General features: G+C 47.9%; 7 protein-coding genes across 12 annotated transcripts; 1 reads left to right on the top strand and 6 right to left on the bottom strand.

The window, feature by feature from the left end:
- Window positions 1-3,775: 3,775 nt before the first annotated feature.
- On the bottom strand, window positions 3,776-49,314 carry DGCR2 (DiGeorge syndrome critical region gene 2). Of its 2 annotated transcripts, none has more exons than XM_063173423.1 (10): window positions 49,157-49,314; window positions 29,201-29,323; window positions 20,895-21,020; window positions 19,644-19,851; window positions 18,635-18,714; window positions 16,593-16,769; window positions 15,031-15,234; window positions 10,159-10,311; window positions 9,481-9,717; window positions 3,776-8,698 (listed from the first exon to the last, which is right to left on the bottom strand). In XM_063173423.1, the coding sequence occupies exons 1-10, from the start codon at window positions 49,233-49,235 to the stop codon at window positions 8,457-8,459; spliced, it is 1,629 nt and encodes a 542-aa protein (XP_063029493.1). In that variant the 5' UTR covers window positions 49,236-49,314; the 3' UTR covers window positions 3,776-8,456. The 2 variants fall into 2 exon arrangements, with proteins under 2 accessions (XP_063029493.1, XP_063029492.1); XM_063173422.1 differs by having other exon boundaries at window positions 19,644-19,858; window positions 20,893-21,020.
- Window positions 49,315-52,873: 3,559 nt separating this feature from the next.
- Window positions 52,874-61,010, bottom strand: ESS2 (ess-2 splicing factor homolog). The gene is made up of 10 exons (XM_063173544.1): window positions 60,838-61,010; window positions 60,370-60,538; window positions 59,596-59,691; window positions 59,145-59,311; window positions 58,351-58,468; window positions 57,801-57,934; window positions 57,556-57,658; window positions 56,457-56,566; window positions 55,453-55,568; window positions 52,874-54,917 (listed from the first exon to the last, which is right to left on the bottom strand). Exons 1-10 carry the CDS (start codon window positions 60,982-60,984, stop codon window positions 54,632-54,634), a joined length of 1,446 nt encoding a protein of 481 aa, XP_063029614.1. The 5' UTR covers window positions 60,985-61,010; the 3' UTR covers window positions 52,874-54,631.
- Window positions 61,011-61,974: 964 nt separating this feature from the next.
- GSC2 (goosecoid homeobox 2) lies at window positions 61,975-64,014 on the bottom strand. The gene is made up of 3 exons (XM_063173590.1): window positions 63,646-64,014; window positions 62,569-62,816; window positions 61,975-62,076 (listed from the first exon to the last, which is right to left on the bottom strand). The coding sequence occupies exons 1-3, from the start codon at window positions 63,956-63,958 to the stop codon at window positions 61,975-61,977; spliced, it is 663 nt and encodes a 220-aa protein (XP_063029660.1). The 5' UTR covers window positions 63,959-64,014.
- Window positions 64,015-68,276: 4,262 nt separating this feature from the next.
- Window positions 68,277-81,271, top strand: LOC134427576 (tRNA (32-2'-O)-methyltransferase regulator THADA-like). Its single transcript, XM_063173543.1, has 31 exons — window positions 68,277-68,380; window positions 68,825-69,002; window positions 69,172-69,258; window positions 69,532-69,559; window positions 69,820-69,968; window positions 70,143-70,265; window positions 70,490-70,610; window positions 70,840-70,994; window positions 71,473-71,557; window positions 71,813-71,949; window positions 72,242-72,439; window positions 72,795-73,491; window positions 73,579-73,731; window positions 73,823-73,932; window positions 74,062-74,222; window positions 74,450-74,616; window positions 74,899-75,084; window positions 75,546-75,697; window positions 76,029-76,172; window positions 76,452-76,556; window positions 76,719-76,919; window positions 77,184-77,334; window positions 77,448-77,682; window positions 77,832-78,071; window positions 78,188-78,413; window positions 78,512-78,718; window positions 78,909-79,147; window positions 79,343-79,525; window positions 79,960-80,226; window positions 80,319-80,524; window positions 80,637-81,271. The coding sequence occupies exons 1-31, from the start codon at window positions 68,277-68,279 to the stop codon at window positions 80,927-80,929; spliced, it is 5,688 nt and encodes a 1,895-aa protein (XP_063029613.1). The 3' UTR covers window positions 80,930-81,271.
- A 4-nt stretch (window positions 81,272-81,275) lies between these two features.
- On the bottom strand, window positions 81,276-84,411 carry LOC134427578 (somatomedin-B and thrombospondin type-1 domain-containing protein-like). 2 transcript variants are annotated; one of them, XM_063173546.1, is made up of 5 exons: window positions 84,204-84,411; window positions 83,301-83,483; window positions 83,109-83,214; window positions 82,541-82,714; window positions 81,276-82,164 (listed from the first exon to the last, which is right to left on the bottom strand). In XM_063173546.1, exons 1-5 carry the CDS (start codon window positions 84,409-84,411, stop codon window positions 82,059-82,061), a joined length of 777 nt encoding a protein of 258 aa, XP_063029616.1. In that variant the 3' UTR covers window positions 81,276-82,058. The 2 variants fall into 2 exon arrangements, with proteins under 2 accessions (XP_063029616.1, XP_063029615.1); XM_063173545.1 differs by lacking the exon at window positions 84,204-84,411 and having other exon boundaries at window positions 81,276-81,960; window positions 82,054-82,164; window positions 83,301-84,087.
- A 370-nt stretch (window positions 84,412-84,781) lies between these two features.
- On the bottom strand, window positions 84,782-98,513 carry SLC25A1 (solute carrier family 25 member 1). The gene is made up of 9 exons (XM_063173179.1): window positions 98,420-98,513; window positions 88,510-88,617; window positions 88,286-88,385; window positions 87,922-88,060; window positions 87,363-87,447; window positions 87,099-87,203; window positions 86,599-86,714; window positions 86,215-86,288; window positions 84,782-86,118 (listed from the first exon to the last, which is right to left on the bottom strand). The coding sequence occupies exons 1-9, from the start codon at window positions 98,511-98,513 to the stop codon at window positions 86,004-86,006; spliced, it is 936 nt and encodes a 311-aa protein (XP_063029249.1). The 3' UTR covers window positions 84,782-86,003.
- A 6,427-nt stretch (window positions 98,514-104,940) lies between these two features.
- CLTCL1 (clathrin heavy chain like 1) lies at window positions 104,941-139,421 on the bottom strand. Of its 4 annotated transcripts, XM_063173322.1 has the most exons (34): window positions 139,303-139,421; window positions 130,861-131,068; window positions 126,604-126,872; window positions 126,176-126,337; window positions 125,608-125,721; window positions 124,301-124,474; window positions 123,826-124,023; window positions 123,319-123,519; window positions 123,045-123,197; window positions 122,387-122,509; window positions 121,453-121,590; window positions 121,081-121,245; window positions 120,531-120,711; window positions 120,020-120,183; window positions 119,742-119,867; window positions 119,328-119,470; window positions 118,516-118,750; window positions 116,594-116,716; window positions 116,020-116,165; window positions 115,437-115,620; window positions 115,063-115,255; window positions 114,429-114,586; window positions 114,169-114,333; window positions 113,925-114,032; window positions 113,444-113,611; window positions 113,212-113,361; window positions 112,245-112,376; window positions 111,794-111,904; window positions 111,083-111,253; window positions 110,311-110,532; window positions 109,588-109,608; window positions 107,291-107,366; window positions 106,799-106,882; window positions 104,941-106,281 (listed from the first exon to the last, which is right to left on the bottom strand). In XM_063173322.1, exons 1-34 carry the CDS (start codon window positions 139,342-139,344, stop codon window positions 106,166-106,168), a joined length of 5,124 nt encoding a protein of 1,707 aa, XP_063029392.1. In that variant the 5' UTR covers window positions 139,345-139,421; the 3' UTR covers window positions 104,941-106,165. The 4 variants fall into 4 exon arrangements, with proteins under 4 accessions (XP_063029392.1, XP_063029389.1, XP_063029390.1 ...); XM_063173319.1 differs by lacking the exon at window positions 106,799-106,882; XM_063173320.1 differs by lacking the exons at window positions 106,799-106,882; window positions 109,588-109,608.
- Between the last annotated feature and the right edge of the window lie 512 nt (window positions 139,422-139,933).

Here is a 139,933-nt window from a genome sequence, read left to right on the forward strand (position 1 = left end):
CTGTGGGACATATCCTCCCCCCGGCTTTGGGAACTCCCCAGGCAGCAGCGGGTCCTGCATCTCCCATGTCTGAGCGTGGTGGTTCCCACCTGATGAGGGGCAGGCGGTGCCATGGGGACCCACAGACCAAACCCAACTCCTGCCTGCAAGCACAGGCCCCTCTCTGGACAAAGCCCAGCGAGCACCTCCCGGAAGCCCCATCCTCGGGGCCCAGGCAGCCGGGACAGCCACGCTATGGGGGACCCTCAGTCCCTGCAGTCACCAAGGAGCTGCACAGTGCTGGGGCAGGGTCAGCCCTTTCCTCTCCAGCAGGCCCAAGGCTGCAGTGCCTCACACTCCCACAGCCACGGGGCAGTGCTGGGGCACACGCCTTGCACACCCATCCGAGCAGCACCGCAGCACAGTGCAGGCATCCCGCGCTGGTGGAGGCAGCTGTTCAGCTCCTCAGCACAGAGTGAGCATATGCCATCCCATTGCACCTGTCCAGGCAGGTCCCACAGGAGCCAGGATCTCAGCAGGTAGGCAGGTAGGTAGGAAGGGGGTGAGAACACAGGAGCATGGTGCTATCACATTCTCCTTAAATATCCGTGCCACACTCACGCAGCAGAGGAAAGGAGGCCAAGGGGCCCAGCCCGCAGCTCCCCTCGCTGGCCCTGGCCGGGAGCACCGGCGAGTCCCTGCCAGGATGAACAAACCCGGCAGCAGCTCCTGGCCAGCGGGAAGCAGCCCCTGCTGCCGGCTTGGCCAGGGATGGGCTCTGGCTCAGCAGAGCTGCTCGGCTGCCAATGCTACAACGGGCTCATCCTCAGCAGGGATTCTTTGGGGCACCTTCTTCCCCCCCAGGCAGCACCAGCCCGAGCCACGTTTGGGTCCCGGTGCAGGGCACAGAGAAGGGTGGCAGCACAGGTGTCCCCTGGGCTGGGCTGGATCTGTGCCGTGGCTGACACTTGGCCCCTGCTCCAGGGATGAGGTAGTGTGCAGAGGGCTGCGGTCATCCTTCCGGAGAGCCGCAAGGGGCGGGCAGGTGCGGCAGAGGGTCGCACCAGCTCCCGGGCTGCTGCCGATCGTTGCCGGGAAAGCGAGGAGCTGCTCCGGCACTCATGGAATCAGCACCTCCCTTGGAAACGTGAGCCCACCAAGCGATCCCTCTTCCTACACGCCCACAGCAGGACAGCGCATATTGCCAGGAGTGGGGGAGAAGCCCGAGATTCCTGGGGTCCGAAGATGAGACTCATTGCCCCATGGACACTTTCTTAGGTTTTCAGGTTTCTCTAGTGGTGTTTTTTAGCAAGAGGAGCAAGAGCAGGGTGTGGAGCTCTGCATAGCCCCCACAAGAAGCAGAGTGAGGAAGCAGTGGGATCTACAAGGCATGTGGAAAGGCAGTGGCAGCACCACCACCATACCCTGCTGCCACCCATCCCCACTGCACTGCTGCCTAGAGTGCATGGCTGGCTGCTGGCACTCCTGCCAGGCAGGAGCAACCTCCAGTTTCTACAGGAACCAGATCAAGCCTTGAAACTGACAGCCTTGCTGATGTGGTGGTGGTGAGCTCACAGCTGATCCTGCAGTTTTGTGCCATCCTCATAGGGCAACACCATGTCCATCAGCCTGCTGCACCGAGCCAGGGGGTGGCGAGGTCCCTGCAGACACACACAGCACCAAGGGCAAGAGCCATGATAAGGGGAAAAATACCACTGAAAGATAAAAATAGTTACTTAAGCTGCAACCATCGATTGATCATGGGCACAATGCCACCCTGGTGGGAACCCTCAACACGTGCACCATCTGCAAGCCCTGTGCCAGCACAAAGCAGAGGTGCCAGCAGCTCCTGGAGGCGAATCCTTCACTGCCACCCGGGAGCCTGGCTGGGGATCTGGGCAGAGAGAGACAGTGACAAGACCAAGACTTGAGCCTCCAGAGCGTGGTTCACATCACACAGGGAAGGGTGCACGAAGAGAGGCAAAGTTCACAGGCAGTAAATACTCTGATCTTTGATCCCCATAATAAGCTGGTGCTAGCCCAGGAAGAAGGCCGGGAGCGGGGCAGGGAGCGCAGCAGGGCCCGGCCCTCCGGGGCACACAAAGGAGGCACTGTGGCCGCAGATGCGCTCTGGCCACACGCCGCTGCACAGCCCCTTCATTCATGCCACGCTCCCGCCGCCGCCGGGGTCAGCGACACCTCCCCCCCGGGCCTGGCACGCCCGGGTCAGGGCCAGCACCGGCCCCGGCGGCTCTGACACGGCCCTGGCGCGCTCCCAGGGGCTGAGCGCCCCGGACACGCCGTGCCCAGCACAGCTGCTCTGCACTCGCTCAGAAAAACGCATTTTAAGCTGCTAAGAGCTTACAGCAGGAGGCTGCCCAGCAATGCCCTGCCACAGCAGCCAGGGTCAGCACACACAGCTGCCTCTGGACACGCGTGTCCCGGGTCAGGGCGGGAGCCCGAGAGCCCTGGCTGCGCTTCGGACAATCCCCACAGGAGCTGTCCTGTCCCCAGGCAAGGGGCGGGTGGCAAGGCCAGGTTGTATCTGCACGGGATCTCCCAGCAGCAGCAGAGCCCATGGGGTTCCAGGCTAGACTGAGCCCTACAAGAGGAGCCCCTCATGCTGCAGCTGCTGAGGAGAGACACGGATGCTCCAGAGCAGCAGCAAGGCAAGGGCTGCGCCCATCGGGCCCAGCTGAGCCAGCACCGCCCGGCTGGAGCCGCCGTGGAGCTCTCTGGAGCTGCTCAGGGCCATGGAGCTCTCTCGAGCCGGTCAGGGCCATGGAGCTCTCTGGAGCTGCTCAGGGCCATGGAGCTCTCTCGAGCCGGTCAGGGCCATGGAGCTCTCTGGAGCTGCTCAGGGCCATGGAGCTCTCTGGAGCCGGTCAGGACCATGGAGCTCTCTGGAGCCGGTCAGGGCCGTGGAGCTCTCTGGAGCCGGTCAGGGCCGTGGAGCTCTCTGGAGCCGCTCAGGGCCATGGAGCTCTCTGGAGCTGCTCAGGGCCATGGAGCTCTCTGGAGCTGCTCAGGGCCATGGAGCTCTCTGGAGCTGCTCAGGGCCGTGGAGCTCTCTGGAGCCGGTCAGGGCCATGGAGCTCTCTGGAGCTGCTCAGGGCCGTGGAGCTCTCTGGAGCCGGTCAGGGCCGTGGAGCTCTCTGGAGCTGCTCAGGGCCATGGAGCTCTCTGGAGCTGCTCAGGGCCGTGGAGCTCTCTGGAGCCGCTCAGGGCCATGGAGCTCTCTGGAGCTGGTCGGGGCCGTGGAGCTCTCTGGAGCCGGTCAGGGCCGTGGAGCTCTCTGGAGCTGCTCAGGGCCATGGAGCTCTCTGGAGCCGGTCAGGGCCGTGGAGCGGCTGCAGGGGCAGCTGCCCTCTGCAGGCACCGGGACAGGAGGGGACCCTACCTGGCCCCACAGCGACAGCGCCCGCTGCAAACACTGCGAGCCCGGCGGCTGGAGGAAAAACAGCGAGCTGGGAGTCTGCACCAGCCTCTCCATTCTGCAGAACCCCCCGCCCCTGGACTCAGCAGCTTCCCATGGGGTTGGGGAGAGCAGCACGAATACACTGCACTTCATTTTCCTGGGTATACACTCAAGACCTTCCTAAAATTACACTAATACAGGTGAATCCCACTGGAACCTGTACACACAGGAACTCTGGCAGACTACCTGCTCAAAGTTAAATGCATTTATTGATCTTTTTGCAAGATCACAGCTCAGAAGAGTGATTTAACAAAACCCTCCTTCACAACGCTGGGCAACCACATCGACGCAGGAATCAGGAGACATTGGAACACAGCATTTCTCTTACAGAACACAATTTATTTGGCATTTGGATGAAATGTTTCTCACAGCATCTTGAAAAAAAAAAAAAAGATTAGTGCCAACCCCAAAGAAGTTAAAAACAAAAACCAGTGTCACAGGGACTCAATTATTATAGTATCAAATTTAAATTCTACATGGTATTTCACAGAATATCAAAATCTTTTATACACTGCCACAGTTAAGTCCAGTCACAAACCAACTACACAGGAGAAGCCTGCAAGTGCAGCGCTGGCTAAAATGATTTTCCAGAGGAAGGTACAAAGCAGTGTCTCATTCTCTCACAGCCTCCCAGGCACCCTCAGCCCAACACACAGGGATGGTGCAGCCCAGCCACCTCTGCTGGCAGCAACCCTGACCCACGCAACACTCGAGGGGCACATCCTAGAAAATTAAAGCTATGTGGTACCGTAGCAGGCAGGCAACGCTGACTGTTATTGGGGGGAAGCACATCTTCATCACTGAAAGCATCTATTCCAAGGAAACACCTACTTCACTTGGGACTGGGGAACATGAGAAGCAAACATGAACTTTGATTCACCTCCTCTACACTCAACTGCTCTAATTTTATGGTCCAGCTCCCAACTTGCAAGGGAAACTTAAAAGAAATTTCTGCATATTACATGTTCCTTAGCTAGGGATAAAAAAGACGTTCCAGCAACTGAAAAAGAGAGATGCACATTATGGATTGTACGAGGCAACATTAAAACATCGGTGTTTTGCCACTGAGAAGTCACATCTGAAAGATAAAACCATCTTTAAGTACCAGGTTCAAATTCATTTAATATGAGATGGGAAAAGAATGGTAATAATTACTGGTCACAAAAAACATTTTCTTCCCAAGTACTGAAACAGGCCATCACCCCATGGCACCTGTGGAGGCAGAGCACCCACCAACTGCGAGATTCAGCCTTCAGAAAAAAATGTCCACCTACTTAATATTTCATCTAGATCAGTGTCCTGCTGTGCAAGGCTGAAGGAACAGCCTGAGCTCAAAGCAAACAGGACTGAACATTACACAGACAAGCTCCTTGCACACCTGAATGATGGTGCTGATCCTGCACAACAGAACCCACCACCCTGCAACATTTCAGCTCTGAACTCTCCCAGTGCAGAGCCAGAGGCTGCTGTGGGACTGTGGATGGGCATCACTGACAAACCAGAGTGTCTGGGGCTGCTCTGGAACAGCAGAGGCCTCAATATGGCACCACAGAACAGGGAAGCTGAGGAGCAGCTTTGTCTGAGGCCACAGTGGGACGAGACCAGCCCGGCACAGAACCAAGTGCTGGGACTTGACAACAACTGCAGTCAAGGGCAGCCCGAGAAAAACACACCCTGGGCTCCCCCAGGCTGCTGGAAACCATGTGGCAATGCCATCTCCCTGCTGGGGCTGCAGGGACATTCAGGATGCACCAGATGTTAAGAACATCCAGAGATGTGAATGGCAGTGGGGAAAAATCAATGCAGAAATTAACTCCAGAGATCTCATCACTGAATGGCAATCCAACCAGAGAGGTTTTCCTTGGGCAAGCACCAACTCTCTGTCATCAGCCCTCGGACAAACTGCCCACCAGTCACCTTGCAAGGGCAAGGAGGGTTTGCTGAGGAGTCCACTGCTGTCAAGAAAACTCTTAACTCTTCCCCAGTTGGTCCAGCAGTCTGAGTAGTTGAGACATTTTCTGCTACAAAGGCTCTTACTCCAAGAGAAAGTACTCATTGTGAAAAAGCTACATTAAAGGAGGGGGAAATGACAATTTTATTGCCAAATTAGAAGCTCACCGAGAGGTAAATGAGTTGTACTTAGTGAGCTGCTCCATTCAAGGCAGAATTTCCCTTGTTTACATTTAAGATGAAGAAGGATAGGGGGAAACAGAAAATAGCAGTCTCCTGCCAATATACAAGTGGGAAAGGCTCAGAAGCAATGGGGAAAATATCACACTGAGGCTTCTACAAAGAAGCCTCCATTTGGAATAGCTACAACCAGGAGCCACAATGAAGTTGCCAGTTGTAACAGAGCTTATTTGCAAATAAAATTCACCACAGAACCAAAAGTAAAATACAAAAGTATTGAACAGATTCCCGCAGTGTTAGGAGAAGTGTGAGGTAAGGTTATCTGTTCACCTCAGCCACAAAATACAGCCTCAGAGACTGAACCAAGCCAAAAGGCTTTTTGTTATTGCGCTAGGATAGTACAAAGAACAAATATTCCATCTGGCTTCAAAAGAAATTGGAAATTTTCTACTTTGCACTGCTAACAAAGTATTTTTCAGGAACAGATTGTAGTAGCATAGACTTTGCATCCCATTTAAGTGTACACTATCACAGCCTGTCCTACAAGAGAGTGTAGCCAGCTCAAGAGAAGTATTAACCCTAGAGCCTAATTTTTATCTCAGTGCTTAGTTTCACCTAGCTGGACGCAGCACAAAGGTTACTGTCTACAGTATGTATAGATATATATATATATATATATGTGTGTATATATATATATCGCCACCCAGAAACACACACACACACACACACATTCGTACCTAGAAAACTAAAGAAAAATCAGTACATACAATGTATAAAACGTATGAATGTGCTCAAAAATGCACAAAACCCGCTTTATTTTCATACTTCAGAAATGCTCAATAATTTGTATGCATGGTTCTGACTACTGCTATCCATCCACTTCATTAGACCAGGACTTGGAACTCGGAGAGGACTCGGTCAGAGATCCCACAGGGTGGAGAACTGCTCCTCTCGTTTCGTACCACTGCTGCTGGAGCCAGGCACAGCAGAGAGCAGGATGGGGTGGTGGAACAGCTCCAGGCAGAGAGAGGCTTCCTAGCAGTGCTTCCTCCCACTCGTGTGCCAGCAGCGCTCCCAGAACTGTGATTCACGCTCCCGCTGGAGTCAGGGCTGTCTGCAGTGCCTGCAAGGCCAGACACCAGCCACGACCTCGATAACCAAACTCACAGCTTTCTGTGCAAAACGAGTTGAACTGTCAAGACCAATCCCCAAGTACAGTATAAGCCTATAGGCAAGACAGGGAATAGAAAGTAGCAGCGTATTCCATGGGGAAAGAGTCAGCTGCACTGGGAATCCACAACAGTGGGTTAGGATTTGTCATACAAGTATGATTTCTCATCATTACTAGAAAAATAGATCACATACACAGCCCCATGCAGTGCTTTCTTCCTGTCCCTCTAGGCTTCTACCCTTCATAAGGTAACAGGAGACCACGCACAAGAGGCATTCTTTACAAATTCCTTAAAATTCATCTCATCTGCTGACTATTACAGTAAGTCAATGAGAAGCAGAGGCAATGGGAGTATGGGAGAAAAGGGTAAACTATTTGTACACTGAAATCCAAACTTAAATTTTAAATTGCCTGTAAAGATTATTTTATACTCATTATCAAAACCAACAGTGCTTGACTTTGGGTATCGTGAGGAATTGAATGAATCTTTGCCATCTGTAAATTAACTTAGCTTAAAGAGTTCAATACGAGGGGGAAATTTAAGTTGACATATCAGACTGAAGCAAACTGCTTTATTGATTTAAGTACACTAACCTCATTATAACCCCTTGTGGGACCTGGATAAATGGCTTGAGGGGCACAGGGGAAATCTCCAGAACAGGGTTGGCTATTTATGGGACTGAGATAAGGAAGAGGTGTCCAATTAGAATTAAACATCACCTATAGTACATGTTGATCACCATTTTTAAGTGGTATTTGTAGAACTGTAAAGAAGTGAAATGAAGGGGAGAGAACACACATGCTAAATATAGCATGCAATAAGAAAAGCAAGAACAGTGGTCTTGTATCCAGGCCAATTTTGTGCAACCATTCACTGCAAAGAAGTTAAACCAGAAAGAAAATACCCCAATCTTACTTATGGGATTAGAACAAACAGGGGCTTTACACAGTGAACTCAGGCTGCATCAAAGTTAATTGCCCCCCATCTCTTGCCTAAAATACTTCCTAACACACATGAGGGTTCTACTAAAGGGACATCACACACCCAGTTTTCTTGGTGGGCCAGAAGTTTATCCAACAATACAACAAGTAACTGTCATTGCAGATCCCTTTTTTCTCAGTACCCATTTGTCACATATTGCGTAGACCATTCCTGCTCCAGCTCCTCTGGTGTTCTGATCAAGGCACTGTGTTTTACACAGTGTAACTCCTGATGGCATGTGTCCCACTCCATAGAACAGGCCACCAGCCCCCTCCTCTGCAGCTCCATCTTCTCTGCTTGAACAGTGATTGCCCCCACCCTTCTTTTCCATTGTCTGTTTCCTGAGTCCAGTGGTATCCAGCCAAATCCAAGCAGCTTTTTTCTGATGTAGATTTTGATTCCTCTCAGGTTAAGAAAAAAAACCAACAACCCAAACTACCCATACTTCTCACCTCCTCAGAAGTCAAAGGAATTCTCTGCTCTCCTCTCCATAGCCAGTGGAAAAAAAGAGCAGTTGTACAATCCATATTTACAGGGCAAATTGATTAGTGAATGAATAACGACAGCCAAAAACGAGAGGCACGATCCTAATCTAGAACATAAAAGCAGTGTTTGAAAAACAAAGTGGAGATTCCTTCTGAAGTTCAAGCCACGGATTAGTGTTTGTCTGTGCAAACAGTTGCTAAAACTCTGAGCGGTGCTGGCGCTTCACTCCTTTATACAATGGTGTTGAGGGAACAGTGGCTGTGGCGGCTGCCTGTCAAAGTTTCTGCTGGGGTGTTTTCATTTGTGGGTGTGTCAGGAGGGACAAGAAAGGTGCTGCTGTCAGCAGAGTCTTCCAGCTCCACTGGAGAAGGACCAACTGAGGGAGGAAGCGACCCCTCTGTCAGCTGTGGGGATACATCACAGTTTCCTAGTGATGGAGGACTGCTTTGCACAGCCTGAGAAAGAACTCCATCTGCAAAGGACAAAAAACCAAGCAGAATCAGAACGTGAAGTTTACCATTTCACATTCCCAAACAGATTTATGATCCATACTTCTGGGAGCTCTGAGTTTTTCCTGGTTTTGAGCTAATGCACAACAAGATGAGACTGCAAAGAGGAAAATTGTGTAACAAAAATAAAACTTTGACATATAAATAAGATGCTTGCACTAATCAGGCTCACTTATCCTGTGAAATATGCTGCTATAAAATCCCAAATTGGAATGATTTCTACAGTATGTGAATATCACAGCTGCAAAACTGAAGAGCACTGGGTGAATCATTAGACAGTGGTATATTTGGTCAATTTTTGGGGGGTGTGGGTGGGGGAAGCAGGGAGGAGAGAAGAGGCTGGATACATTTTATCCAGAATCTCTTCTACTTGACATTTGTTCTACTTCTTAATACCAAACTCTATCAACATATCTTAAAAAGGCCAAAAATGGTAGCAGCATGTTAGAAAAAAGGTAACCAGCTAATCCATCCAAGGTTAGGCTCAAAAATAGGTAAGGTTTAAGAGGTAAACTACTTACAGATTGGATTCCACTGCTAATTTAGTGATTCAAAAAACCCTTGAGAAAAACCAAGCTTAATGATACATTTTAACAAAAGACTTTTCCATCGCAGAAATTGCAGATTTTTTGGTAAAATGTCTTTTCCCATCACAATTGCTAAAATACATAATTATAGCTTAAAAAAATCCATCCTCTAGCCAAAATGGAAAAGCGGGAGGAAAGAGAAATTATTGTCTGCGTACCTGGAGTGGAACAAAGGATGCTGTCTGGATTGACAGAAGCCTCATAAGGAGGAGGTGGGTCATCAGGATGTTGAATATCTGGGTACTTGTAAGCAGTATAGGGTGGAGGGGGATCGTGAAAATGAAATGCTCCACCTTCCCCATCGTCTGAAAGATGCAGTGGAGTAAGGCCAGTTCCAAAACCATCGGGGCCGTAATCAAAGCCAGGCATCCTGCGGCCCAAGTTGAAATGGTGCACTATTCAAGAGAAGGAAAAGGAGTAAGTGACTTTATCTCGTGCTGTCTTCTTCAGTTTAAGTCAGATCTCAACACTTTTTTCCACTTTTCACACCCCAGGAACTCAGGTCTCCTGAAGACCTAGAAAAGTCTACATAACCCATCCAAGTCAACTTGCTGCAATTACACAATACCCAGGCCCACCTGCTCCCAAGTCTGTTTGTCCTGCATCGCATCTAAATTTGACTCTAACCTCTTCAAACTACAGACTATTGTTCACACAGAAGATATTTCAGATTTGGAGCACATACAAACAAAAATATTCTTCCATTATCCACTACAAAAGTTCAAGTTTGAAGACCCCAACAAGACAGAGGCACAGCCAGGCAAGACGATGACATTTCTCCCCTTTCCATACCCCAATGTGTCAATACCCAGCACAAGGAGAGAGCTGATACTCACAGTTAGCTCCAATCAGAGACTCAATGCGCTCTCTCCGCCTCTGGCGCAGCCGGTGCACCATGAAGAGCAGCAGGGAGAGGATGAGGAAGGAGGAGATGCAGCTCACGATCAGGCGCATTCCACCGGCCATGGAGTCAAACAGGCTGTTGCCATCTGTTCAAACACAGAAAAACAGCTTGTTATTTTTGTTCAAGCTTCATTTCTCTTGATGTTCTTCTGTCAGTAACGGAGAGAGAAACGTAGAGTGGAGATTCATTAGCCTGGTTTAACACTTCTCCGTATTTCAAATCTATAAGAAAATCATGAATCATCAGGTGATTTATCTTTTTACTGCAAGAAGATCTGAAAGTTTCTAAGAATATCTTCCTTGGGAAAAGGGGCAAAACGTTGAAGGCTTTGGGCCTCAGAATATTGGAAAAAAGGTTAGTGGCATTTTGCACATCCACTTGTTTCCCTTGCATGGCTGATCGTATTATATTAAAGAGGAAAAGGCTTGAGAACTGGCATATATATACACTATATAACTTCTGAACATCCTAACCCTTCCATTTCCACTAAAAAAAATCTCTGAACATTGTCACTGTCACCCAGATGTGGCCATCTAAATTCCACATGCCACCAGTCCACTGGTCAGCACCACTAAGTGATTGGAACATGGTAATAATCACTCAGGAACTGAAGAGATTAAGGTGAATGGGAATTAAACCCTTTGCTAGAGTCATACCAAAAGCAAGTGGCAGAACAAGAAACAGGCCCAGGAGCTCAGAACTTGGAGAGCTCTAACCCATTGTTAACCAGACCCACACAGGGAAGGCTCTTGAGAACAAATTACCACTGTACTCCCAGCACCAGGCACAAGAGGCATTCATTTCTCACAATTCAGCTAATCCCCCTTGGTTATGCCTAAGCAGCACATGCACACACAGGTACTCCACACAAACTAAAATGACCTAAAGATGATGTACTGTGCTCTTTGCACTAACTTCCCACTGTAGAGTTCTGAATGAGAAACACACCCAGGTTGGGGTGGGTAAGAAACAGATGAGGTGGCTCACAACGTGGTCACCTGCTGCCACAGGACACCAACACTAGCAGGGATGGCCTCTCTTCCCAGTCACGACCAGAGGAACCAGCCAGGCCCTGGCCACCTCTCCACACCCACTCCATACTTTTCCTTTCACTAACAGCAACTGAAGTTTTAGCAAAGATTCCTCATAAAAGAAGGCTTTTAGCTCTACAAAAAATTTAAGTTTAGTTTGCTACACATGCTAGTAACAGAAAAATCCACCTAATGTGTATCATTCCAGTCCACGGCTAACAGGCTGGCATTTATTATGTAACACCTCCTTGGCAAGAAGAAATCCATTTAATAGTGCACCACGCATAAAGCTCGAACATTACACCCTCTCAGATCCGGCTGTGCAGCACAAAAGCCTGGGTGCTGTCAAACCCTTTAGCAAGTACCACTGACAGAGCTTCAACTGCTGCAGTCACACACCTCCAACCAGCACAGCCTCCTGAACAGCACAGACCTGCCCTGCTCCTCCTCCATCTCACAGCCACACCGACTCCATCATCCCTGCACAATACTCAGGGCTGTCAGTAACACTGGAATGCCTTTAGTAAAACACACTCATGGGTGCAGAGGCCCAGAGAATCTGACTTTAGTCATGGGATGGACTCTGGTGGTGCATTCCCCCTCTGCAGGCTGCACCATGATCTGAGAAATGCTCATTAGACCTTGATGAGTTGCACTTAGGCTAAGCCCTCTTGAGCTTATCAGAAACACTGTCTGTTCCCAGGAACTAACAGGTGTCTAAAGAACATCTGGCTTTTAGTGAACAGCCTTGGAAACTTATTTTTCTTGCCTGAATAACAATCCACTTGGAGTGGTATTTTTGTTATTGCACCTTCAAAGAAAGTTACTGACTCAAACTGTAGGCAGGATGGAAAATTACTACAACTAGAGCCCATTCTCTTGTGACCCTATAAACAGGAGCCCAAAGTGGGATCCTTCTGATCTCTCAATTCCCAGATAAGGGGCTCATGTGTATGTCTCAAACACCAACAACCAGGTGGCTGCGGAGCCAGCCAAGGACTGTTAGTAATAACAGAGACAAGAACTGTTTTTAATAACCAAGGACTATTGGTATTAACATGCCATGAGAAGGAACAAGATTTGTCTGGAGAAGAGAAGCCAGGTGGAGATAGGGCAGCACTTTTCTGTGAGAAAGAACCACATCACAGTACAGTGCAGGAGCAAGAATGTGTGGCAGGAAGTGGGCATGGACTGTAGGGTGGGATTGAGATCATCACAGACACCTGAAGCCCACATAAATACAAAACTCATTATTTCAGAAAACTTGTTTTTACCCTCAGTAGTGCCCTGTAACTGCACCACTTCAGTCACTAGAACAGCTTCACCACATCAGCTCTTTCCAAGTATTGTATTTCTTCTACTACCTTTTCACAGTTGCAGGTCTGTCTTAACAAGAGCCACAAGAGAAAAATTGTTTTCTACCACAACATGGAGCAGCAATAGACAGACTACCTTGGTTTCAAAATATTCCTCTGCTATTTATCTTTGGCTAAATGAGAAGCATCTTTTAAGTGAGTATAGCTGGGATTGCTCAGCTTACTCCTACCACTGAAAAACCCCCTACTACCAAGTCCTTGAGTAATATTTGTTACCACTTGTAATCATTGCTCACCCACTCACACTGCAAGAGCTGATTACCTGCCAACCCAACAGCAGGATTTATTTCCCCCAGGTCTCTCCTTGGGTGATTAATTTACTTACTGTTGATTAGTAAACTGTTTTCTTTCCTTTGCAACAGAACTTAGGGAAGATACATGAAAGAATCAGACAAAGATAAATACATGCTGATTAAAGAAAGTAATTCATTAATTTTTGTCATCTGGAATAGTCATTTATAACCACCCAGAAGGAAAACTGAAATGTTTAATTTAAAATTTTCAGTGTTTATCACTAGCTGAAGCAACTTCATGATGAAAGAAGTTGGATGACTGCTAGATAATTCCTCTCTAGAAAACTAAGTTTCTAAAAAATCCACCAGAACACTTCAAGCAAGGGTATAATGAAAGAGTCTCATTTAGCATCAGAAGAAGAGCTTAAGGATGAGAAAGGATGTGGTAAAATACACTCTTCAAATCAGTATTCATGAAATAGTTAAGACCCACAGCAATAAGCAAGGATTAAAGAACATGACACGAGGTTATCCCAGGCCATCTGATCCTGTCTGCTGGATGATGCTTTGCTGACACTGTTCCTGCAGATAAAAAAAGTGAAGCCTAAGTCTTAACTCAGCTGATAAGAGTGGGAGGAAGACTCCTGCTTTTTCCCCCACTCTTTCACTGCACACCTGCCACACTAGCTGCAAACATCTGTTAAGCTTAAAGCTCAGAACAAATGTGACACAAGGAGAGACAGTGGCCTTTAATGATTAATCTCTCTAGTTAGGACCAATCAGACTGCAAATTTGGAAGCCAATAAGCACCCCTTTATTTGTAACAGATTGAAATAGAAGCCTCTGATGGAAGACTTGACCTTCTACATTTTCCACAGGAGTTCAGAAAAATAATTTCTTAATGCACTCAGATAAGATTAGGTTCTTTTAAAACACCAATAAAACCAATATTACAGAATGGCTGAGGTCAAAGGGGACATCCTGAGATCATCTAGTCCAACCCCTGTTCAAGCAGCATCAGCTGGAGCAGGCTGTGCAGGACAGAGTCCAACAAGGCACTGAATATCTGCACAGAAGGCAATTCCACAATCTACTCCAGTATCTGACAGCTCTCACAGTAAACTCCAAGCCAGCTAAATTTCTTTTCTGTACAGAAAAATAATCTCCCCAAAATCTGCACCCCAAAACATTGACTGACAAACAGTTCAAAGTCAACATCATTGAGTTAATCAATCCAAAACAAAAACTGCAATGATATGCCAAATCCAATCATTAAGGTAGTAGGTCCTGATTATTACTGAAACTCTATTTAATTTTAAAAACTCTGCTTCCCACATGATCCCTGCATGAACACTTCACACACATAAATATGCTCATGACCAGAAAAAGATGCTTAATTAGTGCTCAAGAGAAAAGTGTTTTGTTTTCATGACAACTAAACATGACAAAGGAAATGTACCAGATGCTCTACTAAAAACCCACAGTATCATCCCCCTCCAAACTGAAAATAAACTACTGCTTCTCCTTTCTAAGAAGCATCAGGGATAATTCATTTTAACCAGCCACAGCCTGAAGTGTTTCCCATGATTTGAGACCCTTCCCCACGGGATGGTTGTACCCAGCAATGTAGAGGCATGTAATGGACATATTTTATGAAAAATCCTTTTGCTAGGATTTTTCTCCTGAGAAGCTGAGAGGCCTCAGAAATTAAGTGTAAACAATAATTATCTGTTGCTGTGGAATGCAACAGGTGCATCTTTGATTGGTCTCATGTGGTTGTTTTTAATTAATGGCCAATCACAGTCCAGCCATCTCGGAGTCTCTGGTCAGTCACAAGATTTTATTATCATTCCATTCCTTTCCTTTCTTTGCTAGCCATCTGATGAAATCCTTTCTTCTATTCTTTTATTATAGCTTTAATATAACATTTTCTTTTAATGTAATACATATCATAACATAATAAATCGGCCTTCTGAAACATGGAGTCAAGATTCTCATCTCTTCCCTCATCCTGGGACCCCTGTGAACACCACCACATTTGGTGAGCCCCGAGTGAGGAACACTGCCACAGAGGCACTGCAAGGATGTGTTGTTTCCAACAAAGCTATACCCAAAGGTGAGCACTCAGCTGACTTTTACTGACAAAGCTGTAACAGAGTCGTACCTGGGTCCAAGCAGGTGAATTTGCAGCACTCCTTGGGGTCCTTGCGGTACTGCTGGCAGCCCTGGGGCCGCTCACACAGGGCGGCCACGCACATCTCGGGCTCCCCGTTGTGGCACGTGCAGCTCAAACAGGGATCGTTCCCCTTGGGAGTGAAGTAGTAGCCTTCATCCACAATGTTGTCTTTGATATCAACACAGGTCTGGCCTAGAACAGACAGGCACAGCAATGTCCATGGAATCCAGCTTCATTTGTTGTGTTAAGTGATTTGTAAACGTAAGCAGAGCACCAGTTAAAATCCAGGCCTTCACACTGAAGAACTTTGAAAAAGGGTCGCCAGGGAGTGGGAAAGATAATGGATGGTCCCAGGGACACAGAGATGATTTTCAGCTCATTGACAAGGGGAGTTTTAGGTATTTAATGGAACTGACACACTTCCAACCATCCCCTCCAAGACAGAGGAAAGCAAGTGGTCTGAGAAGTTTAACTTCACTGCCAAAGCCTGCTGCAGCTCCCTTCCTCTTCCCTGGAATTAGGAAAAGCTGTATCTTTTCTAGACCAAATCTTTAGGCCTTTTAACAGGCCAGGACTTAAAAAGGGAGCCAGGCAATAGTACTTCCACTGTGCTAGCAGCATCAGTGGAAGCACCTGATCTCTGCCCAGCAGGGGAAGCTTAGCTGCCTTTTGCCCACTGACCTAAAAGCAGGTGCCAAAACCAGAGACAACAGTGCTGGGAGCTGGCAACTGTACTGACTGCTCAGGGAGGATGGCCTGTCCCCTCCAGCCTATGCACAGTCAGCTGCTGGCGTCCAAAGGGAAGATAATACTGGGAAAGACCTGAGGAGCTCAATCTCTGATCAAAGCAGAGTCAGCCATGACATCCCAATGGGTTGCTCAGGGTTTTATCTAATCTGGTCATAAAAACCTCTGACGACAGAGGCTGCACAACCTCCCTGGCAGTCAGCTGCACCCTGTATAACCCTCAAGTTAAACAACTTTTCTCCTTGCAAAGAAGCACCATCTAGATCAGGTAACGTTTAAAATTACCTGATAATACTGCAAATATCTCTGCTGGTATCAAGGCTTTTGGAGTACAGGAATGCAGATACAGAAGATACAGAGCAAAAGCCTTTTTTTTTTCCACTTTTAAGTCAGTCAGCTCCACTTGCCTTTCCCTTCTAGGTCTAATAATTAGATGGAAAGAATTTAGTGGAATTTGCTATACTCTAAAATAAGTGTTTCCTCATTTTAATGTGAAATTAATAACTTAAGAGCAATGTTTACTAACAAGGCATTTAAGAAAAAAAACCAAAAAACTTTTTTTGCCCAAATTTATTTTGGGGCTGATACAGCTGCCTAATGACTTTTTAGTAGAACTCTGTACTGTGTGACAGCCACACATTATATGCTCTTATTTATTAAAATCAAGCAGAAATATAACTCCACCCTTTTTTTCTCAATTCACTGGGCCAAAATTAGAAAGGGCAATGAAACAATTTTCAGCTACTTATTATATGCATATTTAAACAAACAATACAGTCAACACTGAACTGAACCCAACTTACTCCTTTTGCAGAGGAATGAAGCTTTCTTATAGCAGCTTTCAACATACCAGCCGTGGTAACCGTCGCGCCGCAGTTGATGAGAAGAGAAATACTGGAACTGGGCACAGAAAACGTTTTCCTTTTCAGGCACACGCTTATTAAAATCAGGGACAGGGGGTAAAAACACTTCTGGAGAGCCTGGAACAAGATACATTGGCATTAGCAGCCTGTGGGTATGTAAAGGCTCTGTAACATCGCCCATTTCCTGCACGCCAACTCCAATACAAAGAGTCCTCCAGCAGCAGCTCCCATTACCAGCACTGCTCTGGGGGAGGGCAAACAGCTGGGAGGGAAGGGCTGACTCACATAGAAAAGAGGCTGCTGTTTTCAAAGTACTGGGTAATTCTGTCACTCTGAACCAGAAGTGATACTCCAACATCTCCACAAGTGCTGCTTCACAGAGCCCCATGGGGTTTGCCTGACAATAGTCATACACCTCCTCAAACCACGCTGACTTTGGTCACAGTTGCTACCAAGTGGAGCAAGAACCCACACAGCAATTTTGTGCCTGGCACTCCATGCACCCACCAGTGCTTCCAAAGATGTGCATCTACCTGTGCAGCCCTCACAGAGCTGCTCCACGTTTGGGGGGATGCACTAGGGCATCCACAGTTTGGTGCTTTCAATCATGAAACAGCATCCTGATGGGCTCCAAACAGCGCAAAAGGTGTTGAGGGCATTTTCTGGAGGACTCATGTTCCACATGTCACAACAATAAATTAAAATTTTCAAGCTTTAGAAACCTAAATCACTTTTCAAACAGGTATTAGAAATTCAGAGTCTGCATCAATAAAAGCCTAAGAAAAGTTTTTCACAAACTACTGAATGTTACTATGTACTTTACTTTGTAGAGGCGTCTCTTTGTTAAATATAAAGCTTAAAAACAGAAGATTATATGTTATTTAGAAGGTTTAAATTCATATAATGCATCAAATTAAATAAAACTCATGATAAAGTTATGATGATTTCTCTGTAATTCATGCCTCTCTGTTGTGACCACTCTGTCAGCAGATGGCAGTGCAGTCAGCTTTCCAAAGAGCAAAGAAAGGTCCTTTTAAGGAGAATCTTTGCATTCATGTCTCAAAGGAAGTATTTTTCATGACCCAACTGTTTGAAAATTCTGATCATAATTATGTGTCTGTACCTAAAGGAGAGTTTTCCTTTCAGATTATCCATGGATACTGAAAACTATGGATGAGAAAAAACCTATTCAGATTAGTTTTCAAATGCTACACTGGAATTCACAGTGCTGATGCTTAAAAAACAACATCTTTGTTATAATTTCTACATTACCTAAACCAGTACAGGAATTAAACGCACAATTGTACACATAAGAGCTTGTATTATGATTTTAATCTCACTAATAAATTAGCTAATAAAAAAAGGTGTAAAAACATAGCTTTGCACTTTCAGCAGAGGGAGCTGCTTGTTTTGCAATTGAAAGGGTTTAGCCAGCGACATCCATCAAATTAATGTTCAGTTTTTCATATAAAAGGAGATATATTTCTGGGATTGCGCAAATTCTGACATGGTTTAAGTAAACTACCTGAAAATACTTTAAAAAGAAAAAGTAAATTCTGCAAAATTCAAGTGTGGTTTTTTAGTATACAAAATTCTACCAATTTTTAAAAAGCTAAAACCTCCAAACATGCTACACTAGTCTGCAAATAGTAGAACCAGGAATCAGCAGTTCATCTAAACATTCACCACAAAGAATGAGAAATTACAGAGTAATTCCCTTTCTCTCATTTAATCAAGGGGAAAACCCAAATAAACTGACATGTTCTTTCCATGCCAACGTGAAAACCCATAAAACTTAAACTTCAAAATAAGATGTGTGCTGAGTATTAAACTCTTCCATTTCTACCCTCTGAAGCAAAGCAGTTCACCTATACTATTTCAACATTACCACTGAAAGAAGTCATGCTGTTCTTTCAAATCATATTCATGCTTTAATACAATTTTCATGGGCACTGAAGTAAGCAGCAATTTGAGAGACCCACCTTTATAAGCAACTTCCCAGTGACCTTCCATCACAGAGTGATTTCTGTAGGTGATCACATACTGATATCCCACCCAGAACCTGCAAATCAAGTTACATTCTAAAGATACAGGCCAAAAACACATTAACAAATTAAATTAGACAGAACCTTCTAATGTCTTCCTATGTAAAAGCAATGTAGAGAGACTACAGTTGAGGAACAGAGGAAAATACTTGATAAAATACTTATTAGTTTTCTAGGTTTACAAATTATAACTGACTGTGTCCTTTATTTCTACTCATAAACACCACCTTATTCTGTTGTCATGGCAGCATTTCAGTATCTCAAACCCAAAAATCATACAGCAGCATCCAGAAGTCAAGTATTTCTGAACATAAACAACCTAGGTCAGACTGTTCTGGATCAAACCATTTAACTCTTCACAGACAGAAACACACCACTACTCAGCCACTCCTGGTGATCTGACACGGCAGCCCAGGAGTGACAAAAATCCCATACACAGAAAAAGGAGGAATTGTTTGTTGTGAACTAACAGAAAGAAATATTTAAAACCACCCAAACACAGTAGTTGCAATTCAAAATGCCTTTTTACTTCATTCCTATCTCAAAGTTGCTCTTTGTTAGAGCTACAAGTACTTCATAGAAATCAAAATGTTGCTGAAAAATTTAAATAATTATTTTTATCCACAGCAGTGCGGCAGCAGTCATTGCTGAATCCACCTTCCTGATGCAGCTTGAGAACACCTGTACCTTGCTAAGACAAGCTGAAGATAAGAAGACTCTGCTGATAAAAAGACTCTGCTGAATTGAATTATCTGTTAATAATTATTAAAACATAAACTACAGATGGGGCACTGCCTAACAGCCAACCAGCACGTTCAAAGTGGCTTATTCACCTGATGTAAATTTTATCATTAGATTTTCTACACAAACCAAACCACCAGTATTTGTAGCACACAGAAACCATTCTCTGTAAACATGAGATCTTTGTCCTTTTCTTCCTACTCACCCACGGTTGTTTTCCTCTCCCAATTTTCCTTCCAAGTTCCACTCCTGTTCCAGGATGAAGCTGAGCTCTTGGTCTGCAGTGAAGGTGGCGAGGGATCCGTTCACCTGCTGACATGTCTGCACAGCGTCCCAGTAGTTCTCCCCATTTAAATACAACCTGTAACAGCTGGCTGTGCCCTCATAGTGCTGCCATCCTGTTGGGCACTTTCCTAGGAAACATGAAGAATAGAAGGGAAACCATTCCCCCCAAATTAGGATCTTTAAGGTAATGCATCCTAATCAATTATCACTGGGGCACGTACACACAGTAGTGTGTGCACTTCACCTCCAGAGGAGGAGGTGCACACATTACAGATCCCTGAAGAGTTACTTTACTACAGTTTCTGATAATTTACATGTTTTTATAAAGATTAAGCTCCTAGTAAAGTTCCATCACATTGTCACAGCCTTTAAAATCTTTAATTAAGACTGACCATCTACTGTGGAACACATTTCCCTGCACATCTTTATAAAACCAATAAATTTGATTAATCCAAGCAAAAACAAGCAGCACAAAAACCCCGGAGGTGGCCAATTTAATGACTGTCTTTCTTTAAGATGATTAGCAATACATTCAAGGTGCTGTGAAGTGTTCAACCTACTCTTACAGTCTCAATAGTATTCATATAATCCTGCCCCCAGAGTGAATCATTGAAGGTGATAGAAGTTCTGGGGAAATTCTTGGTTGCTTTGTAAAAAATCACCACTGTAAGGCAGATCTTTAGGAAATAAAAAGGTGATGGTGTGAACTGCTGTCTCTGCTTTCTCTCAATTAACTCAACTAAGGGAACCTGAAACAAAAGTCTTGTGGCATTTCTGCATGACACAGGCCCATGGGCTAACAGAAAGAATCACAGGACAGGAGGATGACATTTAAACTTGCACTATTAATTTTGCATCGCCTAAGAAACTTAAAATTCAGAAACTGTTTTCTGTTCATTGCATTTCACAGTTCTGTTCTCAAGCCTCTTTATTCTGTTTTGTTTCTTTTGTTTTTTTTTATCCATTTTTATTCTGTTACAACTATGCAATGAGTTGTAACAGAAGGACATATACAAAAGAAATGCACAAACACCTGAAATAGCATTGCAAGTCAAAGTTTGGTCAAGAATCTATGAAACAGAAAAGACTACTACTTTTTAATTTAAAAATAGCCTAAATTTGTAAATTAATTAGCAGAGAGATGGCCCAGATTTCCCAGTCTGCAACTTACTGCCGAAGCGGACGGGCTGAGCCACGTTGACGGTGTGGAAGCGGGTGGTGTCTGCTCCTCTCCCCCAACTGTGCCTCGAGTCCATGTTTTCCTTCCCATGGTAAGTTCTCTGGTCCCCTGTCAAGCCTGGGGACCAGGAGGAATAGTTACTACTGGTGAAAGATGCAAGCAAAGGCAGATTTCGTTTTATTAAACTTTCTCTGGGTTTTAATTCAAGACATATGTGATACCTGACTCGGGCAAGCAAAGATGGCAGGTCCCTGCAGTAACAGCTTGGCCATTTTACTCAGCAGGTAACTGAAATACCTTCAACTGAAAAGAACCAACAAGCCATTACACACTCGTGCAGGGTAAATGAAATAGTTTGGCAGATTCTCACCAGCCGGCAATTGCACACAGGACCTGCTGCTCATCATTTCAACTGCTGCAGCAAATGCATCACCCCCAGCACATTGTATCTGCTCCTGTTTACAGAACTACCCACTCCCCAGCTGCTTTGTTCCTCAGCTGTGTGTTCAAGGACATAAGACAACTCCTCCAATACATTTTCCAACACATGCTCTGAGATGTAGGATGTAATTAAAACCAGGAAAGGAGACTGATCTCCAGCCAGAAGAACAGGGCTTTTTTTATTCACTCTCAAGCTTCTAAAGGAAAAGTTAGTTGGTGACTTCTGAAATAAGCCCCCACATCCCCTAATCTCAGTGTCAGGGTTACCAGGTGTACATGACCACCAGATTCAGTAATTTAGGAAGAACACACTGTAAGATGTTATTCAAGAAAAGGGGCTGGAGGGCTCCATGTGCCTACCAGGAGTAAATAAGGAGCACACAGTTCAGGTGGAGGCAGGGTGGGCCATAGCCAGCACAACTAGCAGGTTCCTAAGCAGGAAGGCTGGCATGGTGGTGGGGAGAAACCTTAGAGAAAGATGGAGGTGGGCACCAAGAATGATTAATGTGGAAACAAGAGATTAACCTTGAAAAGAGAGAAATTAACACCCAACACTATAAGCATTATAAATATCTGCTTGTATGTTACTTAATACTACTAGATGTTATTGAAGGTAATAGGGTTTAACCAGCACAGTGCTATGTAGACATTCATTTCTGTATAAAAAATCTGCTTATTTTCCTTTAAAGCTGATTAGCTCCATTTAGCCTCACTAAACCAAACAAACAAAGACATGATCCCAAATAAAGAGAAGCTACACAGTCTTCTTCAACAGTTTTAACGACATCTGTTTGAAATATATATGAAACCATGTCAATAAAACTTTCTCTTTTTGGACTATCTTTGGAAAGCAAGAGGTCCACAGCAGTTTCATGGTAATATAAACCCTGAGCTGCAGGCTGTTCACTGCATTACCTGGGGGAAAGACTTCCACGAGACCCAACATCAAACAGTGCACTCCATGGAACAAATGTAGGCACTGATGAGCAGAACAAATCCCTAGCTGGAGCCCAGGAACAGCAGAGTCACTCTGCACTCATCTGTCCCTAGCACACTGAGTTGGCCCTGGGTTAATGGGATAAGCAAGGGCTATTTAATTATCACATTATCCTAGGAATTACATGTCTACAGAGATCACCCATTAAGGAATGGCTGTGCATAATACACTCACATGGCCTTACAGGAATAAAGCAGAAATTCTGGTGCTCAGTATTAGAATATGTTATCTATCACAGGCAAGAAGTCAGTGCCAAGAAACTCAGCATACACTTCAAAGGACACAAAACAGTAAAATTATTTGACAGTGAAGATTACTGATTTTTTATTACTTTAAAGGCTAATCTATTTTTAGTTTTAGAATCTGTTTTTAATCCTAATGGTTCAGTAGCGCTATTTACACTATGATTTTCAGAGAGATACTGAGACACTGAAAAAGCAAATCTTCAATTATAGCAAGGCTTTAAAAATAACACTAACTAATGTAGAATGCTTTATCAAATTCTACTGAGCTCAGCATGGGGAGCTCTATTTTCCCATGGCATTAAATGGTAGCAGCTAAACCCAAAGAACCAGTCAGAACCAAACACATGAAGAATCAGTTCCCTCTCAGAAGTGCGAGCAGATGCAGCACCATATGGCTGACCCTCCGCAGCTAAACAGAACGCCCACGAGGACTTAACAATTTATCTCCCCCAGGAATAAAACCAAAGTTCACAGGTTTTAACATGCAAGGTTAAGGAAGGGTTACACAGGCTAACATCCTAAATTAACAGAATTTATGCCAGATGCTTTGAAAAACAGCTACACAGATCCCACACAAAGAGTTCCATCACTTCCACCCAGGAAGCAGAACTCATTCCTTCCTCAGCATCTGCCCTTGTCAGCAGATTCATGCTGAAAACAGGACTGAAGTGGCACAAAGCAGTCACCACAAGCCACTTCTTCAAGCCCAACGCTGTCAGCTGCTTAATAAACTGGTGCTCTTCAAATATTAAATTGCTTCTCTTTGACCTGAATATCTGTCTCCCAAGAAAAGCAACAATGACAACTTTTTCCAGGGCAATAAAGAAATGCTAACAAGCCTCTAAGTCACTTGACTGCCATGAAAAGCTGTTGCAGATTCTGGTGGCAAAGGTGTAATTGGACTGGATTTCTATTCCACTTCTGCAATACTCTGCAGAAGAATTTTATGCGCTGTTCCTACTTCCTTTTTACAAATAATTTTATCTTTAAAAATAAATTAGAGTGCCATGGACTCATCTTCAGATAACAACTTAACTCAGAAGATCAGAACCTAACTCTGAGTGTTTCACAAAGGAAAAGCCATCACTTTCTTACACCACAGTGCTTACACTTCATATCCTGAAAAGAAATGAAATTTTGGAAGATCAGTTATTTTCCAAGATCTTTATTCTTCTAAATACTACAGTCACAGGCAATAACAGCAAGAGTGGTATTTTTACTAGCCAAGACAGATAGAGATCTGTTTCTTTGACTTTATATAATTACTCCAGAAATGTCATTTGCTGGCTAGTTGGCGCATAAAATGAAAAAATGGGTTCAAGGAAGAACCCATGGGGCACTATTTTTTTCACCCTTTGAATATTAAAGTAGTGAGCACAAGCATCCTCCAATGTGTTTCCCAATTGATCAAGTCATGATTAGTATTCACCCAGCTCCTTCCAATTTACAGTTGCTATCTAATTCACTCCAGCACAATTATAGTCTAAGTATAGGGCTATCCATCAAGAGAAAGTTGTCTAACAGTGGTGATTCTGTGGCTATTTCCAGTTGTTTAAAACTTGAAGCTACCAATTCAGAAAGGAAGTCTGCCATGCTGATGGCTCCTTTTACCTTTTGGAAAACTGTGTCACAGAGGTCAAGTCACTCAAGCAAATCCCTTCATAAGGATGGATGTACTATGTCAAATTATGTCAAAATTAAACTGCCTGGGAAACAACCAGGTCTTGCCATATCTTATTAGTTCCAAGATTTGAGTTGTTCCTGTTTAAACACACACATTCTCAAAATTTACATAAAAGCTGCCTTGTCCCCAAAGCTTCAAATTTTCTGTCCAGCGTATTACTGAAAGTTTAGAAAGCTTCTAATTCCATCTGGTAATTTGAGAGGTGAGAGAACTTCAAGATTAAGTCCAGTTTTGTGCCTCAGTAGTTGAAAATATAGTTCAGAAGCTCCTAGAGAGGAGTGATTCTTCTCAGATCAAGCAGCTCCATGCTGTGTGTTATCAACTGCATTGTGCAAGGACATCAATGCCAAGCAAGAACAGCATCCTGCTGTGCTGAGTGCTATTCAAAGTAATGGACTGGCAGAAAACAGCTTATAATTTAAACACCACAAGGTAGGGTAAAAAAAATAGGAGTTCAGCAAGAGCTCAGGAAAGGTGTGGAAATGTTCAGAGGTTTTTATCATTAATACCTAGGTTTTAAAAAAGAGATGTACTAAAAAGTGCACAAATGTCAAGAGTCACTTCAAGCATACAAAACATCCTTGGTGAAACAAAACACAAAGCTGTTTTTGATCACTTCAAAACAGGTTGCTGCAGCTGCTGCTTCATCAGAAGGGAAAGATGTGAAACAGATATGGATAGGATTTATGAAGGGCACTCGAATTCAAGACATCCATTTTCATTCATAGGCGACAGAAAAAAACATCAAGCCAGCAGTTTGGGAGGAAAACACATCAGAGCTACACTAAACCCTGCTCTGCTCAGCTTCCTGAAATGAGTTACACCAGAAGGCCTGCAAAGAAGGCAGGATATCTGCAGAAGCTGATCTGATATTCTGGTAGAAGCAAAGCTGGAAATCCAATAAGCAGTAAAAGGTAAACTGCAGATCCCTTCCCTCTTATGGGTTTAAATACAGAACTTTTATAGAGGTGGAAAAGTTGTGTTTCTACTTTGATTGCTTGTGTAGAAACATGAGAGAAAGTGATTAGAAAGAATAAATTCCATTTGTAAAAGTCTTTGTTGAAGATATTAATGCCTGTTTCTACCATTTCATAAAATACACCACTTTGGGATAAACTATTTTTAGGATCAATTACTGTTGACATGGAAAAGTCCACAAATTTCTCGAAGCTCCACTGCTTAAGCAGAAGCGAGTCACAGGCACATGCTACATAATGAACCCTCCCAGCAATTTTTAGTATTGCTCACAGGAGTAGGCAGACACTGGTTTTAGTCTGTCAGAGAGATGGATTGAGGGTAATCACTGCAGCAGATTCCACTGACACATGGGTGCCTAGTGGGAAGGGCAGGGGGAACAGTACTTTGCACATGGAAAATTTGTGACTGAGAGGAATTCCATGTTTCAAAGGAAAATGGTCATTATGATAAGAGACAGTGAGAATAAAAACAGCTATAATGACAATCTTCAGAGAAATATAGCAAAAAATAGGCATCTCACACACTTATTCTGATTGTCAATGAATTAAATGTCTTACTTAATTGTGTTCTGAAAAAACTGCCAGAAGAAATTCAAACAAAGATTCTTACAATTTGGAATGTTACTTGCACTTCAGCCAGTATATGATTACCAAACTAATTTATTAATTATGGATGCTCTTCTTTTAATAGGACCTTTGTTACTAACACAAATGAAATTAAGCCTAAAAAAGGTGAACCAACAGTGGCAAACAACTTACAATGGCTTTGTAATAAACCTTTCAAAACACCAACATGACTAAGGAGTCACTGAAACACACTTTTAACACCACCACAAAACCCTAATTCACTGCCATTGATCTGTTCTGAGTTGCTCATGTTGGAGTGTGCCATTAGTGGCTCAAAGGCTGAAGATTAACAAGCTTCACAACCAGATTCAGGGCCCTTTCTTGTATGCTTTCTTTTCATGCTTCAGAGAGTTTTCATGCCTTTTAATTTAAAGATGTTATAATTCTCCAAGTTTCACAAGTCCAGGTGGCTTCACTAACTAGTTCTTTTAGTCTTCAGACCGCCTTTATTGAAGGGAAGAACATTTTAATTAAAGTATTTACATTTAGCTGAATCATCACACAACTGCTCATCTAATCCAAAGGCATTTTCTACACTTAAAGCTGCATCACTTCTTGTTAATTCAGTGGCCAAAGCAGAAAGTTGCCACTCCTGAGTATGACTGTGTTACTATTATTAGGAGCATTAGCTCCCCATCAATGTCCCAAGACAGTCTCTCCTGTGACTGTCACATCTGTACTGCTTTCCTCAACACAAACTCACTGCTCTTCCAAACTGATTCTGCCCTCAGGTTTACTTTCATTGATGCTACTCCTCTTTATGTTCCAGCACAGCACTCCCATGCACACCAACCTCTTCTATTGCTGACAGCTCTGAATGACCCCTGCCCTTCAACACCCACTGCAGTCACCATGCAATCCCACCAAGTTCATTGTTACAGGTATAATAGTTTCTACATCCTACACAAGTAGTTCTTGTTCCTCTGGTTTGCTGGCTGCACTCCTCACATTACTGTGCAAATATCTCAGTTCTTTCACAAACACCACACCTGCTTTCTGGCTGTTTTACTGAGCACAGCCTTTTCACCAATTACTTATCTAATTATTCCTCTCATCAAGTGGAATACTTTCCTCTCTCTGCTGTCCAGCATTTTCCCCTCTGGTATTTACAGACATTATTCTTCTCTTCATGCACACAGACATGGTGGTGAATCAAGACTTTCCCACATTTCATTTCTTTAACCTTCAAGTTCTTCTTATCATGTCAGGCTAGACAGTCTACACCCCAAACACAACACCAGAACCCACGTATTGAGAAGTGTTACTCCCATAAAATCCTCCTCCTATCAATATACCAAGCATTCTTTGGAACTCCAGTCCTTAGTCAACATCATCCTGGTGCATACTCCAGGCAATAACTTAAGTTGCTGACTAATGCATTAGGAACAGGAGAAGATAAAAATAGTTTTCTATTAATGTGGAAGTTCAGATGTTCCCACAAGCAAAGTCTTCAGTGCTTTTTGAGTAAATCCAAACACTAACATGACTCTGCCCTCCCCTAGCCAATGAATTCCATTATACTCCAGAATTTCATTAGGTCCATAGCTTTTTAACATTTGGCCAAAGTTGGCTAAAAAGGAAGAATAACAGCACAGCTATAAAAGCAATTTTCTTTAGGACATCCACATTGTAAAGAATATCCTTAAATATCAATGGCAGAGCTTAATTTTCAGTGTCAGAACAAACTACCAACTGTTTTTCCCCTTTACACAAAAAGTTTTCTTGAAAGAGCACCGACATTCTTTCAATTATTTGTCATAGTACACACTGGGGAGATGGCTAACTCTAGCACAGCTTCAAAGTTTGAATGTTAGATTTATTTCTCCAATTCCTTTAAATAATATGGATGTTAAAAAGAATTTGTTGCTGTAAAACATCAATGTTACTATTTTGTAGCACCTCTCTGAAACAGCTGAGAACTCAGAATGATGAATGCTGTTATGGCAATGCCACAGAGTTCACATGATTCTCTGCCAAGAAAACGTTAGTAGTTCACTGGAAAAGAACTTCTTAAAACAGTTTTTGAATGTAATTTAGTCACACTGTAAAGATAAAAAATTTTCAATCGTGCCACAGTTGAATTCATGCTTTCAGATACCTGTCTCATTGTTCTTAACCGAAAAAAAATTACAGGTCAATTCACTTTCAACATACACAGAAAGAGCTGCACTAGCCTGTTTTTCAAGAACAACTGCAAACATTCCAAATTGTGATTGTACAGTCACAATATTTCTTTGCTTCTTTTTCAGCACAGCTCAGTACCCAGTAGCTTTAGCAGAGATCCACTGCTGGTGACAGGCTCCTCAAAGCATCCAGTCATAGGAGTTTATGAAGTGCAAATACACCAGCTTGTCTGGCAGAACAAAGTTCTCCACTTAAGCACAAGAAGCATAATCAGAACAGGGAGCAATAAAACAACTCTCTACCCAAGTCCAGCAATGTCACCCAGCACTGTCTGAGTGATACACAACCAAATCAGTAATTCCAAATTTAACCACAGGCTTATGTGTCATTTCAGTTTAACTGCAACATTTTTTCCTTGTCAGGAGAGTCTCTTTTTAGACCACAAACTCTCCTCATCTTCAGAATACCTGCTCTGACCATAAGAATGGAAGGATAATTCAGACAAGCAAAAAACTGTTTGCAGTATTAGCTGCTCAAGATGAAGAGAAGCCAACTCAGTCTTTTTTAATAATGGGTACAGTTCTACCCAGCAATCACCAGTTTCAAATAAAAAGAACCAAACAACCTTGTTAGGAAAATTAATCCACAAACACCAGAGGTTTATGTCTAAAAAGGAGACAGAGGAGTCCTTTCTGGCTTTATTCGAATAAAGGGAGAGGTCATGAGGCATTCCCCTGGGATCTCTCGGATTTTTGGAGGATGCAGCCTCCTTTTTATCCAAATTTCTCAGCCACATTTCCCTTCTCTCTTTCCCCATTGGCTGAGGTACTTGAGAGGTACATGCTTCCCAATACACCTGGATACAGAAGATTTCCCTCTAATGTATACCCCTTCCTTTTAATTTTTAATTCTTACTCAATTTAGAGGTTTTTCTTCCCCATTGTTTCTTTCATCTTTCAACGTCTTATTTCATTTATCAGCAAACCTAAAGTTGATTTGCAAAAGCAAATCTCTTTTTCCATTCATCAATCAGTGGAATCCTTCTCAATATTTCTTTTATCTCCCAGTGCTAGTTTTATCTACCAGCAGACCCACAGCTTGTTTGTAAAGACAAATCCACTACTCCTCTCAACCTGAAAGAGGCAAAGTACTGCTGCACAGTAAGCTGGTACGGGGCTGAGCAGTCTCTTAGATTTACCTACCTGTACAGTCCACTTCATCACTCTCATCCTCGCAGGTGGGGCGCCCATCACACTTCCAGTCTGAGGGGATGCACTGAATGGTCCCGCTCCGACACGCAAACTGCCCCGGGGTGCAGCGCAGCTCTGCCAAGGAGAGAAAAAATGGTGCTGTGTTTGAAATGCTATCTATTCTTGCAAATTTATACATATATTAATCATCTGTCATGTCACGGATCACTGAAGCATAACAGATAAAATCTCTGGTTAACTCAGCCTGTTAAAAACTCCTTCAGCTCAGATCACTTCATGCATGTTTGTGGTTTGAACAGACAGGAGGGGATGGGAAATCATTGTCTCAAGACATCTGTGGTAAAACCTTCCTGATAAAGATAGCCTGTGAGCAGCTATTACCATAGCATTACCCATTTGCTTCTTGTGGGGCACTGAGGAGTGCCTGTTCCATTTTCCCAGAGCTGAAGTTCAACACAAATATGCTTCGATAGGTGAGCACTGCATTATGCAACAGCCTCAGAATCCTATTTCCATTCCAATCACTGTGTATGCCAGAACCCACCAAACTTGCACAAATGCCCAATCTGATTTAGAGACATTTCACAGAACTACTTGTAACACAATATCTATATCCATGAACCTGTTTTCACTTTCTAGCTTCAGCTCTTTTGTAGAATTTCTCCATGTGAATATATCCTTTACTAGAAACTGTCACTATCTGCAAACATGTTGCTCCTGCTTCTGTGAGTTCACTGCCTACTTGCCATCACTACACTGTCACACCTAATTAGCATTATAAAAAGTACAACTTTTTTAAAACCTTTTCTTTTCAATTTCATCTATCAAATGCCAGAACCTAATAACTCAACTTCATTTTATGTCCCTCAAAACATTTTGCAGGGAATAAAAAGGTCTGTCTACAAAAGTGAACAATTCTAAGCTTGTTCACAGCCATTCTGTCAGTGCCAGCACCATGCACAGGCTCACTTTTGCACCTAACCATCATTGTCCATCTTTCTTCTAGACAGTGATTGTCAATTTACCAACCATTGTTTTTGAGCAATTTAGCACATTTTCCTCTCAGTGAGCTGCACTAATCCCAGGTAATTTTTGTCTAGAGAATTAGTAGCTTTTTAAACAGAAAAAAAAATGTTTATATGCAAAACACACTGATTTTGAATGGATCCAGTAGGCAACTGTCTTGCAGAAGGAAATCACTAAAAGAGAATTTAAACTACAGGTGTGCATTCTCTCATCCACAGTTTACAACATAAGAGCAGACTGTAATTGCAATTGTTTCTTCTTGAAACACATGCCTAAGCTAAATCAAGACAGAGGTCACATTTAATGTTCAAACAACATGACTGGGTGTAATAAACCAGGTCACCAGGCACTCTGAATAAAAGCTGTTCACATACACCTGGTAATTGGTATAACATATTGATAACAGGCTTCTAATTCCATGCTAGACTAAAATCCAGTCCCACTACTGGTTCCTCTGTAAAGCACAGACCTGCTCTTCTAGAAAAATAAAAGCAGGCACATCCTCTTAGCAACCACCTACTCAGAGCAAACATTCAGGTCACAAGATGCTAAGAACTCACACGGACCTGCCAGACTACTGAGGGCAACAACAGACCTGACAGCAAAACGAGTGTTCTCACCCATTTAGAGCTTTACTCAGCCCAAACAGAAAAAACAAAATAACCAGTCATAATGACTTCCCCCTCAGACAAAAAAATTGCATAATTTATTTAGCCTGAAGAGAGAAAGAGGAATTAAATGGTTGGGGGCGGGGGGCAGCTGTGTAAAAAATAAGAGGAAAAGCTTCACTTACCCAATATAGCAAGAGAGAAAATTTAAAATCTATCTTTAAGCTAAATAATTTCAAATCTAATATCTATGAGTTAATTAAATCTCCTTCCAAACTTAGAGGGAAAACCCCACAACACAGAAACCACCAAATCAAACAAATACAAAACCTCAAGCTGAAATGGAAAGCACTCAGATTCCAAGCCCACAGAAGACACCATTTGGTAAATGATTGCAGCTTCTTTCACCACTTTTGCACAAGGTCAGCACGCAGTGGGAGGTTCCTCAGAAAGTCTTGCTACTACAGTTTCAAGTACAGAATTTACACCAGGGCCTGTGGGAGATCTTTTAACACATCAAAGACCATTCTCAGCCCAGCTCCAGGTTTGCACTGCATCCACCCATAGTTATGACAAAATTCAGTACTTTAAAATAAACCTTTTTCTTTTACTGCTTATTTTCAATGGAATTCACACATACACCCTGTGAACAGTTATTCTGCAGCCTTCTGGCTTCACAGGCAGCATCCACCAGGAATGCTAACCTGCACAAGGGAGAAACAGTCAAGAATACTTCTGTCTGTCTGCAATTTCATACATAGTATTTTATGTACAATTACATATGACTGGTTCAGATAAAAGGATGACTCCATCTCAGCATTATGGGCATTAAAAAAATGCCAGCTACATGCTGTAATGTCATGACTTCCTGTGCTAGAGACACTCCTCTCTGAAGAATGTGGATACATGGAAGAGTACAAAACATTTCTAGTAAAGCACCTTTCAGACCAGCTGTACCATTGTTCCCAATGGAGATCACGCTGTCAGATGCACTAATTATTTCAGACCAAGGAACATGAACTGCTAAGCAATTCTGCTGCAGAGGGGGGAAATGTGACACAAAGAAACACTGTGAAATTAAAATCTCTGTCAATAAGCCCTCCTAAGCCATCCCAACCAATAGTCATCAGCAGTAAGATACAGACATAAAAATAGATGGAAGTCTACAACCAAGCTGTACGATACTTAGCCCAGGAATGGAGATATTTGGGAGAGGCAAGGATGCACAGGGTATGTGCTGGTCTCCAGAACCCTGTGAAACATTTCATGTCAGGAGCCTATTTTTCAGTTAAAACAGCAGATAAATGAAAACATCTCAAGCCCATCTCCACCACAGAAAAGGGAAGTCACACTGCCAGCAGCAGGACAAGAGTCAGGAAGATGGATGAGCAGTACTGAATAGTACAACATTATGTGACCATCCATCTTTCCTGGAATGCAAGTAGTCACTTAACACATGGTCAGACTCTGTACTTTCCAGGAGTGTGGTAAATAAAAACTGTTTTTTCACCCATATATTTTCAGTTCTTTTGAAGAACAGCAAAGATTTCAAAAATATCAGTACATTTCTGTCCTTAAAGCCAGATATCCCTCACAGTTCACAGCTGTTGATGGTAACTCACAGCAAGAAAGGATGAAGAATGTACCTCAAACTATCACCTCCACACAGCACTAAAACCATACTTTCTACCAGCTGTTTAATGCAGGAACATTTCATATTTTCAAAATCATTAGTAAATATGCAATGGCACAAGTTCAGCTAAGAGCAAGCAGCTGTTGGAGCAGAAGCACAAAACAACATTAAGCCAAGGGCATCAACAATTGCCTCGAGGTGAAAATGTGGAAATGCAACCTCCCCCAGCACTCACATATGATGTGATGAGTGACATCAGCACTATAATGATTCACATGTGCAATTCTAACATAAAAGGCTTCTTTTTCTTTTTAGTATCAAATGCAGTCATTGCTATGTTACAAGATGAAATTTGGTACACTGAAACCTTACTGCAGAACAATTAAATTTATCTGGCATCTGCTGGGAAGAAAGGAGACAACTACAACACTGAAAATAGCAGCAATTGTAGTTTTTGCACTATACAGATTATAAACTTACAAAACATCACAAAGTTCAGGCAGTGTGAGAACATGAAAGCCCTTGAAGCAGTGAGGTGTCATGATAGTCTCTTCATTTCACTACCTCAGAGCACTCCTACAACATTAACCCTCAACCAACCAGTGCATCCTCATGGCACAGTTCCAACAAAGTACAGAACAATTCAAGGGTTTGCCAAAGGCTCCAGACAAGATGAAGCTGCAGGAAGCCAGCTGTCCTGACTGCTGGCTCTGTGCTTTCATGATGACACTGGGTTTATTCCCCAAGCAACCTGCACCTGAACAAATGTCTGTCGGAAATATTAAGTAACAACAGTGTGTTCTCTGGTAACACTTCACCTGTTTCTCTACTATAAACTGGATACAGAAAACAAGAAATTCCTTAACTTGATATAAAAAGAGAAGAAAAACTGAAATCAGATTCAGACCATCAATTCTACAAGCTAAATATATAACCCAAGATAAAACTTACTGTCAAATGATGGCCAAAACAAACGTATACCAACTTGCTTGGACGTGTTATTAGATAATATAACTCCACAAGTCACTCATCTGAAAGAAGTCTTACCAAGGCTAGTTGTGGACTTATAATTCAAAATTTAAAAGAAAACTTACGAAACAGTTGGAAATTTATTTCATCAAACCAGAAATGACAAGATTATAAATCAATTTAAACACTGCCATACAAACAAGAGGCCTTCATCTCCTTTAGCTGTCACATATTTTTCTAAGCTAGCCAGCAGCAAAACCAACAAGATTTTTGACTAACAGAAAAACTGAGGTTTCATACAGGAAAAACCTCATCTTTTGGTTGCTTACATGCTCACAGAGAGCTTTTGTTCTGAAGATTTTGCCCACTGCATGAATGCTAGGTGTTTCACAGAACTCATTGTGTATTTCAACACAGGGGTCAACTAGCTTTTGAATTTTCTTTACAGCAGGATAGTTTCCTGATTTTCTGCAAAGTACTCAAAAAAAAAAAAAAAACCAAACACATTTACAAGAAGTATTATCCACAGGAAGGACTTCATGATAGATAATAAAACACACACACACACGCTCCCTCTAATTTCCAGCCAGCTTCATCTCTTTCACAAAACAAACAGATTTTGACCACTAGAGAATGATCCAGGAAGCCCTTTCAGGTTTAACAACCTCATGCACTCCCTCTGTGTAATTGAGAACATTTTCCTCCTGGAGCCCAAGCACTGAGAGCTGCAGCGCATCCTTCCTGAGCAGATGCACTCTGGTCACTGAGCTGCTCTGAGCATTACACGTCCTGAAACTTGAATTTTCTGCATCATTTTTAAAGACTTTTGAAGTTCATTTGGACTAAGACACCTCCTGCTCACATCTAAACTTCAACTAATTTTTTATTAATCTTCCCTGCTTTTATGCAAGACCTAAGGGATAAATGGTTACTCAAAACAATTGTTTTATTTTAAAGACAGGTAGGGAGGATCCATATCTAGTATGTGAAACTACTTTTTCAACACAGTACAACTCATTTTAGAGCTTCCAACACCAAAGCAAGGCTGTAACAGACACATGAGACAAAATGTTGATTCTAAACAAGTTCACCTTGCTGGTTCGGTTTCCTGAATGAATGTGATCAGTTGGCTTTGAAACAGCAAGCTTTAGATCAAATTAGCTAAGCTACTGTCTGTCCACATTAAGTCAGATCAGCTCTGGTTTGTCCCCTTGCAATCAGAAAGATTCCATGCTCCAGCTAACTCAGCAGAAATATGGCTGTACAAATCCAGTAACATTCATGTGGAATTGGGGCACCATAACAGTTGTCTGCCACCAAAGACAGAACATCTCCCAATGTGTCTGTTGTTTTAAATGTTTGTTCTAACAGCAAACACTGAAGCAGTTGGGACCTTCACCTCCACAGCAGCAGAAAAGCCTGGGCTGAGGAGCAGGGTCACAGCTCTGAGGCACAAAGGGCTGGTCCCAGGCCACACCACTGGGGTGACACAAGGAGCAGGGGTGCAAACAGCTCCTGGCAATGAGCAAAAGCCAGCAGCTGGAAACATTTCCTGCAAAGATAAGCTGCTGGGCAAATGAGAAAACTTTGATACTGTTTTAGCAGGATCATCTATCCTGCTTCAATTGAAGACAGGGATACAGGAGAAATTCAGCTGGAAGAAATGTTGGATGCAATAAAAATGATAAGGCCCTATCTCAGGCACGTGTAATAAACAGCTGCTGAAAAGCATTAGGTGAACACATCAAAGTTCTCAAAATCTAAATTTCAACCTTGTATTTTCAAGATAACAAAGATTAACACTACAGAAACCTGTGGAAAAAGGAGCAATAGATCCTAAAGTAGAAATGCATCCCTGACAAACAGAACACTCCCCTCACCTATGTTCCTAGCCCTAAAATATAAACTCTCCAGCAGTATAAAAACCTTGATATCACAGCAATTCACAAATTCAGAGGTACAGATGAGAAACCAGAGGCTGAAACTAAACCCTCCAGAATATTACTCTCAATTCAGCAAAGTGCTTTGATACAGAAATTAAACTCAGTGACTACAATCACTGATTATAAAAGTTTGGGTACTTCTGGCTGCAACTACTGAACTTTTCTTTATTAAAGGATTCACAAGTTAGTAAAGTCTGATACATTATAAGACAGTCTTTTAGTAGCTGACTAGAGATGCACTAGGTGTTCCTGTTTACACAGCAAATATAGATTTTAATCTACTTCAGTTTTTAACACAAAGAAATGTAATTTTTTATTTGCTACACTAATTGTTCTTGTCTGCTGAGCTTCACTTGTATGAAAATTGAGATTTGATTAAATGTACACCCAGCATTTAATGTTATTTCAATTATAAGCTATTACTCTGAAATTCATGTACTGGAAGAGATAAGCCTGAAGTACATGGGTTGGTTTTATACATAAGCTTTCAATGAACAATGGCAGGTTTCTGTGTACATCAAACTTGCTTTGCTTATTTTGATCACATTTCTCAAGGCTGGGCATGGTAGATCCTCTGGCATCATTTTTATTTACAGATCAAAGGAAAACAAAGGACAAAAATACTTCCTCCTTTCCCAGTGTAAGTCACTCATTGTCCCAGAGCAGCTGAACCAACCTGTAAGGGAATATTCTGTTCAGATTTCAAGAGGCAATTACAGCCATCAAAAGCTGATTAAGCATTAACAAAAACTCTAACTACAAGTGCTTAGACCAGTAACTCTTCTTATTCAGATTTTAACTTGTCCAACAGGTCTTTCTTATGTTTTGTAATACTCAACCTACATACTTAAGACCTGTACCTACATGTTGCATTATCCTTTCATATTTTAACAACATTTAGGAATAAGTTTACTAAAATTATTTTTTTTTCTTAAATCACTGTTTCTATGTAACCTGAGCCATGCTATACTGCATGAGTATGGTCAGATCCCAGTCTCTGCCAGCAAAAAGCCCAATTCAATAAGTCCTTCACTCCTGGAGATTGTGTTGAACACCAGCGCTCAACAAATGCCTACAAACAAGCACCAGAGACAAAACAGCAGAAGGAACACCACACCCACCACCATCAAACAAACACACACCACTCTATATCTAATATTTATGCTCAAGAGGAAGCACAACACAATCAATATTGCTCTACACTGGTATTTACTGCAGTAACATAAACTTTAAAATACTCTTAATACTTCCAACACAACATAATGATGGTTATCATAATGTAGTCCTCAGCAGATATGTGAAAAAACAGTCCTTAAGGTAATCATCTGTATTTAAAAAGCAGTTTCCCCAACTTGGATGTGTCCCAAGGCCACAGGTGAAGGTCACTGGAGCAGGTACAGTGTACATCTCACAAACTCCCTGCCAATCTGCCAGCCTGAAGGAGCAGGGCTGTGCTGCCCCACTCTGCTCTCAGTGGCCAATGCCAGCTGCTGGCTCTTGGGGACAGAGCAGCTCACAGCAAACCACACCTGAGGATGCTCTGACTCAGTCCTAAAGAGGCTCTCTTGTCTTTAACCTGTCTTTGAGGTACCCCCAATCCTTACAAGGGCTCTGCTCTCAGGGAAGAGAAGCCATACATAAACGGTATTTCCCTCAGCACCAGAGAAGTCCCCACTAACCACTCATTTCCCAGCAGGTCCTTGTGTCACTGGGTGAATCTCACACCAATTCCGTATTTTTGAGTTTATCATTACACCCCCCACTGCTGCATTCAGTGTAGCAGAATAAATAAATACAGCACTTTATAACAAAGTCACAGTAGGAGGAAAGCAGACTACAACACTGATCTTTTCCAGAGAAGAAAACAATTTATGAAGCTCATGTGTCACCATCAGTTACCCATTTCATAGATAGTTTATTCATTTCTGATTCTACTTACTGTTCTTCAAATTAAAAGCCTACAGAATAATTAAAATTAAAAACCTTCAGAAGAAATAAAAGAAAAACAGCATTCCATTTTCATGTCCAATTCCACAGAAGATAAAATGCTTGGTGATTCACCCATGATACTGCAAACATGCTTAGGAAGCACCCTTAGAGCATGTGGGTTCATCATGGCCTGAGTATGTGCAGGAGAGTATGAAAGCACAACAGCACCTAACAGCACAAAGCCTGGAGGGAAAAAAGGGCCATGGGATATGTCATAGCCAAAACACAGCCCACACTTATTCTCAAATCTAATTCCAGCTCCGAAAATTGGAGATTCTGAAGCTAAAATCCCATCTAATAGGAATGCATCAGTTCAAAAAATAAATAAATAATACATGTTAGAGGCACTGGCATTTTCTTCATAACCTCAGCATGCTGTTCCATGGAGTAATTAAAATTGTGACAGCATTCCAGCTGAAAACTGTAAATCCTTAATGAGTAACACTCATCAACATTCAGTATTACTCAGTGTTCTGTCATAGTAAGTTATGCTACATCACCTCAACATCCATCACAAGATTTTACAGCACAGTAAGGAATGGTAGCAGTCCCCTTTCCCTCATGTTTGTTCTGCAGGTACCCACTCCCCAGAGCTGGGGACAGGGAGCAGAATGAGGCCCCCACAATGCAAGGGGAGACGTTCAGTGATCTGCTATGGCCACTCAGACACACACAGGGCTATGGGGCTGGACAGGATCCACCCAAGGATCCTGAGGGAGCTGCTGAAGCACTCACTGAGCCACTTTCTATCATTTACAGCAGTCCTGGCCAGCTCAGCTGGTCCCAGCTGCCTGCAAATCAGCAAGAATGACAGCCAGCTGCTGTAGGAAGGGTCATAAGGTGGATATGGGGAATTTCAGGCTGGTCAGCCTGACCTCAGTGCCAGGGAAGGTTGAGGAGCAGATCATCCTCCATGAATGGCACGCACAGGACAGGCAGGTGCTCGGCCCAGCCAGCGTGGGTTTGTGAAAGGCAAGTCCTGCCTGACTAACCTGATCTCCTCCTAGGACAAGGTGACCCACTTAGTGGTCCAGGGAAAGGCTGTGGATCTCATTTCCCTGGTAGATTTTAGTAAATCTTTAACAGCACTTGCTGCAGCATTCTCACTGGCTGCTCCTGGTTCAGAGGGTAAACTCTTGACTCAGTAAAAAACCTTCAGACAGTGAGGCCAAGGGAGACCTCACCATCCTCTAGAACCATCTGGAAGGTGACAGCAAGGTGGGCTCAGCCTCTTCTCCCAAGTAAGAAGCAGCAGGACAAGAGCAATTGGCCTTAAATTGCATCAGAGGAGGTTTAGATTGGACATTACCAAGAAGGTTGCCAAGCATTGGAACAGGCTGTCCATAGAAACAGAGTCAGGATCCCTAGAGGTATGTAAAAGAGGTGTTGATGTGACTTTGGGACATGTTTTGCTAGGGGACTTGGCAGTGCTGGGTTAATGGTTGGACTAGATAGTCTCAAAGGTCTTTTCCAACTGAAGTGATCCTATGATTCTGTATTTATTATACCTACACCCTGCACGAGCTTGGAACTGACCCAGTTTTTCCTTGCTCACAAGTGACATTCACTGCAATTCATTGTCTGCTCTTTGCCTGGAGGGCAAACTCAAGGCCAGGAAGGAAGGAAAAGAGAAAGAGAAATCAAAATAACTACAAAAAAATTAAAAAGCACAGGCAGGGAACAGACACAGCATTCAGCCAAAGAAACAACATTAGAGCTTCTTAAATGGGAATCCTGGCTATAATTTTTTAAGACAGAAAATACAGACTGAGCTCCATGAAAGTGGGCACTTATTCCTAAGACTGAAACAGAAAAAAAGTATTTCCCAATTCTCCAGCACTGCTAATACCAAAGAGAAAACAAAACTTGCTACTTGGACTAGGCTGAAAGAATACTGTGAATTAGGCAATGAAGCATTCCAGACTGAAAACCAGTTTATTTTCATAGTGAGAATACCAGGCTAAGCAACAGCCTTGCACTTCGCCCCCCAAGAAACTGTTATATTATGATAATAAGTAAAGAGGCAGAAGGGAAAAGCAAAATACAGCACAGGCACAAAGAGCAGTCAGTACAAACAAAACCCAAGCCTTTGGTACTCCAGAAGCCTCTAATATGGCTCAAAATTCAAGCCCACTGTCTCACTAACAACCTTGTTCAGGACCTCCAGTGTTTTGTACAGCCTCAGGCAGGATTTCAGGGTTTTAGTACAACAGTGACAAGTGACTTACACCTGTGCAGCACCAAATTTTTAACCCTTTCCCTAAAGAAAGCTGATCAGTGAAAGTGCCAATCACACCTCACAAATTCACTCAACAATTTCAAGCAAGCTTGAGAGAAGTCAAAACCAGGAAAACAGCATATGTCTTTCGAAAGCTTGCACAAGAGAAGCAAATTCTGACCTTCCTGAGCTTCAGAGGGCAGGAAACCCCCAGCTGGCTGCACTGCTCAGCAGGTGCCAGCCTGCCAGCACACCTGGTGTCACACTGTCACCACCAGGGTGGCTTCCCAGCTGGCAGCAGAGGAAGGGGTGAGCTGGGGTAACTGAACCTTTGCAAGAGACCCTGCAGGACCCCCAGCTTGCTCATGCCAGAGAGCACACTGTGGGCAGGCAGAGGGACACAGGCCTTATGAAATCAGTGCCAAGCAAGGGTACTGCAGCACAGGAGGGACACAGGGACAGAGAGAAGCCCACTGGAGTCCAGGTTTCATTAAGCCCCACTGCCTATGAAACATGCTCACAGGAAATAGTGCTAGGTAAACAGCATTATTCCTTACACAGAATTTAAATACAGCCACACACACAACACACCAATTCTCCCAAGAAATGAAGGAACAAAGAAAAAGTCCATTAAGAACAACATCAGCACTGATATACTCAGCAAGTCATCAGCTGTGTCCAGAAAAGGGCACCAACAACAACAGTGCTTTCTCCCTAGAATCCAAACACCAGGTCAGGGCAGATGGATTATCCCACACACACCACAAATCCTTCAGCTACCTGGGCTCCACAGCTCAAAGTACTTCTGTATCTAAAGCTGTTACCTGGTAGCTGCCCACCCAGAACTATTCCCAAAAAAATCCAGGCATGTGAGATGGTTCCTCTCCTCTCCCTGTATTCTCAAGATTAATACATCTCACCAAGTCAGTTTGGATCATTATTTGTTCATATACAAAACAGTTTCACCAAGAATCAGTAGAGGAGGAGGCTGTATTCCCTTTGACCAAATAAACTATAGGTGTACAAAAAAAAAAAAAACCAAAAAATCGCCAAACAAATAAACAAAACTAACACAAACCCCAAGCACACACACACACACACAAAAAAAAAAAAAAAAAAAAAAAAAAAACCCACACCAAAAAAAACACAAAAAACCAACCAAACAACTAAAAGCTAGCGAATACTCTACAGAAACACATTTTCCTCAGAGGAAAAATTCAAATCCAAAATTTTACATGAACTGAATTAGTACTGCCTTTAGATCACATTTCAACAAGAAGAGGACCCAGATGAAACATGATAACAGCAATTCAGGAACTGTCAGAGCAATCAAGGCTAATTTGTAGCCTTAAAGTAGGAATTGCCAGATTTCAGCAGTATTACTTAGCAAGCCCATTTACTTTCAGCAAGACAACACATGTTCTGTCTTTGCAGGAAAACAAAAAAAGTTCCTATCTCATCTTTTTCTTTTTTAGTACACGATTCAGCAGTATTTAAGCATATTCCTTAAACTTTCAGCACATGAGCAATCCTAACAAATCAAATTAATATATACAACTTAAAGCTAAGTATGTACTTTAAAAACTTTCCTGAACTAAAACATGAGGAATTGCAGTAGTCTTGAAAGCAAATAGCTGACAAAGTTCTACCTATGAAATCAGGTATTTTTAACTACACCACTCTCCAAAAACTAACATAATTTTTTAATTTGAAAACCAAATGAACATGGAAGATGTTCTCTACAGAGCCCTAAGAAAGTTAAAGGTCGTAAACAAGAATCTAGCAATTCAGGGAGACAGGAAAGCTGTGCCTGAGCACTATTCAAATGCAGGTCAACTAAAAAAAGCTTTTGCTCCTGTTTCACTTTTGTTCACATCTTGTACAAGACTCGATGAGCCAGCACCTAGAACACTTAAGAGCAAAAATTCAATACACAGAAATATTATGACCTCAAATACAGAAACCTAGTTTTATCCTTGCACAGGAGCTGGTGCAGTGGCTGTCTGTGCTGGAGCAAATGGCTCATGCTTTGAATAGCATTCCCCTGCTCCACTGAAGCCCAACACAGCAGGAATGTGGCCAACGTCAGCCACAGCTCTGTCTGTCCACACTGGATGAGATCCTGTGCTTGCCTCTTCTCCAGCAAAACAAACACCTGAGGAGAAATTCCACGTATTGAACTCCTAAGTTTAACAGTTCCACCAGAAGTCAGCAAATACAGATCCAACCCAGCAGCAAAAAGGCACAGAACTCTCTCAGAGCAGTTTTCTCACCCCCCACACCTTCTAACAACTCAAGCACTGCGAGCACTCTTCAATATCTGTTATGCCCACGTGCCAGGTACTATGCTACAAAACTTCATCTTTGTCATTTTTTAGCTGCCACCTCAATAGAAAAACTACATTCAATTCCAGCAGTGCTCAGAAAGACAAAGATGGGCACTACAGCATTCTTGAATCATTTCCTCCAACCTGCTTACTGCCAGAATTGAGGTGGCATGATGCTCCTACTTAAATCTCTGAGCTCCCTCCTGCAAGATTCCCAACATTTCATGCAGATTTTCCCAGAACTCATTAATAGACTACTCTTATGTCACGGATTTTAACCAGTGAAGGGTAATTTAAGTGTATCAAATTCCCACAAACCCAACAGAGACAAAACACAAATGCAGTTTTAACCATCCCTAGATTAAAACAAGCTCCAGTAAGTTTTAAAGGCTTAAAAAAGCAAAATGCTACTCATGCACAAACTCAAACCCAGCAGGTGTTAGAAGCAGGGTTATTTGTTTTCTTCTAAAGTGTATAAAAGATGGTAAATTACTTTTAAGTCAGAATAAATCTTTTTATTTATGTTGCTAAAGAAATATTAACACGAACCAAACACAGAAGTGCTAAGGGACAACACCAACCCAGTTCTGCAGCCAGCCCAGAACACTCAGCATCATTCTACTACAAATGGCACTTAATCCCATTTTTCTATTAGCTTTGACTTTCAAATAATTCCACTGGGCACCCCAAGTAACTGGTCCTATAGTGGGAAAGGCATGAGGGAGCACAACAGAAGCAGTGTATGAAAGAAAAGACAACACAGGAAAAAAGAATTGCACAAATGAAAATATGACAAAGAAAAATCAGTTAAAGGACAAAAGAGCAGGGAATATCCCCAGAGCAGCCACCAAAAGCTACATTTCCCCCCTAAGCTGGCTGATGATTCTCAAGCACAATAATCAATAAACAGAACAGAAGCTAAATATAATGTCAGACAACCAATTTTAATTTTATTTAAGTAGAAGTTGAATGTTACTTAGTTTAGTTGTAGACAATGAAATAACTATCAATTGCTATTAAACTTAAAACCATATTACTAAATTCTGTGAATGGCAGGAAAATACTACAAATAACTTTCTTAGGAGATCCATTTAGCAAGTACCATGTAAACCCTGTTCATGAAACCCAGAATTAGCAGGCTGACCCTTTAACACAAAGAAAAAGTTAAAGTTTCACAGGAAACCACAAGATGCCAGAGGATTTCACAGTTCAGGGAATACGGATTAAAGGTTAATCCCAAACTCATGGTTTTAAGCAAATAAATTGCTCGAGTCCTGCTGCAGCAAATCAACAACTTCACCACCCAATCCATGTTTCCTCTTGGACTCAGGGTCCTCCACAAAACCACCTCTGTGCCTGCCATGGAGGGATCCAGCATGAAACAGAAACCCTTGAGGGAGTGGAGAGCCAGGAAGAACTGGGCACTGCAGGCACCCACCACACTCAGTGCTGCAGAAAAACTGGCACCTGAACTGTCCTGGAAAACTGTGAATGTGTTCCTTAAAGCTGCAGCTTACGAGGGACCTGTGCATTAGACTGCATTTATACAAATAATGAGCTATACCTGCAGGACAAACAAACTGGTCACTAGAGTCACCAAAAGAATCTGGGTTTGGAGTTTATCACAGGAAATCATTAACAATGTGCTTGACAAACACCTTCAGCAGTTGCCTGGGTTTGCCAGGTTTTCTTTTGGGACAGGACAGACGACCCCATCTCTTACACTCCTTCCAGCCATAACTTTCTATCAGCCTACACAGAATAAAAGATTAGCAAGGCTCTTCCCATCACAGGTTAACCCTTCAGATCACACAAAGATCTGCAGAGCCTCTCATTAGCTGTGCTCTGTTCCCTTTTTATCTAAGCTCTTCCAGCTATCACTGCAAGAACCCAATGCACTTCCCCACTTCAAAATACAGAACAATCCTGAGCACACACATTAAGGCTTGAAGGGCAGGAGCTGTGATTCCACTCAATTCCTTCCAGGCTCTGCTCCAGACAGAACCTTCAGGTATCAGAAGCTGCACTCAGGGTACACAGGCCTGCACTGCACAATGGCAAGTTCTGCTGATCACAAAAGAAGTTATTCACATGCACCTCACAGCATCAAACAAGAACTTATAAAAGCTGCAAGAAATCACCAGGTAAAAACCCAGAGACCCAGGCATTACTCAAAGATGGACCACAGAGGTACCTACTACTCTTACATTACAATTCAACATCAACACCAGCCCTAAAAAAGGTAATGCCAGGGGACAGAATGATTCATTGAAGTCTTGACTGGTTTTCTGACATTCACCAGGGGATTTTACATCTTTCATACTTGGTATCTAAAATTCCTCTCTTCAGTCTAGCTGTGCCTTTCCCCTCACATACCAAGAAAGAAGCACAGCTGCTCTCTCCTGCTGCAGAGAGAGGCTGTGACAGTGCTTCATCCTCCATCACTTCTGCTCTTCTGGACCAACCTTCCCCTGCCCCCAGACCTATTGTAGGACACAGGAGTCATGTATCTGCAAACCCCCAAGGTGCCCCTCTGGTTTATCACTTCTCAGAGCCAAAGCAGTGCAAACAGCCCTGCCTACTGACTCCTTTTTTCTCCTTTACTTTGTAGCCACAGCTAGCAGCAAATCCACTCGCACCTCAAAAATTTTGCTTTATCAGGAATTACCAGTCTTAAAGTATCAGACCTGCTAATAAGGTCTGATACCTTCTGCTTTGTCTCCCTGCTACACCGAGATCAGCCACAAAAAAGATTTTTTGCATCCGTCAGCCTCGCTCTGCAGCTGTAAAAACAACAAACAGCAGAGCAAGGAACATCAGAACAAAACTCAATAACTGTAACAGTAGGAATTAAAATAAAACTTAAAACCAGTAGATTAAGAAGCAAAAGGATGAGGGGGAAATACACCAGACTGGAAGACAGGGCAAGCCCTACTTTCAGCAAAATTAACTGAGGAGGTGTGATAAAAACCCTTCTACCCCTCACTCCTAGAACCTTCCTCTTGGGAATTCACCTAAATACACAGACAGGAACTGCAGCTAGCAACGACATGAACCTGAATAAATATCACTCACCACAGCTCTCACTGACGTGGAGACAGTGAACAAAGAGCAAAATAAGGGTTCATGTTTGCCTACCAACAAAGCATCTCCAGAGCAGAGGAACAATGGCCAGAGTAAATTTTATGACTCATATATTTGGATCTCCATTTGAATTAATCAATACACTTCAACTGGACAAAACCAGACCCATCCAGTTACAGCACACCAGTGGATCACCTTGAAACTGTGATGATCGTGGGTTTGCTTAGACCTCTACTCTGATGAATTCTGCCTTGCATGCAAGACCAACAGCCCTTGACTGAAAGACAAGGAAGAGGTAGCAATTTGAGCACATTTGTCAATTTTACTGTGTCAAAACACCAACACCCGACCTGTAAGAGCACAACCACAGCTGCCAGCAGGCTCCAAAGCGTATGGGATGTTCCAGCTGGGAGCTGGATGTGGGGTTTTAACCAGACCACTTGCACTGGCAAGTCTTTCTAAGCATTGCAGATTAAGTACGTTGTGCAATATTTTTTTGAAACAGAACTTGGGTAATAAAATTACTTCCTCTAGCTGGCTTTGAAGTGGAGAAGAAACGCTGCAAGAACAAGAACTCAATTGGCTTTTAGCTGCCTGGCAAATGCTCTAATAAGAAAGCCCAATGACCTACATTCACAAAGCTCTGTACTAAACCACTATTACAAAATCCAATATAAAGCCTGACCATGTTTAAGTGTTTTCCATTAGCAAGCAGCAGTATCTTGTTAGAGAAATATGAAAACATGTTATTGTCTTTAGTGATGATGACCTTAATTAATCCTCTAAATAGTATTCTGAAACGTGTCAGCGTGGTCATTCCAGACTGCTTAAGCTCCCAACACTACAGAAAGACACCAAAACCTCCTCTTCTCAGTGGGATGCACTGGGGTGTTAACAGAAAAAGAAACTTATAAATATTCTCAAACTGTGGAAGACTGAATTTATAACAACTTACACCTCTGATGCTCTTCCAACAACCAACTGGTTCAGAAACTCGGGCAAAATCCAAGCTAGCACTAGAACAGATTATTGCAACTCACTTAACACACCACCGAAATATTTCTTCACACAAAGACATCAGCTATCTCAGCCAGCTAGTCAGATAACCTGGAGCAGATGGGTTTGAGTCGTCCTTGAAAAGATTTTATTAAATTAAACCCTAGTGTGGTAAATATCCCCAAAAAGCAACAGACCAAGTAAACTCAGCAAGTGTTTAAAGGAAACAATAAGTTAGTCTTTCACTCTACACCCATATAGTTGGAAGAGTTGGATACATTCAGCTTCAATTCACATTAGCAGATTCCAAAAACAGCGAGTAACACAACTCAAGGAGAAATGCCCTAATTTGAAAAAAAAAGAACGCTTTCAAAAATGCACTATAAAGCAAGCAACTAGTCAAACCAAGAAGGATATGGTCAAAACTGAATGGGAAAGATGGAAACACTGGAAAAAAAATCTAAGGGGCAATTCTCAGGGGCTCAAAATTACCATTACAAGTTCACAGGTTCAGAAAAATCCAACTGCCCACAGTCCTTCAGGAACCCAAGGTTGCACAGCTGGGGCCACTATCATGGTATGTTGGAAGTACCTTGTGCTGTTAGTGATGGCAGTAGCACAAAACAGGCTCATGTAACCAAGAGAGAAAAAAACTGAGGAAAAAAGTAAATTTTAATTAATTTCTTCCTAATTTACTAAAGCCCACCTCACCCTAAATGCAGAAAAAAATAGATCCATGTAAAATCACTGCCTTTCAGATTGCATGAAAAGATACTACAGTTGAGGAGGCTTAAAAGAAGGTTTTATTTATCTGAAGAGCACAGCAAGAACATGGATACAAAGCTAGTGTCAAATTAACATGGAAATACAAAGAGATGCCTGATCTGCCGGGACTGAATTGTGAAGGGACTACACATTCATCTCTGAGTACATAAAACCTCCCAGGGCTCTGCAGCACTCATCTGATAGTTCCAAGTACAGATTTAAGCTAAGCAAGCTGCAGGCGTCCTTCCTAAACCAAAAAGACAGTTGCTACAACACAGAGGTTTAAAGAAGTGAAAAGGAAAGCAAACACCACCTGGGAAATAAATTCTAAGTCCAAGAACTCTTCCCTTTCTGCTGTCTCTCCCCAGAGTAGACATGGGAGACTTCTTCACCAGTGATTAAAGTGGTAAATTTGGTTCTGTGTGTCCTCTGTACTTGTGTGAGCCAGGTTTTCCCTACTTGCACCTCGTTTCAGGATCAAACCATGTGCTCCTAATCTATCAAATGGGTGATTTGTTAGAGACAGCAGATTCAAGATATAAATTATGCAAACCAAACAAGCCAGGTGACATCGGCAGAGAGCTGTGAGGCCACCCAGAAGTGATGGACTCTGCTCTGAGGAGGAGGGAGAGGCATCACCATGGACAGCTCAGCCACCACGTAAACAGGATGGATGAGTCTATTCCACATGGAACTCAAACTCCTCACACAGCAAGGAATTCCAGCTGCAACACCACATCCAGATGCATCACCTCGGGCTCAGGAATACATATGGTTTGAGCAAAAGTCATGGAATGCTTATGGAGCTGCCACAGGGGAATTCTAACACTCCAAGTTTCAAAGCCAGTGGTGTAGAACCTGAGTAGATTAGTAAAGGTTTGCTCACAAAGACACTTCTGCCAGTGAGGCTACAGCACCACAAATCTCTAAAGCAGGCACATTACAGGTACAGCACCAGGGAAAACATCATTCATCTTAACAAAGTAAATCTAAGTGAAAAACTTGTGTTCATCCATCAAGCATCAGCTGTTGACAGAGGTACATTATCAAACTGGAATGACAAATGTGACACAATATGAAAAAGGCCATTTTTGAATTTCTAGGAGGCTACAAAGCTCAACACCAGCAGAGTTCAGGGTCAAGTCTACCCACCTATAAAAGCACAAAGACAGCTCTGAATAAGCTGAACCTTTTCACCCAGCAATGCAGCAGCCTGTAGCACTTAGTGCCAGCAAAAAGGAGCTGCCTGAAATCAGTTTTACATAGTACCTTCTCAGCCATAAAAGCCTCTCTCTAGCTGTAATAATACCAGGCTACCAACACAACGGGGGCTTTTTGGCTACTTAAGTGCATATCATAAGCCCTATACATACTGCACTGCCAAAAAAACAAGGTAAAACAAAACAAGGCAGATACAGAGACGTTTCAACACCCAAGTAAATTATTTCAATAACTCTGCCTACACTGACCCAATTGTCTTTCAGCTCTGCTGGGAACTCACTTAGACGCAGTTCATTAATACTGTTACGTTTTATTAGTCTGGGTCATGAAAGTTATTTCGAAGAGACAGAACAAGGGGGTTTCAAAGAACACCATGATTCTTACTCTCCTATTTACGAGGAGCACGTATCACCCAGGAACAGTCCCCTGGTGCGACGGGAGGGCGATTCCCAAACCTGCAAAGCCACTCTCATGCTTTTGCTACGGATGCTCTTTGGCAAGAGGTGCCCATGATAGCCGACGGCTTTGCCAAGCTCCAAGAGAGTTCAACACCCAAAAACAAATTCCAGCTGAGCGATATACCTAGAAAAACTGTAGTTTTCTCCCCGCAAACACCAACCATTTCTTCTAAGTTAATCATCTTAGGATTTTAAGCACCATGCCTAGCAGCTAGCACACAAACTCCATCGCTGAATTATCTCCCTAAAAGAAGCACAAACAGAACCAGACAGACGGACCAGGTGCGGCAGGTTTTTTTTCTCTCTTCCTGGCAGGATTAAACGGCACTTCGAAGCAAGCATTTTGTCTGGCCGCGTAGGCATCCAAGGCCCACAACATAGGAACAGGTAAGCAACAAGCACCTGAAAACTTCGGCACCACATTTTCTGCGCTCATGACCTGCAGGGTTCTGCAGATTTCTAGCCAAGCTTTCACACTTTGGCACCAAGGTTTTACCCCGACTCCCAGGGTAAATCCAGGCTCTCTCGGATCCCGGCAGCCGGCACAGGGGACCGATGCTCGGCCGCGTCCCGGCTCTGTTCAAAGGCACAAAGCAGCGGCACAGCCCAGACCCGGCTCCGGCCGCTCCGGCCCCCGGTCCGGGCTGACCCCGGGGCTCTCCCTGCCGTGTGCCCGGGCCCGGCACCCTCGGCCCCGCCGCCGCCCCTACCTGGCCGCAGCGGCTCGGTGATGCTCAGCACCAGGAGGAAGAGGAGGAGGAAGGTGCCGCTGTCCGCCTTGGGCACCATTTATCCTCCGTTCATCCTCCCCCGGCACAGCGCCACAAACCCGCGGGGAGGGACGCGCGGAGCGGCGGGAGGAGGGGCCGCCGCCGGGCCCGCGGGGGGCCCCGGTCCGCACGGAGCTTTTCCCCTGCCCTCCCTCCGCCGTTCGCCGCCGCCCCGGGCGGAGCCGGCGGCCCAGGCTGCGGCGGGAGCGGCGGGAGCGGCGCGGGTCGGGCAGCCGCGCTGGGGCGGCTCGCAGGGCTCCGCCGGCGCACAAGATGGCGGCCGCGCCTCCCCGCCGCCGTGCCCGCGCCGCCACGCCCCCTCCCGCCGCGCGCCGCCCGCCCAATCGGCGCTCAGGGGGCGGGGCCGAGCGCGCGGATCAGCGCACGCCCCGCCCATTTACGGCGGTGGGCGGGGCCGCCGGCAGGGGGCGGTGGCGGGGCGGCCCCCGGAGTGCGCCCCGAGCCCTCAGTGCCCGGCATGGCGCTGATGGCACCACCGTCCCCCAGCACCGCCTCTGTCAGCCCCTCCGCCCTCAGCAGAATGGAAACCCCATTACCCACAGGATGGTCTTGCTCAGTTGGCTCTATCTCCCCCGGGCAGCCTCTGTCAGTCCCCTCTTCTCTCCAGAACAGCATTTCCCTGCCCTTTCCTGCTCACATCCGTCACTCCCTCACAGCCTTTCCCATTCCTGCTGGAACAGCCCCAACCAGTGGCCCCTGTACCCCGGGACAGCCTTTCCAGGTCCCCTCCGTCTCTGCTGCCATGGCCTTTCCCTGCCCCTGCAGGGACTCCCCAGTGCCACCACCGTGCCTGCCCGCAGCAGAGGCACAGAAAGAGCTCTGGCCTTTCCCAGCCCAGCACGCTCCCAGGTTGATGACCTTTTGCTTCTTCATTACTCTGATCACCCCTGCCCACAGTGGATGAGACAGTCCCCGTTCTCATGTCTGCAGGGTGACAAGGACAAGCAGCACCCGGGGCTGGACATTCCCACAGCCCACCAGGTGTTTCCACAGCTCCTGGAAACATTGCCTTCCCAGTTCCCGGCCCAGACAGAGAGGAAATGCATAAAGAGAACTAATTGTGTGCTCAGGTCATTGCTGGTGGCCCTGCAAGTGACAGGTGCCTGTAGGAATTTGACCCTGGGTGTTGCCAGCCGGGCAGGGTGGTGGCTGTCCCTGGCTGCAGACAGTGGCTCGATGCCACAACTCTCCTGGCGCTGGATGGAGGTCAGCCCAGGTGGCATTTGGGATCAAAAGGCAATTTTAGATAACATCCACTTTCCAAATTGATCTGGAATTTTCACTGACTAGGGCAGCAGCAGGACATAGGCTCAGCCAGGGGCCAGAGACAATGGCTGACCCACGGTCAGCACAGAGCTGTCATTTTTCTCTGCAGGGAATTCCAGCTTTTTAGTACAACCTATTCAAAGTCAAAACCTGGGGAGCTGCCTTGGAAATGTTTATATATTTTTAATATTTACAGTGAAGTGTTTTCTACTCTTTTGCTACAACTAATAGTTCTCAAATAAAACATTGCAATTCCAATAAGGTGCATTTTGACCCAATTTACCCACTCCCCGTTTCCCAGTTAATACCAATTACTCACTATACCCAGCAGCAAACTTTTCTCAAGTGTTTTCCAGATGGATGTGGAGCTACCTGCTCCACATCCATGGCTCCTGCTCCCCCTCAGTCACTGACTGCCCCACGGGTGAGCTGCCAGCCTGCAGGCAGGGAATGGGGGTTTCTGTGGGATTTCTCGAGCATTCCCTGCCTCTGTCCCCCCAGGAGCTGTTGCTGTGCTCAGGTCTGTAGCTCCAGGGAGGTGCTTCCTTCAAACCTAAACGTGCAGTTTAACATGGGAGGGGAAATTGGTGCCTGTCAAGAGCTCCTCGGAGCTGGGGAGCAGCAAGCAGGAGCCTGGAGCTGTGAGCCCTGGGGCTCAGGGGCACTGAGTGCCCAGGAACGTGCCTGGGAACCCGCTGGAGTGCGTCACAAGCAGCAGGGCACTGCCTGAACATTCAGGCCAAAACCCACTTTCCCAGCTCTCATGTGCTGCCAAATATGCCATGACCCAAGAGCCTGTGGGGACCTGAAGCATGTCAACATCCTCCAGCACAAAGTGTGAGCATCAAACTGCCCAGCTTTGCCCCTGCCATGGGATGCTGTGGGCACAGACTGTTCTGAGCCTGGTTTTTGCAGCACAGCCTCACAGGCCTGATCAGGGTATCCTTATCCACCCCAGGGCCAGGGCATTACACCACACAGGGTGATGCATAAATAAATATATTTTGATGCCTCCACCATGAGAGCAGAACGCTGACCCCTGGCTTTTGTCCCAAGGCAAGGCAGGCCTCGTTTCCCCTTGTCATGTCCCACAGCACCCCAGCTCTGAAGAGGGGGGGCCCAGAGCACACCCCTGTGCCCAGCAGCCCTCAGCACCCCTGAGCAAACAGGCAATGGCCTAGCAGCACCAAAGTGAAGGGTGAGAGGTGCCCAGTGCCCCAGATTGTGCCAGGGCAGCTGCTGGGGCAGGGAGAGGTGGGGAAAGGGGCTCAGGGGTGGTTGAACCCATCCCTGGCCCTGGCCTGACCCTGAGCTGGGGCCCATAACCAGCTGCTGTAATCCAGCAGCCGTGAGCTGGGATTGAGGCAACACGTGCAAGTATGAGGAACTGAGAATTGCTCCATTTCCCTCTCCCCTGAGTGAGTGGACCCATTTCCTTTATTTTTGCAGAGAAATAGCCCAATCCTCCAAAACAACAAACAATCTCCAACCACAGCTTCCCTTTTGACCTAAAGAATCAGTTCACTTACTGGAACCTGCTTTTGGAAGGGTGAGAAGCTGCAGCCCCTGCACCAGGGCAGAGCAGGTTACCCCTGGGCCAGGGAGACGCTCCTGGCCCTGAAGGTGAAGGGCTCAGAGAAGCAGCTTGGGGCTCAGGGATTAGATTTACAACAATCTCCTGTGGTCTCCCATTGTCTTTCCTGCCTGGGGGAAGGAGCCAAGGCCCAGGCTGCACAGAGCAAGCCCCAGCAGCCCCTGGATGTGATGGTGTTCACACCACATGGACATAGGTCTACCAGGACTTCCAAGCATCCAGTAACTCACCACAGCCAGCCTAGCCACCCTGGGGCCACCCCTGCTCACTGCCAGCTCCTTCTGCAGCATCAGGAGAGCTCCACATGCTCTTATGGCTGAGGCAGCAAGTGTGCTTGGGTCTTGCACATAGGAAAATGCAGATATATTGCAACAGCAAAAGAAAAATAATGTGCTGAAAATGGGAGAAAAAGAAATCACCAGTCATCAAGAACCAAGAGGTTCTTTCACACTGGATTTGGCCCTGTAAGGAACTTGATCTGCCACTGCTACAGCAGCAAAAATATCTGGCAATGAAGAATTTGGTGATTTGCTAATTACAGCTAGCAGGGGCTGAACTGCAGCAGGAAGCAGAAAACAGACATTACAGCAGGCATTAGAGGAACAGCCAATCTGAAGAGCACTCCAGCCCTTTCAACAGACCCACTTTTACAGCATGTAACTGAAAATAAGTTCCATTTCCAACAAACATGTGAAGGGCCATCAGTGGCAGAATCAAGACTGTGATTTTAGTGTGGCTGTCCAGGTTAATTCACTTGAGGGCAAACACAAAACCAACACCATCCACAGAATATTTAATGCAATCTGCTTTTAAGCATGAACTGCACAATGTGGAGCTAACCACGCTCAGATACCACGTTTCCCTATTACTCCAGCTGCTCCTTGGTATGAGCACAGCCAGTTTGAAATGCTGTGGCAGAGATGCCACATCCCACTCCTGATCCACGTGTCAGGAGTCCCATCTGCAGCCCCTCGAATGCTGCTCAGCCTTTCTGTGCATCCCACACTCAGAGGAGCTTCTGCACCCACCAATGGGCAGAATCCCACATCCCAGGTCTGCTCAGTGACCCGAACTGCAGAGCAGGGTCTGATCTCCTGCCTGTGCACCTAACAGAGAGGTCCTGTGCCTCGCTGGAGACAAGCACTTCACTATGAAATAAATAATTAGTATTTGAAGTTAACTAAGAACTTGGTTCATATTTAGTCAGTTCAGTCCTTAAAGAACAATTCTGAAAGCATGAAAACTTTAGCAAACACACTCCTTTTACATTCATTCGTGCGTACCTGAAAATAACTTTTTTGCTTAAAGAAAAAACATAGCCTTCAAGTATTTCTGGACTAAAAGGGTAACAATTACTAATTTTTGAGTCCTAGCAATGCCATGTTGATACATTTATTTTTACAAGGTGCACTATAAAAACTGAGTCTCTCAGAAGGGTTTTTCACAGTCAGGGACACGAGTTTTGGAAGAAGCAGAGGAAACCACACAAAAGGAAGCTCTCCACCAAGACAAACACAGCACCCAATGCCCCAGACCTCAGAGAACACTGCAGACACTCCTCAAGTTGCTGGGTAAGACTTTCCATGGATGTTCCCTCAGGAAAACATCACCTGACTACAGCAAATGCCAACACTGCCAAGTGTTACACACACTGTCTTGTACTCAGGTGTGGTGCAAGAAATGAAAACATCTGGCTACACCTGCTTCCTCCTAAAGGGTGCCCAGTGCTTCTCCAGGCTGGATCACACCACACAAGGGCTCATCCACACACAAACACCAGCTCATGTGCAGCAACCACAGCACTGAGTGCAGCCTATGGATGGTTAAAATTGCTTTTCCTTTTTTTTGGCCAACTATAAAAACTAAAGCCAAAAGTTCCAAAGAATGGGAGGAGAACACCAAACAAAAGCTCCACTAGGGCTATCAGAAGTATAATTTCTGTCCTTCAGAATGGCACTGCCATCCTGGTGGGTGACACAGGACTGTCTCTGGCCCCTGATTGTGATCATCAACTCTCTGGAGTCACACACAGAGCAGCTACAAAACAAATCCCTTCCCTCTGCCAGCTGCAGAACAGGGCAAGCCCAAAACCTGCAGAAGAAGCCTGAGCAAAAGCAGGAAGGCAAATCCCATTCTGCAAAGTGTAAGCAGTGGAGGAGGAAATGGGGTCCTCTTAAGGAATGCTGGTTTTAACAAGATCACCAAGTTAGTGAAACTTGTGAAGTGCATCAGTTTAAAGTTAAAGAGAATCTCTCTAAAATTCTGTGTCATGCCTCAGTATACACATGGTCGTGTCCCCTCTTCTGCAAACTCAAGTTTGACAAGCTGGAGCCAAGTCCAGTTCAGCCTTTAAGAAAGGCTGACCCCACTTAACAAACAGACATAGCTGTACAGAAATTAATTTAAATGCAAGCCCTCTTAAAAACAGAAATATATCTTTAAGAAATGATGTCCATTTTCCCAGTTTCCAGTATCCAGTCCACAGTTCACTGAGCACAGCCAGATCACCATCACCTTGGTGGTGATTGGAACGTTCAGAAGAATTCAGATGCCTTTCTTCTTTTGGGAAGCTGCAGCAAATTGTCCGTGATGGATGTGGTATCCTGAGATACTGGTGTCTGAGATACTGTCCTAGACTGTGGGGTGCTCTGGGGGGTTTGAGGCCCACTGGCTGGGGTCTTGTACCCAGGAGTTCCTGTGTGGGCTGGCGAGGGGGTGTAGCTGGCTCGCAGGGCTTTGTCCGTGTATTTACTTGCAGTCCTGTTTACAAGTCTTTGCAAAGCTGGTGACATTGCTGGGCTTAGTCCTTTTGGAGTAAGGCTGAAACAGAATAAATGGTTTTAAGAGATTTTCCAGTAAAAAAATCTGCCTTTATCAGGAAAAGCAACATTGCCTCCTGACATGAGTTCCCCCACAGAGTAGACCCACTGCCTGCAGGTAAATGCAACCTCTCTAGAGAAACAAGTGACAGAAAAACCTCAAACATCCCTCCCAAACCTGAGTGGCACTGCCTGACTTTTCCTTTGAGCCCATTCTGTCCTTCCTGTGACCTCCCCAAGCAACTCTTATCATGTCTCCTCTTTGCAATGAGGCAAGGCACTGATCCAGAGGCATCACTGGGTGGCTGTAGGGCAGAGCAGTAATGCTGACAAAGAGTGTCAGGGACAGCCACCAGCCAGTTTCCCTCAGGAATTAAGTTTTTTAGTTTCTAAATTTTTAATTTCTAAAAACTTTCAGTCCAAATGTACCTCTTCCTATCCTTCCTTACCATAACTCCTCCCTTTCTACATGTGCTGATTTACATCTCATCAGATAACAGCCACCCCCAGTTCTGCTGTCCAAACAGAAGTCTCACCTGGCCAGGTTTTCTGTCACTTTTCGAAGTGCCTCCTGCTTCTTTGCTCGGTTTTTAGCTGCCACTTCATTGGCCATCTTCAGTCCCAACCTCTCACGGCGTCCAGGCTCCAGGATCTAAAAATGTATCACACACAGCTCACTCAAGAGTGCTGAAAAAATGAGTCAAAGCATCTTCAAAGCTGGACTCCAATGCACAGGGATCTAAAGCAGGGAGAAGTGGGGTCAGCCCACACCTCTTTGCTGCTGCATAAAAGCCAGAGAGGACACAGAGACCTTCAACCTGCCTTAGCAAGTAACAAAAACTGTAAAACCAGTCCAGTCAAGGAAGCAGCCATTACCTCTGGCATTTCCTCCTGCTGTTTCTTCTACACAAACAATGTCACCTGTGTCTTGCCTGGCCTGTAGCCAGCCAGCTCTCAGCCATACACAGACATTGTTAAACAGCAGGAGAACCAGTCAAGGCCTTTGGAGTCTGACAAAACAGTGGCACACACAGCAAATTACACCCTTCTTAAACTAAGAGTCTCAGACATCTCACATTCAAAGACACCAGCAGGAGACAAGCAGCATGCAGGGTTAGGTGCCATTAGCAAAGCCAGAGTGTCTTTTCTACTCTCAACTGATACATCTGCCTCAGGCTGCAACAGCCAGAAGATAAAGACAGAGGGAAATGCTAAATTTCCACCTATCCACACATTAAAATCAGAAAAATTGAGCATGTCCTCAGCTTCTTCTGAAAGCTCCTCTGCCTGGGCCCACCCCCAAATGCAGAATCTCATTCTCCTGCCAGCCAGTGTTCCACCTCAGGTAGCTCCACCAAGATTTCACGTGGATCCATGCTCGCCTCCACCCTCCAAGCACAAACTAGATTATTAGTTTCAAGGACTGGGAACATCACCCAGAGATGTGTCACACTCCATGTTAATCTATTACTTACTCATTGCCTTTCCCTTCTTAGTTCTTCCCCCCCCCAGAAAAGAATGTCATGCTGACATGAAATACCTTGAAAGCTGGGCCAGGAGTTCTGTCCACGTAAGGTCTTTCTGACCCTTCCAGACGTAAAGGGGTGCTTTCAATTTCACCCCATGTCATAAAAGGTGACTCATTCACACCTAAAACAAATTCAACAAGTTATGCCCATGCAAGACATTTGACTATTCATTCACACACGCACAAAAAAAAAAAAAAAAAAAAAAAAAAAAAAAAAAAAGAAGAGAGAGAGAAGCAAAGCAAATTAGAAAATGCAGAAAATTCATCAAGAAAGGAGCCCCCTACACTGCAGAGGAAATCACACCACAACATGTGGTTCCCATTAAAAGGGACTGCCTGTAGCTGTGTCACCCTCTCAGTTACAACAACCAAGCACCACCTGTTCCATGCCTTTATTTTTCCATTTGCTAACTTTTGATTAGTGACACTTTCATTTTTCCCTCTACAGTACTAGTCCTCCCCTCTGCTGCTGTATGGAAACTCCTTGGACACAGGAAACTCTTGAAAAGTCAGAAAACAGGCAGAGGATTTAAGGACATGTAATAGCCAAATGTTCCCTCCAATCATCTCAGGGGCAGCCTGCACCAAACACTGACTGCATTTTGTCTAACAGGTGTAGAATGGATTTTCCAGCCATTTAAGTCTCTGGCTGGAAAATCCCCATGCCCAGGGTTTGGAGAAGGCATTTCCGATGGAGGAAGGAGGTGCCCCAAACGCCACCTGCAGGTTTCCCAGAGGGAAAGCCCCAGTTTGTTCAGGTTTTGGCATAACCACAAAAAGCACAGAGAAACAGCATGGCTGCTGCAGAACAGCTACAAATTCAGATACCACGTTTCAACTCGAAGAAAAATAATCAGTTTGTTCTAACTGAAAGTACCCCCCACACCTAGATGATTCCTGAGCAATGGCACAGCAACTTCAGAGCCTCTTGGTGCAGTGTGACACCTCCTACCAGTGTATTGGACCAGGATTTAAGCCCTGTATGCAGCTGGCATACACAGCACGAGGTTTTACTCCTCATCTACCCTGTAATGACACCCTAGTGTTGAACAGAGCATCAAAGTGCAGTAATACTCCTGTTAAAGCAGAAGAAATAAGAAAATCCTCTTACCTGGGGCAGGAGAGGGGGTAGCCACAAATCCATACCCATTCACTTTTGGAGAATCTTGGGGTATCAGCTCTTTCCCATCAGGTCCCACTTTGCCCTGTTTGTACTGAAATAAAAAAGACAATGTTGTTCATGTGGAGAAAGGTGAGAGTCAGCTGCATCCACACACACACACACAATTCTGGGGGATGAACCACACCAGAGAGCAAAGCCTAACTAGACTTGAGTCAGAAGTAAAATTATCCAACCTGAGCATTGAGGGCTGCAGCTTGTTGGAGCTGTGATTTGCTCACAGCTTGGCTAAAAGGGTCCTTCACAAAACGTGTGTTTCGGTGCACAACTTCCCTGGGCTTCTTAAAAACTTCACTCTCATCAGGCACACCTAGAAAAGCAAAATGCCTTTTAAAAAAGAGCTCTTTGCTGCACTGGTTCACAGAAATTATCAACTGTACATTTACAGCCAAAAAAGAAAGTACATTTACAAAAATAAGTATTTTTCTATAGCAACACAGACTAACAAGTCCTAGGAGGACTCTTTGAGCAGAAGCAAACAATGAATGAAGATGACAACAAGTGCTCATAAAGACAGGCCAGGAAAGAACTTTGGCTGCTGAAAACAAGTACTGCTGTAATACAGATGAGCTTTCCAATGGCAAATAGAACATGATCAAAGTTTGGAATCAGAGACCAAGAAAAAAAGAAAAAACAACTTTACAGAAGAAAAAGCACAGCATTGCCTGTAACAGCTGCTCAGTCACATACAGAAATGCTGTAAGCACTGAGGAGCCAATGCCTCACCTGTGGGATAATACATGAGGGTGTTTCGAGCTGTGTATTCCCAGGTATCCAGCCCAGCTTTCACATTCTCCAGAGCTTGCTGCTCAGCTGAAGGAAGTGCCAGGTTTTCATTTTGTCGCTGAAACAGCAATGGAAAAAAAACTTTAAAATGTGAAAAAAAAAGTCTGAAGCAGCCTCCTGCAATCTTTTATTCAGGCAAACACAACTTGGAGAGCTCAGTCACAAGCTCAGCCACCTGCCCTAGAACACTTTGCATAAGGTATGTAACAGACTGTGAGGGATAGTTGGGATAATAAAAATAACACTGCCTCAAGAAACAGCAGCAAACACCCACATGCCAGTGCCAAACTTCATGAAAGGGCACTGCATCCCACGTCATCAGTGTGCCAGCTGCTCAGACTGACAAGGCAGGCCCAGAGCAGCACTTGGAGCTCCCCTGCAGGGGGCTGAGGAAGGCAGCACAGCCAGCCATGCTCATGCAGCTCTGTGCCTCAGCAGCTGAGTGGGTTACCACTGATAACAGAAACTGAAATAAGACAGACAAACTGCAAATAATGAGAGGCTGACGGACAAACAGCAGGAACTGTGCTCAGCTGCTCTCCCTGGTGTCGCTGCTTACAGAGGAGACAAAGCCTCAGCAACTAAGTCAGCACTGTTGTTTCTGTGTGACAGAAAAACAGGACTGCACAAGGAAGCCAAAAGCAGTCACAGGACCCAGGGAGCTGAGCCTTAGCAGAAGCAGAGTGAAATGGTTTCCCTGCTGAGTCCCTGTGGCAGAGCAGAGCCATGCCTACCCGGGTGTACTCCTCCTCTGCACTGTACAGCCAGGCGTGCTTGACCTTCTCCTTCTCCTTGGCCACCTCCATGATCTGCTCAAAGGAGGCGTTGTCCTCACTCGTGTGCTTGGCCAGGAACGTGTCCAGGCTGGGAAGAGCATCCTTATCATCCTTCTCTGCTTCTCCTACCAAGAGAAGGGAAGAAGCCTGAGGAAGGTTAATGCCTCCCTTTCCAGGGGAGCACTGCGTGTGCTCTTGACCTTCCTCCACAGACACACCAATAACTACCACCAACCTGGGTCAAAGCCATAGATCCACACAGAGTGGTGCAGTAATAAATCAGGTTTGGAACACATATAAACCCTTTTATGGCATTTATAGCAATTTATTTTAAAGGTGAAATGTACAAGTGGCCAGCAGCTGGTAGACAATTTATTTTTGGAAGAATTCAGCTAGATAATTCTCCTACCTTCCTCTGCAGTCTTGATGCCAGCTTTAGATTTATTTCCCACTGGAAGGCCACCTGGATGCACTTCTGGGGTTTCAAACGTGGCTGGGGTAACATCTGCCACAAACAAAATAAAAATTCACCTGGTTACTGAAGCACACAACAGGATTTGCTCTAAGGATGATGTACCAAACAAGTCACAGAAGGCATATCAAGAGAATAAAATTTAAATAAAAAACTTGTGAAAAGAACTCCACAGTGCTCTGTTCAATTCTCTCAGCCTCCAAACAAGATTTTGGCCTCATCTAAGACATTTTTCTTCTGCTGGGAGAAACCCCCAGGAGAGCCACAGCCCAGTATATGCTGTGGGAACCTCTGATAACCACGAGCTTACCACACCTTTTGTCCCTGATACCCAAAAATCTCAAATGTCTGTAGATGCAACAAGAACCCCTAAAACTACAAACTAAAATAAGGATTCGAAATATTAGGATTTCTCATAGTAGAGAGCACATAACATTCCCTAGGGAGCAGGAACTTGGCAAAAGATGCCTATAAGGAATGCTTATTAAAAGGCTGCTTTTCCCAAAACCCTTCCCTCAAGGAGTTTTTAGACACCATCAAAGAGAAATTCAGCATGAGCCACCAGACACTGGCTGCTGCCCAAATGGGTACACTTAGGTCTCATGCAATCTCAACCTTGAATCTATAAGATAAGCACTGCCTGCACAAAGTTAGATAAAGAGCAGCAATATCAGATACAATCCCCTCATGCCCCACAGAGCCAGTTCTTACAGGGTGCAGGTGTGTCCCTTGACGATTTGTTCAAGGAAGAGCCAAACTTGATAGCAATTTGTCTCATTTTCTCCAAGTCTCCATTCTCCTCAGCCTCCAGATAGTCCTTCTGTGCTCGCAGCTTCTCCACATCAGGAAAAAAGTCCCGCTGGATGATTTTCTCCAAGCTCTGCAAAGACAGAGACAGCTGCAGTGCCGCGCTGGGACACCCGGAGCGCCGGCCCAGCTCGGGGCGAGCGGTGCCAAGCCCGGGGAGGCCGGGCAGCCCCGGGCCGGGGGCAGAGCGCGGGCGGTGCCGCCGTAGGACGGGCGGGAGCCGAGGGGCGGCCCCGGCGGGATTTCCACCCGCAGCCGCGGTTGCAGCGGGCACGGGCCGTCCCTTCCCCGCGGAGCCCCGCCGAGCCCCGCCGCGCTGGAAGCGCTCGGCCCAAACACTGGCGGGCGGAGGCTCCCGGCCCACCGCCTTACCTCGATGTAGGTCTCCTCATCCAGGATCTTCTTCTGGTGCCTCGCGGCCGGCGACACCACCTCCTTCCCCGTCACGGCGACGGGGCCCGCGGCGGGAGCCGGCACCAGAGCGGCGGGAGAGGCGGGGGGCACCGGCATCGCCTCCATGGCGTCGGAACCGCTCCGCTCCTGCTCCTCCTCCTCCGCCGCCACCAACGCGACGGGCAGTGACGTCACATTCCCGCGCCGCGGGATCGGAATGCGCGCCCCGCCCCGGGAGGAGCGCGCGCGCCCCCTGCCGGTGTGGAGGCGCCGGGCGGGCCCGGGCCGTGACAGCGGCGGAGCCGGATCGGGAACCGGGGTGGGAATAGGGATGGGAACCGGGGTGGGAACAGAAATGGGAGCCGGGATGGGAGCCAGGATACAGACAGGATGGGAGGCGAGATGGGAACCGGGACGGGACACGGGATGGGCGCCGGGCGGATCCCCACACGCCCCCAGCTCCTCAGAAACGCCCGGGCTGCGGGGAGCGGACCCCGGCTGGCTGCCCCGCTGCCCGGGCACTTTTATTGATCTCGTTGCTTTCCAGCTCGCGGCTTCTCCTCGGCCCCGTCGGGAGCACGGACACGGCTCCTCGTGCCCGGGGCTGGCTGGCAGAGGGGTGCAGGCGAACCTGCCCGTGCCAGCCCTCTCAGCACGGCAGGGTCATCGCCTCTCCCCAGGGCTATGGGGGGAAACCCGCGTTCCTTTGTTTTGAAACAAATCGCTTGTCCAGCGAGTTCAACCCCAAAAGCAACTTTAGATGCCGCTGAGATGCTGCAAACAGGAAACATTCATTTGCAGAATATTTTGCAAATCTACATCAATAAAACAAGCACAAATACTACGTGCACAGAGCAAAGACAAGAAGGGGAGTTTCTCTTTCTCTTAAAGCACACAGATTTAACACCGGTACAGCTCTGTCCCCTGCAGGTCCTGCCTGCTCAGTCATTTGCCATGTGAACTGGCTTTGGAAGAGGCGTGTGGCAGTGCCATGTCTGCTTTTACCTGTCCTCCTCCTCTTGTGAACCACAGAGGTTCCTTTTGCTGCATCAGCCCCTCGGGTCACCCCTGAGCCTGCCAGCCCGGGCAGGGGGTGCTTGGTGCTGCCTGTGGGCACTAACAGCCCTCCTTGGGGGGCTGCTTGGCCTGCAGGGTCACCACCGAGGCAGTCGCCCTCTTCTGGTGTCGCCACTTCGCCCGACGATTTTTAAACCAAACCTGGAAAGTGCAGAAGGGGAAAAGGGCTCTAGCATGTCGGGTGTTACTGGGAGGGGGACAGGCAGTGGCCCTCCTGGGCTGTAAGGTACTGTGATGGAAAGGCTTGATACAAAATGTAATCAGTGCCTCTGCTGCTGTCGTGCTCAAGTACATGTGAGGGGCACAAGGGAGCTGGGACTAGTTCAGAAGTCAGGCAGATCACTTAGGTAAAGGAATACACCCTTGGGTGCAGGGGATGAGCAGCAGAGCTGGGCATGTCTGTGGGTGATTCTGGGAGAGAGGCATCATGTGAGTGTGTGGGACTGGGTGCCAGCACAAATCAGCCCAGCTGAAATGGTTTATGTTCTTCCATTGCTCACCAGACTTAAACTCTCTTTTGTCCAACGCACAAGGACGGATTTTAGAACGAGGCAAAAAAGACAGCACAATGCCCAGTGTGTGCTCCTGAGGGGCTGCAGGAACACACGAGCTCTGCCCTCAGCAGGATCTCACCTCCACGCGCTCCTCCTTGAGGTGGATGCGGTTTGCCAGGTGCTCGCGGGTCACCACGTCCGGGTACTGGTTCTGGTGGAACAGCGTCTCCAGCGCCTGCAGCTGCTCCTCGCTGAAGATGGTGCGGTGCCGGCGCGTGCGGCGCTGCAGCTGCTGCTGCAGGCCCTGCAGCTCTGCCTTCTCCTGGGAGCTCCTGCACGCCCTGAGCGCCGGCTGCAGGAGCCGCATGGGCCAGGGCAGCCGCGCATCTGCCAGGGGACAGGGACAGCAGCAGGGTTACAGGGGTGGGGCTCAAACACTGCCATGCTCAAGGCAGCTCAGGCATCAGCTGTATCCCTGCTGCTATTGGGAAGGTGGCAGCCGGGCACCTGGAGTGGGTGCCAAGCTGAGTGGTCACTGTGCAAGTGGAAGAAGAGCTTAGGGCATGACTCTGGGAGAAGGATGCACGTGGTGAGCACTGGCTGGGTTTTCTTTGTTTGCTTACCAGTTGCACTATGGCCAGCTCCAAAAAATAACTTCACACTCACAGCCCAGCAAAGATCTGTGCTTTTGCCCTGACACAAGGGAATTCTGAACTTTCAGGATGCTCTCGAACTGCATTTTTAAGGGTTTGCTATTTTTTATTTTCCACAGTAATTTTGCTAGATGTAGCCAAAACTCTTTTCCTTAAAGGATGGGTGAGATTCCCCAGGGCTGGTGATGTCAGGAAGCACAGGCACAGCTGTGCACATGGGCAGCATGGCCATAGGGCCCCACACTCCACAGAGAGCCTACACCCCTAGAAGCATCATTCTCTCAAGAGTTTCACACGAATCAGTAATATCCACTAACAGTCAGCACCCTCTGCTTTTCAAGCCCTGGTAGCATTTCAGGTGAAAGTTGCACTCTTAGGAGCCCTGCTAGGAACAGCTCAGATTGCTGGACATCGGCCCCAAGACCACTGTGCCAGATGCCATATTGCCATTAACAGCCAGGTTTTCCCCTGCCCCCAGCACGGGCACCAGCCCTTCAGGGAGCCCCACACCTGAACCAAACCCAAACTCACCCAGGCCAGCACTCACCCAGCCCAGCACTCACCCAGCCACGCCGGCAGCTCCTGCAGGGAACGGGCACTTGTGTGAGAACAGCAGCAGCAGCCGCAGCCTGCGCCTTCCAGCTCTTCCTCCTCTTCCTCCTCCTCCTCCTCCTCCTGCAGGGAGCTGGCTGGGATGGTCTCCAGCTCGCAGGGCCTCTGGGGTGTGCAGTCCAGGATGCTCTGCAGGCACAGGGGCACCAAGACCTGGGGGCTCTTCTCCGAGGGGCTAGAGAGGATGTGCTCGATGCTGAAGGGACGTGGCTTCTTCAGGCCTCTCCTGGCAGCCTCAGCCCCTGGCACTGGCTCTGCAGACATCCTGGGCCAGCAGGCACCCAGCTGGGGGGCCTTGCTCTCCCTTCTCTGGCTCCCTAGCCGGGTTTTGCTAGGGAAAGGACAGCTCATGAGGCTTTTGAAATGGACTGGCAAAGCCATCCAGAACCATGGCTTTGTCTTGGCGTTTCAAGTGACTGTCATTCTCGCAGCTGAGTTTTTATTTTATACGCACACACACTCTTTTCCTCCCTCTGACCTAGCTGTGTTATGACTGAAGCCACTCTAAATATATATATATAGTGAGAGAGATATAATCCCTTTGGAAAGAAAACCGTAAACCCCCCTGCAAGTAAAATAAATTCTAACTAATCTTGGCAGCTTTGTGAAGGGTTAGTGTGGATCTAAGATTTAGCTAATCCCACAAAAATGACTGGAGAAGGAAATCTGATTTCTCCATCTCGGGTGTAGATTTGAGGTGGTTATGATCTCCATTGTGCTGCAGCTCCCATCCAAGGAAGGGGGAGGATGGCTGTTCCCAGCCCGGAAATGGACCAGAGGATTAACTCCTTAAAAGAAGCAAATTATCCCTTTCTCTGGCCAAATGAAAGCTTTCCCATCAAAAGAGAGCTGTCATATCATACAATATGAGAGAAGAGAGAGTTCAGCTTAATAAAAAATCATTTTTAATGACAGCACAGCCTTTGGCTTTGCCAGAATTCTCTGTGAAAGTTGATTTATTTTCTGCTGAAAGCAGAGAAATTGTATTTTCCCTCCTTCCCCTTTCCCCCATCTCTGCTGCCCTAATCACTGTAATAATGCAGATGCTTTGCATGTATCCAAAATACTCTTTGTAAGGATTCAAAGCCCTTAATAAATTAGATTACAAACTGCTTGCAGCAGCTCTGCACCACAGTTTAGTGGCATGGAACCATCTCCCATGCAGCTGAGCCGTGCTCTGTGTGGGGAAGGGAAGGGAAGGGGAGGATTGTTGCTGCTGGTGCCTCTGTGTGCTCTCAGTGATGTCCCACAGCCATCCAGGCAGGAGTGTGGACTCAGTACCACAGCCAACTTTCCCACAGCCAGTTCAATTCCCAGCTCCTGCCCAGCCAGAGAAGCTGGGGAGAGGCCATGGCCAAGATTCAGGAGGGGAAGGGAAGCCTGGCTCTGCCCCTCCCGAGGACAAACAGCAAGGCCTGGCAGCTGCAACCCACAGGAGGAGAGAGAACATCTTGGATGCTGTGTTTGTAACTGACTGAGTAGCTGGGAATAAAATAGAGAAGGTGTGGCTGAGATCAGGTTGTTTAACAAGGTTTAAGCCCAAGCTGCCTCACCCTCAGTGCAGTTTAAGCCCAGGTGAGAAGCGAGGCCCTGGAGCTCACAGGGGAGCACTCACACCTGGTGTTTCCTTGAGTCCCACCCATGGTACCCCAGGGAGACACACGGGTGGGTGCTGTGAAACCCCTGCACACCAAAGACCCTGGACAGCCCAGCAATGCCTCCAGCACCCTGCAAAACCTACAGCCACTCCCCAGGAGAGCCCCTCTCAGCTCCCTTCTCCCCTCACCCCTGCTCACTGCCTGCCTTCCTCACCTGCAGGCCCCTCGGTGCTGGGAAGAGGTGCCCCATAGCTGCTCTACTTGTGACTCACTTCAAACCAAACTGCTGCTTTTCCTTCCACCCCTTTATTTGCCTCTCCTTCAGCTGTTTCAATGGTGCAACTTGGGTTATAACTGAGCTCTGCAAATCTTTACCTTTTGGAACAAAGGGACCTTTGTAGCTGCTCAGTCTGGACATGTTCACTGTGCCCTGCCAAGGTGTCAGTGCTCCAGAGAGGCACTGGGGATGCCCTCATCCCAGAGATCACTGAAACTGCTCCCAGCTTTTATGCATGTACCCAAACACTGACACAAGGGGTGGGTGTGGGGCACAGTTCTGCTCCCCATTCTGTGCTGGTCCAGAGGGGCCAACAGGGCCGGTGAGCTGGGATGTGCCATGGGCAGGGGCAGGATCTGACCAGCTCTGTTCAGATGCCTGAAGAGGATTAATTCTCCTTCTCCATCCTTAACAAAGGATGCCTTTCCCTGGGCATCCTGTCCCAGCCCTACCTTCCCACCACACATGCACTTAGCCTATTAGGATCTCTGCTGATTGCTTTCTTTCATTCCTCCCATACCTTTCACTACAGAAAATGGACTGGTAATACTTCTTTTATCAAAGAATTATGGGATTTAGGACCCAGATTGTACAAAGAGACTTTTGATAGCCACTGGTAATCAAATCCCAATCGGCAGACACTTCTCTGCACCCTGTTACCAGAGGGGAATAAAGGAAAGGGATTTCTGATGTGCTGTTTACTGAGCCTCTGGGAGATAGGATCGCTGGGCTATTTCATATTAGAAAAGGAAAGGAAAATAAAACAAGAAAGAAAAAACATGCAGACAAGAGAGGACAATACAGATATAGATAAAAAGAAAAGAAACAGGTTCTTATAATTTTCTTATTGGTTAAGGAGATTCCAAAGCCATTATAGAGGATTAGCAAAAAGGTTAATCTGCTTTAGCTGTTCACTTGTCAAAAGTGAATTTATAGGGTTTGAAAATCCTTCCTATGGTGAAACAAGAAAAAAATCCCCCTTTCCCTCCTCTGCCCCTCCCTCCTGCAGGCAGCACAAGGTGATGGGAACACTGGAAACCCTACAGCATGGCAGCACCCTCCTCTGCCTTGCCTGTGTGCTGGCACCGGTGGGAGCTCTCGTTTGGCAGCGCTTCTCCCCACTCCCTATCACCAGTGTGGGGTGGCTGTGATGCTGAGGAAATGGAGCATCAGATCTGAGGGATGTAACCATCCTCCTGCACTCTGCCTTACCTGGGACAAATCCTGGGCTCTTTCACTCATTGGTATTGACAGCAGTCAGGGCAAACCCGGACCCCTGGCTGGATTTGGGCTTCCGGGCTGGTTTCTAAAGCAGAACGGAGATGGAGGCTGCTCACAAATGTTGCCAAAAACAACAGTCTGGGGGCTTTCCATCCCCAAGGGAAGTGCTCAGCCTGGGATCCACATCTCAGTGCCCTCCTGGCCAGCCAGGGGAGCCACTGGCACATGCCAGCTCAGCTCTGCTTTCCTGGGCTGCCTGTGCCACGACTCATCCAAGCAAAGGATGCACATCACTCACTCCAAACCACTGTGAGAAACAACCCAGGGTAAAAACAATCCTTCAAGATCAAAAACAAAAAGCATTTTCTGTGTAGCTGAAATTCAGTGGGATGTGCTAGTCAGGTGTTAAAACTATGTTTAATAAAAAACCAGAAGTCGTAAAATCAATGGATGGTTAGGATTGAAAGGGGCTTTTGAAGATGATCTTAAGATTGTGCCAATTAAAATTGTTCAACCCTGTGCCAGCAAAGATTAAGAGCTCCAATAAACTCATTTTGATTTGATGATAATTACAATAAAGATGTCTCTCTCCCCAAAGGCCATTTTATTCCATGGAAGAAGTGGGATCTCTCCACTGGGTAGTAGTGTTATTAGTGGTACTGCTAGTGGATGGTGTCAGTGGTGGTGGCTGGTTACCAGAGATGGTGTCTGTGGTGGAGCACTGGGGTGCCAAACCTCCTGTTCCGCAATGAACCACGATGGGATCAGACAACTGCTTCACCCTGGAACATTCCAGTTGGCATTTCAGAGATCCTACACCGCCTCGTGCTGCCCAAATCCCTCTGTGCTCGGCAGGCAGCACCCGGGTTTCGGAAGTTCTGGGTTGTCTCGCTTTTCCCCGACTACAGAAACAGTTTGGGATGATGATGCCTCGTAACTCCTGCCTTGGAGCCGGCGCGGGTCCCGGCCGGGGCGAAGGAATGAGCGAAGCACAGCGGGTCCCGGGCAGGGTGAGGGAAGGAAGGAAGGAATGAGCGAAGCACGGGGGGTCCCGGGTAGGGTGAGGGAAGGAAGGAAGGAATGAGCGAAGCACGGCTGGTCCCGGGTAGGGTGAGGGAAGCACCGCGAGTCCCGGCCGGGATGAAGGAATGAGCGAAGCACAGCGGGTCCCGGGCAGGGTGAGGGAAGGAAGGAATGAGGGAAGCACGGCGGGTCCCGGGCAGGGTGAGGGAAGGAAGGAAAGAATGAGGGAAGCACGGCGGGTCCCGGGCAGGGTGAGGGAAGGAAGGAAAGAATGAGGGAAGAACGGCGGGTCCCGGGCAGGGTGAGGGAAGGAAGGAAAGAATGAGGGAAGCACGGCGGGTTCCGGGCAGGGTGAGGGAAGCACGGCGGGTCCCGGGCGGCGCTGCGGGCCGTGCTGCGCCGGGACAGCGCCAGGGGGCGCCGCCGAGCGCCACAGTGGGCCCGGCTCTGTGGTGCGGCCGCCATGGGCGCCGAGCGGGAGGCGCGGGCCTGCGCCGCCTTCTACGGCTCACGGGGCCTCGCCCCCACGGTGCTCTCCTGCCTGCGCTGCCTGCGGCACTTCGCGGGGTAAGAGGGCGGGCCCCGGGCAGGGAGCTCCAGGTATCCCCCGGTGGCGGCTGCCTCGGGAAACCCCCGGCGTGTGGCGCCCGTGCATGCCGCGGGAGCGGGTCCGGAGGGAGGAAGGGAGGGAGGGCAGATCGATACCCGGCAAGGGGTTCCGAGCCACGTTCACGGTGCTCCCCATTCCCTTCCAGCCTGCTCAGCAGCAGCAGGGCTGCAGGGTTTAGGATTTTCGTGCCCTTCTGCCCACCAAGGGTTTGCAATGCGCTTTGAGGATTCCGTGTAGCTGCTCCCCTGCTGCCGCCCCTCTGTCCCTGCTCCGGGGCAATGCTGAGCGCAGCACCGCCGGCTGGGGCATCCCAAGCCCAGATCCCACTGAGTCGGGGTATTCCCCCGCTACAAACTTCACCGAGCCGAGGTATCCTCACCCCTGCCCTTGTCCTGTTCCAGGAGCACTGCCAAGAGATGCAAGGAGAAGCACCTGGAGGAGGCGCTCCAGCTGACACGGGCGCTGAGCGAGGGTCTGCAGGCGCTGGGCGAGGCAGAGGCACGACCCCTGCTCCGCTGTGTCCTGGCTTTCCAGATGGAGGCAACCAGCAGCTGCAGCTCCTTCCAGAAACTGGAACAGGTCTGTAAGGCTGGGCTGGCTTTGCCCACTCGTGGCACAGCCCTGGAGCTTTCTGCCATCCTTAGCAGCAAAGGGGCTCAGAGGTGGTGCAGGCTCCCCCAGTAGTACTTGGCAGTGGTGTCTCCCAAGGGTCTGGGCAGAGCAGCTGACTTGGGGTGTCTCTTGGCAGATGGTGACCCAGCTGGCAGTGGGGAAGGAAGCCCTGCTGGCCCAGGAGGTGGACACACTGCTGAGTGGCCTGGCTCTGCAGGGAGAGGTGAGAGAACCCCAGCTGTGCAGTGTCACTGGCTTACGTGGGGACTTATCTGGAGACCACGTGTCACAGAGACCTGGTTTGGCTGCCTCCAGTCCTTCACTTCACTTCCCGTGATTCGGGGGATTTGCCCTTGCTTGCAGCTGGCAACACGTGGCTGCCTATCACCTTTGCTCATCCCTGGGGCAGCTTTTGGCACTGGCAGAACCCTCCTGCCCAAGGCACTGAGCCCCAGCGTGTTGTCACGCAGGACAAACTATCCTTCTGTCCCTACAGGTGCTGTCTCCTGAGGACCTTCAGTCAGGTCAGCCTCTGTTCTTTACCTTCCGGGGTTTTCTCCCAGCTCACACCACGAGGGCAAGAACATTTCCTGCCAACCCAGACTGGGTCCTCTGTGCTCATGGGAGGGGAGCAGGGATCAGCCAGATCTGTGTGATCTCTGCAAGGTCCCAGACAAACCAAAGCATCCCCTGCATCCCAGCCCCTTCTTACCTCACTCACCAATGCCCTTGGCTGAGCTGGTAGCAGGAGGGCCGGGGGCTGATGCTGTCCCCTTGCCTGCAGTGTCCATGTTCCTGGAGGAGAGCAGCCTGGGCCGGCAGCACTGGCAGCAGAACCTGCCCCTGCTGCTGCAGCGCCTGGCCAGCACCCTGCACTGGGTGCTGCAGGGCCAGCCCACACCTGGCAGCACCTGGGGCTACCTGGTCATCAAGGTAAGAGCCACCCTGGGCAGGGGGCAGGGATTGGTGCCTGCAGGGACAGGCTGGGCACCGGCAGCAGTGTCCAGAGGGATGTAACGCTGCTTTGAATGGCCCTTCCTGGGGCATTGCTGCTTTTTCAGAGGTAAGGAATACTGATCATCCCTGTGGCACCTCCTGCTCCTCCAGGCCTGCCTCCAGGTCTTCCAGGTGCTGCCAAAGGATGTGGCTCCCCTGGTGTGGAGCACGTCAGGAAAGAGTGAGACCCTGCAGAGCCTCCTGGGACTGCTGCTGGAGGTGGCCTGGGGGAAGGTGGGTACAGCCCTGGGAGGGGTGGGACTGCCTGTCCCAAGGAGCAGAGCAGTGCTGTCCTTCCCAGATGCTTTCCCCATTTTCTTCCCCAGGGTAAACCTGCAGAGACAGCTCAGTGTCTGGCATGTCTGAGGCACCCCATGTAGCTGTTTGCAGGGGCAGTTAAATGTGGCTGGGGTTTCAGTGGTGTTTTGAGTTGTGCCTTTGCCTCTCTGTGAGTCCAGGCCCTGAACAAGGACACGAGGCTGCTGGCAGGCACAGCCCTGAGCATGTTGGTGAACACGGCCCCCCAGCCCCAGCACGGGGCCAGTGCAGTGCTGACCCTGTTCCAGCTGCCCAGCCAAGGTGTGTGCTCCATCCTGAGCTGAGGAGGGCCTCTGGCAAAGGGTGACAGGAGTGTCTGGGTGTGAGGGGACAGAGGCTGGACTCTGCTGCTGTGCCTCTCTTGGGGTCTGGGAGCTCCAGCTGTCTCTGGCCACCTCCCATGGATGCTCTGGAATGAGCCATGGCAGTTGCTCTCAGAGCAGCATTTGGGTTTGCCACCTTCCTTCCATCCAGTGCAGCCATTTTCCAGCAGGCACTGGGGAGCTGAAGTTTGGGGAGCTGGTGGTGGAAGTGCCCCCTGTCCTGGAACCAGACGGGCTGGAGAAGCTGGTGCTTACCAGAGGTGTGCTGACGTGCTGCAAGATGGACATCCTCAGCTGCCAGCTGGAGGGCCTTCCCAGCAAGGTAGGAGAGCTCCAACCTGGTGGACAGGGCTTGAGAGGGCTGGCAGCTGCCTGTGGTGCCTGCAGATCCTTGGGGGAGGAAGACAGGTTGCACCCCTCCACACCAGCAGCTCCATGCATCCCACTGAGCACAGGCATTGGCCAAAGAGCTTTTTCCAAAGACATCGCAGCAGGGATTTCTCTTTCCTGGGGAGGTGGGAAACAAAGTGATGCCAAAAGCCCCTACACAAGCAAAGCAGTGTTCACCCTGTGTTCCCATTGCATGAACTTGGGGCTGTCCCTGCAGAGCACAGCCTCATCTCTTCCCAGCTCTAGCCTCTCCCCGGTCCTCACGGGCTGAGCACTGCCAGGCAGGGAGCAGAGGTGTGCTCTGTGAGAGCAGGAGGACCAGGCAGCACTCTCCTTGCCTGTCTCATGGCAGGGTTTTCTCCCTGGAAATTCTGTGCCTGCCCTCTCCCTGAGCTGCTGTGCCCCTGCAGGCCTGCCTGCTGCTGGACGTGGTCTTTCCTGCTGTGTGTGCCCTGAGCAGGGAGCAGAAGGACTGCCACTACTACTGCTTCCAAGGTAGGGGCAGTGACCCTGCCATGTGGGGAGGGCTGGGAAGGTGCTTCCCAGGGAAGGTGCTGGGTCTTGGTAGCTGGTTTGGAAAATGCTATTAATTTCTGTTCCTGCCCAATGGACACTTGCCCTCTTGGGGTCTTGTGTACTTAACGGGGGAACTGCTGCCCCTGCACACAGGGTCCTTTAGGCCACAGCCTGTGCTGGCCCTGGTGCAGGTGAGTCTGGGGAGGGCTGCAGCAGAGCTCTCTGTTTTGGCAGCCTGTGCGCTGTGGCTGCAGCGCCTGCGGGAGGGCCTGGCTGCTCTCTGGCACCTGATGGGGACCCACGTCCTGGCCCAGGACTCTGAGCTCCTCCAGGAGCTCACCCAGCTGCTGTGGAACAATGCAGAGACCCCGGTAAGGACACAGTGCCAAAGAGCACCAAATGCGGCAGCCAGGAGCAGCTCTTCCTTCTCCTGGCTCAGCTGCTGTCCCTAGCCCTAACACATCCCTGCTGTTCAGCTCCATCAGCCAAAGAGACTCCCTTGCCTGCACGTGCCAGGGCAGGGGCAGTCACACTGCTGGGGTCATGGCATTTGTCACACACAGGCTCTAAAGGGCCATGTCCCAGTGCTTCACCAGCCACAGGACAGCAAGACACGAGAGGGAGGTCACCCTAACCCCCCTGTTTGTTGTCCTTCTCCCACAGGTGGAAGGTGTGTCTGAGTTCATCCACAGCTCCTTCCAATTGCTGCTGGAGATCTACCACCTGGAGTGCCAGCACTTCCAGGACCAGGAGAGACCCCTTTACCAACAGATGCTGCAGAGGGTGGTCTCAATGCCTTGGCAGATCAAAGCAAGATACGTGCCCCTGTGTGCCATCGTCCCCTACATGGGCAGCCAGCAGGTAGGGAAGGCAGGGGTATGGGAGTCTTGGTGCCAGCTGCCTCTGCTGCTGAGGTGGCACAGCCTCAGTCCACTGCCTGTCACCTTCTACCCAGCTCAGCTGTGCGGGCTGGGAGCCTTCCCACCCAGAGGAGCTATTTTAGCATCCCTGGGGTTGTGAGCTTCAGCAGTGCATCCCTGGGGAGTGCCAGTGGGAAGGGAAGCTTTGCCTGTCAGTGCCCACAAAAAGCAGCTTTGAGGTACCAGAGATACTCAGTGCCCGGAGTGACTGCAGTGTGGCCTGTACCCATGTGTCTTTCCCCCACATGCAGCTTTCAACCTGACAGGGAGATGAGGGTGACCTGCCTTTCCCCCAGGTGCTGGATGCCTACCCGGACCTGCCACAGCATCTCCTGAGCTGCCTCTCCACCAACCACCTGTGTCCCGCCGCGGCCGAGGCCTACAAGGCGCTGGTGCGGCAGCAGTGCCGCGAGTGGCGAGATGGGCAGCGGGGCACAGAGGAGGCCCTGGCAGAGCAGTGGGCACTGCACTGGCTCCCCCTGCTCTCCCAGGGCCTCTGCTCTCCCCTGCCCATCCTGCAGAGCAACAGTGCCAACCACCTCCTCACCTGGACCCTGCGGCAGCTCCCGGCCACCCAGGCACTGCTGGCAGCCCAGTTTGGCGGCCAGGACACGATGTCGCTGCGGGCCTGGGTGTCCGTGCTGAAGGCACAGAAGAGTGTGGCAGGGGCCCTGCCGCTGGGGGAGGCGGCTCTGGAGCGGCTCTCCCGCTGCCTGGGCACCCGTGAGGAGGGCGTTCGGCTGGCGGCGCTGGGCCTGCTCTGCTGCAGCCCCAACACCAACCAGCCCCTCTCGGGCACCGAGGTGCGGCTGCTGCGGCACTTCCTGCCCCTCAACCTCAACTGCGACTCCTCCTCGTTCCGGCAGCTGCTGCAGGCAGCCGTGAGGAAGGCGCTGGTGCGGCTCAGGGACAGCTCGCTGGCCCAGCTGCGGGGGAAGGCGCCGCGGCGCTCCGGGCCGGCAGAGGGAGCAGAGCAGCTCGCCCAGGCCGTAGGTGAGAAGGGCACTGAGCAACTGCACCACAGCCCTGGGAGATTCTCGTGTGCTCGGCATCCCCTTCAGCCATGCTCTCTGCCCACAGGCTTTGTGGAATGGCTGCTGCAGCTCAGCATCGCCTCACTCAGCCCAGGCTCCAACTACCAGAGGAAGAAGACAGCTCTGCTCCTCCTGGCCGCTGTTTTGGAGACCTGCACGGACACCTGGAGCCCTGACAGGAAGAAGGGCCAGCCCCCACGTGAGTACAGGCAAGCTACCTGCAATATCATCTGTAGCTGTGGGGATCCTCCCAGCCAATCCCACCCCACTGCCCCATGTCCCCATCACAGGGACCATGGCCACGCTGCTGAGCTACGCCAGGCAGAGAGGCTGCTGGGACTTCTTCTCCCACCCCAATTTGTTGGCACTGATGAGCTGCCTGCAGGACAGCACTAATGAGGTGAGCCTTGTAAAACCAAAGGGAGGTCATGAAGATGCCTGCCTTGGCCTAAAGCAGGCTTAGAGAAGCTCACCATGGTTCCCATTCTCCCATGTCCCACTTTTCCCCATGTCTTCTCTGTTCTGGCAGATCAGAGACTTGGCCTCGGAGCTGCTTGTCCGCTACTTCCCTACCACATTCCCTGAGCCCATTGCCCAGGATCTCTTCCAGCTGGCCCAGGACACCCTGGGCAGCCCCCGAGTGCAGGAGGCTGAGGCTGGAGCTGTGCTGCTGAAGACCATCCTGCAGAAGTATGAGCTCCTGGCATGCCCCTCCCTTTCCCTGTGGTGGCACAGGACCCTCCAAGAGTGTGTTGGCAGCACTGGTGCTTCACCAGTCTGTGGTTACAGATGGGTTTTGCAGTGGCCTTGCAGTGGGAAGCTGGGGAGGGCTGAGGTTCAGGAGTCTGCACTGGGGGAGGCACAAGATGGGCAGGAAATTCCCTGGTACTCACAGCAGGATCTGCCTGTTTCCCCAGGTCAGACAGTGGCACCATGAAGAGCCTGTCCCTGGAGGCTGAGGCAGCCCTGACACTGCCCAGCCGAGGGCTGTGCTTTGCCCAGCACCTTCTGCACGTGCTGCAGGCCCAGTACAAGGTGGCACGCCAGGACCTGCTGCGGGCAGCAGCCACGGCACCGATGCACGGTACGGCCCCAGCTGGGCAGGGCAGGGCAGGGCAGGGAGCAGCTCCTGCAGCAGCTGCCTGGGACCTGGAGCAGCCCAGAATCATGGCAGGACTCTGGCCACAGCTCGTTGCTGGTGCCACATCCTTGCCTTGGTTTGCCTGTTTTGGCACTGCCCCTGCCTTGCACACCCCTCACCCAGGGCCCTGTTGTCTCCCCTGCCCCTGAGCCACGTTAGCCACAGCTCAGGCAGGAGAGGCAGGGCTGTGCTGACAGCACACGAACAGAGGTGTTTGTTCTGCAGGAGCCATCGCTGCCCTGCGCAGGTGCCTGCTCCAGGTGCCAGAGGTGGCCGTCTCCATGCAGGTGGCAGAGCTGGTGCAGAGCTGGCAGGAGCTCCTCACCTGCCTCGTGACCACAGTGAGAGACATCACCTCCCTCCTCCTGGGGGCTCTGCAGAGCCAGCAAGGCCCTGGTGCTGATGAGCAAGGTGAGTGTGTCCCCATGGCAGGAGAACCAGCCCTGGGATCCATCCCTGGGATCCTGACTACTCCATTACAGTAATTCCTGGCCCAGCACCCAGCCCCAGGGGAATGCACTTACTTTGGGCACAGTTCCTCTAGCAGGGGACCCTTGTGGGGCTGGGCCTGGCTTTGGGTCCCTTTCTCAACTCCATGGGAGAAAAGGAGCACTGGAGGCAAAAGCCTTCCAGGAGCAGTGAGGCACCTGCCAGATGGAAACAGTTGGGAAAGAAGGAGCTGGCAGAGACTTTACAGGCCTTGGAAAGAGCAGTGGGAAAAATGCAGCTGCATTCCTGACTGGGGCATGTGGCAGGGCAGGAGCCATTGCATTTGTGTGCATTCTGGCAGGACAGCAGGTCCTCCCAAACCCCAGCACCATCCCCCTCACACTGCCCTACACCCTGCTAAGACCTGGCTTTTCCTTTTGCAGCTGCTGCCCCATCATTTGCAGAGATGGGCAATGCCATTGGCTCCCTCATCATGCTGGGGAAGGGCCAGGGGCAAGAGGAAGAGGAGGGTGACTCAGTCCTGCTGTCAGAGGAGCACAGCCTGATCCTGACGTGCTGCTGGGTGTCAGTGAAGGTGGGCACTCCTCCTCATGTCACTGGGACAGGGACAGCCCAGCATGGCACCCATCATCCAGCCTTCCCCAGCTTCACCTTCCCCTGGGGCATTCCCTGGAGATGAACAGGGGAGAATTTCTGTCCTTACTTCAGTGCTCTCACAGATGTCCTCACCCCCTTCCAGGAAGGATGCAGCTAGCAGGCTCCCAAAAGCAGCCCCCTCCCTGCCCTTATGGAGCCCAGCTTCTTCCCAGACAGTGACAGTCCCCTGCTGTGGCACAGCCCTGCCGCCACCCATCCCAGCTTCTCTTCCTCCCTGCCAGACTTGCTGACCTTCCTCTTCTTCCCAGGAGATTGGGCTGCTCCTGGGGGGCCTGGCTGAGCTGCTGCTATCCCCAGCACTGCCTGCTGAAGTGGGGCCCCTGCTGTCCCTCCCCACCCTGCAGATGGCCACCAGGGTGTTCCAGGAGATCCTGCTGCGATGCCGGCACTGGGTAAAGGCAGATCTGGGCCCTTGGCCATCCCTGCAGCCCTGTCCCTGCCCTGGCATGCTGGGGGGAGGGAGGGTGAGTGCAGTGGGGCAGGTTCTGCTTGGGGACAGGACATGGGGATGGCTGGAAGTCCCCTGGCTGGGATCCCAGTGCCAGACCCTATCACATCCCACACCATAAGGTCTTCTCACTTGCTCTTCCCCTTCAAAGAGTTGTCTGGGGGCATGGGGGTCTCGTGGGTGCAGCCTTTGGAGTGCTTGTCCTGACACTGCTCTGTCCCAGGGAGCAGTGGAGGGCTGCAGCATGGGCTTCACCAAATTCTGTGCCGCACTGCTGAACCACCCAGATCCGGAGCTGCAGGCCATCCCACGGGCCGTGCTGGAGCAGGTACAGTGTTCATTGTGCCTCTTGTTTCCCCAGGGAGCACCAGAGGCATTTCTGCCCTCCCTGGGACAAGCACCCTCCTGGCAGCTGAGATGCTGGTGCCCTCCTGGCAGGGCAGCTGCAGGTTTCCAGCCACACCTCAGGTGGATCTTGTTTCTCTGTCAGGGCTTGGAGGCCCTGGGTGGGCCCCGGAGCAGCTCGATCACGCGCCGTGCTGCCGGCTTCCCCATGCTCTTCCTGTGCATCGTCAGCGGGGAGGCCCCGGCGCAGGCACGGCCCCTCCTGACCCGCTGCATTCAGACCCTGCTGAGCTTGGCTGCCATGGCACTGCCACAGGACTGGGACCAGACCCTCGACCTCCCACAGGTCAGTGTGGTGTTCCTGGCTGCTGGAGCCCCTCTGGGGACAGGGTGACCTGTGCTGGGTCCCCTGAGCTGTGCCACGTACCCAGTGTGGGACCCTGAGAACTCAGAGTGAGCAAAAACCCCCAGCCCTGGTCATGCAGTCCAGCCTGGCAGCCTGGGAGCTGATGGCCTTTTGGCTCCCCTGTCTTTTCCTCCCCATTCCCCTGACATGGTAGCATGAGCCCCCTTGTGACACGGTGCCCCTGAGCCCCTGTGCTCTCCCCAGGTGTGTGCCCTCCACGTGCTGCAGACGCTGGTCCGCGGGGCGGGGCTGGGCGGGGCAGTGCTGTGCCACGCCACACCCATGATGGCCCTGGCACTGCGCGGCCTGGGCTCGCCCTGCTGGGCCATGAGGAACGCGGCCATCCAGCTCTTCAGTGAGTACTGACAGAGACCCCACAGCCCCCAGGGCTCGGAGCCTGTGTGCAGTGAAGTGCAGGGGCTTGGCAGGGTTGGATGGGACCTGACACTGCCTTCTCTGTCCCTGCAGGTGCCCTCACATCCCGGCTGCTGGGACAGCCGTGGAGCCACAGGGATAGCTGCCCATCAGAGGGGCTGAGCCTGCACGCCTTCCTCGGGCAGCACCCAGAGCTGGGCGCTGTGCTGCTTGGAGAGCTCAAGGTGGCCACAGCACCCACATCAGGGAGGCCCCGCCTGCACCCTGCACTCCATGCCATCCTCACCCTCTTGGCCCAGCTGCAGCCTGGCGCTGACATTGCCGGCAGGTATGGGGGCATTGGGGATGCTGTGCCTCAGCCCAGGGCTCCTGCAGTCAGAAGGGCTCCAGCCCTTCTGGTGCTGAGGCTGACCCTGGCTCTTGTGAGACTTTACTGCATCCAGAGCATCACCACGTGGTGCCCTTTTTGCTCCACAGTCCCTCTGCTCCCTTCCTGGAGCCACTGCTGGGGCTGGCAGAGAGCCCCATCTACGCCGTACGAGCGATGGCTGCCAAGGCTCTGGTGCCCGTTGTGGCCCCTCCCCAGCGCTGCAGGCTCCTCCTGCAGCTGGCCCGGCAGCTCCCTGCAGCGCCCGGGCAGATCCGCTCGCACAACGCTGTCCACGGGCACCTGCTGCAGATGCAGGCACTGCTGGGCTGTGCCACGGGCACCGGGGGGTGAGTGTTCCATGCTGCCTCCCCAGCTGGGCTCACCCTGTGCCAAACACAGCCCTTTGGCCACAGGAGTGCCCATCTCAGCGCTTGCCCCCTGGTGAGGCTGTGTCTCCCTGCAGGCTGTCGGCTGAGGCGCTGCACCCCGTGGCTCTGCAGCTGGAGGCGCGGGGCTGGCTGCTCACCCCTGCCCAGCGCTGCCCCCTCGTCCGCGCTGCCTTCCTCCAGCTCCTCTCCCTCCTGCCCACATCCTTCAGCCCTGGCTTCGCCCAGTACATCCATGGCACCATCAGCGCCGAGCTGGGCGGCCTCCTGCAGGGGGGAAAGTCAGGCTGTGCCGAGCCACAGGTACTGCACATGGCCATGCCTGACTGGCAGTGAGCCTGGGCAGGGGGAGCCATCGCTCCAGGCTGAGCACTCGAAGGGGAATCCTGTTTTCCCTGCAGGTGGGCTCAGCCATCCTCCACCAAACCATGGCCCACTTCATGTGCAGCGAGGCAGCCCGGCTGGCGGACAGCGAGCGCGTTGCTGCTGTCTGCTCACTCCTCCAGCAGCCCAACCCCGACATCCAGCTTGCCATCCTGAGCTGGGTGATTGCTGGGGAGGGAGGACCGTGCAAGGAGGTGGAGAACGCTCTTGGGCTGACATTGCTGGTATGATGGGGCTCAAAAGTCACCAAGTAAAGCAGGGGGGGCCCAGTGCACCATGCAGATGGGACCCCTGAGATCCCATTGCTGAAAGCTTGGTGCTCCCCAGGCTGAGGGTGCATGGGTGCAGTGCGTTTGCCTGGTCCTGCAGTGCTAGGACCACTAACCATGTACCTTCTTTCCCATTGTCAACTAGGAGAGCTTGCAGTCGGTGCTGCAAGAGAGAAGGGACAAAGAGTTCCTGAGATTGTACCTTGAGGCTGTGCTGCATCTTTACAGAGATCCCTCATCATGGTCCCAGGAAGCTTCCAGTAAGCTCCAGGGCTCCTCAAGATCATGCCTGGAGATGCTGCTGCACATGGTGGAGGCTGAGTGTCCTGGTCCTGATCTCCTCTTCCAGGCACTGTGTGCTGCCAGCCTGCTGCTTGCCCACCAGTAGGTCCTTGCTGCTGCTGGGGAACTGCCCAACTCTTCCAGCAGATTCTTCCTTAGTCCTTACTAGAAACAGAGCCCTGACTTCTCTCCCATAAATCACAGCATTGCACCTGGCTCCTGCAATCTCAGGCCAGCCGGTGACCTTTGGAGCAGCAAGGTGTGCTTGAATTCGCTCCCCTTCCCTGGTCTCGGCAGGTGTGGGGACGAGGACACTGCACTGGTGGAGCGCTGGTGTGCGGCCCTGGAGGAGTGCAGCCGCTCCGCCTGCTCCGAGCTGCTGCGGCTGGCGGCCGCCCGCTCCCTGCAGCTGGCAGGGCCCAGCGTGCTGCAGCCATCCCTGTGTGCTGCCCGTCCCTCGCTCGTCCCCGTGGCTCTGAGGTAGGTCACTGAGCCCATCTCTGGGGGTGGCTGTGCTTGCAGCACTGCTCCCTGGAGCCCCAGCCCCAGCCTGCTGCAGGTTGATGGACTCTGCAAAAGGTGTCCCCTGCAAAAACTCAAGGGTGTTGAAGAAAACCCCCCTCATTCAAAAATCAGTGGCACTCAAGAGGTCACAGCCTACAAAAAGACCTGTGGGTGGCATTTTAGTACAAGCAGCCAGTCCATTATGAGCACCAGATGGCATTGCTGAGTCCTCAATCCCCAGCACAGCCCCTACCCTCCCAAGCTCTTGGGTGGTGGCTGTGTCTTTCACAGTCCAGGGAAAAAGTCCCTCAGAGAAGCATTCTTCTGAGGTCTCATCCTCCCCTCCAAGCAGACTGGGATGCTTTGGGGCATGCAGTATGCTTCCCTTTCCTTCTCTTCCCTTTTCTCAGGCTGATAAACGTGGCCATTCACCTTCTGCAAGATGAGGAGCGGGAGGTTCGGCATGAGGCCTCAGGATTCGCCAGCCTCCTGCGGCAGAGCCCGGGGGAGCTGCTCCAAGATGGCTGCATCTTTGTGCAGGACAATGTGGGGCTCCAGAGCCTCCTGGAGCTCCTTCTGGGAGAGTTCAGGGAGCACCCTGAGACCTTCAACTCACTACTTCAACACATCCCTGTCTTAGATGTCAGGAGTGTTGTGGAGGAGCTGGAGGCCAACAAGTGAGTTGCTGGAGCTGTGGACTGGTACGAGGGAGTCTGGGGTACCATGGGGCCAGCTCTTGGCTTCACTCACACCTCTGCTTTCCCCCTAGAGCTGTCAGCCTGTACAAGGAGGATGAACCCAACGTTTTTGCAGAGCCAGCTGTCCTGGCACAGCAGCTGCTCCCTGTCCTGGTGCAGCTCCTGGAGAAGGCTCCCACTGGCAGCCCAGTCCATGCCTCAGCTCTGCAGTGGCTGGAAGCCACAGGCCTCGGTGTGCTGAGGGACCTGCAGTACTGCAGACACTGCTGGAGCCAAGGTATGGCGAGCATGGAGTACCTGGGACAAGCAAGCGGTGTCCTTGTTCCCCAGGCCAGCTCTGCCCAGGGGCACCCTGCCACACTCACAGCTCCTTCCCTGCTCTCGCACAGGTCCTGCTGCCCGCTGGGGGATGAAGGCGCTGGGCTGTGCCAAACTCCACACAGCCCTGGCCGTGCTGCTGGTGAGGGCCCAGCTGGTGGCACAGGTGCTGCGGGTGCTGGGGGAAGGTGCCACCGCCATGCCAGGCCTGGGCTGTGGCTCCCAGGAGTTGGAGCAGGAGCTGGAGCTGGTACAGGGGCTGCTGGTGCAGCATGGGCTGGCTCCTGTGCCAAGGCAGGACAATGCACCAGGAGAGCTGGGACCACTGTCGGGGACTGACAGCTCCAGGCATGCAGCAGTGTGACACAAAATCCTGCAGCCATCTCCCTCTATTTCCTGGATGCTCTCTCTGACCAGCAGCCAGGCCTGCAGGTTTGGTGGTGTAACTCAGGGGAACCCCACTCACAGTGTGGGACACACTCGCTTTTGTTCCCAGTTTCTAACTCTGCAGCTGAGGACTCCAGTACAGCATTGCCTTGGCCCATGTCCATGGCTTCCTTGCCCTCAGCTCTGGCTGGCAGGAGGGGACCTGTGCTCCAGAACTCTCACACCCCCTCATGCTCAACTCCCACCACCTGTTTTTTTAACCAGCATTTTGGTCTTTGGCCGACCTGGGCTTTTATCCCAAATAAAGAGGCCAAGAACATTCCCAGTGTTGAAGCCTTTTAATTCCCCTGCCCAGGAGGGTGGTGTGAGAACAGGCTGCAGGAGCCAGACATGTCCTGGGGCAGCAAACAGACAACAGCCTGTGGCTGCAGTGGAGCAGGATCCAGCCCTAGCATGGCACATGCTCCTACCACAGGCTGTGGTGGCACCACCCAGAGCTGGAGCAGGGACCCCACCAGCAAGGTCGTGTTGTGCTGGGTGAGGAGTGGGGAAGGGCAGCAGCAGCACCCAGCCCAGCCTCACTCCTTCCAGTGGGGGCTGCTGAGCCCCATGGCTGGAACTGGGCACCGGCACCATCGCCTGTGTGCAGACTTTGGGTGTCTGTTTAATTCTGCAAAGCCCAGCAGGGCTGAACTGTCCTGCATGGCTCACCTGAGACTGCAGTGAGTGAGCTCAGACAAAGGATGGATGCTGCCTCCATCCTCACATTGCTTGCCAGTTGCAGCTTGTAAAGTATGATGTCATGGCTGAGTGTGACATCATCACACCATGTCACTGCCACATTGTCTTCTCACCCAGACTTTACCTCATCATGCTGTTCTTCTACCATTTATCACCACACTTCAGCAATTCCCTCATTTTTAGTCTTTATAAGAAGGGTTTTTCCATTCTTCAGCAAAATATTTAATGGAAAACAGAGGGAGCTGGCACTGAGGGTGAACAGCAAACCTGCAGGAAGGTGAAATTATGAAACAGAGCACATTTTTATTTAATCCCTCACCTCCCCAGCAAGGAGTGGTGCCATGGGGAGGGTCAGCTCACCTTCCCTACACAAAGATGAGAGCTGGGGGGGAGCAGACACAGCCCTCCTGCAGGCCCTCCTGCACCCATGAGCCCTGGCACCCCACCACAGAAGCAGCCACCCAAAATGTCCTGGAAGGGAAAAGCAGTCAGAACTAGGGTGTGCCATTAATAAATCCAAATTTAAAAAATCAAATATAGTTTTATATATGGGTTTATATTACATATATAATTACGGCAGTTGGTCTAGATTATCATTGTCTGTCCCTTCTAACAGAGATATTCTATTTAAATATGTTTAATTTTATATTATAATCTCTGTTTATAGGACATATTATTGATTCATTTAGTAATATAATGGTATACTATAACATTGTGGCATATTTTAACATAATTACAGCCTTCTGTACAAATATTATAATTAGAATATAAAGGGATAATGCCTTAGAGACAGGGAGAGATGTTCCAGGAGAGATCCCACGGTGGGGAGGCACAGATTAGCACATACCTGGCTCCCTGCAGGCCGTGTCCGGTGCAGTGGGGACGGCGGTGGGGCAGATTGCCCCGGCATTCCACACAGACCTGCCTGTCCCGCTGCAGCCGGCGGCTCCAGGCGCGCCCGCGGCACGGGAGCCCCACCTGGGTCAGGCGGAAAAAGCCGCAGGAGCTGGGCAGGGGGGAGCTGGGGAGGAGAAAAGAGGGAAAATGGTGGTCGGGAGGTAGGGCAGAGATTGGGGTGGGTTCTTGATGGATTGGGGTATAAAGAGGATGTGGGTTTGGGGGGTGGCAGAGGGGGCTCGGTTGGGGAGGTGGGAAGGGTGATGGCTCTGGGGGGTACAGAGGGATCCGGGTTTGGAGGGCGGGAAGGATGGTGGTTCTGTGGGGCGTGCAGAGGGCAATGGTTTTGTATGGGGGTGCAACGGGGCCGTGGTTTGGGGCAGAGAGAAAAGCAGTGGCTGGGGGAAGCAAAAAGGCCCTGGGTCTGGAGGTGCAAAGAGGCCATGGCTGCAGAGGGTGCAGGAGGGGTCCCGGCTTAGGGGACGGGGATTACAGAGGGGCCCCGACCCCACACGTACCCAGAGGGCTCCTCCGGCGGTGGCAGCCCAGCTCTTCGCCAGGGATCTCTGAAGTCCTGGCTGAAGGAGTTGGGGAAAATCTTGGCTACCTCTGGCACAAGAGCAGCTGTGAGGGGCAGGGGGGTGATTAAAGACGCCCCGGGGCGGCAGCGCTCGGGGACAGCAGCAGGAGGGCAGCAGGCACCCCGTTACCTTGGGCCGTGCCGCAGGTCGGGTGCTGCCCCAGGCAGCCGCGGCGCTGCTTGAGGTCCGGACAGGGATCCCCGCCGTGCCGGGGCGGCACCGTGACCTGGCGGCTGCGGGCCCTGCTGCCAGCCCCGCACGGGGAGCTGCACCCGCTCCACGGCCCCCAGGGCCCCACGGCACAGCCCACCGCTGCCAGGGACCGAGGAGAGACAAAACAAAGAGTTTCAGTGTCATGAACAACGGAAAGAGCAGAGCAGGGGAGATGCAGCACAGGGGATGGGGAGAGGGGAAGAAGTACAAGGGCCAGCAGCCCCTCTCCCCTGACCCCTGCCGGTGCAGGGCTTTGTGAGCTGCTTCTGCGGGACTTTATCGCTGTGTGCATCGCGCTGAGCTGGGACCCTGCTAATCTCCGCGGAGATTAGGAAGGGCTGACTGCTGCAATTGTCCAGGGGGCCGTGGCCGGAGCCTGCCTACCCAGATTTGGGTCCCCCGGGCAAGCTGGTTCTGCACTCCCCAAGCCATATTTGGCACCCTCAGTGCAGCCCCCCGTTCCCTCGTCCCCGTGCAAGGCGCTGCTTGTGACAGTAGCAGAGGTGACACCGGGGTTTGTCCTGCTGGGTCCCACACTGACCACTCAGGCTTGCAGAGACAGCGCTACCATCAGCTGCAGAGCAGAGGCCACTCCTTCGAGCTCTTTCATTGCACTGGGGACAGACATTCAGCGCGGCAAAAAGGGGACAACTGGGACATTGCTACAAATCCAGCGCAGCCAGCATTCCCACACACATCCCGTTATCACTCAGAGTACGGGGCTACCAGGTACCAGCAAACACTTGCCGAGCACGGCAGCACAGGCCGGTGTCCCCAGCCGCGGTCGGGCCGGTGCCATCCATCCCCTTGGGCACTCACCGGCACGGCGGCACGAGGTGGGGTAGTCCTGGCAGCAGTCTCCGGTCCGCTGGCAGTACGAGTCGCAGTAGCAGCGAGCCCGGCGGGCGCCGGGGGCCCAGCACGCGTTGTTCCTGCCGGGGCAGCAGCGGTGCCGGCAGCTGCCCGTGGCTCCCAGCAGGCAGCCGGTGGCCAGCAGCCAGCCCGCCCAGAGCAGCGGGCCCCGCATGGCCCCGGCAGCCTGCGAGCCCCGCGGGACGAGGGCTCTGCCCCGCTCCAGCCGACACTGGCTCAGGAGCGAGGGCTGCGCGGGTGGGAGCTCGGCCCTGCCGCACCGCCCCCGGGCTGGGCGGGGGGACAAAGCCCGTTCCCTTCTGCTCCACCGCCCCTCGGCTCCATGGCAGGGCAAGGACTTCATACAATTAACCAGGATTATTAATACAGCACCGTGAACGGGACAACACAACCCTGCCTGGGAGCATCTGTGACTGGGCACCGCTGGGCTGGAGCTGATGCTCCCCCAGGAGCACCATCTTGGCATGAAGGAGAGCCCCGTCCCCCACTCGCTGCCCATTCAGCACAGCCCGGACGCCAACGCAGCCGATAAAGCCAGACTGATTTTATTCAAACTGCGAATGTAAAACAGAATAACAATAAAAAAAAAAAAAACTAATGCAACCCTCACTGGCTTCAGAGCCAAAAGCCGCAGGTAAACCGTGCCCAGGCTTTCCTCCTTCACCCTCCAGTGTTAAGGCTGAGCTCATCGCTGGCTACAAGGGGGCGGAGGGATGGGTTGAGCCCTGGCTCTTGCACCCCCAGCTCCCTCAGGGAGAAATTTGGCACAAATCCAGTGGGGCCAGCCTGGCACGGGCAGGGCAGGGCTCCAGCCCCACGGCCATGGGTGTTAGTGAGTCAGCGTGAAGCTCTAAAGCTCCAAAAGCTACGGGATCACCTACGGCACCACAGAACGCGGCGGGAGGGCGGATGCGGGGAATGTGGCAGAAGAAAGGGGTTTGCACCCCTGGCCGAGGGGCCAAGGCTGCGGCTGGGGCTGCACCTCCTGCCCCGGCTCGCACGCACGGCTCGGCTGTAAACGGCAGCTGAGGGGGCACCCGGCTCACCCCAAGCCCAGCCCACAGTGAGCAGAACTAAAGGCCTGGTGCATGTGCAATTTTGGGCAACTGCTGCTCAGCAGCCCGGGGCTGAGCAGGATCCCCGGGATGGGATGGGATGGGATGTTGCACACCGGTGGTCTTGGTGCTGGCAGGGAGGGAGGAGGGAGCTTGGGGTCACTGCTCTCCCATCCCAGGGGGTGCAGGGCTGCTGGGCCCCCTCCAAGAGCAGCTGTGACCCTGCCATGATATCAGCCCCATTGTCAGCTTGTGATGTACAGTTTGGCATTGCACCCACATGGCTTGAGGGGGCTCTCAGCACCCCCAAAAGAGCTGCTCCTGAGGCAGTCAGGAGTTCCTGGCTGCTGGGAGCCCCAAGGCCACTGTTAAGGGGACATCTCAGTCTGGTTAACCAGTACACATAGCTCATGTGGGGCTGGGGGAAAGTGTCACCAGGAGATTGGGGTGGGCATGACAGGGATGCTAGGGGTTGGGATGGTGGGATGCAGCTCCCTCCCTGCTCCTTTCAGCACACAACTAGTAATTTAACCTGCTCCAGAGCCTGTTCCTAAAGATAAAGGTGGCCAGGTTTGGGGTGTGCAGGGCAGACCTGGCCCCAGCAGTGCCTCAGGTGGGTGTGGGTTTGGTCTCTGCTCTCCAGCTGAAGCCCTGCGGGGCACAGGAAGTGGGCGCTGCCTGGCCCGGCCCCTCAGTCCGTTTTCCACACCTTGTCAAGGAGTTTGACCACCTCATCGTAGATGATGAAGACGATGGCCACGTCAAGACACACACGGCCCAAGCGAGGCACTGTACCCTTGTAAAACCTGCCAGGAATAGAGAGGGGCGCCGTGGGGCTGGGTCCCCTCACAGCCCCTTCCCTACCCATCCTCCCCACCAGCCACCCCCCGTGCAGAGCTTACGCCAGGGGCCCTTCGTGTTTCATGATCTGGTAGGCGCAGTCCCAGGTGTTCTTGTACTTGTGCGCTTCCAGCCCCTGTGGGAAGGGAAAAGCAGGATCAGAGGCCAGAGCCAGGGGTGCATCCGGGGGATTTCTGGGGAGAGGCAGAGGTGTGCCATGAGGAATTGATCTCTCTCCACTGCTGCAGGACATCAGTCCCCACAGGGATGTCCTCACCTCGGTGCAAACTCTCCCCATGGCTCAGGAGCAATCCCAGACATCTCCCAAACCAAATCTCATGGCACTGTGTGCCTGCCCCAGGGACTGCAGCAAACAGCTCCCAGGCAGGGGGTGCCCCCAGCCTGCTGCAGGCAGAGCAGTCCCACACCAGGCCCTGGCACTGTACCTGCATCCTGGTCTTCACTACATCCAAGGGAGTGTTGCCAAAGACACTGGCAGCTCCAGCAATGGCTCCAAACACCCCTGTTATGAAGGGGTTAATGGCCTTGTTGGGATTGTCCCCTAGGAAGGAAGAGAGGGTCAGGGCAGAGCAGTGGTGGGATTCCCACGTACATTCCTGAGGGAGCATGGAAGGAAGGTCCCAGGTCTGGCTGCTTGTGGTCAGGAGGCAGTGCTGAGCTGGGGACTGTCCAGCAGCACCTGCCCCACAGAGCCCACACCACACTGTGGGGCTCAGGGTGGGTGTGAAAGTGATGCTCCAGCACTAGGACCCATCAGCCCCACAAGCTGGTGCCACCCCACCCCAGTATTCATTTTCCTCCATTCCAGGTGACTGAGCCATGAGAAATAGGAGGTGTGTGGAAGGTAAGACCATCCCAGCTCCCAGGGGTGGCTGGGGAGCCAGAGGCACAGCCAGGGTGGCCTGGGGGGCCAAGGGCACCATACCTTTGTACCAGTTCCTGAGGGAGGTCATGACAAAGAAGCGGATGGCCTGGTTTGATCCTTGCTTGAGGACGGTTGCAGTTAGGCCCTGGTAGGTCCCCTTCAGTCCTGCAAGGAGAGGGTGTTGGAGAGGAGACCAGCCTCAAGTGGCAGAGAAAATTCTCCCCAAGCCACCTGTCCCAGCCTGTGCCCATCCACCACCTCCCACCCTGTCCCCACAGCATGGCAGTACTCAGGGAGTCAGGGTGCCACTTTCCTGGGACTCACCCTGTTCCCGAACGATCTCCCGGACGCCATGGAAGAAACCACGGTATTTGGGGTTGGGAGAGCTCTGGTCATGGATAAACTTCACCTACAAGGAGATGATGTGCTTGTCCTGGCTGAGGTAATGCAGAAGTGATGGCCTCACGGGCTGGCAGCCACCTCCTGCCTTGTTCCAGGAACAGTCCCAAGACCAGAGCCAACCCATACATCTCTGGGAGAGATCACAGGGAAGGCAGTGCCCGTGGCCATCAGTGCATTTTGCAGAGGAAAACATGGGAAACTGCTCCTGCAAGCAGCCATGTGGGCCTTACACTCATAAAATGGGTGACAAGATGGTTCCTGGGTGGGGGGCTCCTCCCTGGAGTGGAGAAGGGGCCAGGGCCACCTGACTTGATCTCCACAGGGCTTTCCAGCATCAGACCCGCCCCTACAAAACTGTCTTGGGCAAACGCACACAGCCCTCGGGTCCCCAGAAGGAGGGCATCCCTGGGTTTTGTCCCCTCCCAGCCCAGCCCAGCGAGGGGTGCCAAGGCAGGGGACAGTGGCAGGCACAGACACCCACCTTCACAGTCTCCATGGGGCAGACCACGGCCACAGCCTCAGCCATGCCAGCCCCCAGCCCGCAGATGAAGCCCCGTGTGCTGTCCAGCCGCCCCTGCTCGTCTCTCATCCGGTTGCTGAGGAACTCAAACATCCCGAACCTGCAAAGGAGCCACTGTGCCAACCCCTGGGCACCCAGACAGGAGTCTGCACCCCCCTGCTCTGGGTCCAGGAGCAGCTGCACACCCTCTGAGAGGACCCTCCCTGCCTGGGAGACCACATGGCTTTGGTAAAACACCAACGGAGACACCAAGGGCAAAGCCACCCCCTTGTTTGCTGCTGTTGGGGGTCCCCCCCCACTCACCCCTTGCCATGGGGGCACGTACCTGACAGCAGCCTTGGGGATGGAGCCGTACAACAGCGAGCTGAGCCCCCGGTAGAGCCCCCGGACACCATGGTCACGGACAGTCTGCTTCACACAGTCCCCTGCGGCAGAGCACATCGGTGCCGCTGTCACCACCACACCGAGGACAACCCAGCACCACCCTGCCACACCTCCAGCACCAGCCAGGCTCCCCAGGAGCCCCAAACCCAGAGAGGGGCTGCTCACCAATGCCCTTGTAGCGGGGAGGGTTTGCCTTCTCGTCCAGCTGCAGCTGCGTCTTCACATACTCGGTGGGGAATGTGATGCAGATCTCGATCCCTCCAGCCAGGCCACCTGCATGGGAGAGGAAGGGACACTGAGGCAGGAGCAGCATTGTGCCCATTCACGGCCACATGGTTGCTCCCAGCTCCATGACAGCTGAGCCTGGCACCTCTGGCAGCCAGGTCTGGGCTGGGACACGATATCCCTGTCCTCACCAAAACCCTGAGGACTGCACGCAGCAGCAGGGCCCTGTGCCAACCTGGTGCCTTGAATGGGCATCATTGCCCTGCCATGGCAAGAGCTGTCAAGGACACTGGGCAAAGGGGTGGGAAAGCAGGGCAAAACACCACACCCATGGCTGCCTATTTGGTGTGCTGCCCCTCAAAGGCACCTCTCCCTCTCTGGAGCCTTGCACCTCCAGGTGAGCTGCCAGCACTGGGATGTACAAACCCAGCGGTGCTGAGGCAGGCACAGCACCACTGCCCACACCAGCAGGAGCTCATTTGCAGACCTGGCTGTGCTGGCAGGAAGCACAATTATCATCAAGCCTGTCTGGCTGCCCTGGGCTCCCACAGTGGTGGCTGCTGGGCACTGATTACAATGGCTGCAGCCTTTCCTGATGGCCTGGGCAGCAAGGGATGCTGGCTCTCAGCTCTGGGGCTCCCCTCAGCATGGCTGGAGCCATTGCAGCTGGACCCAGCTGTGCTGGGGGAGCTGGGCTCGGCCCATCCGGCCACGATGGATCACAGAGCATCAAAGTGTGGCCAGGTCCCACCGAGCAGCAGGAGCCCTTTGTGCCGGCAGCACTGGGGGGAACCACGGGGCTGAGCTCCCTCAGGTCTCACAGGGCACCAGGAGGAAGCACAGGGCTGAGCACTCCCTCAGGTCTCACAGGGCCAACCCTGAGCTCCCTCAGGTCTCACAGGGCACCAGGAGGAAGCACAGGGCTGAGCACTCCCTCAGGTCTCACAGGACCAACCCTGCTCCGCCCAGGACAGGGCACAGGGCGCTGCCACTGGGGTCAGCACCATCCTGAGGATCTCCCTGCTCTTTGCCCAGGGAAGGTGAACCCCGCTCCAGCCCACAGGCTGGGGTGCAGTGTGTGGTCAGCTCCTAGCTGGGGCTCCCAGTCTCCTGTACAGCCTCCAGTGGTTCCTCCAGCCTGGCCATGTCCTTGGTGTGACTCAGCAGGCCTGTGCCCCCACTGCCAGGCTTGGGGCCCATCAGGGCCCAGGGGACACCCCAGCAGGGAACACACTGCCTCTGCAGGAGTGGCTGGGACTGGGTGCAGTGGTTGTTATCCTGCTCTGCAGTGAAGCACAGGCTGGTGCCACGTGTCACAGTTCTGCTTATCAGCAGCCCCCCAAAGTACCCCCATGAAGGGATGCTGATAGGGGACACCACAGCCCATGGCTGCTCCCTGTGACAACAGCAAGCAGCACCAACTCCTTGGACCAGCAGACTTTCTCACAAAGTCATATTTCTTCTGCATGGTCCTCACACATGCAAGAGATCTCTCTGGTGTTGCCAGCTCCCCTCTGTCTGTGCCACTGGCAACTGGCATCCTCAGGAGCACTGCTGCCTCCTCTCAGCCCTGTCCCCAGCAGCAGAGCAGCTACACATCTTTAAACAGCCTTATGCTGGTTTTCCCCCCAAGCACAAAAAGCACCAGGCTGCACTTCTTACCCAGGGAGCCAAGAAGCCAGGCCAGCCTCAACACAGCTGGGGCAAGGCAAAGCTCAGCTCTGCTCACAGAGCATCCCACTCCTCCCACAGGCACGGCAGGGATGGGGACACCGTGGCACTGAGTGCCCGAGGAAGGACACGCCAGCCCAGCTGGGCCGCATCCCGGCCCCTGGGGATGGGGCGTGAGGCCAGCCCAGCTCTGCCACAGCAAACAAAGGCTCCTTGTTTCTTCCCCACTGTGTTCTCAGGGGGCTGGAGCTGCCCAGCCCAGCCCAGCCCAGGCAGGCTCCCCTCAGGAGGCGGTGCTGGGTGACCACTGCCAGCCCTGACGCCTCCATGCACCCGCTGCTCTGGGGGCACGGCAGGAAACACAGAGCCAGCCCACAGCACCACAGCCAGCCAGCAGCTCCCCTGGGGCAGCACAGGAGGACAGCCACCATCCCCAGGGTCCCCAGCACACCCCTGCTGCCCCCTCAGCCCTCTCCTGCCCTTGGCACGTCTGTCAGAGAGGCAGACACTGCTGGTCCCATGGCAGGGGGCTGGCTGAACACTGATTTCTCCTGCAAAGACAAACAGCTCCTGCAGGAGCAGCTGGCAGGCCCCAGAGAGCAGATCAATGAGGAGCAATGTGCTCCAGCTGGGTCCAGTCCCCAAAAAGCTGAGCACCAGCTGGCCCCTCTCCACTCCGTCACACACCACGGCGCCACCAGCCTTGCGCCACCACAGCCACACAAACACCCCGAGTGCTGCCAAGGCCACTTCCCTCCCTCCCACACTGCAGAGTTGAAGTGCTGGATGTTTAAAGCACCATAAATATTTGTTCTCTCTCGGTCCCCCAGCACCAGCTCCTCCCCCAGCAGAGCAGGGAAGCACCCAGGACAAGCAGCAATCCAGGGACAACCAGAACCTCAGCTCATGGCAGCCACACCAAATGCTACAGGGAGAGATGCTGCACCTCCTGCAGCCTGCTACAGCCTCAGTGGTCACACTTGCATGCAGGGGAGGCAGAGGCTCTGCTCAGCATCCCACGGGCAAAGCCATTCCCAGGAGCCCAGCAAAGCACACTGTTCCTGGGAACTGGCAGTCTCTGGGGCAATGAGGCTGCAATGAGCCAAGGATGAAGGAACAGGGCACTCGAGCTGCCAGGTCCCCTCCCTGTTCCCCAGTGTTGTTCTGGCCTAAAGTCCCATGGGAAGGTGCACAGAGAGCAGGGACTCGGGACACACTCCATGACTTGTGGCAATTTTATTCCATTTTCTTTTGGCCACAGAGAGAGAGGGTGGCACAGGCCACCTGCCCTGCAGCCCCCTGGAAGCAAGACCCATCAGAGGTCCTGCTCTGCTGTAATCTCCTCTCCATACAGTTTTACCCCAGCAGACACCTCATTCTATGCAAATAAATCACCCCACTGCCCACGAGCAGCAGCTTTGTCCAATCCCCTTCCTCTCCAGAGCTGCAGGGACTTTGCAACCTGTTTACCCGGACTTTACACAGCAGCTCCAGCTCTTGCAACACCACGGAGTCAGCAGGAACAGCAGCATTCAGGAGGTGAAAGAGCACTCGGGGCAGCTGAGATGCCGGGCCAAGGCTCTGGCTGCTGGCTGGATGCAGGAGCACAGGGAACGTCCTTCAGGGAAGGTCGCTCTGCCCGGCCCCAGGGAAGGTGCCCCCGGAGGGGGGATCCCTCTCCCTGCACCAGGAATGGCTCCCTGCCTGCAGCAAGCCTGCAAGGGCTCCAGCTGCCAGCTATCCTGACGTTGCAGGCTCAGCAGGGAGGGAGAGAAGGGAAAAACACCCTGGCAGAATTTTATAGTAGAAGTTTAGCTTTCCCCGGCAGAGAGGCCCGGGGAGGCCGTGCTTTGAGGACACACCTGCAGCCTTGGGCACGGCTGGGGAGAGCTGGCAGAAGGGAAAAGAGGGTTTTTTGGGGACAGTGGGAGGGTGCTGCCCCTGCAACGCTCACACAACATGTGATGGCATCAGCACACACAGGTTCAGCTCCACACACTGTCCATGAGCAGCTTCTGGCCACCCCGACCCAGGGACCCAGCTCCAGACCAGGGCAGTGCTGAAGGCAGGAGGATGCAGCTGTGATGGGGAAGACAAGCGGAGCCCCAGGACCGACACAAACCAAGGCTGCACAGCCAGGACTGGCACTGTCACCCTCTGCAAACTCCTACCCAGAGGCAAATGCCCCAATGAACACCCACTGCCCTGTCTGGGAGCCTTTAGGAGGCAGGGGGTGGCACTGCCCTCTCTGCCACTCCTGCAAGTGGCTGTGCCTGCAAAAGCATCCTGCTCCTGCAGAGTGATGGAGCAGCAGGTCTCTGTGCAGCTCTGATGAGAAGTGAGCACCTGGGGAGCAATTTCAGTCTCTCCATTTTAAGAGTAATTTCACATGCTGACATATCAGCACCTGACTTCCACATTAAAAGCACCTTTTAACTTCAGATTCGTTAGGATCCTTTCAGGCCAGAGGAAATTATTCCTAAGGGTCTGGAAGCAAAGCAGCAGAGCTCTCCCAGGGCCCGTGCCTAGAGCTTCTCCATTCTGTCAGCTGGGTGTCTGAGGATGGTGGGAAGGAACAAACATGCTCCAGTGTAGGCTGAGCCCTGAGTTCCCCATTTTGGGGGCTCCCAGCCCACGTGCAGCAGGTGCAGCTGGATGGGGTGAGCTGAGCAGCTGACACAGGTGACACAGACCACTACAGGCAGAGGGTGCAATCCTGCCCAACTCCTGCATGCAGTGCTGAGAGTTTCAGCACTCTCACAAGGGGACTTGGTGCCCTTTTAATTAGCTAATATAGCTTTTGGATCTGGGGAAATAAGGAAGAAAAACCCAAGAACCAAAGACCATCAGGCTGCTATGAACCAGGAAGGCAGAAATACCACCAGCAGCTTGTGACAGGTCTCTGCAGCCCAGACTGCCACCTGCTCCCCTCACGGAGGGACCAACCCCCCCTGGCAGCCATCCAGGCTGCTCTTCACCCATCCATTGCCGTGGAGCAATCCTGCCCTGCCTGCCTGCAGCGGTGAAACGGGTTCGACAGCTCCACCCTCCCAGCACTTCCCACCACGGGCCATCTTGTGAAACTGGGGGCTCAGGAGCAGGCAGGAGCCTCGCTGGGGCTGCAGCTCTGCAGGACAGCTGGCTCTCAGCAGAGCTCCAGCACTGCTGTCCTCACCCAGGCACGTCCTCTGGCCACGGACAGTCCTTCACCACCCATCCACAGCCACATCCTTGAGGAAAACCACCACGGGGGCAGCTCTGCCACCAAAAGTCTGACTCAGTGCTGACATGGGGAAGGCTGCCTCCCCAGACCAGACTGCCAGAAGTTTAACTGTGTTTTGGTTAGAAGGGAAAAAACATGTCCTGCATGCAACAGGTCAGCAGGCTCAGAGGGTGACTGTCCCCATGCTGGGTTAGGAAGGTCTCCCTCCCATCTGACAGGGGCAAGGCCAGTGTGGAGCACAGGGGTTCAGCATGCCCAGCAGTAAGCAGACATTCACAGCTGGTTTGGCCATGGGAGCATGCTACAGACAGGCTGGTGACAGTCTGAACCCCCAGTGAAACAGAATGGCAAACATGAGAGGTGCCCCTCTGTACCCTGTGCCACTGAGGGTAAACAGCCCCGTGCAAACAGTCCTGCAGATAATGCTACGGATGGGATGAAACCATTTGTCCTGAATCTTACTGGAACTGTCCTGTTTGAACAGGTTGTCCTTTCACAACTCACTCATTCATCACTCTTTGCATTTACTTCTCAATATGACAATTAATCATTATTGCAATTTAAACTTCTCAGCTGCGAGTATAATGGCAGAAGCCATTTCCCCATGCTCACAGTTAAAGCATCCTCTGCCTTTGGTGCTGATTCCACCTTTGGGGACTGTCAGGTTCTTCATCCTGTCTAAGTCACCTTCTCCCCTTTGCCCTGCACACCTCAAGGCCCCAGGTTTGTCACCATGAGCTGCCTCCTGGCCATCCCAGCACTTCAGATACCAACTCTTCAAGTGTCAAAAACTCTCTTAAGACATGCAACAGGGAGCCGATGTCAGAGCCCAGGGCTGTTGGATGACTCCCCCAGTACAGCCCCATAGCTGGACAAAGAAGCCACTGCCAGGATTGAGACTTCCCTGGGGACAGGCTTTGATCTCCCAGCCCCCAGCATGGGGGAGTGACCGCTGTACCAAGCACTGGAGCACAGAGGGAGAAGAGATGGCCAAAAAAAACAATCTCTGCTGTCAAGAGATGACCTGAGACCTCAGGGCACAAGCAGGAGCAGGGAGGCTGCATTGGCATGCACCACACAGCACCATGAGATGCTGTAACATCCCCAAGCTGTCAGCTCATGGTGCTCATCGTCTCAGGAAGACGGACGACTCCTTCCGATCATTTACATCAACCCAGAGAAAATGGTTGCCTGCAGAATGTCAAGCAGAACATCAGGCATGTGAAAATCTCAGAAACTCACATTTCAGAGCCCAGGGTTAACTCCAGCTCAAACAGAATCTATTCAGACTGAAGGGACACCCCAAGATGATTTCCTGGCCCTGGGGCTGACATCCTCCTCCCACCAGGAGCCTTGGGGCTCTTACAGGTTTCCACTGCAGCCCATGAGGGCTCCCAGGCAGGCAGGGACTCACTCAAGGCTAGCATGGTCCTTGTGCCCCACTCCCCAAACAGATGACAGCCACAGGAGGCAACTGCAGGGAGAAGCCACAGCCAGGAGGATGCACTGAGGGGCAGCAGACCTGGCAGGACTGGCTCCCTCCACACTCTCCAATCTTTCCCCCCGCCTGTGCTTGGCCTCCACCCAGCTCAGCTGAGCACCAGGTATCTATCTCAAAACCAGGGAGTGTGCTGGACCACAGCCATTCACAGCAGCACAACCTCCCTCACACCCTCTCCTGAGAGCAATGACCCTGGAAATCCAGATGGACTTAGGACTTTTGGGGAAGGAGACTTGCTCTGCAAAAGGCAAGTCTCAGCTTTCACACCCAGTCCCTGACTCCTCTCCTCTGCAGGTACAGCATTTCCTAAGAAAGATAATATCAAGGATTAACAAAGAAGAGGAAACTGAAGCTCCAATTACTGCTTTGTTCTGGAGCCTAGGCTCCCTTGCTGAACCCTGCTACATGTCCTACCCTCTCCCTGCCTATGCTCCCCCCTAGGACCCTGGTGCACATCCCTGTTATTGGCCAGTGATACTCAACACCAGGGCAGCAGGTACAACCCCTGTGAGCTCTTTCCAAATCCAGCACCATGTAGGACACATCCAGGCATTCTGCCTCCCTGGCCAGGCAGGATTAGGTGTAGGTAGAAACGGCAACTGTGCAACAGCCCCCGGGTGAGCAGAGACACCATGCAGAGAGCAGCTGGGAGCTTCTCCGTGGGAGGGAGCAGACCCCAGGCTTCAAAGGTGGCTAGAAACAGAGTAAGGCTGTACTTAACTCTGGCGAGGGCAGGCAGAGCCTTTCATCAAATGAGCACTAATAACCATGAGCAAAGTTCTCAAGAGGAGAGCAGGAGTGCAAGGCAAAGATCATTTGTGCTGGGCTGGAAATAGCCCACACTGCAGGCTGACTTGAGCTGACCCAACAGCACGAAAATGAGCTGCCAACGTGGCATCCAAAAATCCAGTGAAGGAGCACTCAGGATTCCCAGCGGTGACTGATGACTCCGGCACCAGCTCTGCCACCAGCATTCCTGTCTCACCATTTAACTGCCTTTATTTCAAGTTCCCCACTGCAGTGTGGCCCTGTGCTGGGAGCACAGCAGACCAGCAGCACCCAGCCCTTCAGGATGCTGGTGGGAGGGACAGGAGTCTGGTGGGCTGTTTGGAAACCACAGCACAAAACAGGAAGGCTGGCTGTGGGAGGCCAGAGACAGAGCTGGGCTCCTGGCCCACCTGCTAACAGGTTGTTATCCAGCAGAAGAGCCCGAGCTGCCTTCATGTGCTCAGGCCACACGTGGCCACAGCAGCACTGTCACTGCAAGGTGAAGGGCTGCCTTGGCACACAACAGCTGCTTGGACAAAGGAGGGCCCATTAGCAAATTAATTTTTAACCTTGCGTTTTGTCTGTTGCGACAATTGAAGGAGAAGAGCTCTTGGCAGACAGAGCTTTACTTGCATCTCTTCAGAAAAGAGCCAACCACAGCCAGTTGAGGTCTGGGCAGCCAAGGGAGCTGTGCCTCCCTGGCAGAGGATCCCAATTACCCCACAGGGTCTGGGAGCAGATACGCACCCAGGGAGGGATGATGGCTTATTTAACTCCACCAGCACAGGCTGATGAAGCACAGCAGGAATGTTCCATCTTAACACCTCCAGCTCACCGGAACATGGAGCATACATCCCTGTTGTGCAGACAGATGTCAGATGAGAAACTCTGAGAGCATCAGCAGACCCCTTAAAGTCAGCAGAGACAGCCACAAACAGCACTGCATCCCCCAGCCAGGGGCTGGAGGGCTGAGCAGACCAGGGCACAGGGAGTTAACAGCAGCTTTCTCCCATTTCTGTGGTTCTCTAATACAATTAGATGCCACAGAGGCTTGGCTGGACTTCTGCCCATTAACCAATTACTCTGATTACAGCCTGTGACGAGAAGACCAGCATCTCAATAGAGTCCTTCTTCTACCTCTGCAAGTCTGCTGCAACCTCTCTCGCAGGAGGCTGATTCTGGTAAGCTGATGATCCCGATTACAGATCTACACAAGATCTATGAAAGTATCCCGGTACATTGGTCCAGGCAGTGACAACCTGATGCTTTCATCGCACATGGACAGCAAGCTGGGAAAGACTGGGAGGGTGGGGAAAAAGGAAACATCCTATCCTTCCCATCCTAAAATTGGATTAAATCCTATTTAAAAGGCCTTTAAGTTAAGAGGCCTGAAAAAAACCAACCCATTTTGAGATGGGGCAGCAGAGAGGGGCACAGAGCTCCGGAGGAGCCTGGTCTCACGGAAGGGCTCACTTGAGTGAGAAGTCACCCTCTCGTTGGAGGCTGCCTCCTCCTTGTGCCCCAGCCCTTTGGCCAGGCGGCCGAGTGACGGCAAAGTCCCTTCCCGGAGACGTGACACCGGGAGGCTTCGGCACCCTTTGCACGCTCCAGCGGCCGCATCCACCTCCGCCAGTTCTCCCGGGGCTGCGAGGGAGGCCGCCCGGCGGGGCGGGGGCAGAGCCGGAGCGGCCGCGGCTCCGCTCCCCGTGCGGGCACGGCCCCGCTGCTCCCCGGTGCCGCTACCGGGGCCTGGAGCCTGGAGGGGAGCAGGGAGTTGGACAGACAAACAAAGGCACAATCGTAGGAGGGGGAATTGGCTGGAAAACACAAAAGCTCTAAACATGCCAATCATGTCGAGGCTACGATGGCTCATTTCAAAACAAAGACGCTAATCTCCACTCTGGGAATTGTCCTGCCACTGGCAGGAGAAACCAGGGAGCTAATGAACAGCTACAAAGGAGTTTAACAAGCCTGCGACTGTCTTGGACTCCATTCAGCTCAGAGCTCGAAACAGCCACAAGCAGGAGGCAGAGTGTTAACTCTGCAGTTACTGCTGCCCTCGGCGCACTTACTGTTCTGATCCCATGGAAGTGGTCAGAACTGGACGGGAAAACACGCCCTGATCCAAGAGACTGATGCTCAGGCACAAAGGAGGGACCCAGCAGCCTTTAGAGGAGCTGTTTCAGCGCAGCCTGTGGGACACAGCTGGGGCAGGGACAAACGACTGCTGCTGCTCCAGCCCTGTCCCTCAACACCCTCGGGGGAGCATGTGGGGCCCTTGCTGCCACCAGCCTCTCCCATCAGTTCCGCTCCCTCCTGCTGAACCCCCGAGTGCCTCTCGACCCGCGTCATGTCTGAGCCCGCCAGCAGCTTCCCGGCCGGACTACCGGGTGCACAAACAGCCTGGCAAGACGCTGGAGGCTCCGCGGACAGCGGGAGCCCGCAGCCAGTGTCCAGGCTCGGGATGCAGCTGCGGGAGCTCCCCGGCTGTGGCTGAAGGGAAACCCCGGTCCAGCGGGGTCGCCTTCCGCGGGCAGCGGTAGAGGGGCGGCAGTCCCGGGATGGAGCAGCACCTGCGGGAGCGCCACCGCCCCGGGGCGGGCCCGGCAGCCTCCGCCCAGCCGGATGCCCACGCTGGCAGCGGCGGGGCGAGCCCCGTCCCCAGGAGAGCCCCGGGAGCGCCTTACCTGCCAGGATGGCCTTGCCGGGGTGCGTGAGCTTGGCCTTGCCGGCGGGGGCGGCGGCAGCGGCCAGGCTGCGGGGCGCGGCGGGGGCGGGCATGGCCGCGCTGCTCCGCGGCTCCGGCTGCCCGGCGGCGGCGGCCGAGCCCTATTTCAGAGCCGCGCCCGCGAGGGGCGGCCCCGGCGGCGTCACATCCTCGCGGGGCGGGGCGGGGGCGGCCCCTGGGGACGCGGGGAGCGGCTCTGCGGGGCAGCGGGTGAACGACGGCAGAGCGGCGGGTGAACGGCGGCGTGACCCCGCCCGGCCCTCGCTGCGGCGGGAATGGGGGCTGCTCAGCTCCCGGGAATCCACGGGAAACGCCTCCGTGTGCGTACGGAGAGATGCCGGCCCGGCCGCAGGGACGTGGGCAATGCCCCCGCTTCTGAGCAGCATCAGCACCTCCGGACACGCCTAGGCCAGGACTAGCTCCGAACCAGCCCAAAGCCCTCGGTCAGGGAGGATACACAGCCTGGCGACCGTCCGAGGGGAGGGAAGGGGGAGGGTTTGCTCATCTCAGGCCCTTGGCTTGAATCCTTTCTGTTTCAGTGAGGAAAGGAGACCAGGAACTCCCGGGGTAGGAAGCGCATGTGAACGCCCAGCGCAGGCGGAAGAGAAACAAAAACATTCTCAAATTAAAAGGCTGCTCTGGGTGCAGTGACACTCCGGGCTTAGACGGGGTTGGTTGGTGCTTTTGGGGGTTTTTTTTGTGGTTTTTTTTTTGTTTGTTTGTTTGTGTTGGTTTTTGGGGGGGAGGGGTGGGTGTATTATCTATTGCTCCTCAATGACTGGGCTGAGCAAATGGCACTAGGATTTTTTTTTGCTTTATCTAGAGACAGAGGAAGACTTGCCCTGCTCTAGTTTACGTCCAAAAGCTGTATTTACAGGATGCAGGGAAAGAAACCAATACTGTTTTCATTTCCATCCAGAATTTCGCAGAAAGCAGGGAACACTGGAGCTGTACTCCAGAGCTGCGCTCTCCCTTACACCTGGTGCAGCCACATTACTCAAAAGAGCGAACATTTTGTGCAAGAAGTCACCTCCAGCTATGCATAAAACGTGCTCCTGTCCAGACTTGCTCTCTGTGTGCTTTGTGACATGGTTTTTGCTTAATGAGACTCAGCAATCTGGCAGCTGCCAGCCCCATCCAAAGGCTCACTCTGCAGCTACACAGCCCTGGCTTCGTGGCTGAACTGCTGGCAGAAGAAGCCTTTGGGAAACTGAAGCATCTTTATTCTGCCAGGGTTAAAAGCAAACATACTTGCATTGCAAAACTCACCCCCAGGTGAGATCAGAACTGTATGTGGTTTCACAACAGAGTTAAAATAGGCATGGAGTGGTCTCATGCCAAGTCTAAGGCCCCCCCTCCTTTAACACAGGGCAGTAAAGGAGGGGGAGGAATTACCATATGAAGAGAAGGAACAGTCATAGTCTGGTCACAACTGCAGAGCAGCTACTCATGTTCAGATTAGCATTATTAGAATGGTAAAGATAAGATAAATTCTTTCAAACACGGCAAACAAACAAATGCATTTGGATTTCTGATTAACCTCTGCAACTCCTCATACCTTTCCATCAAATCATCATGGCTTTCACATCTGCCTGCAGACACGTACGCCCTGTGGTGTGAGGCCATGATTACCTTCACAACAAACACTGGCTCTTACAGATTCCCCAATCACCAAGGCCAGTGCACAACCTCATCCTGTCCAAGAAAATACCACACCACACGCTTAATTCACATCAGACTCAATGGGATTCTCAGCAGTGCTTACCTTGCTGAACAGGGAAAGGATTATTCATATTTAATCACATGCAGATTGCAAGCCATCTCCTGCAAGGACCTGACCTCCAAGAAGCTGCTAACACCACTTGTCAGCAGAAAGCCTGAAGGAGAAACAGTGAAACAAGATAAACAATCCCTGAAATACCAGGGGCTGCAAGAGGATGTTTTAAATCCCATTAGTTGTGTGAAAGTAAATACTTAACCAGGCTTACATAGTCAAGAGCATCTCCAAAGAAATGCATGGTCAAAGCATAGAAGAGCAACATCAAACCCACCATGTTACTGCTCTCGCTTCAGGAATTTTCATGGAAACAACCCTCTGACAATCTGAACTCATTTCCCTTGCTGGTGGCTGGTGCTTGTTTCTGCTGGCATACAAAGACTTGTGAAATACTTAGTCAGGTGCTGCTGCAGCTTGTGTGCCTCATGGCACCTCTCCAAGCCCTAATAATCAGAATTTAAAAGAGCTACTGAAAACGAAACAACTTTCACAGTTTATTTTTTCAAACACAAACAGCAATTGCAGACAGAGTTTTCTGGATACTCAGAGGCACATGCTTACATGTTGACAATTATTCCTCCCTTGCCCCTCCCTAAAATTATTATTACTTTTATTTGATTTGCACTAGACAGCACACCATGGTTTCAGAGACCACGAGTGATCAGTATGGGGCACATAACTTCCTATTATATATCCTGGGATCAGAGAACCTCAATATTTCACTGAATTAAAAGATGTATTATCACAATTGATACAACTCATCAACTACTACAAACCTTTCAATGCATTATTAATCCCCATCACTTGCAGTCTTATGATAAAATAAGAAGACTCATTTTCTCTCAGATTCCCTATCAAGACAAAACAATTCCTTTATGCAAAACAGATCCTGCATATAACTGGCTTCAAGAAATGAAAATACTGCAGATTTGAGTCAACATTTCCCCAGCTTTGAAGTGTGTGCTGCAGGAGCTGCTGTGATTATAAGCAAGATGATGCTATTCCAAACAACGAACACGATCCCCACTTGAGCAGAGCACACATGCAGAAAGAGCTCCTGTTGCTACACAAGATTATTCACTGAGATTACCAGGACTGAGCCTCTCATAAGCACCACAGAAGTCCTTGTTATGTTCACATCTGCGTGGGCCTGACTCAGCTCAGAAGGGAGTAAGCCCATGTACAGCATGTACTGATTATCATTCTGCTACCCTGCCATGGTGTGAATCCCTCACAGCAGGATGTATAACTCAACAAAGCAACTCCAGTTGACAAACTCTATTAGCAGTTCATGAGGCTGCTTCCCCACCCCCTAAGTGGAGAAAAAAAAGTACATTACAAAAGGAGAGCAATTCAAAGATTTATTAGTTTTCCACCCAAACTCACTCCTAGCTTCCCATCTGGATAACCACTGCTTGGGGAATTTGTGCTCTGCATAATACTGGAGAACTTAGTGCTGTGGAAAACAACATACCAGAAGACTTTGCAATTCCTTCCTTTCATAAGCACTGGGGGGAAAGGAGAAATGGAGATTTTTAGGCAAATAAATTTTACAATCTTGATTAAAAACAACAGACAAAAAAAAAAATCATGAGTCATTGAACCACACAGGAAATGCATAACTGAATAAGCTCAGAACCTGACTCAGGACTTTTAAATTCTGACACATAGAAGACAGGACTTCACTGACTGTATTTCAAATTCATCTTAAGCTTAAAAGCTGTCAACTTTATATTAGCTTGGAAGAAAACAGATGGATGTTGTTGCCTTTTTGAAAGATTGCAAAGGCTCCAGACTGAAACACACATCTATGCTAAGAATTTTGCAGTGTTGTATTAGTAAAACTTGAGTCAAGATCTGTCAGTACCGTTGGAAAGGTGCCCACAGAAAATGCACAATATTGAAAAAGGAGAAAGCTAGACTAGTGACAAACTCTCTGGAGGCTGGACACCTGCTGAAGGTGCACAATAATGGCTCCAGGTCCATTAAAGTGGACTGGTGCACCTGCAGGTTGCTATAGCAAGGCTCATTCAGTTGGCAAACCCCAGCCTAATTACACACCAGTGTCACAAAGCACTTTGGTGTCGTCAAGCATTTTCCAGCCTTATGTCCTTATCTGGAAACAAACAAGATTGAAGCAGTCTTGGGGTACTCTGCAAAGCAAAAAAGGAAATACTGTCAGCTTGGAACCAAGTGCAAAACCAAACTATTTACAGCACAACAGAAGGGACCCAGAAAGACTGCAAGAAGCTTTACAGATGAGAAATAACACTGTCATAAGGTAATGCATATACTTGATAAACTGCTTTATGAGAACCTGGTACATACAGTGCTACCTGTACCAAGATTTGCAAGAGTTCTCACCTCATTTTTTTCCAGCTGACTGAAAAACTGTCATGCTGATTTAGTCACACTAAGAATTTCTCAGAGGCCAAGTCCTAGCCTGCCAATTAGGGTATCACACATCCAAGCATAAGCATTAATTACAAGCAGTTGACAGTCAGCTTTGCCAAAGTACTAAAGTTACTCACACTCATTTAAGTAGGCATCTGAGGTTTGTTTTTCAGTTTTAGAGTTCAATAAATCAAGGAAATTTCTTGGGCTTTTGAGTAACTGCTGCTGGATTTGCTAGGAAAAAAAAAAAAAAAAAGGTTGTTCCTTGTTTCTCACAGCCCAATTAAGGATCCATGTTGTGCTGGAAGTGCCAGCTCTCAGCACTGCAGCTGCTAAAAGCCTGTTAAATCAGAATTAGGTTTTTGACCCTACAGTTACTACTGTCTTTACTGTATCATGCCTATTATTTGCACAAACTTCAACACACTTCATCTGCCTAGAATTTTTATTTTTTAAAGGAGCTAAGTTACTCCAGATCATTTCCTTCTGCTATGCTACCATTTAATTATAGAGTCCTAAAAAGCAGGGAAAGGAAATGAAGTCCTGTAAAATACCACACCATGACATGAAATAAGAAACAGGACTTACCCCAGAAATGCATTCCTCCTGAATTCTCCTTGTGAATTGCTTGTCTTCTCTGATGCCAGATCTGTAAATGCCCAGAGTTGGACAGACCAGGGAAGATTCCCCTAAGGTCTGACAAACAGCAAGAACCATTACACAGAAGGAGATCCATACTCTGTTTCTCACAGTGAAAGCAAGAGGCAGTAAAAGCCTGTATGTAGTCTCAAGCAACTTACCCTCTGACCTAAGTCTGGAAGTTGTTCTCCAGATGCTGCAGGCTGCAGCAGGTTCTGCATGAGCACATCATTCTACAGGACAGCACCAGCCCTGTGTCACTGGGGTGGGAATCAGCAAGAAGCTTAGCTTTAAAGCAGATTCTCAGCAAAACAATCTTATCCAAGTTTTCAAAAACTTGGACATCACAAATTCATGAAATGAAGTAAATTCTTCACCTAATCCCTAAAAGAGGAGTTATTTCCTGCTGTGAATGACTTCACTTTCAGGGAAGCAGTGAAATACCTTAGTAACAAACAAGAGTTTGTTCCACATTTTAGGTACAGCTGCACTGTATTGGCAGGGAGTCTGTTTTGAATGCATGTCAGAATGCAAGATCACAAAATTCATAAAAACCATTTTACTTAGCAAGAGCTTAAATACCAGGAGAGTAACTAAAGCAAGACTGTTGATCAGAGCTGGCAGCTTTGCTTTCCTTGAGAGCTCAGTCACTCCTGTAATTAGATTTCTAGACTGAGGCTATTAAGGATCCCCAGGCTACCTCAATTCTCTTACAGTCAGGAGCTGTTCCAGTATTTGATCTAGCACTTCACTGTGTTCCACCACTGGCTTGCACTTGCTGCTATAAAGTCAGAGCCCATTTTTAAGTTGGTATTCTGGAAAGTCCAACAGTCATACTAATCCTAGAGCTGGTCTTCAGTTCCAGCTGACTTACCCCAATTTATTTCAACTGACAAGGAAGTGGTTACAAAATAGAAGTACCATTTTCCTGGAAAATGGCAAGCTACCTGGTTAATTCCTGCAGTGAGTAAGTCTGGACAGAGTGGAGACGTTCCTGAACTCATTATCTGCTCAGCATTTCAAGCCGAGCTGTGAGTGCAGATCAGTACAAAGTTGAGGTTAGTACATTACAGCAACACTTGGGGTATTCTGGCATCCATCAGGAAGGAAGGCTGCATCCCCTTGCCAATGCTGTCATGGTGTGGTGACCAAGGAGACAATACACTCAATTAAAATTAAACACACACAATTAAAATTGTGCCAAAGCAGAGTCTGCTGTTACTGATTCCACAGCCCTGACAATCTCCATTGGTTTGCATTAAAAGCTGTTTTGCCCTGTTCAAAGTGGGACTCAGTATGAAAGGGTTCAGCTTACCAAAACCACTGCTATGCTGATGTATCTCAGCAGAGAAGACTCTCATTGCAGCACCTCCCTCCACACAGGACTGAAGCTTTCCCAGGCCCATGAATGAAAGCATGAGAACATGTGACTGCCTCCTGCAGCACGCCCTCCCCATGTGACAGCCTGTGCTGATGTGTCTAGTGAAGAGACCACAACTCCCCTAAGTTCCTTACTAGGCCTTCCCTGTTCCGTGCCTTGGCACAAATCTCCCTTTTCCTGCCTGGCATCCTCAGTTGTCAGCTTAAGAAACCTGATGCTATGAGTGGCAGTGTGTTACTACCAGCCAGTCCCCACACCCAAGATAGTAAGACTAGAACCACACGGTGGATACTGCAGTTTTACATTTATAATTGAACTTTTATAATATTCAAGATTAGCACAAGATTCATAACCATAAATTATACATTGTTATCTAAGTACATAAAACGTTAATGATACATGTATTTGAAGTGGCACAAAATAATAATATATCCCTGTTGGCATTCTCAAAGGAAGAGGTGGGCGATGGACACGCTGTTGATCCACTGCAGCATAGCAGAACTGAGTCAGTGCACCCTGGTCACTCAGGTGGTGCCGACTCTGCCCACCAGACAGGGTCAGAACATGGTGTGGCAGGAAGCCAATGCCAGAATCAGTTAAAGGTGCAAATAAAAAGTCAGGATTATGGCCCTCCCTGCTGCCTCAAGATGGTAGCAGTACGTCCCCGTCCCCAACCCTGACGCTGTGCTCTTGCATCTCCAGTGCTTTGGCAGCCCATGCACACTCCCATGTTCTCTTGCCACACACAGCTGAGGTTTGTTTTAGTACCATTTAACGTCAATAAGTAACATGCTCTCTCTTCTTGTTAAACAAAAAGCATCTGGGAAGTGTTTGCTCTCTGGCATGAGAAGATTTATTTTCTTCAAGTCTCAGATCTACTCCAGAAAATAGAGAACAGACTCCAACAGTATTGAACCCCAACAGTATTGAACTCCAACAGCATTATTGTCCAGAAAAGGAAACTTTCCCAATATTCCTCTAAACGTTCAGAGCACAAATATTAGAAAAGCCCATTTTCTTTTGCACGTAAGAATGCAAATAAAATGGGGTGGTCGGATGTACACAAGCTTTCAACAATTCACTAGTAAAGAGATGTTTCATTGAATTGTTAACAATCCTGCTACATCAGTAGCTTCAGCTAAAGCTTTAACAACTTGGTGCCAGGCAATTTCCCAGCTGCCTTCAATGGGCTTTTCCAAAGAAAGAAAATTATGCTCTCTTCCCCCCTGGCCTCAAGTAGTTATTGCTATATGAGTTAGTGAAATAGTGCCTTAACTTCAGACAAGAGTCTCACAATGTCATTAACAAAAGCTGCCTTTCAGAGGTTGAAATGTAACCGGACAATAATCAATAAATAACAGTAACAGGCATCCTGCTGAAGTCTCCTCACTGAGCTGGGCAGCAAGTGTGTTCAGCCAACAGAAGGTCATCTGTGCCTTGTACACTTCTTGGAGAAGTTAAAAAGGGACGGGAAGGAAGAGAACAGAGACAGTGAAGGTCTGTCAGAGAGCTAGTTACATATTGAAACCATAAACAGGCGGCTGGGTGAATCCTGGTGCTGTGTATCCATATGGGAAGTTTGCCTGGGGAGGTACTGCACTGGGGCCTGCTGTTAACATCAACTGCTGGCCTAGGAAAGTGTGAGACAAAAAGAAAGTTAGTTTAAGATCCCAACCTTCCCCAATGCTAGCTGTACAGTGTGATAGGACTATTAGGCTTTAGCTAAAAATCAGCCCCTGTGCAAGCACACACCAGCAAGTCACACTATTCCAACATGTGCCATGGATAAGGCACCCATGCCATCTGCTCTTGCTACCAGGAAGCTACAAAAGAGCAAGGCAGGATGCAGAGGGAAGATTAATATCCACTGATCTTGAGGTCATAATAAACATGGCTTGTTTTGAAGAGACCATACTGAAAGCCAAACTGGTACTATTTAACCCATGCATGGTCAGATCTAGAGACTAAAGCAAGTCAAGCAAATAGTTAGGTCTGTTAGGTCTCACAGTCTGGAGGGTGCTGCAAAGGGTCTGAACACACCTTGACAGATTTGTTTTTCATCACTAGTCCCATACATGCCTCATGCATCTGTTAAATTCAGGTTAACATTTATATCAGACAGTGAACCAGTCACATCCTTCCCTTACCAGCCACTTCTAAGTGCTTGTTAGCAGAATGCCTCTTCAGAAGGGCTTCTATAATAGCACCACACTTGAAGACAGCCATGGTGGCTGCACATGTCTTAAAATGCGTGAGCTAAAAGGACAGTCTGCCTTTCTACTTGGAAGAGCAGAAAGCAGACACATTCCTCAGACAGGAATTAGAGGAGGAATTTTCATGCTCTGTAAGTTATTCCTGGGGTTGGCAACATCCTGGTATCACCTGTCCTATTACGATACTGAAACATGATTCCTAAAGTAGAGATCTGAGCCATGTAAGAGGAGCAATACTTTAATCTGAAGAGCAGAAGTACTGTAAGAGTGAGATGTCACTTCAACAACTTACACAGTTCATTGAGCAGAGACAACCATTTCAATTACTATCCAGTTGAAACCAGTATTCTTGGATACAATGTAATCATGTAAGCTGCCTCCACAAAGAGAGACCAGAGTGACAACAGGTAATCAATTAAAACCTACCAAATACTATTGGAGTGGGTTCAGCTACTTGTTCCTCTTCTTTTCTTAGGCTTTCAGAAGCATCAAGTTTATCCACCTACATTGAAGTGAACAGGAGATTTATGAAGGCCTTGTCTAGGAATTGCACCATTGTGTGAAGCTTTTCATGCCTGCTACTTCAGCTATCAAGTGCTCCTTTTTAGTCCAAGTTGGAAATACTGAAGTCTGCCTACCCCCAGCAAGCTTTGTTGTAAAACTGACTTCCCAATTCTTTTGGGTGTACTGCAATAAGCAGCAGCTCTCAAATGCAGATGAGGAACTCATTACCTTCAAAGGAAGCATTTTCTGGGGTCTTATTCTAGTCACTGCTAACTATGATCCAGAACTCAAACCCAACAGAGCATCCATCATCTCAAACAGGCCTAATGTGCATTTACCTATTAACCTGCAATTCCTCTCCCCTTCAGTGACAACTCACAGATATTTGCAAATATTCCAAGCCCGTGAAGTTTGATCTAATCTAGGGCTACAGTCTAACCTGGCTGCAAGGTACTGGTTTAATGATATTCACAAGAGACTTATTCTAGGGGAAACTCTAGAACCATCATGGAAAGTGGCCTAGTAGTATCAACTTTATACAGATCTTAGTGCTGTGCCACATAAAGCTCTGTTCATGCTAAACAAATTTGTGGAAGCACTACAGCAATGCAGGAGAGCCCTAAACACAACTTTAGATTGTGGGTGTGGAGGGCAATCTGAAGAGCAACAGCACCTTCCTTCTCAGGTTTAACAAGTTGTATCTTCCAGAAGAGAACCACTGAGACTGAAGACTACAAGGCATGAAAGTCACACAACTTCACATCCTGGTACAGGCAGCACTAACATTGTGGGCAAACCTACATTTAGCCCACTGCTGTATTTCAGCTGTTCCTCATCCTCCTTTCCCACTGCAAGGATCACGTCTGGTCTAAGAACTGCTTCAAGAGGGATCTCTGTTAAACTTTAGAGATGTTATACAGATAGGGTGTTTAACAGTTTCCTCAACATTTTGAAGTTTGCAACTCAAATTGACAACCTGAGTGGCAGCAGGTCTTTTACTGGTTCATTTATAGCTGTCAGCCTAAGAGCTCTCCAACATAACACCAAATATTGCTGTTAAAAATGCTATCCAATTTACTAAGGATCAAAGCAACTGACAGATACCCATTTCCAACTACCTGTCCTGCTCTATTTATCCCCAGCCTCAGCTCTCTTGGGTTTGCCTTTCCCTGGGGCTGTCCTACAGTGGCTCTGGCCAGCAGCACAGTCCTGCCCTCAGCTGGGCACAGCAGGAATGCCGAGAGCAGCCATCCCCAACAAGGGTTGAGCAGCCCTAGGAAAGCCCGATCACACTGGCTCTGCTGCCTGGAACTGGCTCAAAGGTTTCCAGGTGTCATTACACTCCATGTGCCTGACTCCTGGGACAGGCTATTCTGTGCTTTAACATTTTTTTATGCAGAAAAGACAGGTAAATTCTGGAATATGTACACACTCCACCAAAACTAGTCTGTTCTTTTGTGCTTTTGAAGTTAGTTACATGACGACAATTTTAGACATACCACATTTATAAAGCCCATTCTCCAATTTCATGTTTTGCAGTTAATTCAACAGACTAAATTAGTTTCACTGTAAACCACTTTCACCATGCAGCTTTTCCTTCTGGCAAGTTATCCCATATTTAGTACACATGATTACTTGTAAATCCAACCAGCAGTTTAAGATTAATGATTTTAGACCTAAACCTCACATGGAGGAGTTCAGGTAAACTTGTGTGGCAAGTTTCTCCAGAGTGAAATAGGAGTAGGAGATGCTTCAGATCTGTGCAAGTACTTTCATCATACCAAGAGGCAAGAAGTTTAGAGAAGTTTCATGGCACTATACAAACTCACCATCATGCCTGAATTATTGCACACTTTGGTAATTTACAGTGTAAAAAGCAATTTGCCCTTGGAACACATCCTGTTACATGGCAATTGCTTTTCTTTGTTTATGAACAGCATCCTCCCTGCCACAAAATATGTAATACAGTGAAAAGGAGCCCAAAGTAAAGCCCTCCTCAAGCACTTGTTTTTGTGTCCCATGAAGAGGAGAAGAGTCTGGTTGGATTTTCAAGTTGTTTGTGAATAGTTATCCTTTTAGCATTAGAAAGTGAACAGGAAATGAGTTAGAGCTAAATTACACTGCTCTTCTGGCAGAAGCTACAGCTAGATTCCTGTAAAAGAAACCTAGGATATTGAGGGACACAAATAAACACAAAGAGTTTGAAATCAGAGTGTCACCTTATAGAACAGTCCATCAACCTGCAAGAAAATTCAGAGGGGAATACTTAACATGACTTTTTAGCAGCAACCTGAAGCACTCACTTCTACATTCCTCATTTTAATGAAGTTCTTTACTGTGATGCCCTATGCAGTCCTACAGCCTTCCAAGGTAGGATCTTAGCTTAGTATCTTAGAGCTGTTTGAGACAAGCATTTCAGGACCACATATGATCAGAACCTCTTTTCCCTCAGTTGAGAACCAGCTCTTAGTATCAGTACTGTGCAACCAGACTATGAATCTAAAGTTCTGTTTTCCATTTCAAAAACCAAACACCTTGAGCAGTCTACTCCTATGGCTGATATAGGAAAAATCTGCACTCAAAAGCCCTATGCTCTTTTTACTCTAGGAAATATGGGGACTTTCATAGTTACACAAAGATAAAAGTGATATATGTGTTGTCCTCACCAAGTTTTCAGCTCATCAGCTATGGAGCTGCTGTGAGAAGCACAGTTGCTTATGTCTACTGCTAAAAGCAGAAGTTTAACTAGACCTCTTCAAGTGCCAAGGCATCTATTCATTAACTCTGCTAGCTAGCCTGGAGTGATGAAACCTACAGAACTTCAAGAAGACTTCCTCCATGAGGAATGGTAATATTCCAAATATATGCAAAGAGCTCTGGTTTACATAATGCTAATCATACAGCAGACTAAAGTCTTAGTTTTTAGCCTATGCAATACTCACTTTGGTAAGGTACTCTCTCATCACTTGGATGAAATAAGGCATTGCAAAGTCCATGATGTTATGTCTCCATGCCAACTCAAGGACTACATCTGGGTGCAGCAAGTCATAGCATGTGAAAAGGCAGGCTGCAAAGCACTCCTGCTTGCCTTCTTCCAGGAACCACTGGAGCAGCTTCTCAGCCAGCTCTGCATCTTTGGACTCTGCAGCATACTGCATAGCATCCTACAGAAAAGAACAGTTAAACTTGACCCTTGCCTGTCAACATCTTGCCCTACATCTTAAATCCACGTTATTGTGAGCCAGATAAGCTGAGTACTTGGCATACCATGAAGTTAGTCTTTAACACCAGGCATGTTCTGTAGGAGGCCAGATACACACACAACAACTCTGAGGTAAGCCAAATACTTTATTAACATCATCCAACAAGCTTCCTACAGACTACATACAAATTGGCCTGTGAGAACTCACCAGAGGTTTGAAGAGCATACCACTATAATTGCATTTCATCTGTACCCTTACAAGAGCCTGTGACTTGAGGCCTATGGAGAATGCTCCATACTGATACAGGTAACTGTAGAGATGCCAATGATTGAAGAGACACATCCCACAGATACAGGACAACATTATGAAATTACATTTAAGACATGCATTTGAAACTCCAACCACTTCTGCTTTAAGAGTCTTTCCTTCAAGTGAAGGACTACTGATTAAAACTCCAGATTTGAAACTACCATTCAGTACCCAGGAGTTTTATGCAGTGTCATTAACTCACCTTATACAGACGGTCTTTCTTGCACAGCTCCACGCTCTGTTTCCAGCGGTTGTTACCCTTGTACAAGTACGCTGCAATACGCCTAAATTCAATTAGTTCATGCTTTTCCAGACGCTGAGCCAATGTTATGTTATCAAAGTTGTCATAGGCATCAATGGAAGCTCTCAAACCCTGTTTGAGAGAGAGTTGTTACACGTGCTTCCAGATGGCAGTAGGTGAAACTAGAGTAAAGAAGCATCTATTCCTAGTGCACAAGTGCTTCAGTTCTGCCAGCTGGATGTTGATACCATGGCTACTACTGATTTACCTGAGCGTTTCATGCACCTCTCCAAAGGATACTTTCTAACAAAGCAAGATGCTAACTTGGTCACACCCACTCCAGACTAGAAGAGCTCATTACCATAAAAAGACAAAGCATGTCTTCAAATGGCAGCCGGCCAGAAGCAAATTTATTTACTGAAGTGCTGTCCCACTGAGTACATACCTGATACTGACCTTTGAGAGGTCTGCTCTGAGAAAAACACCTGTGGCACCTGCTTTTTTGCAAATCATTGACATCTCGAGACTCCTGCCTGCTAAGGACCTGACTGCATGCCCTCTCTTTGCTGCACTGGAGAAGTGTTATCTTTTACTCAAGGACATTACTGTGTCAGCAGCTTTTTTGCCAGAGAACCATCCCTCAGGCTTAGCAATCTGTTTTCAGGGGCTCACCTGGAAATCTTCCTCTTCTGTTAAAAGGTTGTTTAGAGCTTCGTTAACTCCTTTGTTGTTGTGGTTCTGGACTGAACGCAGGTAAGGCTTTACTAGAAATAGCTGATTAACCTGGAAAGAAGATGTTTCCAATAAAAGATTATGTATAGCAATCCTGACACTGCATTCTCCTGAAACAGGTTCCCACTTTTTATTACAAGAATTTGTGCTTATTGTTAAAACTCTTCAGACAAGGTATCCTGTATTGCCAGCAGTAAAATAAAACAGTCTCCAAGGCCAGTTATGCAACTCTTCTGCATTTCCCCTATCAAGCCAGGACTGGGCTGCTTCTCAGTCCTTCATACCAGTGGCAAAGCTACTCAACAGATGTCAACTCCTTTCCAGCCAGAGCCTGGAGTATCTTAACTTGAGCAAGGGGACTTTTTGTTGACCTACACGCTCCCAAACTCACCTTTGAGAAAAAATTGACTGTCCTGGTGTGATCCAGTCGTGGAGATAATACAAGCAGGAGATCATTGATCAGCAGAGGTTTGTAGTCTAAGTAGAACTGCAAGGCTTTGTAGTACAGCTCTACATTGGCCACCTGCATGATCAGATACTAGTTAGTACTTTAAACAGAAGTAAGCCTAAGGTGCTTAGTTCAGACCACTAACTCAGTACAAAGTTTGTTTGACTCCTACTAAACAACAGCTTAAGTTTCCTTCCAGAGGTAGGAAGTTTTAAACTGATGCAGAATTCTTGGTCAATCTTATGATTGCTTCTTGTGCCATCTGCTTCCAGACAGTGAAATCACAGGCTACCAGGGGCATTACAAACCAATTCTAATCCATCCACTGAAGAGGTCCTAGCACAGGCAGCCATTACAGCTAATATGACCATTTGTCCACTTCTGCAGTCAGTGAAGACTGTAGCCTTAAAAAGTCCTTAAATTGTTTCCCTGAAACCCCCAAGAACAGTAGAAGTGTACTCAGTCTTATATTTTGTTTAAACTACTTCTCAATTCACTATTCTCTGCTGTACTCATGGGACTGCCCACCATTCTTCTCACACCAAAACAGCTGGAAACATATGCAGAAGTCTTCCAAGAACAGCAACACCCTCACTATAAACCAGCAGTCAGCTCAAAGGTATTAAGAAGGTTTGGCCTCTTGCTTGTGACCTATGATCCTGTGCAGCCTCTGAAAACATTCTGTGCTAGGTGCTGCCACTCAACAGAATGTGCTGCACAGCACAAAAGAAATAGTGCAAGATCAGATTAATGCTTTGTGCTAAACTGATTGGAAGTTGTTTTAAGTACAGCAGAAAAACTGAGTAGTAACTTAACCAAACTGTTTTCTAAACAGCAATTCTCTTGTGCGTTTTTGCCTCTGTCCTGAAAGAAGCCTTCAGCACTTTGCTTCAGTTACCAAGTTACTTACCTTGGCAATTATATCTTTAAACTGGCCTTCTTTCCAGGCATCAGTGGGATGATTCATCATAGTAATTATTGCATTGTCATACTCCTCATACTTGTCATACAGGAATACAAGTTCTGCCCAGAGATGAGCCTGTTCTGCAGCTCTGAGAACCTAATAAGAAAAACAAAAAAATGCACCATGTTTGATTCACTGGCAGCTTCCCGCCTTCACTTGCAGCTACCTTACTGCATACCTTTGGAATATTAACTCTAGACCAGAAAAGTTCCAGATGTTCTCTCATTTTCTGAGGCTTGAATTTGGAGTATAAGATGGCAAGTTCAGTAAACATCCCCATGTGAGCACGCTCTAGGCCCAGAGCAGCTTCCAAAAGGGCAATGAGGTCTTCAAAGTAGCCACGATCCTGGATGTTAGGAAAATAAGGATTAATAAAGCTTGCTAAAATGCATATTTACCTAAATACAACATGCTTTCGCTTTCCATTGAAAGTGCTTAGATTTTTTACTCCAGTGAGGTGAGAGAATTATAAAAGAAGGCACAATGGGAACTATTACCTCTCCATTTACTACAGAAAAAATGTGTGTTGCCACTAAGAAATGAAGATAGAGGAAAACCGAATTTAAATATTAGCTCCTAGAGTATCTTTTTTTTTCTGTGACCACTTTATTAGCAGATACAAGTATGTTGTACAAGTCTTCTAGAATATTAACAGTTACCTGATAGTAACTGATCAGCTCCTCAAGTTCATCAGCATGGATGACTATGTGCAAGCCACAGATCTGTGCCAAGCGAAATTCTTTTCCATCCACACAGGCAAAACAGACCTGTCATGACAGTCAGCAAATAGTTAACAGAACAAAGCTTTACCAAATTTGAGGTTTACTAAGCGTTCCAAATATGTATTTCCATAATACTTGTTCTAGAATTAAAATCTATTAAAACGCACAAGTTTTAAGTTACCTCTTTCCAAGTCCTTGTGCTATTGGCTTTGCGGCCACTGTCCACTGCTGCCTGATACTCCCCAAGGTGCACCAGGGTAGATGCCAGGCGAGCAAAGTTGGACACGTTGTTATAGAGAAGTTTTGCTGCTTCGTACATCCCCTCTTCATAACAGCGATCACCGACCTGAAAGAGGAGTCCAAGGTAAACAAAGGTAGCAGTAAGAATGAGGGGTCAGCAAAGCAGAAAGTCACACCTGGAAACTGCGGAGCAAGACATACCTGTTGTATATGGGCATTATTAGGGCCGCTAATAAACTCCTCCAGTTCTGACAGACGATTAGTTTTTGCCAAAGCAAAAATAAGTTCTGTCTCTACATAAGACTCTCTGGCCTTCTTCCTGGCCATCTGTAAGAACTTGACTAGGTCCTCCCAATTATCTGGAAGAGAGCAGAGATATGTAAGATCCTTTATTTAGTCATTCTGTATTGTTTACCTTGCCCACCTTAGGGACAGTTTTCACAAGCAGGCTCAAATCTCTCCTCTACCACGATAATAAGCCATTTGTACTTGAGTTATGGAATTCCCTGTCAACATCAAGTCACCTTCAGGTAAGACTGGACTTCTTGCTACCATTCTGCAATCCAACTGGCAAGCAATTCTGCCACATACAAATAAATACATTATACTTAGTGATACTTTAGATAACAGTCCAAATTATCTCTACTGAGAGGTCTATGTTTGGTGTAGCAAGACAGAATCTTGGTGACAGGAATCTCACTTAACATGATTAAATGGGAACTGAATGTTCCCATTTTCTCTGAAACAGAATTCTTAAGTCTCAATAGTTCCTGATATAAATGCAATAACCTAGCTCACGTCCAAGCAATCTGAAGTTGAAGATGCTTTGCCTTACCATTTCTATTAGCTGCCTGAACAACTTCCATGTAGGCAGATGGATCATCTGCCTTTATATAGGAGTCAATGGCTTCCTTCACCAAGTCCTTCTGGAGCTGGGCTCTGGCCAGCTGGCTCCACACTGCTGGTTCATTACATCTCTCTGCAAATTCATAAGCACGGTCTAAGTTGCCAATGTGCTCAATCAGCACCTGTTTGAAATTGAAGTTCCAAGTTAAAAATCTAAGTTTTGTAACACTGTCCCTTCTAACAGAACTCTTTCTTCAAGTGTATACACTGCTCTGTGTAAGCAATATGAAGCTAACTGCTCTTAGAACAGCCATTTCTGTCCAGGGAAGCATTCTACACCACCATGCAGGAACCACACCTCACCTGAATTGCTGAAGTATTGACATCAAATTTTCTGAATATAGCAAAGGCCTCCTCATATAGCTCATTACTGATGGCAATGTTGGCAATATCTGGGGCATCATAGTTATCCAGCCGATTGATGTACTCCATCACTCGGGTGCGGTCGGCCTTAATGGCAGTCAGGATCAGCAGGTTCTGCAGATTCCTTTGGTCAACAGAAGGCATAGACTATAAGCAGTGCACAGCAACACCTGCTTAAGTGACATGGATTGCACACGTGAAAAAATAAACTGTCACTAGAAACAACTGTCACTAGAAACAACATTTCATCGCCAGATTGAGAACCACTGACATTTAGCTTCAAAAAGAATTTGCTTACCAGTATTAGTGTTCTCTGGTCTCAACACATCACTGCAAATTGCACAGTGTGAACTAGCTCTGTTCTTCAAGTACAAAGCACTCCAAATTCTAGCTTTTCACCTTATTATAAACACTGAAGAGTGTTTAGGTCTTGCAATCAAGAGGCCCATGATAACCTGGATCATTCACAACCTAAACAAAGGTACTGAATAGGCTAAACTTGAGGACAAAGCTCTCCTCTTACCTGTGTTCACTGAATACAGAATTATCCAAGACAATTTTTTCCAATAATTCAATCAGTTCATTTGGCAGATCAGCAGTCATGAAAGCTTTCACAGTTACAGAAACTTCCTCTGGATCCTGTGTCTCTGATAAAGCTGTTTGGACAACCTAGATTCAAAGGCAGGAAACTATTAATTGTTTTCCCCAAATTAAGTATTTGTCCATTTGTTAAGTTATTTGTCCAGTGAACTACAAATTAAAGCTTCAGAGTTTTGAGAGTATTTTGATAAAGACAGCAAGAAACTGCTATTAGCTGTATTTTATACAGAAGTAAAATCACATCTTACATCTATACAGGAAACAAATTCCCTAGATAAATGTCATTCTCCAGGACAGAAAAATTATCTTACTGGTAGCTAGATCTTCTGACCATGAAGGTCAGAATTAATACCTGCCACTCCAACTCTTACAAACTTTCATATGGTGAGATGGGGCTTTAAGGGACCTTGTGGGGGAAGAATGATACTTTAATGCTCCATAATGTTTCTGAGACATCCTGAGGTCTTCAGGATGGAAGCTGAGCCTTTTTGCTGTACCTGGTCAATAAGCTGCCGCCTGAATGGGTTGTTTTCTTCCAGTACATTTGCCCAGAGCTCAGGGTCCTTCCTGCGCACCAGGTAGCGAGCCTCGCTCTTAAACAGGGAGTTCTCGTTGCACACCTGAAGGAGAAGTTACAATTATTGGCATTACTGTTAAGGGTCAGTACCACAAGACAAGTTTAGCTAGCTATGAACCAGACAGTCTAGAAGACTGACTAGAACTAATTTCTGACCAATGCTAAATGCCACAGACAAGTTCTTACCCAACCTCTGATCTGGAAGGCTCATGGAGAAGGTCTCCAGCAGAATTTCTAGAGCTTCTCTTGGTTTTGCCCAACACAAACACTCTGACTGTGGCTTCACAGTAACTATTTGCTTCTGGTTGAAGTGAAGACCTGCAGAAGCCTGAAGAACTTAAGTTTTAAATCTAGAAAGGGGAGCCACTTGCCTGGGCAGTGCTAAGTAGTGAACTGAGGAATGGTGCAGTTGTTTAAAGCTAGAAGTAGGTTATGTGTTTGGTGTCATTAGCTTTATGTGCTTACGAGTGTTCAGAATAGCAAGTGGCTTGGATTCTCTTGTTAAGGCGTTAAGGGTACAGAATAAGTGTGAAATTCCTTATAGAAGTGCACTATGGGAGAGTTACAAGTTGTGATCCTATTCGTACCACTAGCTTCAACTTCCAGCTAGAAGAGTAGAAAGCTGAAGGCCTAAGTCATCTTACAGCAACAGCTCACATTGCTAGTATCCAAATAAGCCCGTGGAATTTCAATTACTGTGCTGTGAGCAAATCAGTACTAACACAATTTTGCTTTATGCTTTTCATTTATCAGTTGCAGGAGTTGACCCTTCTTCCAGAAGACAACAACGTCTCAAGAGTAATTCTTACAGGAATATCTTTATTCCACAACCAGAAACACCTTCTCAGAACATCAGTTCAGGGAAGAAACTGGTACAGACAGGTTTTAATGGCTAACTCGAATGGTAAAGTTTATCCTAGCAGCCTTCTAGCAAACAACAACTCAAAGCCACCTTCATATCCTGAAATAAAGGAGACAAACGTAGCCAGCCCTTTTTTAACAGCTACAGTGGAACTATTACTTAAAAATTAAACACTTCAGGCAGGAAAGTCATTCACTTTAATCCAGTAGCAAGCCTGGACTATGCTACCATTCTAATGCTCATAGCTGACATTCTCTGCATATACCAATATGGAAGTGCAGGTAGGAGGAGAATGTTTTTCTCAGCAACCACAAGCACTACTGGCTTCATCTGACATTAAGTTTTGGTGTTCCCATTGAGACCAGAAACTATCTGAGAACCCTGAGAATTTCACCTGCCCTTGAAATTCTGACGGATGTTCTAAGAACAACAAGCTTAAAGATAGGAGAGGAATGCTACTGGAGTAAGTCCTTGTAGTTAAAGTGTCAACATTTATTTTCCTCATTTCTGGTTAAGTATTGGAGCAAGTCTACGGGTCAATCACAACAAAGGAAAATTACAAAGCCTGTTTTAGTTTCAGGGAAACTTTTCTTTCATGGTAGGGGTCAGGGTAGATGACAGCCTGCTCCTCCTGCTGAGCCTTCAAGGCTCAAAAAAACCAAATTAACAAAGCTTTAATGGTAGGCCTAGTCATTACCTGGGCCTAATAAACAAATGAATTTCAAGCAGAATCAGCGGATGAAAGACATGGACTATACTTCACAGTTCCAGTTATACAATTCTAGTTTGGACATATAGCATAAGTTCTTCTCATCAACATAAAAATTACTGTCTCCATATAGAAGAATCCCACCTGCCTCAACTCCTGAGTGAGACTGCAAGACAGGATTCTGCAAGTGTTAAACTAATAGCCAGACAGGCTTCCACTTCAGACAGCAAGCAGTTCTTTAAAGCATGCTTATAAACACAGTTTTGCTAACCTTTATGAGTTCCAGATCACACTGCCCCCTCTCATAAGCAACGCAGGCCAGATGAGGGTCCCTCTTTTCACAATATTTGCCAACTACACGGCTGTCATAGTAAGGATTCTCACGAAGGAAGCGCTCTGGATTATTATTACTGTCAATGTAGATTTTGGCCAAAGCATTATGAGTTGCAGGTTCTTCACAGCCTTCATGAATCCTTGATTCAAGCCATGGCAACAGCAACTTAAGCCTTTGAAGAAGCAAACATTTTAGGTTTATAAGTCAGACTGAGGTATGTTTTACAGCTACCACTCAGTGCCTGGCCTTCTCTTCAAACAAGTCTGCTGGTCAAACTTAAAAGCAAACACAGACCAGACAGTTATTTTTTAATGAGTCTTAAATGAGTGGAAGACAGATCTGCAGATACTCCTAGTTTTACAATCTCTCAACTCCTGTTGTATTATGCAGTTCAGGTCTAAAGCCATTTGTTCATTTTACAGGTTAGTTAGAAACTAATTACAGAATTGCTGTGGGCCTGCAGCAAGACTGTCAGGACAGTTTGATCCAAATTTACTCTGAAGGCACAGCCCATGGCTGGCGGTATGGCAGTGTTCAAAAGCCATGTTATACATGATGCACTCCTGTCAGGCATTTCTACATGACCCAATCAATCAAAAGACTGACCAGCAAATTTGAACTGCTTTTCTACAGAGAAACACAAAACAATATCAGTACTTTATCATTTAACAAAACTGCATGGAATTCAATTTGTGTGTAGCAGGGTCAGGGAAGCCCCACATTGGTGCCTACAGATGAATTTTCATTACCGATTTCTTTTTTCCACTTCAGCCACCAGCTCATCTGTGGAGAACTGCCCTCTCACCACCATGATCAAGTTCTTGATGACATCTTCAGAACAATCTACATCAAGAAGCCCTCCAACCACTGCTGGTATACGGCTAGGATTCACCTAGAATAAGCCACCATCACTGAAATTAGTTATTAGCATTACTAATAATGCACCCCCAGTCTTCCATATGGGGAAGTTCTAGTTAACAATTTCAATTATGCTTCAGAGCAGAGAACTTTGCGTAACTAACATTCGTATATACATTCCAGGAATAATGTCTTTGTGATAGACAAAAGGCTTAATGAAGAGCCTCTGCACTGGGAGAGTGAGAAAAAAAAGGCAGCAGACCATGCTGTAGTTCCTTATAATGAAGTAAAGGACAAGCCCTTACCTTCTGTACATAGATCTCAATGTACTTCTGCAGATTATTGCGATACAAATAGAGCACCAGGTCATGAACAAAGTCAAACCGATCGCAGACAATGATCAGAGGAAGCTGATCTGTGAGCTTTGCCTCCTGTATTTTGTGTGAAAGAGAAAAAACAACAAAAGATTATTCACAGCCATGCCAACTAAACTTTCTTGGTGTTTCCCTCTACTAGAAAGCTGTAGCTCTGCTGCTAAGCAAAACATACAGAAGACTCTTCAATTCCTGGGCAGAATATTTACCTTCAGGAAGTTCTTCACTCGTTCTGGGTTATAGCAGTTACTTTCACGACAGATTCTTTCCACTTCCTTTATCTGTCCAGTCTTGCAAGCTGCCTGGATGTACTTGAAGTGAACATCTGGATCCTGGCTAAAGTTGACAATGGAACCCAAGAAATAGAACAGTCCTGGAAAGAGTCACATGTGTTTAACATTGTTAGAAGTGAAGAAAGTGAAGGCTGTATGGGCCTCAGATTGTGACTTAGAGTTCAGCCTTGCTGACAGAGTAGCTTTCAGTCAACTGCAGGGAGTACCAGAAAGATTCTTTTCCCTTCTTTCAGATTTCATCTTTCTTTCTGGTCTTTACTCAAGAGAGTTAAGAAACCATCTAGAACAAAACTACCCCTAGAACACTGTGATGAGCTCACTTTTATAAAAGTATCCTAAGATCCAGCCATGTGAAAAGCTACAATCCTTACTATTCGCTTTAATCAGTCAGCACTTCCAGGTAAGCCGCTTCCCACTAATACTGTACCTTCATAGCTTTTGAAAGATTCAAAAAGCTCCACAAGAGACTGGGTGCCGAGCTGTTCATGGTATTTAGAAGCAACCTGCACACAGAGCTGCAGGTTTTGCCGAATGTTGGCTGACAGCATGGCACGCAAACACTCCACAGAGTCCTCAACTGAGAGAGAGCCAAAGAAGTTCACGAGCCACTGCAAAGAGACAGAAGTTTTACTCAGTAACTCACACAGGATTTGACTGACGTCTAACATGGGCCAACTAAACAGTTACTACCCCAGCCACTAGAGGGAAGTCTTCCATGAACTAAGACCAAAGATATAAAAACACTCACTGTATTTACAATCACAAAAATGCATTTGGAAATTATATTTGAAACGCCCACCTCGGGAACTGAGGTAAGATTTAAGCCACTGAATGTAGAGATTACAATTTGATCATTAACCGGACAAATGTTCTTGAATCACAGTTACTCACGCTACTTCAGTACCTACAACCCATTTTACAGCAGCTCCAGTGCTAAAGACAGTTCACATCACTTTCTTACTCTGGACAACACTTACCTCAGGATTCAAGAGGTGAGTATGTACAACTGCACGTTTAATATCATAGAGATCTGTGTAGTGTTCCAAAGCTCGCTGGAGCAAGCCTGCCTTTTCACACAGCTGGGCAACATGAGCACGATCATAGTGTGTAAACATTTGGTTTCCAAGGATGGCATCTGCAACCTAGGAGGTTACATTTCATATTCACCGTCAAAAAATCAAAACTGCCAAGAGAATCACAGCAGCTTAGCCTACAAGTTGTTGAGAAGTCACAGCAGTGACTTAGTAAACTTTCATGTTACTAAACAACTTGTAGATAACAGTATCAGACATCCTATCCTTGTGCTAGTCCAGTACTCTCTCTCCCCTTTTGGAGGAACTGGGTTGTACCTGCGGGGCATGAATCAAATTCATTTCCAGGAGACGGGTCTGAAGGTGGCCTTCTGCAGGGCGGTTATTTTTCAGGGCATCCAACAAAAAGGATGTGCACTGCTGCAGCAGACTGTGCTCCATGAACACATCCACAATCTGTTGAGATTGCACAAGTTACAGAAGAGAGGTCTATATACACACATGTAGATTTTTCTGTGTATACAAAAAGCCTGGCTAGAGGTGTCCTGGGGTGATGTTACGATACTGCATCCCCTATTTTCTGCTTTATGACAAGATTCTAGCTTGTCTCAAACTGAGAGAACTGGCTATCACAGCACCTACCATGCTGCATTGCCTTGCTTTCATAGTCTTACTACCATGGTAATAGAGAGACAAGTTTCACATTTCCCTTTTCTCTAGAATGGAAGAAGTGCATTACTCTGAGCTATTATGCCAGACTTTACCACCCACTCTTAGTTAGTTCTAAGAAAACATGGAAAGCTCATCCCTTCTCCTGCTGGGATAGTTGCTAGAAATAAAGCCAGGACTTTTTCCAAGTAGCTTCATTCTTTAATAATGCACAATCTTCCCTTATTTCTTCATCCATTTACCAAGAGTGGTCAATAGCAGCCAGAACTGAACTTAGGTTTACTTGTTCATCTTCCTGTAAATTCTCTGCATGAGGAGATATATGCTCCATTAAAGTCAACACTAGGATAGTAACACTTTATTGCTTAGACTAAGATTGTGGTAGGTTTACTATCAATAAACCAACAACTTGAAAACACACTTGCCTCTAAAGACTCAATGATAACCAAACTTAACTAGACTATTTAGTCACTCCTCTAATAAAGATGACAAGAGATGTGAACCAGCCTTACCAGTCCCCAGGATGGTACTACACTATTCCCTCTGCCTAGAAAGAGACCAGTATTCTTGTTGTAGGCATCACCTGGTTAATGTTTGCCAGTGGCTCCTCATCCTGCACCAGCATCTGAGAGAACTGCAGGCCTTGTTCTGGACTGACTCTCATCACACTTCTCAGTAGGAAGATCCAGTCAGGGGTATAGCCAACCTAGAGATTTCAGAAGCAGTCATGCATATTTAGGAAGCTTCACACTTCTGTTAAGCCCTCAGATTCTTTAGCATAGGGACTATAAACTGTTGTGAGCTTGCAGTGCCCATCCCCCATCTTCCAGAAATTCTCAGACAAAAGCATTTCTAGTCTGTTGACACAGAAATTCAGTATTCACCTACTTAGTAACTGAACTTGTGCCAGGGCAATTCTCTGACTATGTAAGAAAACTGCCTGGAATAAATTTTTCAACAGTCCTAAAGGCCTATTTATCAAGTCCTAAACTTAAAAGTAGGCATTAAGCAATTTTTCTTTTTTTATGAATTACAAAACAAAGTCTGAGGAAGTCTGGAAGAATCTTATTTTCATTCTGTCAAATAAGCTTAAGCCCGTCCATTAAATTAATACTTCATAAAATTCTGGATGCTTTGAAGTTTATTTTTTAGACTTTTTAGACTGTAGTAATACACCATGATTTGCACAATGCACACATTAAACATAAGACAGAGCCTGCAGTTTGTAATAAATGATTTACCTTCTTAGCATACAGCACTATTTTCTGGAATTGGCCAGTTTCAGCAAAGCACTGGATCACTTTGTTTGGCACATTAGCTCGAAGGTAGACGCTGAGTGCAAGGGTTGGGTCAGCTGTCTTCACCAAGTCTCCCAGCTCCTCCGAGCACTCCAGCTGAAGTCAGAAGTGGTATTTGGTCAAGCAGAAGAATTCAGAGTTGTAGCATCAACAAAGTGTTGTTCACACTCAACTGTTAAAGGCAACAGAAGTAGGCTAATGTCACGATCAAGCCTACCTTGTCTTCCTTCAGCCACTTCTCCAGAAGCTGTTTGCGGCCCTGCTGCAGGACGGGGCGACAGAGCTCCAGAGATTCAAACTTGTTCAGCTGGCCCTGGTCGAGCAATATTCCAAAGTACTGGAGCAGGGGAGAGGCCTGCCCAGGCTGAGCTGGTACACTCTGGAACTTCCTAATTGTATCACTGGTACGTAGAATTCCCTGAACAGGCACAAGATAGAGAGAAGCAGTGTTTAACTAGTGGAGACTGAATAGCATTAGCAAAAAAAGCAGGTTGAAGAATAAACTGAAGCATCTACTGTTAAACCTTCAGGATAGAGACCATCAAATCAATTATTTTCTAGCAGGAAGTCAGTGGCCACAGAAAGTCCAGTCTGGTTAGAAATGGATAGCAGCCACTCCTTACGGCTTCTTTATGTTTTGAATGTCAAGCTCTGAAATGTAAGTGACCTAAGCAATCCACTAAGCTTAGGCAAGTTTCTAAGCTTTACCTTTGGAGTTACTTACCTTTGGTGCAGATGCAGCTACTTTAGCAGCATCTGCATAGTTTCCTTGAGCAAAGAGCGTGTTGAACTTTCTGGCAAATAACTCCTCTGCCCCTGCCAGGTTACTCCGTATAGCCATTCGCAGTCCCAAGTCAGGATTCTGGAGAACATTCGTAGCGTAGTTCACAATGTTGTCTTCCTCAACACATACAGAAAGCACCTGCAAAGGACAAGAGGCATATTGAGGAGTACTGTCCTTTCCACAACTACCATGAAATATAACAACAAAATAGCTATGCAGCTCATCTGTGAAGGAGCAGATTAGTAAAAAACCAAGTTCTTCTTCAAGTAGCTCTGCACGAGTAGACAAAAAAACTGATTAATCAAATAGTCACTTGCTCTCTTCCATGACATTTGTTGCATCAAGTCACTCCTTAGGTTTGTTACATTCCATTTGAACTTTAGAAGGCTCAGAAACAGAATAGTGGATTTGTTACCTGTCCTTTTTTGTTCACACCAATAATGCCTGAGGTAGGTTCATGAGGAGCTGTGACAAATATAGTGTCAGCACTAATACGGTTCATGTAGATGCACACTCCAGACTCCAAGTCATACATGTGGATATAGCCATACTTCGTGATCAGATAAATCACACCATGCTTAATTCCAATCTGCCAAAAAACAAGTTTCCATTAGTAAAAACTAGTAAGATTGTAACACTTAACACAGCTGCCTTTATCCTAGTCACAAGAAAGCACTGCAGAGACATGCCTTTGTACAGACACTAAGAACAAATATAGCTTCAGGGTTCTTCCTTTCAGACTCAAAAGCAATGAACAGCTTTGCTGGCCATTTGCAGCCATAGCTCCAGAGGTTGAAGGGAAATTAAAATTCATCTGCAGCAAAGAACATACTTCCTCATCCTAATAAGCCAAGCTGAGGAGAAAAGTTTGGGCATAATTAGCATTCTAGTCTAGATATGTTCAGAAATATTAATGAGATAATCCCATTCTCTTCCAACAAAGCCTACCCAAAGCACCAGCAGAATCTAAACCAAGCTCATCTACTGAGTACTCCAGTTTATCTGTCAAGTCACTGAAACTGGGGAGGCTTTCAAGCCAAAAGGGTCCTCAGACATAAAAGTACTCTCCCCTTGGAACAAGTCTCTGGATGTTTTGTTAATTAAGCCTTAAGCTGAAGTACAGAGCCACAGATGCACCCTAGTTATGGGCATCTCTTGGTCTATTTCCAAAGCTGGTCTATCAGACTTATCAGCAGCCTCAGGCTCCAAGATAGTCTGATTTTATGACACATTTTTAGTCCTAGAGACATGCTTTGTGAAATTTGGTCTGTGATAGCAACTAGCTCTATTCTTTCCTAAAAAATCTCCCACTTATGCCCCAAACTGCCTTTTCTGTGCTGCTACTACAGCAGGTATGCTAATATTCTTATCCAGAACTTGGAACATTAGTAGGAAGCTGAACAGCCGAAGTGATGTTGGATACATTCTCCCTGAACACACTCTCAAGGGTTTTTTTCTGTTGTCTGTTTAATTGGTTTGGTGGGGTTTTTTTTTTTGTAGAAGTTTTGTGGGGGCTTTTTGTTTATTATGTTTTTAAATATAGGAGCAGTTAATATATTTAAGTTACTGTTTTAATGTCCATGCTACCTCCCACAAACCCATTACACCCCACCCAGAACTAGGAAGAATGACAGCAAAGCACTATAGAAAGCAATCTTTGCAGCAGATGTCAGCTTCTTGCCAGGCTATAAAGCTCATTTTTTTGGGGGGTCAAACATTTACCTGCATTGCCACAGGAAAGTCTGTCTGTGCCTCAGGTGGGAAAAACACATCAACAGCTTTCTTAACAAATGGCTGATTTCCAGTAGCTGGCTGACCTACTTCGATTATGTGCAGCTAGGAAGAAAAGAGCTCATGTCACAAGATTGCCTGCAAGTGCAGCCACATGAAAGGAGTTCCTTTCCTCAGATATGCTACTGAAGTCATCTGCCACATTTGGCCAACACAGTCTGGGGAGCTGTGCTCCACATATTCAGAATGTTAAATTTTCTGGAACTTGATAAATTAAAACCTGGGAGGAGAATAAAAAAACCCCAAAACAACCCCTCTTTTTATGAAAGTGACTATTCCTATTCAAGCCAACCCATTCAAGATATTTTGAGTCACACTTGTCAATTCATCAGTTTGGGAGGACAAGACTAGTAAAGACAAGGCATTTACTGTGGTGTTACCTCAGCCCAGCACAGACTGCTCAGCAGTTGTAAGCATATCCAATGCTAATGAATTCCACATTCAGTTTGATGCAAACAACCTACCTATGGCACTACAGGAACATAGCTGTAGAATTTACCTTGCCTCCTGCAGGACTCCTCACAGCAAAACAGAAGAGGGTAGAAGGTTTGGCATTTCCCTCTATTTTGAATTCTGCAAATGCTGCTGCATGGCCTTCTATAGGTTGGGAGACTTTTCTATCAACTGAGTACAGCTGCATTGCACCAACCACACGATTTTGCTAGAAAAAAGAAAAGGTTAGCTTTTAGAGAAGACTTCAAATGTTTGTAGCAAGACTCTTGGGACAGTAAACTAAAAAGCAGCAAATGCCTCTCATCCCCTCCTCCAACACTTGAACCAAACTAGAAGTCAGGCTATTTCTACACAAAAGATAGCTTTGAATTTTTTATTTACAGAAACCAAGGTTAAACTACAGCAGCTATTAAGTGAAGTGGGGCCAGGTCTCTCCCAATTACCTTTATAACATATTGCTGCCAGGGAACTTACCTGTGCTGAAATTCCTATCAGCAGCAGCCATTTTTGGTGTTCATCTGTTCTGTAATTGATGATTTGGCAGCCTGCAAGACTAGCATGTCTATCAAACATCTTTTGGGGTTGTGATTCTCCCTCCATGCTCCAGTGGTACACTGCTGTCTCTGTCACCAAGGCAACTGTATTCACAGATATCCATTTCCAGAAGATCACTTCCTCAGCCATTGTGTGGGCTTTCATTTTACTTTTCATCTCAATGTTAAAGATCTGAAGTGTTTTCCCAGCTAGTATGACAAAATCCAAGAAACATCACAGATCAATTACCACAATGGCCATCCTGTAGTGCCCATTTACAAGCACCCAGTTTAAGCCACTGTTGCAGTGGTGCTACAGACAGGGTTAGTGTCCTGTCACATCTCAGTCTCCTTAGACACCTGACTCTGAACAGAATCCCCTCTCCACCCCCAACACTTGTACCATCCCAAAACCAAACACAATCTCCTTACAGACACTCACACAGACATTCCAACAACTGACAAGCACGGACACTTCAATTTACTGTAAGCTGCAGTAAAAAACAGTCTAAGCTACAGAGCTTGTGTAAACTCTTGTGCTGCCAGCTGGCAGCACTGCTATGCCAAGTTACAGATGCCTAGTAGATGTCACTCAGTATAATTAATAGAAAGAATGGCTCCACTTTATGTCAATTTAGTAGCTGCTGTAGATGACCTGGACCGAGTCAAACAGCATGAGACTTGAAATGGCTTCAGACAGCCAAAAATCACAGCTCCCATTTTGTTTTCCTGTTGGATGAACTGCACACTGGACTAGGTGGGCTTCATACAACAAGTATCTACTAGGGAGGGCAGTCAAAAGCTCAGAAAGGCTATAGGAAGGTTTGGAGGTTTAGGTCCAGTTAAGATTACCTCTTCCTGATTTAGGAAACTACACTGCAGGCTTAAGCTTGATTTCAGTAGTCCTTTTAAACAACCAGAACTCTACCCTGCTAAGCAGACATAAAACCAATGCTAACTGAACCAAATTATAAAGAATAAGGGAATCCACTCCTTTCATGAAGTCAAAGTGATGTTTTATTTTACTGCAGATGAGACAACTCAGCTCCAGGAATATTCTTTTCTGTTCACAAGACACCCACTCAGACTGCTGGAATATTGGCTTGTAATGCCATTATTTCTATCCCCATTTCAGAAGTGTTTCCTGCTAGTAAACTTGTGACTGCCAAACTGGGAGATGTTCGCTGATAGATAAAGGCTGCTGGCCATGGAGAAATCGTATTCAGGAGTTACTAATCCCAAGTTAATATGTATCTTGAACTGTTCTAGCATAATTTATACATAAATTGATCATGTTACTTGAATGCAGTGCCAAGAGACAATGCAAGACTTAAGAGCTATCACATGCAGCATTTGCTGCCTGGTTTAACAGCATTGAGAACTGTCAACCTGATCAACAGCATCCTAGGAGAGCTTGCTAGCTTCCCTGGGACCAAAAGCAGCCTGCTAATGAACACTGTGCTCTGCACATGCACTTTCTGTGTTAGACAGATGCACTAAGCCCAGTAAACTGATAGCTGGAAACAGTGTATTTACTCTCTTGGCCAACACTTTGTTCAGCAGTGGCCTGGCGCTATCAAAAGATGGATTTTCAACTGCTACAGTGTGCAGCCTCACATGCAGCCAGGACACGAGTTCTGGAAGGGCTCTGGTCACCCTCTAAACAACAATCCCAGAAGAATTGCTCTTAAGGACAGACTTCCTGAACAGGAAACAGTATGCCTTTCCTAGGTTTAAGAACATAGGAGAAACTGACAAACAACTAAGAGCTTATGGTTGTCTCTTTTCTAGACTAAATTTGACTGTTATGTCACAGATGGAAATGGCTTCAACAAGCTTCACTAGGCAGTTTAGCCCTGGATGTTGGGAGCTGCAGAAAACACTGCTTTACATCTCCCTAAATGTGGCAACGTATATTCAAACTTCACAGTAACTAAACTATTAAAAATTCTGTTATTTGGATTGAGAAGCAGGATCTGCTATACAGTCATAGTGAGGCCAAGTGTGAATTTGAGTCTTATGTCTACTTGAACACTTTAATAGGTCAAGATTCTAGACAAAAAGACTTAAGGTTTTTCTGATCAAACTACCAAACTGGTGAATCTATTTAGACTACACAGGTGTAATCAAGTAAGCAGATTAGATTTCTGAACATCAGCACAAGAACTTACATTACAGTTGACTGGAGCATGACATTTCTCCATTACACAAAGAATGGAAGCACCCTCAAATGCTGCATTCTCCACTTACAGCCACTGCTGAGCACTCCCAGTACAGAGCAGTGCAAGAGGACCAAGAACACAAGGACAATGCATAAATCTTGGTACACCACGAGAATGCCACATGCAATCCAGAAATGAAATTGTGCATACTGTACATCAGCTAAAATCAAGAACCATTTCATTTCTTTTTCTGAGGGTGAGTTTCTACGTTTATTGCTCAGTAATCCTGGGATTACGAGCAACTGCCCATCATGGCACACAGAGTCACAATATGTCACCATTTTGACTATTGAAGCCTCAGTCAATCAGCAGGGAGAAGTCTGGAGAGACAGACTGACTTAATCCACGTCTTCAGGTTATCATGGATAACATATTGGGTAGGTAGCTCTATTAACCCTCTTTCTACCCAACCTTCTGACCACTAGATTATTTACTGAAGAGATCATTAAGTTTGCAACACTTGACAACACAACTCTGCACGTCAACATCATTAACTCAACCTTGTTGGTTCAGAGGAGAGATTTACTCACTCTGAATGGACAGAATAATGCTCCTTTTGAACAAGTCCTAACTGGCAAGAATAAAGTTATATTCTTTGAAGCTGATGATAATCCATTTAGTTAGTATATTAGTTTTCAAACTTGATTATGTAGTTTCCTTTTAAGAGGTAGATGAAGCTCTGCTAGTGTAGAGAAGGCACGTTCCTTGCCAATACAGTTTGCTTAAAGGGGTCCAAGATAAAGGACAGTAAACTCACAACAGATCTGATTTTTTTTATTATTATTACCTTTACCCATACCCAGGGTAAGGCAGTCCTTTGGAAGATGCATAACTATCACTACAAGTGAAGTCAATATTCACTTTAGTTCTCACCTTATGTCAGTATAAGCCTGAGATCAAAGAGAAGTTGAAGGTTTTGCACCAGTTCTAAGGATGGTTTCTTGGACCCCCAAGTAATTTCACCATGATTTTTCACAATAAAAACCACACTTAAGCAGAAATGAACAGCACACAGGACATGCTAGCAGGTCTCTCATAAAAATATTGCAACTTCATTTTGTCTATCAACTGTACTTCCATCACATATACACACAAACATGAGAAGCACACTCTCCTCCTTCACTCAGTACAGTCAATAGTCAAAACAGCCAAATGGTTAGAAACAGGCCAATGGAGAACATGAACACTGCAATACCAGTTGGGGATTAGGATTCCCCCACCTGGCCATGAAGTGAACTGTCAAATGGCTACCTTAAAGTTCAGTACTTTTTATGAGATGGGACCATTCTGTACTACCAAACATACAATGTCAGGACAGAGTTCACTCACCATCTGTTTAGATAAGATGCAGGAAGAAAAGTACATAGTCAGTAACAGTTATTGCCATTAAATACCAGATGTTGGTCATTTGAGAAAAGAGCCAGACATGAATTAAAAATTACTACTTTGATCTCAGAGTGCTACTTAAAAGCAGTAACAACACCACAGGTAGCAGTAAGCAGAGGTCTTCCAGCTGCAAGACCTCATAACTGTCAAATTTAACATGTTTGTTATGTTCAGACTTTTACACTTACTGGCCATCCTTATGACATTTTTGTCACTATCTAGTAAAAACTTCAGAGCTGCAAGAAAGGACCAGGACAGGGCAGAAAACGTGGCTTTACACCCCTATTCATCTATACAAGTGTCCATTATGTTTACAATACCTGTTTAAAGGGAAAGTATACCAGAGGCTGACCTGGTCCTCAGTGAGGATAGGAGGCTGCAGTGCCAGGTCCAAGCAACTCACATCCACTTGGAGGCAAATCATCCATAGATTACTGAAAGATCTACTACCAAAAATACAGCATGCAAGTTCAGGCAAGAATTCTTGTCCTCATATACATTCTTAGAAAGTTTATATAGAATTTAAGAGCACTAATAAGCAGTAGAGCTAAATAGTAGTTTTCATACTGCAGTCATAAAGGGTGACTCACCTTTGAGTGCTATTACTTTAGAGGCTGGATTCATGATGGCACTTTCTGCAGAAATTGGACGTCTGATGGGTGTTGTTGGATCACTCATGTCAATTATCACTACTTGTGCCTGCTCTCCTACTTTCTCCCTTATGCAGATGAACTTGTCAGACTCCATTGTTAGGGTGCTGAATCCAATGTTTGCTGGATTAATGCCCAAATTTTGGAGCTAGAAAGACAAAAGAAGAGTACTTTATTATCCTTCCCATGTTGAAGGTCTAACTCAAGCCTCTACATCTAAAATCTCCTCCAGAAGGAAATGCAAGACTGATGAATTTCTCTGATTAAAGTGTACAGTATTGAACTCTGAGTCTCTTTGTTCCACAGGCAAAGAATACACAATTGTCAGCATTCAGGTCCTAAAAACATTCTGAAGGTGCATTATTGATGCAAACTAAAAGGAGTTTTAACTTATGTGTTTATTACTTAACATGGCTCTAGTATGTGATAAAGACTACACCAGCAGTAGCACCACTACTCCAGTTTTAGCAAGGCTGGTAAATTTGATGTACAAAACTTAAGTGGCAGAATGACAATGTTCAGCATCAGAGGGCAGTACAGAAAGAATCAATTACCCAAATGCAACCCCCTCCTAGCAACAGTGTAGAAGGAAGTCTACACAGCAGGTCTCAGTTGGCCTACAAGTGGACTTGTTCACCTTGCTTCACAGAACACCTAATTCTCACCAGTGAAAGGTAAGAAAGATGTGTTAAAATAAACAATCATTTCATCTCTCCTTGCCCAAGATGTCATGCCATGAGGCCCAACAACAAAGGCAAGGGTTGTGATGCAGGCCCCTTCCAGCCATACATCCAGCTCTAAAAACATAACTGGTGCTCAACCACACAACAGTAAAACCAAAGGAGTTACTCTAAATGTAACCTGGAGTCATTCTGAGCTGCCAAACAGACGACCCAACAAGACACCTATGTATATATGTAATTTTCCTCCTTTTGTGTTAACTTTATTTCCATTCACTCTCAATTTCAGTTAACAGGAGGAGGTGGTAGTGAACAAATGTCACTGTTCCATTGGTCCACAGTAAATGAGATTTACCTGTGCAGCACAGCCTGGTTTAGTACATGAGTAAGCTGCATCTTCTACAACTGTAACAAGCCTGAGCACCTGCTTTATGCCCCAAAGCAATGCTTTTCAAGCACAGGAACTGCATCAGCTTCACTGAAGCTTCTCAAAGGATTAACCTATACTGCTTTTCAGGGCACTGCAAGTGAAAAATTACTGCCCTCAAGGAGACAGAACAGAGTCTACCACCAGCATCACTGAGTCATTACACTCCTTTGATACATACCACCAGAAGCCTCACACAACAGACTAAATCCCTTGGGCAAGAAGTCCCATGATGGCATCACAAACACTGTTTTAGTGTGTTTGAGCTGGCTGATCATGGCTTGTTACAGGTTCTGTAATGCTCCTCACTAAAATGTAAGCTGGGTATGTAACAGAGATACCTCGAAGTGTGATGTGTTGGGACTGTGCCCAAGAATGCCTCAGGAATTGTCTGTTTTCTGTTGAGCTGACTAATGAAGAGCTATTCAGCTCAGTAATTGCTAATCTCAACAGACTCAACTTTCAGTAATGTAATATAAGCCAAATGTACGAATGCATAAAAAGACATTTACTCACTCCCATAAGTGTTTCTCAGCAGAACTGTGAGCCATTCAGCTAACTCCTCACTTCAGGGGTAAATACTTCACACACAACAGTAAACTTCAGCAGGTGCCATTCATTCCAAAAGAGAATCAAAGTTTAGGCACAAGGTTATCAGATCATGCTTGCACCCAGAGTTTTGAAAACAAATCTAGCAGGTAGGTGGCTAATACATGCTTCTGTGTCAGGAAGGAAAGAAGTTTTCATACCAAGATAACCTGTGTACCTTTCATATGTAACACATAATGTTTTAGCACCCAATAAACATGCAAGTTTTAGCTCCACCAACTTCTGTGACTTTGGACAACAGAAGAATAAATAACAGGCTCTTAATTCCACTGTTCTTGCTCACTTGCTCTACACCAGACAATGTCCACATATTGCCACAAATTACACACTCACATATTTGACACTTAAGCACTTTGATGCTGAGTTTGTTCCGAGTCCATCTGCCAACAGAGTACAGTCCATTATAAGAGACTCATTAAGAGTCACAAGAGTAGTCAAGAGATTTAACTGCAGCACAACTAAGTTCCTAACTTGATTTAATTAATCCAAATTCAGATGTATTTCCAGAGTATTGAAGCAGAAACACAGCTTTTTCAAGGTCTCTTCTCAATTAGTGTGCTTCAGTCTGACCTACTCTTCAAGAGACAGCCCCTGGACACTCATTTTGCAAAGTGAGAACCTTGAGGCATTTCCCTGAAGTTCAGCTTTAAACCCACCATTACTCACTTCAAAGTCTGCTCCCTGTTTAAGAAAACATTTTGGGTATCTTTACTAAGGCAAGTATGATTTCGCAACACACTCTGGTATTAAAATTTCCTGCTTTAACATATGAGAAAATCTAGCAGAGACTTCAGGAAAGGTAATGCTAAATTCTGCTTGAGTATCACTGCCATCGTTATTATTAGGGAAACCCACCACATCTTTTAAAGGCTAAATGCCAGTACTCCCTAAAGGACGGTCATGTGAGTACTGCAAGCCTCAGTCAATGACGACAGCACTTCACAGTTTAACAGTCTGAAAACACTGAAGACTGTTCCTACCATCAGGGGAATGGTATGTGTCCTCCTGAGATATGTGAGGCACTGTAAGAGCCTATTTCTTACTGACTATACAGAAGAACATGAGCAGAATCCCTCCACCATCAAATAACGTGCATCAGCCAGCATCACTCTTACCCTGCATGGGACAAATCTTCCATGATGATCTCAACAACGTTGTGCTAAAGCACCTTCCCTCCCTTCCTCAAGAATAAAATGAGTATAACTTTATTACAGGAGGTAGCAAGCACTTAGCTATGTATATTAAAAGGCCTCAGGTAAAGATGCTACAGATCATTACTGAGGTTTATATATATTAATTAGCAAATTTTCAGTTTATTTTCATAAAGGAGTGAACAACAGGCCTCTCAACTACTACTGAATTTTCATTTTTTATTATGCTTCTTAGTCAAGCAGTACCCTCTCTCAAACTAAGGCTGTTTACTTCTGAAAATAAAGATTCACCACTACACAGTCATTCCCGAGTTATTTATTACAATTTCCATTATTCCATTTACCATAATTTCCATTATTTCACCCACACTTTACTTTTGGGTAATCCAGTTAAGCCCTACCAAGCAGCCCCATGTAGGTTACAGCAAGTCTTGCTGTAGGGGAAAGGGCAACATTCTGTTCCACAGGTAACACCCTAATGCCTCTCCTGCCCTAACACCCATTAGCTACACACAGAGCACAGAACCATTCTCATTATCAGGCTGAATGAACCAGACAGACAAGGATTTTTGCTTCATAGATACCTAGTACTACAGCACAGTGGATTAGATACCATAAAACCTTCAAGCATTTTATGGATATGGAGAACTTACTGACATGGTAAAGATTAAACTAAGATGTATTATTTGTTTCTCGACGTGAATGAAGACATAAAGATATTCAGGATGAAAGACCATTATTAATATGATATTTAGTCTTTCTCTGTTCTTTACCAGCACTGTACCATTTGCTAAGAAATTAACTCAATATGTCTCTTACACAAGAGCTTTACTAAATATTGAGCATTCTAATGCATTTCCCTTATGTGGAGTGCAGCAACCCAGGCTGAGCCAGCACAGACCAACTCAGATACTGACACCTCCAGTCTTCAAACTAAGCCTATTTCTCTAATGAGAAATAGTTAAGCCTTACTGTCTAATACTGCCACTCCAGTAATTGGGACCTACCATCAGTTAAATGGAGTCAGAACTCTGTGAATTTAGTATCTCTTCAGAGTTTAGTGTGAGTATCCCTTTTCAGCTTCATGCCACATAATTCTAGCATAAATGCTTGTTAGAGGTGATCAACTATTGCTTCTAAGGCCATTAGAAAAGAGTAAGGCTTGGACAGAGGCTGTATGCACCCAAATAAAAACTGCCTGCTAAAAGCTCTGTGAGCAGACATCTTTTTAAACTTAATACAAACCAGGAATGCAGTAAGAGCTTCCCATAACTCTTACTCATGTAACTACATAAAGCTCTGATCATCCCCAGTAAGGATGTGCATGTAATTGTTGGACATTCCTGCTCAACTGCTCACCCTCACCTCACCTCCTGCTAAGTTCCCATTCTGACAGCTGAGGGGCACCAAGGAAGTTTGGAATACCTAAAACCTGCAAGAGCACTGATGTCTGAGCTGCAGCTGCAATCAGGCTTTCATCTACAGTGACATTTACTCCCTACACAAAAATCTATTTCTGTATGTTTGTGATGAGGATTGAATCATCTATCAAATGAGTTATCACTACCATGTGAGGGGCACTTCTGAATCCAATGAGCAAACTGAGGCTCTTCATCACTGAATAGCTGAATCAAGTCATAATATTTAGCCCTACCTTTTGAAAACAAATCTAAAAAGTCACTTACAGCTTGCAAATATTCCTGAGTGCTTCTTAAGTGCACACGTCCAACCAAAGCCAACTTATGAAAACCATCCAGCTCAGTCATGCGTATTGCACAACAGATAGTAATTCTTAATAAGTCAGACTATCCAAACAGAAAGTGGTTTTGTCTTGAAAATGATGGAAACGAATCTACATCCTTTATGCTTAAACCAGGATATTTTAGCTTGTCAGTGCTGCACCAAGATGTGCAGCACTTCCACACTGAGAGCATGCCATGCACACCAGTTTTCTCACAGTAGCTGCCTGTGCTCAAGAGGCTGGATCAGTTACTGAACAGGCAGCAGAACTCTGTGTCTGTGCATCAAAGGTTCCAATCTTGGAACCCGAGATCTTGCTTAAGCAACAGTTTTCCCCATAGACAAGCAAAGATTTTTGCTAGTGAGAAAAAAACTCAGAGGCACAAAGAGACAAAAGCAATGACTAAGTGAAGGAAAAGTTTAATTTTAGATCAGGAACACTTTGTACACTGGATTCCAGTAGTACTGCTTCCAGTCTATCTACCAGTATATTTGGTCTTTTACTGCACTTCCATTGTAAACTACAATTCCCTTGGAAGAGTTCAATCTGGTAAATAATTCATAATTCACTGCTCCAAAAGAAATGCTGGAGTTAAGAACCTTATTAAATCACATTAGCTTAAGAATTATGCACGAGTAACTCAGTGCAGCAGGACTTGGCATAGTTTGCACTGCTGCAGCTGGGCAGCCACCAGACAGATAAAAACTGAGTCCTTGTCTTATTCCCCTCCCTTGCTATGGAACCTAAAACTCCAATATCCTCTGGGGAAAAAATGAGCAAGATGAAAGCTCTTAATAAATTTGTGAAGACTTGTAGTGACAGAGTTCATATCTAAAAATAACTGTTCAATTGCATCAAATGGAGCTAAACAAACAGACTGAATTCCTTCTACCACATCAAGACCTGCATATCTTTTTTTCACTGCAACCATTCTCTATCCTTCAGCTCACACACGACTTGAACACACAAGCTGTAACAACTTCAAATTCAACGTGCCCTGTGACTGGCAGTCACTCCCCCTGCACAGGCTTGGAGCTACTACAGTTAGAAGGATGATCAATGTAAGACAAAATGAGCTGCACAAAGAATGTAAACAGTCTGCCTGATCCCCAGCACTCCTCCAATTCTACATGGACCAGGATCCCTGTTTCACTTCACACTGCCATTTATCCACTTCCAGCAAGAGAGAGTGGGAGAGAAGCGTTCAGGATTTAGCACTGCAGCTTATGTTTAGCTCCTCTGGAGAGCACTTTCTGCACGGTTCAGTTCTGCTTTTAGTAAAGTACATACAACTACCTCGGGAAGACACTGAACTTAAGGGAAATAATGTTTCATCAGCAACAGGCTGAACTTGGAATTAATTATAGCACTAACTGATATTCTAATCACTTACAGCTGTATTAATTAAAAAGGCTACAGGTAGAAACAGTACACAGATTGAATTAAGGCACAGAAAGATTTTACAACTCTGAATCACTGGAACAGAACAATTACATAGAATTTTAACTTTTTTGGCTTTATCATAAAGCAGCACAGTAGATTTATCATATTAATTTTAAATATGATCATTTAACCATAGTCAAGACAATTACTTGAAAGGAATGTGAGGGGGGGAAGAGAGATTAATCTGATAAGGCTAAATATGTGTGACAGTGTAGTATTATGAAAAGAAGGCTTAATGTTTTCACAAATTCTCTACCAGACAACAAGCACCATGTAACATTAATTCATGACTTTTGATTCTTATTGTTTAAAACATCAGGTGAGTTAAAGCTGATATAACTGTACTGCAGATATCCAGCCAGAGCAAACACAAGAGTTCCTACATTCCTTCCATTTTCCCTCCCTATTTATCCCACCATGTAGGGACAACTGCAGAAGCAGCATGAGGAGGCTCCTGCATGCCTCCTCCCAGCTCCCACTGATTTCAGTCTGACTTCAGCAGAGCACTGCTTTGGGGCTTCTGCACTCAGCCTGGGGAAGAAGCAAAGGAATATACAGCAAAGAGTGAATGCTGAAGAAGTTTGTTCCTACATGCTAGCAATGGACACCCCTGGGTTCTCCCTGCTCCTCCATGCAGCTTTCATGCTGAGAAAAAGTAACTCAAGCACAGGTTTAGCCTTTTCAATAAGATCAAATTGCTTAAGGGCAAAAATAGAGTATGACTTCAGTACAAAACCCTTGAAAAGCAGGTGGGCAGGCCCCTCACCCAAACCTGAGGTAGCACAATGCTGATATTGGCAGTGCTGCAAGACACACAACACTGGTAATCACAGAAACAGTCACTTAACATGCAAAGCAGCACAGGACACCTCCTGCATATTAAGTGGGATGTCCTCACACTGCTATTGTATAGATCAAGCACAATCAGCAGGATTGGTTATGCTTGCCAGTTTTAAATGGCAAGAACTATATGCTCTCTAAAAAGAGTCTGACAACAAAATCACTTTGATCCCAAGTTTCTCACTCAGACAGCTGTTCTGCAGCTCCTACAAACCTATCTGAGATTACTATATTCACTGCTATAGTGACCAGGGAGGGGTGGTAGAATTCTTCACCATGTTAAACTCTCCTAACCCATGAAAACTAAGAGGACACAGGTTTGTCTCTTCCCTTGGACAGAGAGATTAGATATTTCTGGAATTCACTCCAATTACTGGATTTTTTCCAGTTAGAGCTCCTTCTAGGGTCACCAGGGCAGTTCTTCCAGTTAAGCAAAAAAGTACATACCAAAGAGAGCTGGAAGTGGCCATAACCATTTCCCAAGCTGAAATGCCCAGAGTGGCACGCAGTCCACACTGGGGGATGATACCTAGTTCGTATTTTGAAATGGATGCCTGATTTGACAGAAAGGGGCGGTACAGCGACAGAAGGATGACTTGCCAAGTCCACTTCCTGTTCTCTCATTCATTTAGCAAATTCCTTTAATTCCTGCCTCAAACTGCACGTTCAGAGACTGCTGTTCTCTCACTCCATTTACAACCCTCCCTCACCACCAGGTCACAAGGAAACACATAAACCGGTTTGTCTGTGCTGCATCCATTAGCTATGGATCTTTTCCAATGCTGGCGTTACGGTTTTCACAGGATATTAAGAACAGAACCATGTCATTCTGGGGGAGGATTTTTTTAATATTGTTATGTTTGGAAGGAGGGACAGCGGCTGTGCAGCTTCCAAGTCCAAACGGTTTCTTGCATCTCATCTCACCAATTTCCTCACAGCTGCACAAAAAGAGGTTCCCAGGAACCTTCGCGATCCAGAGGTTGATGGTCGTTTAGGTGAAAGAGAAAAACCACAATCCGCCTGCAAGACTGCGGCGTCCACCCAAGCCGAGGCGGGGGAGCGCCCGCGGTGCCCGGGGCGAGCAGCGCGGCTCCGGCGCGGCGCCGCCCCCTCCCCGGAGCGGGAGGTCCCTCAGGCGACGAGTGACTCTGCACAAATCGCGGCCGCTCCGCACGCCGCGGGGACGCAGCTCCGGGGATGGAAGGATGGACGGACGGACGGATGGATGAGCAGAAGCGGCAGCTCAGAGTCCGCACCGGGGGCGGGCTCGGCCCCGCACGCCTTCCCGCGGCGCGCAGCGGGACGGCGGCCGCGCTCCGCAGGGAAGGAAGGAGGGGACGGAGGAGATCCCCCCGCGGCCTGGCCCCCTTTCCCCGCCCTCAGCGCGCCCCCGGCCCGCCTAGGCCGCGCCCCCCCCTCTCCTAAAGACGGGGTGAGGCAGAAGAGGGGGACCCCAACCCCGTGCCTTTTCTGCTGCCCCCCTGCGCTCACCTGGAAGTGCTCCTGGAAGCGAATGGGCAATATCTGGGCCATGGCTGGGGGCGAGCTCCCCGGGGCAGGGGCGCGGGGCAGGGGCGGGCGGTGAAACGGGGCAGCCGCCGGTGCTCCCCTCACGGCGGCGGAGGCGGCGCAGGCGCGGAGCCCTCCCTGGGATGGCGCCCGGCGCGCCCGCCGCTCTCCTCGGCCTCAGTGCGGGGCCGCTCACTCGCCGAAATCACTCCGCACCTCAGCCTGCCAGGGTCTCCTCAAATAGTCCCTCCCTGCCGCGCTTCTTCCTCCGCCCATCGCCGCCGCCTCCCGCCCGCCCTCACCCTCCTGCCTGACTCTGCCCCGCTATCTCTCACTCCCGCTGAGGGCACGGGCTGGGGACGGGGCTGTGAGGAGCGGGTGGTCCCCGCCGCGGCTACGGCCAACGGAGAGGGGCGGGAGGGGTTGTCAGAGTGCAGGTATCCCTCCGCTGCTGCTGCCACACACGCTCACGTGACGCGGCCCCCTCCCCGGCCCCCTCCGGCGCTGCCCCCGGCCAACCCTCACCCCGGGCTGGGGCTCCTTCTGACCCATCCGCACCCCGATCCCCCGGGGCTCCTCCTGGCCCCTCCTCACCACGATCCCCCGGGGCTGC

The sequence above is a fragment of the Melospiza melodia genome, chromosome 20, assembly GCF_035770615.1.
Source record: "Melospiza melodia melodia isolate bMelMel2 chromosome 20, bMelMel2.pri, whole genome shotgun sequence".
NCBI lineage: Eukaryota > Metazoa > Chordata > Aves > Passeriformes > Passerellidae > Melospiza > Melospiza melodia.

What these genes read in the sequence shown, in the direction of transcription:
- DGCR2 (XM_063173422.1), bottom strand. Translation starts at nt 49,235, where the DNA reads ATGGTGCCCAAGGCGGACAGCGGCACCTTCCTCCTCCTCTTCCTCCTG. An exon ending in CTGGGAAGTTGCTTATAAAG is followed by an intron (nt 16,770 to 18,634) that starts GTGGGTCTCTCA and finishes ATCTTGTTCCAG; the next exon opens with GCTCTCCAGAAGTGTTTTTA. An exon ending in ATTCACCTGCTTGGACCCAG is followed by an intron (nt 10,312 to 15,030) that starts GTACGACTCTGT and finishes GTGTTTGAACAG; the next exon opens with ATGGCAACAGCCTGTTTGAC.
- ESS2 (XM_063173544.1), bottom strand. Translation starts at nt 60,984, where the DNA reads ATGGAGGCGATGCCGGTGCCCCCCGCCTCTCCCGCCGCTCTGGTGCCG. An exon ending in AAGGGACACACCTGCACCCT is followed by an intron (nt 59,692 to 60,369) that starts GTAAGAACTGGC and finishes TGTTTGTGGCAG; the next exon opens with ATGTTACCCCAGCCACGTTT. An exon ending in GTGACAGAAAACCTGGCCAG is followed by an intron (nt 54,918 to 55,452) that starts GTGAGACTTCTG and finishes ATTCTGTTTCAG; the next exon opens with CCTTACTCCAAAAGGACTAA.
- GSC2 (XM_063173590.1), bottom strand. Translation starts at nt 63,958, where the DNA reads ATGTCTGCAGAGCCAGTGCCAGGGGCTGAGGCTGCCAGGAGAGGCCTG. An exon ending in GGAGCTGCCGGCGTGGCTGG is followed by an intron (nt 62,817 to 63,645) that starts GTGAGTGCTGGG and finishes GTCCCCTGGCAG; the next exon opens with ATGCGCGGCTGCCCTGGCCC. An exon ending in TCAAGGAGGAGCGCGTGGAG is followed by an intron (nt 62,077 to 62,568) that starts GTGAGATCCTGC and finishes TGCACTTTCCAG; the next exon opens with GTTTGGTTTAAAAATCGTCG.
- LOC134427576 (XM_063173543.1), top strand. Translation starts at nt 68,277, where the DNA reads ATGGGCGCCGAGCGGGAGGCGCGGGCCTGCGCCGCCTTCTACGGCTCA. An exon ending in TGCTGCGATGCCGGCACTGG is followed by an intron (nt 76,173 to 76,451) that starts GTAAAGGCAGAT and finishes GCTCTGTCCCAG; the next exon opens with GGAGCAGTGGAGGGCTGCAG. An exon ending in TGTGCCACGGGCACCGGGGG is followed by an intron (nt 78,072 to 78,187) that starts GTGAGTGTTCCA and finishes GTCTCCCTGCAG; the next exon opens with GCTGTCGGCTGAGGCGCTGC.
- LOC134427578 (XM_063173546.1), bottom strand. Translation starts at nt 84,411, where the DNA reads ATGCGGGGCCCGCTGCTCTGGGCGGGCTGGCTGCTGGCCACCGGCTGC. An exon ending in CCGCCGGAGGAGCCCTCTGG is followed by an intron (nt 82,715 to 83,108) that starts GTACGTGTGGGG and finishes TCTCCTCCCCAG; the next exon opens with CTCCCCCCTGCCCAGCTCCT. An exon ending in CACGGCCTGCAGGGAGCCAG is followed by an intron (nt 82,165 to 82,540) that starts GTATGTGCTAAT and finishes TTTCCCTTCCAG; the next exon opens with GACATTTTGGGTGGCTGCTT.
- SLC25A1 (XM_063173179.1), bottom strand. Translation starts at nt 98,513, where the DNA reads ATGCCCGCCCCCGCCGCGCCCCGCAGCCTGGCCGCTGCCGCCGCCCCC. An exon ending in GGAGATCGTTCGGGAACAGG is followed by an intron (nt 87,204 to 87,362) that starts GTGAGTCCCAGG and finishes CTCTCCTTGCAG; the next exon opens with GACTGAAGGGGACCTACCAG. An exon ending in CCTCAGGAACTGGTACAAAG is followed by an intron (nt 86,715 to 87,098) that starts GTATGGTGCCCT and finishes CTTCCTTCCTAG; the next exon opens with GGGACAATCCCAACAAGGCC.
- CLTCL1 (XM_063173322.1), bottom strand. Translation starts at nt 139,344, where the DNA reads ATGGCCCAGATATTGCCCATTCGCTTCCAGGAGCACTTCCAG. An exon ending in AGCTGATCAGTTACTATCAG is followed by an intron (nt 113,612 to 113,924) that starts GTAACTGTTAAT and finishes CCTAACATCCAG; the next exon opens with GATCGTGGCTACTTTGAAGA. An exon ending in CAAGCACTTAGAAGTGGCTG is followed by an intron (nt 106,282 to 106,798) that starts GTAAGGGAAGGA and finishes ACACTTTCCTAG; the next exon opens with GCCAGCAGTTGATGTTAACA.